The sequence below is a fragment of the Oxyura jamaicensis genome, chromosome 6 (genome assembly GCF_011077185.1).
Source record: "Oxyura jamaicensis isolate SHBP4307 breed ruddy duck chromosome 6, BPBGC_Ojam_1.0, whole genome shotgun sequence".
NCBI lineage: Eukaryota > Metazoa > Chordata > Aves > Anseriformes > Anatidae > Oxyura > Oxyura jamaicensis.
Genome location: NC_048898.1, coordinates 3,117,486 through 3,243,502, shown reverse-complemented (window position 1 = coordinate 3,243,502; position 126,017 = coordinate 3,117,486). Strand labels below are relative to the sequence as shown.

Sequence of the window (126,017 nt, the reverse complement as noted above, 5' to 3'; positions counted from 1 at the left end):
AAAAAAAAAAAAAAAAAAAAAAAAAAAAAAAAAGAACAACAAAAACAACTTTTTCTTAGAGGTTTTACTAAAAAAACCTCGAGTGCTGCTAATTTCCAATCTAAACAAGCACATTTCGGAGAGGCGGATGCACCTCTGAACATCACCGAGAAGCTCTGGTCCCCTGCTTGGTGCCTGCTCCGGGCACGGGGGAGAAGCCTGGCACCAAACAAACACTCCATGCAAAGGAAAAAGCCAAATTCAGGTCCCTTCGCCCTTGTTCTTTATTTGTGGCCACGAGTAAACTTACAAACACCCCTCTCAAGGTTACCCAGCGCTGGTTAAAGATTGAAGCAGAGTGCCGTACGATGCGTACAGCTCCTCCTGAAATATTCATCCCCCGGCATCAATGTTTCATCAATTTGCTGCCATATATCACCCCTGACACGGGCTTCAATCAGTTTGGTGCAGATTGTGAAAAATAGATATGTTTACAGAACCACCCGCTTCGGTTTCCTTGTCTTCTTTTTTTATATACACATAAATTCAGCATCAATTAGCCGGGCTGGATCTCGGCCTCCCCCTTGCTCCGGGGATGCGCGCACCCCTCGGGGGAGACCCGCTGCCACTTAGCCGGGGCAGAGAGACCCTACAAAAGGCACCACTTGATGGTTTATTTGGGCTTTCGCGTCCCCGTCGCAGGATCCCAGCTCCCAGGAGCGTTTTTTACATCGTGGCCGTGCTCCTGTGGCGGAGTGCTCTGGGGAATCCCATTCAATGACCCTGCTCCCATGGCAAACGGAGGAAAAGAGCGCGGATCTTTGAACATTTGGGCAAAAAAGTAGAGAAGTTAAGGCAGGCCTTTGCTCTCCCCCCAGCCTGAAGGAAGTTAGCGTGTCACGACGCTCCCTCCCCGAGCGAAGACGGCAATTATTTTTGCAAGGAGCGAGGGACACACGCCGTTCAAAGCGCCGAGAGGGCCGGATCCTGAGCACCCTGGCCAGGACCATGCCTCGGGATGTCCTGCCTTAGTTTTTCCTGGCCCTTTGCTTCGTGCGTGCCCTTTTTCTAAAGAAGGAGAGGTTCCTCCAACTTGCAAGCGTTTCTTCACCTGCTCTCAAGCACGTTGTGGCTCCTGCAGGTGCTAGCAGCCAGCATAAGGAGCTGCACGAAGCCAGAAGCCCAAACCCCACAAAAAACCAGCAGCACGTACCGGAGGGGGGAGAACCAGCCCCGTGACCATTCTCTGCTACGTTACCACCACCAGCTCCTCGTCCCGCTGCCCTTCTCCAGCACCGCAAGGGTTAAGATGAGTCTATTACTGTTTGCTTGTCACTTTGTCGCTGATCTAATGACCATCGATAATAGTTGAATAAGAATTGATGGAGAGATGGATTTAATTAACCCCGGTGTCAGCAGCCAGCATCGCTGTCTGTTTGTGTTAATGGAGCAGCCCCAGATTAAAAAAAAAAAAAAAACACACCACCCTCCTGAGCTTTGCACGGGTGGGAGAGCCCTACTCATCAGCTGTGCCCTCCAGGTGCGCACAGGGAGGAGATTGCCTCCTTCTGCCCCAAAATGAATCAAATCAGCCCGTCTGCTGCTCCCCCTGCCCTGAGTGGGGAGCCTGTCTGACACCCACCAGCCTTTCCTTCACACCTCCCCTTCCTCTCATTTTCAGCCGCGATTGCTTTTCTTGTTCCAGCACGTGGCAGGCGGGCGGGTTTGGATGCGTCCCGTGGCGCTGGGGATGCTCGGGGTGCTCCCAGCCCGGGGAGCCCACGCGGCCACGCCGTGGGACCGAGGAATAAGCTTGCCGGTGCGACGTGCATCCAGGCTGGAAATAGCTCTCCGGGTAAAAGCAGCTTTGTCTGGCTTCTGGCATTTCCAGGTGAGACGGGACAGGTCTCCCTCGGCATGAGGTCAGTGGGAACGGCAGCTGCTGGCGACTGGTTTCCTGCTGAGAAATGGTGAGGTCAGCTCCTGGCTCCCGCACCGCCGTCGGCGTCTGCAGGGAGCGAGCGTCTCGGGCAGGGTTCCCACGGAAATCCATGCACAAAACCTGAGGGTGCAGGCAAAGGAGGCAGGGAATATGGCCCTGAAAGTGAAAGCTGTAATTTAGGGTTTTTTCCTGCCTCTGGGCCTTGCTTGTCTGGCCAGAGGAGGAAGATGGCATCACCTGCACATGGAGAGGTGGGGCTGAGCAGGAGAGGCGCTGGGCGCACCCGCTCTGGGTGCTGGGACGGTTTGGGTGCCCCCAGCTCCACCTCGCCACCTGCCAAAGCCATGTAAATAGCAAGAAAGGTCCATCCTGCTCCAAATCAGCCCCAGCCCTTGGAAAGATGCTGGTTCAGAGGGAAACAGGCTTCCTGTTTTGCTCATCCCCATCCCAGACAGAAAGCGCTTTTGCCAAGTACATCTCCAGATCCCTGCCAGTAACCTGCAGCCATGGAATATGTGAGACCAGGGAAAAAAAAAAAAAAAAAAAAAAAAAAAAAAAAAAAAAAAAAAAAAAACACCAAAAACCCAACAGAATTTAATTTTGAAGACCCAGCTAGTCTTATAGCTTTTCAAGCTTGGGAGCAGGTGAGCCAATAATAAAATAAACTGCCCAGAGAGGAAATGAATATTGGGTTTTGTTCCAAATGGATGAGTTCAGCCAGAGTCTGAAAAGGGAAAAAAAAAAAAAAAAAAGAGGAAAAAAAAAAGGGTAGGAATTGTTCTGTGACAAACGTATTTTGACAATCCAGCTGAAAGGGCTGACAGAGTTACGAGCGAGGGGGAGGAATCACTGATGGCTGAGTGTCACTCCACTTGTTTTCCTTGATGCAGCCTGGCCTCGCTAACAATGCGTGTCACTGCCCGGCGCTGCCAGTGTCCCCTGGGAGCGACACCCGGCGCTCCCGGAGGCCGAGGCGAGCTTCCTCCCACAATATACCTGCCAACAGCACCGGGGCAGCCGGCACGGACCCGGAAAGGTTGCGGGGATGTGGGGCCGGGGTCTCGGACCAGGCGTCCTGGGGTGGTTTTTTTGCTGCTGCCTGAAGCCACCTGGAGCGTGGGGACGCTGCGTGGCCCTGGGGCTCCTGCGGATGCGGTGGGTGCTCCCAGGGCTCTGAGCGGATGGCAACGCGGTGCATTTTCCCTCATCTTTTAGGGTCTTTGTATGAGCAAGCAGATGTCCGGCAGCTTTTTTCCAGCGTGCAATAAGCCCAGGTGGCAGTGAAGTCAAGGGCATGCCTCTGACTGCTGTTCTCTTGCTGAAACTGGGCTCCACGTCTCCATTTTCAACCAAAGCTTCATGTTCAGTGAAGCTGAGAAGTGTGGGAGCATGCTGGCCGTTTCATTTTGTCCTCCTGACCTTAAAACAAGGCTGGCCAGGAGCGGGGACACGTGGCACAAACCCTTCTGGCTGTGTTTGCCAAGGGGAGCTACCCATCACCAGGAATGGGGCTGGGGGACCACGGCATTCCCTACTGATGCTAAACTAATGCTGTGCTTACAGATCTTGTGGGATCTGTCCTGTTCCAAGACCTCAAACCCCCTCCAAACTGCCCCAAACCAGGCCATGGGTTCAGCAGGGCTGAAGCGGGCGCTGGGAAGCAGCCAGGCACTCGCACGCCGACAGCCACGACCGCACCAGCTCCGTTTCCTTAGGAAATCTGGCCAAAAGTTATGTCTGGATTGCGGACCCGAGGGATTTTCCAAGTCCCTTCCCAGCCTGAGAAGGGCTCAGGGTTGGGAGATAAGTAAAGCAAAACCTCCTCGGGGGACGTCTCGGTGCTTGCAGGGACGAGCTGCTTGCTTTTGCACCGGCGGCTGTTCGAGTGCAGGATGGAGTTCAACAAACTGAAGGTCAGGTTGTCTAGGATGGGAAGAACTCCAGAAACTGCCAGTGATGTATAAATATATTCGGCATTTGTCCCTGACCTGTGCTCCGGCAGGTCTTTCCCACCCAGCTTAACGCCTGTGCTCAGCTCCGCCCGGCCTTGGCAGAGAGGAATCCATCCATTCGGGTTGTCTGGGATAAGTTACGGGGGGAAAGCAAACGAGCTGGACATTTCAGGTTGTCCCCCTCTACTCTCAGCGCCTGGCTTCATGCTATTACTGCCGGGGAAAGCTAACCCCAAACCTAAATCCATACACCAGGACGGGCTGGTGGAGCCCCCAGGGGGGCGGTGCTGCCCAGAGGGGTTTTTCTCTTTCTGGTAGCACTCAGCCCGTCCTTTCTGCTTTGCTACCGAGGCTGCGAGCTGGGGAAAAAAACAAACCCAAGAACAGCAGAAGTAGGCACCGGTGCCGTCCGTAAGCAGGGATATATTTGGGAAAACCTCCAGAAATATTTGGGAAAACCTCCAGAAATACCTTCCCAGCTTGGAGCAGGGGTGCCAGGACCTGTCCTCAGCCCAGCCGGGTGCCTCGCTCCTGCAGGATTTCTGTGTGTGTCCGGGGTTTCCCACGGCTGTTTGTCCTGGCGGCTCCTTTTCTCCAAGTGTCTCTGCTGTATTTTTATTCTGGGCTTTCAGATCAAATAGGAGGAAAAATAAAAAAAAAAAAAGCAAAGCGGCAGTTAGCAGAGCCCCTGGAGCAGCTTTGGAGTAAAGACTAGGTTTATTTTATTAGACAAAATAGCCATAATGCCTGTTTGCCAACAAAACACGGGGTTGGGGCGTGAGAGCGGAGGAGTTTGAACAAGTTCCCTCTCCCCAGCACCTGCCGGGGTACCAGAGCCCGGGGGAGCCCGCCATCCCCTCCGCTCGCCCCACCAGGGCTGTTGCACCAACAGCCTCCCCAGCCCCGGCATCATTTGTCCCCGTGAGGCCATCTGACGTCCCCAGGAGCCCGGTCAGGGTGCCTGGGGGGAGGAAAATGCCATTCCTCCCGGGTGGCATCACACCCCTGCCCGCATGTGCCCCCACCCACAGCTTCCCTAAAAACCACCCCAAAACGTCCTTTTTGCTCCCAATCCGCGATGCAGATTTACACCGGGTATTGCCACGGCAACGGCTTGTCCTCCCTCCCCAACCTGACCCCTTCCTCCCGATGCAGCGGAGGAAAAAAAAAAATTAAAAATAAACAATTTTAATAATGCCACGGAAAGCAGACGGGGATATAAAAAGCCATTAAGCGCTGGAGTGGCCCTCGCCACGGGAAGTGCTCCAGCTCCTTCCCTCTCTGTCTCTCTTCAGCCCCCTGAAAGGTAACCTTTAAAACACACCCGGCAGCGTGGTACTTAAACCTCTGGCATTTACCTTCCTTTCGCTCTGGCTTTTATTTCTTTCGAGGGGAGGAGGGCTTTTATGTTAGACGAGGACAAGTTGTTTTTTTTTTTCTCCTTCCCCTCGGCTTGATTATTTTCCCCTCCTGCGCACGTGGTTCGCTTTCTTCTTTTTTTAAAAAAAATCTTGGTTTACAGGGTGCGTGCAGGACGGGGATGCATCCCCTCCATCCCTATTCCGGGACAGCTTTGCCTCCTCCAGCTGCAGGAGGAAGGTGATGGAGAGGGCTCCAGGCTCCCTAACAGGCTGCAGGATTGGACCCGTGCGGAGAAAGTTACCCTCTGAAAGAGATGCTCCTAGTGCGGAGTAGCTGTGCACAGGAATTGCACCAGATCACAGCTTTATCGTGGTCTGCTTGCCACATCTGCCCCCACCCCCCCTTTTTTTTTTTTTAACTCCCCCCCCCCCGCGGCGCCGCCAAGACCCTTCTTCAGGAGCTCTGCGATTAGCAAAGAATCTCTGTTTCATGGCAAACCGAAAATCTCATGTTTTCTAGGCTGGAAAAGTATGACCTAATTGTGCCCAGCCACCCGCGGGCAAAGGAGGAGCTCCAGATATATTAATAAAAGGAAACTTGCACAAGTTTTGGGAGCCATTCATTACTTTCAGCTGTGACCCAGCAACGGGGACATGAATTATTATCTCCCTGCAACCCAGCAGCACCTGCACAGCCCGGCTGACCTTGTGCGACGTGCGCAGCAGCAACCCTGAGCATCCCCAGCACCCAAGCGTGCACCCCGAAATCCCACGAGGGCTGGGGAAAGATAAAGATCCAGACAGGTAAAGATCAAACCTTCGCCTCCTCAGGGCTCCGAATCAGAATAAATCACCATAAAACAATCAGTGTGTCAGCCCCGGGTACCCAGCTCAGGCCCGAAGGCGTGAACGACGAGCATGGCCAATGGTCATAGAGAAAACAAGGATTGCCAATTAATTGCGACAGATTAATCACCCAGAAATGAGCGAAACATGGAATTATGAAGACTGCCCATCTTGCAGCTGCTCCATAGTGAATTTTTCTGCAAAGGTTGGCGGGGGCAGACAACATCTGGGCGAGGTTGTCCCAACCTTCCTTGGGACGCGCCACGTTGGCAGTGCCATCTCTTGGGCTTGAGCTGAAATAAGCACCTCCAGAGCTGCTTCTGAGCAAAGATCGTGGTCCCAGGCCATCCTCTGACCGAGCCGAGAAGGGCAGCAGGGCAAGGAGAGGTTTCTCGGCGTCGAATTGCAGGGAGCAGAGCCTCAACACCGTTAGGAGAGGAAGAACAGGCAGAAATCGGCCGAAGGACCAGGCTGGGCAGGTGAACGAGGTAACAATGAACCACCCTCGGTCAGCCAGACACAGGCGAGTGGAGGCTGGGGGAAGGCTGGCACGGGCACCTCGTGCTGCCCTGGGGGGGGGGGATCAAGGTTTTGGGGCCCTGGGGCATGGGGAGAGGACAAGTTTCCTTTCCCCTTCCCATCTCTCTTGTCCAGAAGGGCCCAGGAGCGATTGATAGATGGATGGATAAAGGGGGTGGGGGGGGTGGGGGGGGCTCAGGCTAATTCCAGCTTAAACCCAATTTCCTTTCCTTTCTAATTAGAGCAGTAGGCATGTTTTAACAACTGATTATCTCTGCCAGGCAGTTGTGTTTATTCTTCTGGGCTACTTTTGCGAGTTTTCCAAGCAAATCTCCACCGTGGTTGTAACATAAAAAAAAAAAGGAGCGAGGCAGAGAGCGAGCAGAACGCTCTGCCAGGAATTTGGACCAAAATTTCCTTTTTCCTTCCCAAAGGCGAAAGCCAGAAGGTGCTTGCGCGGCACCGATGGGGCACATGGTATAGGAATAGCATAGGAAATCAGACCCCCTCACCAGCACGGGTGGCCAAATGATTGCATCTGGGCTCCGATGCCCCTCTTTTTGGTACCTGGCTCTCCTCCCTACCTTCCCCTCACCTGCCCACAGCCGGTCCCCCCCATGTGCCATCTCCGAAGGGTTAAGCACTGCCGCTCCTCACCTCCACACAGTCGTTCCCTGGCTGTGTCTCTCCCCTCCAAGGCTCAGCTCCTCTGACCGCGGGTGCCAGCGCTGACGTGCTCCAAAGCCCTGCCCGTGCCCGGGGAAGGCTTCTCCTGCTCGTTTCGTGCCCCACCATTCCTCCATCCAGCACCTCTGCCCCCCAGCATCTGACAAAAAACAAACAAACAAACAAAAAAACACCTAAACCCATAATTCCAAACTCATCCATTCTTCCCCCACCTCCCTCTGCATTCCTGGGCTCGGTACCCCCGTAAAAACCCAGCGAGCCCTTTTGGCGTGGCCACCCTGCTGGCATTTTCCCTCCCTCGGAGTGGGATGCGACAGCGTAGAGCTAACAAGTCCAGGAGGAATACTCATAAAAGAGCCGGTGTCACAGCGCGCTGTTAAAATAGCAGGTGAGCCAGCCGTTTGGAGAGCTTAATGGGCCCACGTTTTAAAAATATCCGTGCTACATCTCACGCGACAGATAATAAATCTGCAGCAGATATGGATTTTCCTGCCCGGCCGCTGCTCCGAGCTCCGGCTCCCTCTCTTTACCCGGGGGGGGGATTTTTCTGTGGCTTTGCTGCTGCATTTTTGGGGAAGGAGGGATGGAGGAGGGCTGCCGGGAGGGTGTCTTGCACATATCTGCAACCCTGAGCTCAGCCTTTCTGGATCCTCTGCACAGCTTTCGGATGCTCCTTCTACCCAAACCCCTCTTCTTCTCCAATACCAAAGTTTGGGGCGGGGGCAGCTTATTCCTGGTGCCCCCCGGGCCCATTTTGGCAGAGGGATAAAGAGATGCTGCTGTTAGGAGCCAAAAACTGGGGCTCCCCTCCCACCCAGACAGCCTGGTACTGCGGAGCCGGGGCGTTCTTCTATCTTATTTTTCTTTTTTTTTTGCCACGTGCTATTTGCAAGAAGTTAATGCACAACATGAAATCTTCAACCTGACAAGTGAAATTTAGTTAGCCGAGCTTCTATTATTCCCAATTTATTACTCCACTGGAGAGTTATGCAGTCTTAGGGGCTGGAGAAAGGAAAACACGCACCCGCGCATGCACCGACGGGAGCCAGCAAACCAAACCCAAGGCTCCCGCTGAATTATGACTCACAATTTATAAACCATTACGTGCAATGGATTTCAACTATATTTATTGCAATACGACTGCTAGCAGTTCAAAAATCAATTTGGTAAACACGGAGGGAAAGGGCGAAATTATTAATATGTTTTATATAAATGCCGGGGCTTATCCTTTCCCGGTAAATAACCGCGAGCTCTCCGTGCGAGATCTTTGCCACCCACAGATGCACATCCCAAATGCCACGCCGGTGAAGGAAAAGATGCCCTGAGGCATGCCCCACGGGTGGCGAAGTGATGAACAGAGTGGAGACCACCATTATTTTTAAGGGATGGGCTTCATCTAACACAAGAGGAGCCTGGCCCATTGCCCCCACGTCAAGATGCTCGGGGGGAAGATGGGGCACGAGGCATCCTGAAGGATGCCCCCCGAGGAGCTCGGGGAAAGAAAGCGAGGGCTCAGCTTCGTCACAGAAAGCTCTCATCGAGCGCCCTGGCTGCGGGAAATCGGGGCATCTGCTGCAAAAGGTTGGATGACATCGGCGTCTCCGTTCTGGTGAGCTGCAACCATATGGTGCGCTCCCAGCGAGAGGGTTCCTCTCCCAATTAAGAAACCAAAGGGAAAGCATGAGATTCGACAAGAAGCAGAGGGGTGTTTTACGTGCCTTTAAGGGTGACCTTTCCAAGGTTTTATTTTTTTTTCCTGCAGCATCAGGAAGGAAACTCACTTCTATTTTAAAAGGAAAACTGAGTTTCTTGTGTGTTCCCATGATTCTGATGCTGGCAGTTTAAATTAATCATTGCAAAGAGCCACCACGAAAATAGCACTACCAGGCATGAACATCCTCTGGGCAAATGTTGAAAACGCTGCCTGATGTATGCACGTTGAAGAGTTATTCCTCTCCTCCATCTCACTTTATGCAGGCCGTCTGAACAGGAGGAAGATTCACTGAACAAGTTGTTTGCGCGGCATCGTTTGCCGGGCTCTGCTCATCACCCCGCAAAGTTTGGCAGCGGGGTTTGATCTGCACGGCCCAAACTCACCCTGGGTGCAGCAAGAGTTGGTCTGTCTTCCCTTGGGAAGCAGATGAAGCATGGTGGCCCTTGAGCAGGATGGAGAGGTTTGGACCAAGACCACAGCTTGGGAATGCTGCCAGGAGAGGTGGAAATCCAAGCAATCGGCACCAAGTAAAGCTCCCACCATCCGCACGTGGGGTGGAGAAACCAAACACTGCAAACCCCGCGGCGCGCCCAGAACAAACCAGCCACCCCAAGGCATGATCGTATTTACAGGGGATGCTCACATCGCTTCCAACCCCATCCAGACCCAGGAGAAATCACTCGGGCGGGAGGAGAAGCTGCTGGGTGCTGCCAGGCAGAGAGATCCCACCAGGGCTCCCTGGGGAGCAGAACAGTCAGAGGGCAGGGCAGTCCTGGTGGTGAGTACAGAAGCACTCCTGATCTGAACCTCAAAAGGCTCAAAACCAGTCTTTCCCCCTTTGAAAAGCCAAAACAAAGCCTGATTTTACTAGAAATGCACTTTTTCTTTTTTTTTTTTTTTTTACTGACAACCTATTTCCTTGCCATAAATCCCTGCCTTCCTCCATTGCGCGTTTAAACCATCCCGATACTCCCCATGATCTGTTTTCTGGCACCCTCTCACTGTTGCCATTTCTGAAAACAAAGAAGATTTAAAACAAGCAAACTACCTGACCTTACCCTGACTGATGTTTCTCCGGGGCTTTCACCTGAATAATTCTCACCAGCTCCCCATCAGTGGCCGCGGCAGCAGCCACCAGAGGTATCGATCAAGTCCCGAGTCACTTCTGAGCCAGCACAGACACTCGGAAAGAAAAATAAAGTTCTCAAAAGGCAGATCTGTCTGATGACAAGAAAGCAAGGAAAGAGGGCTAAAAGCATAGGTATTAAACGCAAAACCATCTGGCCTTAACTCAGTGCTAGGGGTAACGCACCTTGGGAAGGAGAGCGTGATTGCTGGGCTATTCATTATCGCCTTTCCCTAATTCTGCCTGGGTTTGTCTCCGATGCCTGCGGGTTGTCCTTCCCCCTGCCGAAAGCACAACCTTGGCTTTCACGTTTTTATTACACGGTGCATCTGTTGCCACTTCTGTTCAAGTCTCCCAAACACATCTATTTCCACCAGGTCAGAGGCACTGAAAGAAACAAACAAACAAAAAACAAAACATCCCTGGGTACGAGGTGGTCTCCTGGCCCGGGCAGCTCGCAGCCCAAACTCAAAGTCTAGTTTATGGGGTTTAACTGTGATGGGCTGAAAACGGGTGCAAAATATGGAAAATAATGGGGCTTAGAGATGTCGACAGACCTCAAAGCCTTCTCCTGGGTGAGAGGGAGGCGGACGCCGGAGTCACATCAATTACAGGGCAGGAAGGGACGAGCACGGACGCCGGGGTTATCAGCTCCGCTCTCCTGCCTCTCGCTTCTCCTTCTGTCTCAGGGCAGGAGCCGAAGGCAGCAGGAAGCACTATGTATTATACCTTTTTGCCTCCTGCAAACACAATCAACCTCTTCTTGGCATTTCATCAAAGATAAATGGCCCGATCCCGCTTCCATTAACGCAGAAGGAAAAATTCCCTTTGACTTCCTCTGCCGTGGCACGAGAGCTCCCAGACCATCAGCAGGGGACTGACACTTTGAGGTTTCTCCCTATCTTCTTCCTCGTGCAAGGGCTGGGTTTTGCCTACAGAAACCCTCCAGAACCATCTCTCTTGATGCAACACCACTGCTGGGCTTACTGCGGCAGACCTGGTGGCTTCCCTTGCCACGCGTGTCTGGAGGATAAATAGAGGGTTCCAGTTTGAAGGGCCATTAATCTGGCAGCTATGCCTTTGGTTGACCATGCCCTGGCATCTCCGCTTCTCTCCACAACCCTCCTGCCTCTCAGGTTTTGCTTTCTCTCAACGTTCCCGAAGGCTCTAGGGAGCAGGACCTTGTATTTTTAGCGCTCGCGCCGTGAAGTGCTAAGCAAATTCCCAGTGACAGGTTATCAATAGTCAGCGCTATTAAAAATTTCCCCAAACTCCCGAGAAAGCCAGCCAAGCCCTGAGTGAAAAGCAGTCCATTCCGAGCCACCCCAGTCCCCGTTCGCCCAGCGTGTCAGCAGGGGGTGGGCACCTGGATGCGCTGCTGGGGTTCACGGAGGATTTCACCCTAAAGAAGCCAAGACAGAGGCTGGCACATCCAGAGGGGCAGAAAGCCAGGTGAAAGCCAGCAGAGCAAGACTTGTGGTCGGGCAGAGACAGGGCAAAGAAGACCCCCAGCAAGTGGGAAGAGGGCAGGTGCTGCCCTCCCGCCAGCTGCAGCCCCCCTGGGACATGGTCCTTGGGGCCCAAAGGGGTGCTCGAGCACAAAGAAAAGGCAAAGAAATCAAAGAGAAGCCGAACGAGAAACACGCCAAAAAAGAACAGATATAAACCTAGCTCCACAAACAGGGTGCAGCCGGGTGGGAAGTGTGATATTTGATGACTCCAGAGGAGTGGAGACATAGGCAAGTCTGTTATCTATGGGCAGTAAAAGCAGCCCAAACAAATCTCGTGGGGGAACTGGTGTTCCCGTGTGCATGGGGAAAACGCTGGCGGAGCTCTCTCCAGGGTGCCCGGCAGGAACAGCTCCTGCCTCCTGATGTTTCTAAATCAGTGTGGAGCTGTTTTTAACCACTGTGAGATAAAGCCCAGGCCTGGTAAGCTTGTCCCGATTAGACCCCCAAAACCGCAGAAAACACAGCGCTGTTAGGCTTTGAAGAGCACACAAAACCCAACAGCACACGCGAGCCGGTGAGAAGAGCACCGAGGGGGAGCGACACCCAAGGAGAGGAGCACCGAGCCAGGCGGAGGAGAAAAAGGCAATTTGATCCTTCCTGGCTCCAGCATCAGAGGCACAGCACGGACATACCTCCCCCAAAGCAACGTGCGCATTTTCTTCCTCCCTCTCCCCAAAGAGAGATGATTTAGACCTGGCTCCTGGCAAGAGAAAAATCCCCACTCCCTGTTCAATGCCCGGCCACCGCAGGGCTCGAAGCTTCCCAAAACAGAGTCCTGCTTGGGCACGGGCAGGCAGCCCTGCCTGCTGGGATGGGTAACTTGTGGAACACTCCAGGTGGAAAGCCTCCCTTTGCATCCCAAGGAAGACAGAGACAATCACTCAGGTGATGCTTCCCCGGTGCAGGATGCAGTTGTCCCTCCTGGGGACCAGAGCAGAAGCCACTGAGTACATTTTCTTATACTTTCTCCTTCTCTCTCCTCCTCCTTTTTCTTCCCCTTTTGCTTAAGGTTTCGTTACCACAACGAAGGCACAAAGAGGACAGGAGGAAGGAGCCCCAGCGCAGGGCAGGCACAGACCTCGGGAAGGACAGGACGGGCTATTTTGTACAGCAAACACTTGTTAGTAAAATACGTCGTTGCCTGCAGGGAGACAGTTTCTGGGTGATTGAACGCAGAACGGCTTGGAACAAATTCAATAAAACCCGGTGAGCCTTTTGCTTCTAAATATGCTGTTTTCTCTACGCTGGCGCTTTTCGTGGAAGCGCATTGATTGAGGCCACCAGCCGGGTCCCCGGGGTGAGCTACTGGGCACAGCCGTCGCCTCGAGATGGGGCAGGGGGTGGTGACCACAGCCTGACCCAGCTCATCTGCAAGCAGGGGCTTCAACACGTGGTTTTTTTTTTTTTTTTTTTTTTTTTTTTTTTTTTTTTTGTCACGAGCACCTGAAGGGCTCTGGTCATGCTCCAGCACGAGGCGTAGCCCTGACACCTGATGTCAGAACACCAGGAGTTGCTGCAAGGTCCATCTGGGGGCTTTTGCACGGTCCAAAGCTTAATTCTCAGCAGCTTCAGAGCACAAAGGGTGCCTGCATGGTGGTGTTCTGCATTTGATTTTTTTTGCAGTGATCTTCCAAAGGGAAGCATCCCCAGGAGTAGTCCTGCCATGGTTTCTGGATGCTCTGGGGGCAGGAAACCTCTGTGCTGCTCCATCAGCTGCCTCCTCAAGCCTGCAGCTCGTGCTCCTCAGCCAGCCAAACCCACCCTGCTGAGCCCTGCATTCAGGCACAGCCCTGCAAAAAGCCCTTTTTACCCAAGGGCAGGCAAGAACAAAGATCTGCTGCCTGACACCGTGCAGGTCCAGGGTCCCAGCTCCCCCCCAGCACCTCATCTGCTCGTAGGGGATGTCCTAAAGGTTCACCCATCAGGGCGGCTCATTCCCAGAAGCTCAGCCAGGTCCCCTCTCCTTGCTGTCCCACCACAGATCCAGCTTTCTGGATGCTACAAGCTGCTGGTTCCTCCAGACGAGTCGCTGGGGTACGCACACGAGTCAAAAATACCCGCGGTCAACGCAGCCAACCCATCCAACGACAAAGACGGCGTCTGTGCTATGACCTTTGAGTTATAACATTTGGTTATTTTAGAAACTGCTCCAAGGAAACAATGGAGCCCTTCTTCTCATTTAGAAAGCCTTCAGGACAGATGTAATTGCTGGGGTAAGGACAGGCCCTCCCCAGTTATGACAGAGTGAATAGAAGTGCCGGAGCCCCCGTTTTTAATTAAAGACACTATCTGTTTCTACCTAGCATGCGACAGCAACAAGAGTGGATTATTAGGAGAAGTAATATCAATCTAATCCAACTGATCTGCGCAGTTATTAGGCCTAGCTAACTATTGGTATTGATTTTATTACTGATATCCCTGCCACACTAAGAAATCAGCCACAGCAGAGTTGTGCATCATTCATCACATCAAGCTGCTCATTTGTTTGGCTTCGGATCAGCTAAGTGTTTTTCCCCACCACTTGAAATCCAAACACGTGTTTTCTTTCTTGGTCCTGCCTCCTTTTCCTTTACCTCTACCTCCCTACGTCTTCTCTTGCTGCCATCCCCACGCTCTCTCGGGCTGCCCCTTGCCCTCTCTAAGACAACTTCTGGTGAAATCAGAGCCAACGCATCCCTTTTCTTACCCTGAAGCCAGGCAGAGAAGCTTCCAGCAGTTATGAATCAGCAACGCGAGCTAGAGCTGCTGGTCACCGAGAGAAACTGCCAGGAATTTGGGGAGGGTGAGTCACCCTCAAAGACGGCTGGGAAGGGAACCTCTCGTCCTTTCTTCTCTGTAGCATTCAGCTCCTTTCTGCCCCAAAACCTCCCCATACAAAGCTTGGAGCCGGAGAAGCTCCCTCCAGGAGGGTGCCTGTCCTCGCGTGCCATGAGGCTCCCGATGCTCCCAGGGAGTTCAATTTAACTCGGGGTTAACTGCGGTCTCCTCACGGAGCTGCCTGTTGTCTCCCGAACCTCTCAGCCTCTTCCTTGCTCGAGAAAATAACAGCTCACGCCGCTCCCAGATGCTGAAAGAGCCCACGTAATTGTACGCTCCCTGCAAAGCGCATCTCAGCCAACAGCGGCTATTTGGAGCATGAGGGGTGGCCTCGGCTGCTCAGAAGGGTCACGGGCTGACAACCGTGTTTATTTTCCTCTGCATTTGTACAAGAAGAAAAGAAAAATAAATAAAAAAAATAAACCAACCCAGCTCCTCAAAGTCGCATCGGGTAACACCACTCCAGGACAGGCGTCCATCCTGCTAGCAGGAGCACCTGCACCAACCTCGACCTTGTGGGGATTAACCAGCTCTCAGTCTCCTTTCTTCACTGTTTTTCGGCCCGTACCTAGGTGGGAAGGAGGATTTTTGACCCCGAAGCAGGGAGATTTGGGATTCCTGCGCGTCCTCGGCCAGCTCCCTGCTCACGTCGGAGCACAAACCTGCTGTGTCATCAGTTTGGTGCAGGCAGCGTCTCGAGGCCCCAGAACACTTTATTTTGCTGTTTTGCTTCCTGACTTGGCAGTCTTGGGTGGGTGCTGCTACCGGCTATCATTAGCATCTCCCTCTCTCCCGCACGAGAGATAAATAGCAATAATAAGAGTCACGCGTGCTTATAAATAGATATAAAAGGAGCGTCAACTCAGCCACGAATATGAAGCTTCAGGATACTGCATCTCATTCCTGCTCGCCGCCTCAGGCGCCGCGAACCACCGATCCAAACTCACCAAGCGCCAAAAATATTAGTTTAATATTTGTGTGTGCTCAGCTTCTCGGGCTGGGATGACAAACAGCCTTGCAAAGGCATCGCCGGAGGCACTAACACTTCCACTCTCTCTCTCTCACTGATTCTGGCACACAGAGGGATCTTTTCAAACCGATAAACGCTTTCGTTTTTGTCTTTGCTGAAAGGACTTCCTCTACGGGGTGATGCCTTGCTAGGGGAAATGATTTAAGAGCAGAGAGGTGGTTGTGATTCAATATTATGCTCAGGAATTCCTTGTAAAGTCGGGGGAGAGACAAATTCTGACATTACGGGATTACCTGAGCCTTGTCTGAATTTCTCAGGGTTCCTGGAAGAAGAATCAGGCACAGACCCATGAAGAGCATGGTGCTTTTTCACATCAGGTCAGGTCGCTTCTGCTCCACCTGGGGAACCACAGCAAAACGGTCTCGCTGGTGGGTTACACCCACAAATGAGAGCATGCAAAATTAAGGGTAGAAAGGGGAAAAAGGAGATTGAGCCCTCTGTTGGTGTTGGCTTAATGCAGATGAAGTTGAGAGGCTGCAACGTCGGAGCTGGTTCCTCACCTCCTTCCCTATGTGGGCTGCATCAGCCACGGAGTCAACGCGGTGGGAGGAGAAGACCAGCCACGAGGACCAGGTCTGCCCTTAGCTTTCCTTCCTTGTGGCTTTTTTTTTTTTTCCCCTTTATTTTCCCAAAAGTCGGGATGTGCTGGGCCAACTCTGGGTCCCAGGCTGCTCCAGCACCGCGCTGACTCACGCCGCTTTGTGCCTGCCCGTCAATATCCCAGCTGGATCCGGCTTCTAGATATTTAATTCAAGATGTGTACTGCGGGACCTCTTTTGTTAGCAGGATCCCTCATGCACGTTGTTGTTATTTCTTTCATAAAAATCAATAAGGACTTAGGAACAACAACCACCCATAACAACAATACATCTCTCCGTGCCTTTGTGTCGCATCTTGCTGAACAACGTGGAGAAGGAGCAGACAACAGCCCAAATGGAAGATAAATAAAATAAAATAGTGGCTTCCAAACCAGACCTGGCTGACCTCCCTGGTGCCTTTAGCAAGGTTTCTGACCACTTCAAAAGGAGGTAGTGAGACTGAGTGCTCTGGACTAACCTACCAGGCTTTTCCTAGACATACGGGTGGGATTTGGGGGTTTTCTTTTTATTATTTGCTTTTAGTCTCATTTGCTTCTGCTTTTACCGAGGATGGTACCAGGCAGAGCTCCTCTAATTTGGCATTCCCCTTTCCCTGCCTATGAAGCATGGGCAGAAATGCTGCTAGAAGTCTAAGAGCATCCCTTTGAAAGCCACAGGCAAATCACTGCTATCCAAATGCTTTCCTGGGCACTGACAAAACGAGACGCAGCCCCTTGATGTTTTCCATCCTGCTTTGAAATGGCAAGAGATGAAGAAAGATCTCCCTGTCCTCCCCCACGCAAACAGCCAGAAGCAGGAGGTAAAAATCACCCAGGACCTCTACAGCTCAGCAATAAAGTACCATTTAGCCACCCTATGAGAGGGGTTGGAAAACCAACAGCATCTCTGCAAAACAACAGTTCTTTAGTACCCTCGTGAGCTGTTCCTGCAGCTAAAGCTGGGCTCCCAAGGGTAGGCTGGTATGGCAGGACGTGGCACAGCTGGCCAGCTGTGCTCCACTCTAAGACTGCTTGCAACTGCGCTACAGCAAGCCAAGCTTCCCTTCATAAAAAAAATAAAAATTAAAAAAGCCCCCAGGACCTTGCCGGGGGGAGCACTTGCTCAGACACAACCTGCACTTCGCATTTCCCAGGACTGTAGCATCTGGGTTAAGGAAAATATCTACCATTGTAATGCCATTGTTTTAAAGGTTAATGTATTCCCTGCCATAAGCCTGAGCGGAGCTCTCAGCCCAGGAACAATCATCCCGTGGCAGGAAAGTATTGAGTGGGTGACCCAGGTCTTTTCCATCCCTAATTTTTATGCATGTGCAACTCCTTTTTCATTTCTTTCCTTTTCCGGTTCACCCGTCCAAAGCAATATAAGAGTCAGGCAAAGCACAGCTGAGGCTTCATCCACATCACGGCCGCTACGCACCCCCCTCAGCACGTATCGGAGCACCCATGCTCCCCTGCTATTTTCCTTTCTATCCGAAGGAATCATGCCGTTGTGCACGCAGACCGAGATGCTTTCAGCCAGCATCTTCCCAGACATTCCCACTCACAGTAATCACGAGCTAGAAGGTCGCTCCAAGCGCCAGGAGGTAAGGAAATTCGAGCCTCAGGAAGAAGGAGAAGCTGGTGCAGGCTTCACAGCTCACACAAAGCCAGGCTCTGCCTCCCCAGGAAAGGAAAGGTGCAAAAGGCAAACCACAGCACAGCCAGAGAGCCTTTTAGCTCCTGTTAATAAAAGAAAGAAAGAAAGAAAAAAAGAAAAAAAAAAAAAAAAAAGACATTTTAAGGAGTTAGTAAGCACTAACCTGAAGTGCAGCAGACCCAGAGCTCCTCCAGCACGAGTCAAGGGACAGAGGCCAAGCAAAGCAGAGCCCCAGGCTTCCCCAAAGCCCCCCATGAGCCCAGAGCTGCTCCCCAGGCCCCCCTTTTCCCCCAGCAGCTGGGTGCAGCCAGTTATCTGTAGGTGGCCATGTGCCTCACCTGATAGCCCATCCCTCCTTGCACCCAGCTGGGCAGCAAGGGAAGGGGCTGGCCCCAGCCATGACCACTTGCCTGGTGCTGGGTACGGCAAAGAGGGTTTTATCCAAGAGGGTTTTGGGGAGAAGTCTGTGATTTTCTGCACTGGAGGAAGAGGTTTCACCAGAGCATGCAAAGAAAACACTCCAAAAGGAAGCAAGGAGCGTCCTTGGAGAGGCTGCAAGGTGCTCTGAGGAGTTTTCCGGGGGAATTACACGATCGTGATGTTTTCTCCACTTCTTGTTGGTGTTGAAGAACGCACAAAATTTACCAAAAAAAAAGGCATTTTTGTGTCAGGTAGCGGAGAGCTGAACAGTTCTGAAGTGCTCAGGAAAATTCCAGATCAAATGGGGTAAGTTGTCCAAGTGAAACGGGGCTTTTCAGCCCTTTTCTGAATAAAAATGTTGATGCCAGGGTGAAGGGCAGAAAAAGAAACATCCTAACAAACTCTAATTCCCTTTAAATATTTTGAAAGAAATCATTTTCCTTTTTTTTTTTTTTTTTAATTGTGGCAAAGGTGTTTTTGCCAGATTATGGCAGCCAACAGCGAGGAGAAAAAATAAAATAAAATATGCTAATACCTCGTTGTTCAAATATAGGTAAACAGAAGGAAAATAACCTCAGGTGCCCAGCCTGTTGTCAGGCAGGCAGTTTTGCTGTTTTGGGTCTGGTGCTGCTCAGGAAGGGACAAATTGGACACTGAGGTCTCCGGCGTAACCCTGCGATTAAGGGATTACCATTAATTAATGCTGCAGCTCCGAGAGGGCCCTGCAGGCCCGGGCTGCGATACGGTATCTCTCCATCAGCAGGAACCAAATGGGATGTGAATTTCCAAAATCTGCGAGCCCCAAAGAGGAGGGAGGACATGGGAGGAGAGGGAGCAGGGCAGGGAGATGGGAGCAGAGGGGAGGGCGCGAGGTGGGGAAGGAGAAGCTGGGGAGGATGCTGAGCTGCACGCACAGGTCAAGGAACAGAAGTAGGTGTGCTGAGGAAGGGGGGCGAATAACCACGTCCAAAGAGAGGAAGAAATTGCATCAGTGGAGGAAGAAGACCTATCTCCCGAGCAGGGGGTGCTGATGAAGCAGCCCTGGGCAGCGCAGGACGTGCCCGGCGTGGCGCATCCCCCCGGGTTTGGTACCAGCACCCAGCAGGAGCCCAGCCTTAATTATCCACCACGTTTAGAGACAGAAACATCAAATACATTTACCAGACAGGCTGGCCAGGCAGTGTGAGAACGGGAGGATGGAGGTGTCAGACATAGCAGGGTCCCAGCCAATGTTGTGTTCTCACTTTTTTTTTTTTTTTTTTTTGTATTAATTAAAAACAACACAAACCTGCCTCGGAACAAATTGCCTGGCCCAGCTCAGTTTGCCACCACGCCACCAGCAGCGTTAGGGCACCTCCCAGACCTCAACCATGTCCAAATCCCAACACCTCAACACAAGGATGGGGTCCACCTGCAGAGAAGAGCTCGCCACCTGGAGCATCCCACCCCGGAGCCAGGAGCTCAGGACCATTCAGACACCTTTCAGACACCTTTTTCCTAAAAAGTGAAGTGGAAGAGGAATGCTTGGTTAGCAGCTGATTTCCTAACTCTCTTCCAGCAAGAAGATTAAAAGCTCTCTTCCCGATGGCTGCTTCGCAAAAGACCCAGAGGTTTTCTACTCATTTATTCCTCTGAAACAGATAATGCGTGCCTTTTTAAGAGATGTGGTTTTATGGGTACAACCCGCCACCACACTGCCTTCTGAGCTGATTTTCCAGACAGCCCAGAGCTAGGGAGCAAAATGAGAAGGTTTTTCCATCTCCAGCCTTACCTTGTGGCCTCTGAGCTTCATCTGAACCCCTTAGGAACACGGCGGTTATGGTGGCGAGAGGCTTTCATCCAGGCAAGGAGGTCCTTGTCTCCCCAGAAAAGGTTACTTCTGCCCAGGAATCAGCTCTCAAGTGAGCAGCTTTGAGCTTTGAGTCGCGAGCCAGGTCCGTAACAAAGAAAATGAGGTTTGCGCAGCCCTTTTAATACACATTGGCCAAATAAACGTTCCTATTTCCAGCCATAAATACCAGGTAGGAGAAGCGAGCCCAGCACACCTTTCCATTTGTATGCAGCACCGTTTTATTAAATAAAAGGGCACTCTGTAGGAATGGAGCCCGGCCACCAGCTCAGGGGGCCCTTGTTGGAGCCGTTATTGATGGCCAGGCAGCAAGTGGTAGCGGGGCTTGCTCCTGTGAAACGGGGAAAAGGGAAGGGAAAATAAGGGATGTGGTGCACAGCCCGCTCACGGGAACAGGGCGGGGGGAGGAAAGGAGCTGCTGGACAAGCACCCCCAGGGACATGACCAAAATCCCCCAATAACTCCAGTTCCAGGCTGATGTCAGCAGCGACCGGCCTGCTCTCAGCATGGCAAGGGGAGCGCGTGCTAACCCCGTATCTCCCGCACACTCGCATCTTCGGATAGTTAAAGCTCAATTTTTTTCACCTTAGAACAAAGAAAACCACGTCTTTGGGTTTGTCATCCACGCTGCAGGTGGAAACCCCAGCAGTAAGGCAAGAGGGGGCTTCTCCCCACTCCATGCCACTGCCTCAAGCTCGGCCCGGGGTCTGCCCGGGAGAGGTCTGCCCGCACGTAGGGAAAAGCAAATTACAAGCAGGCGCTCGCGGGATTTGTTTCGGAACAATGCTGTAATAAACCAGAGGATAATCTGCTGCCCAGGGACCGGCCTTCTTCCCGGAGGGGCGGCACTCACAAATTGGGCAGTCACATCGCGTTATTTCCAGCGGGCGAGCTGGGGACGGGGACAATCGAGGTGTCCCCGCAGATGTGTCCCCAGCTCCCCATCACCACCCCCGGGGGCAGGGAGGGGGAATTCACAGCTCCGATAAGGCCCCGGGAGCTGCCGGCTCCAGCTCTGGCCACAGACGTTCCCTAGAGAAATTTCCCCACGTTCGAGCTAATCTTCTTACCAACGGTGATGTTTTCGGTTATTTATTTATTTTATTTCATCCGACATGTGTCAAGCAGGCCTGCTAAGCCTATTACATCTCCAGGGAGGTTGGAGTTTTCTCTTTTATCTATTTATTTATTTATCCCCTCTGAGCGCTGCTTGTCCCCTTTTGGGCTCCTCCGGACGTTTCTCCATCACCGAGTACAGACCAACATTTTATAATTAACACTGGGATCACCTCGGGGGGTTTGGAGGCTCAGGTGAGATAAAGAGCCAGGTCCTGGCTAGACATCCAAAATTTCACGAGCTTGTAATTTCCAGAAATGAGCTATAAAACTTGCTGGAGCATCTCTTATTGCTGCATTTGCTTCCACTGAGCCCTCAAAATAAATAGATAAAAAGTTAGCTGAACATTTTTCTGTGCATCTCCGGTGCGAAACAGCTCAAGCTATTGATAAAGACTCAGCTGGGACCTGCTATTTTTGTGTGTGCGTGTTATTGCTTGTTTGTATTTACGAGCAGAAACAGGCAGGGATTAGACCCCTGGGCTGGAGGGTTGTTTAACCTCCTAAATACTCACCCGCCTTCTAGCTCCAGGCTGAGGGACACTTGCTGGTGAAGGGCCACCTTCCCCAAGTCCTCTCTCCCAGCTCTGGTAGGGAAAGTGGGGAAAGCCAAGCTGAAAGGAGGAAAAAACAATCAAGTGAGGAAACAAACAAACAAAAACGAATTGCTCTGTAAATGGCCATTTTCTGGAGGAAGCATCAAGCTCTCGCCATGCAACGGGAGACCAGAAATACCAAGGGAGCAGGGAAGAGTCACGCACGTCCCGCACACACACCGACGCGTACGCTCTGGAGACTTCGCTACAGAAAATCAATGCGGGCTTATCAGCCTGCAGCAGAGCCCGGACAATTAAACATTTCCCTCTCTGCCTTTATATATTGGATTTAAGTTCTGAAGTTGGCCTCACCTGTGGATGGGGGGGGAAGGAAGAATCTGAGCCAGCATCTCTCACAGAGAGTTATCTCCAGTGCAGGGAGCTGCCAATATTATTTCCATGGCTAACTGCTGCCTTCTTTGCCCTCAAAAAAAAAATACATTTGTCTCTTGTTTCCTGGCTATGGACCAAAAAATAAAAGGAAGGTAGGCCGCATTCAATATTGATTTATTTACTGGAAAAAACAAAAGTCTCCTCTCCTTGCACAGAGCCCAGCGCTCCCAGGAAGCTCTTCCCCAGGAGCAGAGTTCTGTGTCCTCGTGTCCTCCTCCAGCACAGAGCAAAACTTTGGAGGACGGGGCCAGCAGACACCAGAAAGGGGGCCCGAGGAGCAGAAATGAGCTGAGATTTGGAGCCCTAGATGGAGAGGCACCAAGGCACATCACCAAATTATTCATTCACCTGCTCCAGCTCCATGGGCAGGTCCAGGTGGATCACCTGGAAAAGTGGGGAGGGGAAGGAGAGGGAGCCCACGATGCTGTTACAGCACAAAGCCAGAGAGCAAGAAGCCACGCTTGCAGGCACTTGGACTCACTGCTGGTAGGAATGGACCGGGGATGGTTTTTTGGCTTTCAGGAAGCATGAGCAATGCTGGTACCTCCAGCCTCACCCTTGCAAATGCTTGCACAGTGTAGTGCAGGCGATCCATGCCCCTGCCTGTTCTAGCAAAGCCTGCAAACGGTGTTAGCTTTACGTTTCCTTTCGAAAAGGTGATGCTGCTGGCCTTCCAAGGACACGGGAGAAGAGGTGACATGGGGAGGTGACTGTGGCCGAGTGGCTGATGGAAGCTAAAAAAAAAATAAAAATAAAAAAAAAGCGTGTCTGACCCTTGCTGACACAGCCAGCAACACATCAGCGCTGGCAGCCCGCCTGCGCCAGGAGAAAAATGCAGAAGAAAGCAGCAACAGCAAGCAAACCCCTTCTTTATTTCATTTTTCTACCTGGCTGGTCATATTCAATTCTGTACTTAATTGGTGGCAGAAAAGTTTCTGGAACAAAAAGCAGCAGTTTGTTGTTTTCGTATTTCCCCCCCCCTTTCCTTTAAAGCTTTGTCAATGGATTTAGAGTGGGTCAAATGCTGCCAGCTCTCCTGGCTACGGCACACGCAGGTTGCAAACAGCTCCAGAGAGATGTCAGCAAGGGAAAATGAACCTAAACCCATCGCACCCATCAAATCCTGGGGTTGGGGAGAGGCAGATCCCCATTTCTGCACACAGAAGAGGGACCTTGTGCACAAACGGAGGTACCTGAGGTTCGCTCCTCGTGGTTTTGTTTTTTTTACCCCAATTATTTCTTCTATTATTTATAACAAGCAGCCCAGTGACCACTGAAGCTGGTCTGGGGGGTTAACGTCAGCTCGCACGAGCCTCTCAGGCACCACTCGGGGCGACGGATGGAGCCCAGGCTGAAAACCACCGTGAGGCCATCGGTGAATGCAGGCCCACGACCATCCCTGACACCTTGGGCTTGCTTTACACTCCTGAGCTGTGAGCGCACACATCTGAAGCGGGCCCCAGGGTCATTGTACATCACCTGGTTAGCACCAGGCTTCTTATTTTTCCTTTTATTTATTTTTTTCTTTCCGGGAAGAAACTATTATTTTGCCATTTCCACGCGCCCTAAAAGAGTTCTCCTCTCCTGGCTGTGCACGTACTTGGAGATAACGCTGCTATCTCGTGTGGAACAGCTATCTCGTGTTAGATCATGTGGAAACACTTCAGACAATAAAGATACAACAAACCAGAGTCAGATTTGGACGCCAAGCCAGTAATTAACAAAACCCAGAGCTCTTGCAAGGCAAAGCTATTGTAGCAAATGAAAATGCAACATAGCACCTGAAAAAAAAAGGCTTTTTCTTACAGAAAGCCTGTCTGAGCTTAGCAAGCCAGGCATCATAAATGCAGCTGAAGGGCTTTACGTTGCCAGAGCATTCAGAGCAAGCTGGGTCCATGCCTGCGCAATGGCCAGAGCTGGGAGGTCTCACCTGCAAACCAAACGTACATCGTGACACCAAGGTGTGACTTCCCTGCCGCCCTCAGGTTTGGGACCAGGGTGCTAAAACACAGCTGTCAGACCACCCTCTAGCTCAGGGGATGCTCCCAAGCAGCTTTCCAAATGGAAACGGATGAAAATGCAAGTTTGCTGCTCCAGGCAGACCCAAACACCCCACAAGTCCCAAAATTTCCTTTGCGCTACATCTGGAAAACAAAGAGCCTTAGGAGCACGAACGAGCTGTGAGGGGGCAGGGGAAAGTTAATCAGGTTCAGGTCAGAGGAAGAACAGTGAGCAATTTCATCCGCAGCCGTGCACGTGGGAAGTTTGCTGTGACTCCTTCCCCCCGCTATTTTTTCACTTTCAGGCTCCTGACCTTCTCCGTTCTGGCCAGGAGGGAATAGGAAAGCTCTAAGAAAGCCATTCCTGTGTTATTTTTAGCAGAGCCAGAAGAAAAGTGACTGGAAATAATCCATGAAAGCAAGCTTTCACCTTGATTTTCAGACTCTGGAGGCTTCGATAGCCTTGATAACAATCACAACTTTACCAAAGGCATATAAACTGCTGAGTGATACTGAGAGCATAAATTGAGCTCTCCCTTTCTTCCTGCCTCTCTTGAAAGGCCTAGCAAGCCACGGACAGAGACCAAAGGAAGTGTTTCCCCCCCCACCCCAAGCCAGCAAATTCAGGGCCACGCAGCAGCACGGAGACCCAGGCTTGGCTCCAGCACGGCAGCAGGAAAATTGCAGGGTACACTTGGATGCGTTCAGAACACACGAGGATTTGGGAAGATGAGAGTGCTTTGTGGAAGAGGCTGCTCTTTCCAAGGCAGGATTAAGACCTCTTCTAGAAATAACCATTCCCAGCCTCTACAGCTCGAGCAGACCATGCGTTAAATGCACTGAATGCATTCAATGCATCGCAAAGCGAACAAAAATAATGGCACAACATCTGGAAGAGAAGTCCTCAGCCTTAAGATACTGAAATCCACCAAAGAGCCAAACCAGTTGAAACAAGGCTTACGGAAAGCTATCGGGCCACGAGTGGCCGCAGAGGGAGCCCCACGTTCCTCTGCCTGCCCCCAACCTGTGAGCGCTAAGGCAAGCAGCTGCTGCTGGGACACAGACCTCAGCTGGGTGCTCTGGAGACCAGAGGATTTAATTAGACAAGGCACGCTCCCGAGGTGCTGATAATAGGAACAAAACAAGGGCTGATCCCATTAAGTTGAGCTTTTCTGTTGATTGCTGCCATCTGATGTCCCCTTCTCCCCCACTGCTCCTCACTGCATGTTTTCCCCCTCTTCTTGTGCTGCTGGGGGAGTGAAATTATATTGTCCAGGCTCTGCTGGGCATCGACGTAACACGGTGATGATCATCAGCCATGCTTCCAACCAGGACACACTAAGGGCATTTTGTTCCAGGGTGGCCATCCCAAGGCTCTCACCCAGCTCTTCTCTCCTGAGCATCCTCCCAGCCCAAGGACCTCTCTCACCATGACTGTTCGGAGCCCCCCTATTATCCAGACTTTCTTAGGAGCTGTGCTCATTGCAGCCCCAAGGACGGGAGAAAGATCATTGTCCCTTGGAGCCTGGAGATCTGATGACCCCTGGAGACAGCCATGGCCTCGAGGTCTGCATCCAGACCTCGACCTTACCTCCAGGACCCATTTTTGGGCCCCATCACACCGCTCACCCCAAAAACAGCCGCGACGGGCACGGCGGCATCATAACTCCCACCTCACTGAGTTTTAAAAACCTTTTTCCCCAGATCGAAGAGGCGCTGGTAAGCATCGTGGCAGGAGAGATTTACTGCTGTCTCCGGAAATGTTTCATTATGCCTTGGTAAGTGCTGGCAGTGAATCTCGGGCTGTCTGCTGGCTGTAAAGGGCGACGCCGGGCAGATTCTTTCCGACAGCTGGACCGGGCCAAGGTCCGACGTGTCACCTCCCAGGGCTGAGGGATATTGCATCCAGGAAAGATTTTTGTTTCTCTTGCCTCTTGGTAGCCTCTCCCCCTCGTCCCTACTCCCAGCACTGCGTGCTTCTTCAGCTGAGCGATCATAACCAATTCTTCAGCTCCACGATGTACATGATTCCACACTCATCCCTAACTTAAGTCAATCCCGGCCATCAGTGGGTGATTTTCTCAGCTTCTCCCCCCCTTTTTTGGGGCTGGGAAGGCAGGGCCCACTCACAAATTACTTAAGACATTCATTAAGCAGCGGAGTAGCATTCCCCATTTCACTCTCTTACCTCCCCGTAACTCCTATCATTATGTTTGCTTTTTTGGACTACCACAGAGCACGAACTGTCACTTTGATAGATATTTCCAGCATAACTCCAAGATCTCTTCCCCGAGCTGCAGCAGCCAGTTCAGAGCCCACTGCTCTGTGTGCGAAGTTAGAATGATTTTCCCCCTGTGCATTGTTTTTCATTTAGCAGCCTTGAATTCCATCCGCCCTTTTATTACCCAGTCACTAAGCATCAGAAGGTCTTCCTCCCGTTCTTGGAGGTTGGCTGTATTTTAATCTTTTTGGTATTAACTCAGCGTTGCCAGCACAGGCTGTTATTTCATTTCTTCCCCGGACCTGCAGCCAGGTCCTTTCTGAGGATAGCAAGGTGCCAGCACAGGCTCCCTTGGGACTCTGCTGGTGACATCTCCCAAAATATGATTCCTGTCACCGAGGAGAACCGGGGCAATGTGCTGTTGGGGTAGCACGGTAGCCGCAGAGCCATTTCAACCACCAGCCCACGGGAGCATCACATTGCTCTCCAGATTCAGAGAGCTGCAGCCGGATTGATGCTCCAGGGTGTCAGCAAGCACACGAGCTTCTCCTAAAGGCAGCATCCTCCCCCCAAAAATGGGAAAATGCGTCACCCCAAATCATGTTTGGGTGTGGTTTTAAAATATACATATATACACACACATCCAGTGGCAAGGAAGGCTTTCAAGTGCCAGCCCTCCGCAAGCCAAGGCCGTCCTCGCCGGCACATCTGGAAGAAGCATTCCAGATGTGCTCCAGGCGGTAAAAAGCTCACCCCAAAAGGGCTCCCACCCCACAGCTGGGAGCACAACCGGGAGCTCGTTGCAGTTGTGTATGTGGGGCAAAGCAAAAACAAGGCAGCAGGGGCTCAGCAGTCATTTACCCACCCACCAAGCTCCCCAGTTTTTGGGGACAGCCCTTTTTTAAGCTGTTTGAGCCAACGGGCCATGGATACCTTGCAAAACTGCACATTAAGATGAGCCATGGACACTTCCTTAACCACTTCTCAAAGCTAGGTCGTGGAAAATAGTTTATTAACTGCTGAAGAATGTTTTCCCTCTATAATGAACCTTCCTGCAGTATTGAAGAACAGCCACGTCTTACTTTCCTCCTCTAACAAATGGCTTCTTTAGAGTTTAATTAACTTCTCCCTGCTCTTCTTTTGTGGCACAGTGTCACCCTGGCCACAAGACAAACCCTGTTTGTTCCTTTATTCAGGAGAGCACTGGCCTGTCAGATAAACTGCTCTGCCTAATTTGCTGGGGCTTTTCTCTTCCCACTCTGTATATCCCAGGGAGGGAAGCAGCAATAAGAGGGAGCGGCGCTTTGGGGAGGCTGGGCACCGCGAGCGACGGGCTGGGGACGAGGCACAACTCACCTCCTGAAGGTTAACGGGGCTGGAGCCCTTCCTGCTCCTCCTGGCGCCTGGAAATTTTGGCTGATGCCCTGCTAGGTGGGGAGGTTGGAAGGAGAGGTGGGCTCGGGGAGCCTGCTTGACTCTGCAGTGGCTGGGGGGACATCACTGCAGGCGAAGCCTTGGACCCTTCCAGAGCACCTTGGAGAGAGAATGAAAGAGGTTACAGGCTGCCTTGTCCCCATCCCCTTCGCTTTGTCCTGCTGTGAAGTCCTCACCTGGTGCAGCAAACGGGACACGAGAGGAACCCAGGAGCCACCTGCTGAAACCTCGTGCTTCTGTACTGCTGGGGCTGGCTTTTGTCACGGCGTGGGGACAGGAGCCCCATGTCACGGACCTGCCAGCACCGCATCACCACCTCTGCGTGCTCCTTTCTTCCTTCAGGCTTAAAAACAAGCCTGGAGGAAAGGGGGTTTTTCCTCCCAGGAGGCAGGATTCTGCATCTTCAGCAGTGCATCTGTCTGCACATACATGTTCATACACGTATGTACACACAAGAACCAGGCCAGTGAGATTATGTGGCTGCACTGCTGAGCGATGGGCTCCCGATGGCACACAAAACCAACCTGCCCCACTCCCCGGGGTTGCCATTTCACTCCGGGACTGGGAAAGCAAGAGCTGCTCTCCCCTGCTGTGACAAAAGAGGACGCAGAGGCTGAATCTGGGCTCAGACCAACCTGCCTGCTCCTGGAGGACACACACGGGAGGGCCACACATCACCCTTAACCTGGCCCCCTTCTGGGGAGGAGTTGGTGCACCTGGTGTAGCTCGGGGGTCCTAGCAGCCCCGTGGCTCTGAGCTGAGCCCCTTTTTTTGGGTGTTCTGGGCCGGAGCCACTATGACCCAGCCACATGGGGCTGCAGTTCCTGAGCGGGGCCGGTTAATTAATTGCGCCCGGCTGACAGCAGTCAGGGCTTTTTGTGCGCTGGAGCTTTCAGACACCAATGCAGTAATGGTCTCCAGCACGCAGACGGTCTCAGGGGACTTGTCCTATCCAAAAAAAAATTAATTAACGGTGGCAATAAATAAAGCAAGTCAGGCCAATGAGAACATCGGAGCCGCTCTGGAGAGGCTGCTGCACACATGCAGCAGGAATCAGCCTTGGGGTGCTGGGCACCCACAGCCAAACACCTGCAGATGTGGGCAGCAGCTTCCCAGTGGCAGGGTGCCCAGTCCACGCGTGCTGTTTTAGGTAGAAAAAGCATTTTTTTTTTTTTTTTTTGGAGCCAGGCGGCTCTTGTCCTGGTTATCCAGCAGCATGCACATCCCCACCCTGAGGTCTAATCACTGGCCACTCGTTTCTTGAGCGCTTCTCAGGCACTTCTAATTGGCACTTGACGAAGTGCCTGCCACATGTTGGTCAATACCAATTAGCATGCTTATTAAGCGCACGTATCTGCTCATGGCAGTTATCTCATTACCTCGCAAGCGTGTTGGGGGAAAGGCTCTGCAAAGGGCGCCGCGGTGGGGAGGATGCTTCAGGTGCTTGGTGCACAAACCCCGCGCTCTCCTTGGAGCTGCTGTGCATGGAGCCGAGTGCCCATCGGGCCTCCCCACATGCTGGGGACACCGCCTGCACAGCCCCAAGTCCATCCCCCCCAAAGGGAGGTCCCCAGAAGGGGCTTTCACCTTCCTTTGGTCCCCTCATGCACCTCCACATCCCCACTCTGGGTCTTGCTGCTGGCCCCAGGGTAATTCAAGCTGTGGCACCCATCAGAAAACATGGGTGAAGTTACTGAGCACGTGGGCAGAGCAGCTCTCAGTCCCCATTTTCTGCAGTTTCCACAGGAAAACAACTCAATTAGACATTTTGGGGGGGGGGATTCTCTGCAGAATTAATTGCATGGCAGCCAGGGAGCCAGAGGGACTAGAGAGGCCGAGACACCTGAAATTGCATTCACCAGGCTCCTGCTTTTTATTTTTCGGATTTTTTGAATTAATTTATATATATTTTTTTGCATATTGTCCCGCAGGCCAAGCCTACCCAGCGGGTGTTACCAGACAGCACACAGAGCGTGGCGTTGATAGGACGTGCGTGCCTGGGAACCGGAACGGAGCCCACGCGCTGGTTTCATGTAATGCCCGCCAAAGCCTGGCACGCACCTTGGGACCAGGATGGCACAGCGGGGCTGGGTGAGGTTTCGTGTTGGAGCTCCGGTGGGCTGCAGCAGCCTGCAGGAGCCGGGGATGGATGGAGCACGGCCGGGGCTTCCTTCGCTTCCAGCCAACCGCACCACGAGGGCAAGCGGCGCGCCGAGCTGCTCATCTTCCACGCGGGCCTATTAGGCAAAAATGAAAAGGAAATTACCCGGGGAAGCCAGCAGCGAGGAGGAGGGGAGGGGTTGTAATTACATGGCTGTTAGTTGGCTGAAAGTTCCGCTTTAATGCTCTTGGCCCACGCCAATGTTTTCTAGAAGTTCTCTCTCTCTCACTCGGGGGAGGACCGGGATGCTCTCTGGCAGCCCAGCAAGGTGCCTTTCAGATTTAGCCCCCCAGCAGGGTTTTGTTTTCTGCAGCCCCCTGAGCTGCTCTTGCCAGGCCTCCAGCAGGAAACGATTTTGCTAAAAGCCCTAGGATTTATCTTTCAGCAGCAGATCTATCTTTATTTCCCAAGCAGGAGGAAGGGCTCACCGAAGTGAGTTTGGGGAGAAGAGGGACATTATATTCAGTCCATCCCCTGGAAGCTCAGAGCCAGAAACCCTCCCTTCACACCACGGCTCTCTGCGGACAGCATCAACGTGGAACTCCGGTCATTTTGAAAAGAAGAGTTTCCACCACAGCCCACTCTCAAGCATTTGAAACCTACAAGATTTCAGAAGAGATATCCGTTTGATTTTCTCCTTCGATGCGCCTCCCACTTCTGAACCCTCCCAAGCAAAGTTCTGTGTTCGAACAAAGATGGGGAAGCTTCAGGGATACCTGGCTGCAAGAGGAACGAGGAAATGAGGATATTAGGAGACTTTAGAGGACAATCCCCAGCTGTGGAGGCTCAGCACACGGCTCTGGAGCAGTCCTTCCTTGGCCATGCACACCTGACCCGGAGGTGGTGTCAGTATAGCAAGAAGGGAGCGATGACCTCCAGAGGTCCCTTCCATCCTAACCCATTTTGTGAAAAGGGCTTAAGCACGTGGTCACTTAAGCAAATAACAGAGCTTTTTGTTTCTTAAATCTAGGTTTCCTCATTGTTTCCCCCCCCCCCAGGCATGCCTTCATCCTTCCAAAAGCAGCAGCCACCCCACAGAAGAGCACTGGGTACCGAGGATGGGGTCGGCACCAACAGCTGGGAGCGGTCCCACCATCGGCGGTACCGACATCTGCCAGCAGCTCGAGTGCTGCAAACAGACTTATTCTCCCAGGACAGGGGATTTGGGGAGGGCTAGGAGCCTGCCAGCTCTGAAAACACCCGGCATCCTCTGCCTCAGAAGGTGCAGAGGCATCTGCTGCCGAGCAGACGGCAGGAGCAGCAGAAGAAGCGAGGGAGGGCAAGCGGGGAACGCGGCATCAGCACAGCCTTGGGGTGGGGAAAAAGCCCCAGGGCTCCTGGTGTAGGGGAAAAAAAACCCTGGGGACAGCCTCAAGAGGTGGCCAGGGTGGGCTCGAGGTGACACGGCCGCACCGCCATGGCTTCAATCAGGGGGGCAGCCGCTGGGCTGGAAGCGAGTCCATGTGAAATCGATGTGCAGTTAGAGAAATCACCGAGGGCTGCCCGTCAATATGCTGAAAAGACACCGCTGCCTGCGACAGCCCCAACCAGCAGCCTGCTGTTATTGACAGGAGAAGTGGCAGGTTTTAAAAAACAGCATCTTGTTCTTCCCTCGTTCCCCCTCCTGAGCAAATTAACCCCAAATCTCTTTGTTTACCCTCTCCCCTAATAAACCCTCGTGGCTCACAGAAATGGTATCCCAGGCTCTTTCCGGAGCAGAGCTGAGTCTTTGTTCCTTTTCATCCTGGGAAAAGGAAGGGTTTAGATAATCTCAGAATGCCAGAAAGCAATTTATTTTGACCTAGACTGTTTCTGCAATGTCATCTCTTGGCTTCGGCACGGGGGAAGCGCCGTTAGCCAGCATTCGTGCATGGCGCCCACGTCCCGGGCCCGATGAGCAGCCGGTCCCCACGGCCATCCCATGGCAGCTTGACCCCAAAGGAGAGCACCAAAATGCGAGAGAGGTGGCCCACGGCCACGAGTGGGTCCTTCCTGCCACCTGTGGCATTACACACCCCAAAATCCCAATAACAGACCCAGGAGGGGGCCCTGTCCTGTCCACACCACCCCACAGTTGCACCAGCTCTACAGAGGCAATGCATCTTTCCCCCCCTCCCCAAAATAAAGCACTTCGTTTAAAATTTTCTTTAAAGAATGGGTTCTCACTGCTCCTCCCTCCCGTTTCTAAGCCCTGGGGTGAGCTCAGCTTGTTGCCTCCAGGACGTTTTTGGCAGCCTCAAGCCTGGAAACTTTCTTCAGAAAGGAAAAGCGAAAGCAGGGAGCATCGCAGAGCCGCGCGGCTCATCGCAGGAAACACCACCAGCTGCTGCAAGGCTCTCTCAAGAGCAGCAAGAGCTGACAGCACAGCATTTAGCAGACAAAAGCACTCATCCCTTCCAGCTCCCCCAGTCTGGCTCCGCCACAGCCCCAGTAACTCCCCCACTGCACGGCGCAGGCTTTTAGCTCGGCCCCATCCCAGCAGCTTAGGGACTGCAATAACTCATCTTGCTGTCAACGGGGAATATTTTTAAATCTCTTCCTCCCTGCGGGCAGGGGACGACGCCTCCACTTTTTCCAGGCAGATCCCTTTTTTTAATTTTCCTCTGAACAACAGGGGTTTCAATCCCAAATCCTCCCACCTTCTTTTGGGGCGGCAGCCGAGTGGAGATTTACAGGAAGATTTGGAATCGCTTGCTGGGAGCCTCTGGAAAGCAGAGCTGGAAGTTGGTGCGCCCAAGTTTTTGGTACAGAGCAGGGCTTATCTTTCCCTTCTTTTTCTCCCCAGGTTACATAAAAACATAAAAAAACAGTCCGGTTTGTTCCCTTGGCAGGCAGCAGCACGTCCTGCAGAGCACCCTCGCGTCCTGAACCTCTTCCACCAGGGTGGGAGGAGAAACAGCATCCCCTGGCTGGCTCCCACCAAGCCTTATTTCACCCTGTGCATGACACTGATGTGGACAGGAAAGCCTGCACTAGTTTCATCAGTGCTTTGTTGTGTGCTTTCCGCACTCAGGGTATTACTAGCATGCTGGTTTGGTTGTGCAATGGCACTGCACATGGCGTTGGCATGCTGTGACAGGGGAGGAGCCGTGGTCCCCACCGAGCCCCCCGCGGCTCATGCAGCCTTCGTCCCTCTCTGCAGTCACACAGGAGGAGGTCCAGAGGCGAGCCCAGACACCCACGGCTCACCCTGCATGGCACGGGATGCAAGCCCTTGTCCAGAGCAGTGGAGGTCTGGCTGGCTGTTCTTCGTGTGCACGCAGACAACGTGCCCCAGAGATGTCCTGAGACCACCGGGATAACCACCACAAGGGCAGGCAAGGTCTTGCAATGCCTTCTTTTGCCTTTTAAGACCTGTCTATGTAGTAATTAAAGCTCCTGTTTCTAAGCCGCTTGGTATTTTAATTGATTTTCTCCACTGGCTGCCCGCAGTCCAGCCATTCAAATCCGACATTTATCTCCCAAGCCCTCAGACGAGCGAGGAGGGAGCACAACCAGCCCCGTGCTTCCCAGCGGGTCCCTGGCACTGGGGCTGCTGAGCACCTCCTCGGGGACCCCCCAGCACCACTCGCCGGTCCTTCCTGAAACAACAACCTTCCTGCTTCATTTAACCTGGCGTTTGAAGGCCGTGCTGCTCCCGGCAGGAGGCTTGATCAAGATGATGAAGGGCAACGTGCTGCCTGCCTCGCCTGCTGCGCCCCTGCGGCAGCGGCACGAGCGCGCCCCAGCCCTGCAAACCCATCGGGGAGGCTGCAAGGAGCAGGGCAGCACTGCCCACCTCCATCCCAAAGAGCACAGATGGGCTTGGCAGAGACGCCAAGTGCCCCGACTTCAGAATAAACCAAATAAACCAGGATGTTTTGGGGAACGGGGAAATCCAGGACCTACTGGGGTTTGGGTTTGTTCTTCTTTATTTTCTTCCCCCTCCACATTTGTCTTCTTTTAGCAGGGACCCCTGAAGCTCGTGCCCAGAGGTGACAAGCACGTTTAATAAACCGATCTCTAGAGTGGGAAATTAAGCTCTTACGACATGGTAAAATTGCTGACAGTGGGAGAAGATTCCTGAATCCACAGGGTGACTGCAGGAGGTGGCTTCTAAAACCCAGAGATAAACGCCTTCCCTAGCGAAAGCCAAACAAACATCACCACCACCAACAAAAAGCAAACATACACAACCTACAATGCCCTTCCAAACGTTCTTCTGGCCTTGAATTTGCTCGTGCCTGTAGCCTGCACCTCGGGGAAGCCTGCACACATGGCCTCTAGCTGCATCAACCAGGAGGCACAGGAAAAAAGCAGCTCTCGAGGTGCTGGGTTTGAAGTCACTGAATGTTGGAAGCTTCCTAGCTTGAGAGAGGCTGCAGACACAGATTCCTCCCTGCTACAGATGAAGCGAGCCTCCAGCCTCCTCTAGGAGTCTGGAAATAAGCCACGCATATAATAGGCACACATTTAGTATGAAAGGAAGATGCTTCACCATAGACAAATGCTAAACTGTAAAAGGTATCAACAGACATTCCCAAGGCAAACCGAGCTTAACCTGCCCCCGGGCTGAGCAGGAAGCTCTCAGAGCTCCCGCGATGCCTGATGGAGAGGTAAAACCTACAGCCAGGCTCTACATGTGCAATTTGCTTGGACTTCGGAGATGCCCGGAGAAGGGGTCAGCAGACGACCTCCCTGTGCTGTCAGCTTGCCGACAGCTCTCCCAAATCCTAAACCTCTAAAATCAGGGGGGCTGCAGGGAAAAAACAGAACACGGTCAGATCAAGACCCATTTCAAGATCAAGATCAGCCTTGCAAGGCAAAGCGTCCCAGGGATTTACATGTCTCGGTGGCGATGCTGTCACCGTGCGCACCCTCCATGGGGACATCAGTCCAGATGCTCGGTGTCACACCCCAGCTCCATCCAGCCCAGCTCCCCAGCAGCAGAAATCTCAGGGAGTAATACAAGAGCCACAGCACACAAAGTGTGCTAAGACAGGACTACGGGTGCCTCGCAGCTCCTGACCCACGAGCAGGTTTCATCCCACCATCATGGGACACCACGCTGCGTGGTTTGAGCTGTGCAAGCAGCAGAGCTCGCAGGCTGAGCTCTGTGCCCAGCCACAAGAGCTGGCAGGGACAAAGCCACCTTCCTGGAGGCTCTGCGCCTGCTACAGCTCCTGTTCTGACTGACCCAGGCTTCACTGGGTTTGTTCTGTCCCCGTATCTCTCAGTGCCAACGGCCTCAGGACAAGCCAAACCTGCCTCTCTTCAGCGCACACAGCCTTCTAAACCAGCTCAAATCCATACTCAGAAGAGCCATTTCAGCACTTTGTCTCCAACAAAATTCAGTAATGCTGCTCCCCAGCAACACCAGCAAGTGCCCAAAGCAAACCAAGACTTCCTGGGGCATTTTTTTGGGCAGGCAGACCTGAGCCCTCACAGCCTGGGTGCCTGATAAAGCAGCTTTACTCAGGCTGCCCCAACCCTGGGCACCACAGAGCCTCTGTTCTTTCCATAAGAGAATTAACTGACGTTAAAAAAATAAAATGCAAAGAATTCTCATCATCTAGGCAGAAAACATCTGTATCCAACACCATCATTGCTCGTGGCACCCGAGCACCTACCTGGGATGCTCTAAATGCAAAGTGACAAGCAGCTGACTCAGGAAAGGCATTGCTGCACTCCAGAAAGGTTTTCTTTACAGCTGTAAAGAATAGAAAGCTTTTTTTTTTCTTTTTTCTTTTTTTTTTTCCTCACAAAGAAATGTGAGAAGCAGCAGAATAAGCCATGCAGCTCCCATAAATACATCAAGCAAAGTGGCTCCCACCAACGGGCCGGGTGTTTGTCACCTCAGGTGTGGAGCTTTTAGCTGAACGCATCCTTAGATGATTAAAAAGTCACTAGAGACAGCTGGAGCCCTTCTTTACTTATTACAAGGCCTGGTATAAAAATACATTAGTAATAAATTCCTGACAGGTGCCCCTGTTTATGGAGAACCCAATCGTGGCAGCTGAGTTACGGCCCTATAATTCTGCCGGGGGGTTCCATGGCATCATGGCTCATTAAGCTTGTGCCTGGGAATCCCTTCGTCAGCTCGGTGCGAGCGCAGCCCAAACCACAAGCATCTCTCATGTTGTGCCATGGCTCAGTAGCATCACCACACCCTGGCCTTGCCAAAATTATTTTGGTGTGATTAGGTTCAGCGGAGACCTGCGCTAGAACAAGCAGATGTCCATGAGAGCCAACAAGAGGGAGATGTTGGCCATGATGTTGGCCGTGCTCCTCGTGGAAGGAAACCTAGCATGTCTGGGGACATCTCGCCAGGGAGCTGGGCTCAGAAGGAGGACAGAGGGCAATTTCACACTGCTGATGCTAGCTGACACCACATTTCCTTTTCAGGGCCTTTGGCACCTATGAGCTTTGGTCCAAAACTCTCATGAGGAGGAGACTGGTGTGAAAGCAGTGTCAAGGGTCCCACCAGCAGCTCTTCCCCAGACAAGGATTTCTCCTTACACATCACTTAATTCAATGAAAAGTGTTATTTTCCAGTGCCAGTGACCATCAAAGATAAATCTGAAAATAAAATGAGCCACCGAAGCTCTGTGCTTCCCCCCCATGCCCCTTCTTTTAATAACATCATGTTCTCAGTGCAGATTAACCTAAGCTTTGCTCCCAATTATTATCTCACTTCCCTAAGTGCAGAAGCAGAGAGGGGTTTGACAAATGAACCCAGCTCGGCTGTTGCGCCGCGCTTCCACTTCTGCAGCCTTATTTTGGGGAGAAGTCCCCCATCACACAAACGGGGGGCTCTGCGTCCCCCAGCCTTTGCTAGGAGCCCAGGCCTGCAGTTTTTTTCACCTTTTAATCTGTGAAGCTTTAAAGGTTTTGCAGTGGGGCAAATTCAGACCTGCTGGCAAGGGGGTTGCTCGCCTTATTTCCCCTCCTCAGGACCCTCCGAACCAGCTCAGCTCCCACAGGGGTACACAAGCAACATGCTGCAGAAAAGCCCTGCTATAACCACTCCTTCCTCTTCTCCGTGGAACAGCAATGCCATTGCTGAAGGCAGGGTTATTTAGGGACCTGTTTGTCACCACTCGGCCCGGAACAACCTGCTGAAATAAGGACAGAAAAGAGATTGCCCTCCAAAGCTGGAGCTGCAAAGCCTGGCCACGAAGAAAGCTCTTGAGGTGTTCAGCCCCAGAGCCAGGAAAATAACCCTCCTTGTCCTCCTCCTGGCTTAAATCAAGACATCCCTGACGATTAGGTGGTGGGAGGCTCGGCAGATCCTCGCACAAAGTGGGCTCCTCTCTGCTCTCGCAGCCGACGTCCCCGCTGGAGCACGTCCAGAGCCGCAGGGACGAGCCTCAGCTGGTTTCACCTGCTCAGCTCCACGGGGCCGATATCCAGCCCCGAGTATTTGCTGCACAAGCCGGGCTCGGCACTCGAAACATCCCTGAGCCGCTCCTTCCATTTGCAGTAACCGTATGGGGCGAGACAGGGGGTTGATTGCATCTGCTCAGAGCAGACTCAGCGTTGCAGAAGTGGTCCTCGGGAAGCCGAAGATCAGGGCAAAAACAAGCACAACGTCAAGGCAAATCAGCCCTGGCCTCCTGAAGGGCTGCCACACACGTGTGTTCACAAACCTTTCCACTGACCAGGGTTACCATCACTGCCCTTCGGGTGAGCAGAGGAAGAGGGGAAGGAGCTGCAAGGGTTATCCATCCCTTTTGGGGAGGAGGCTGTGTGCTCATCCCGAACCTGAAAGCAAAAACCATGGCAGCAGCTGGATACTTTAATAAAAATAAATAAACAAATGAGCTGCACGCTTTAAAAAAGGCAATTTCATCCCTTCCTAACTTCTTCCCACAGAAACAAACAGCGTCCACATCCTCCCACCTCCATCCCCACTCCTTTTCACATCGCCTCCAGCCTCCTCTATGTGGGACGGGATTGTTTTGCTTCTTTCTGGGGGGTGTTCATTTATGACTGCTAATAAGGCAGGCACAAAAGGAAGCAGCACGAGCACCTGATGGTGCAGGGACACCTCTGATGGTGGAAGGATTTCTCCCCCTGACTGGCGTGGGTAGCCAAGGAGATAGGCAATGTCTTGCCCCGCTCTGCTTGGTGTTTATGCTACATCGCCGCATTCGCAGAAGGAGCATTCCTTGAAGACCTCATCAAAAGCAGCGCGTTTCGAGATGAAAACATCCCGGTAATAAACAGGCAGAACTCGCAGCCCTTAACAGCCTAACAGAATAAATCGGTGTTATCCGAGAGCCGTCTAAGAGTATACTTCAGGGAAGCAAAAAGATGCCATTGTTTATCAAACCAGGACTCCACTCGTAATGCATCCGAAAGGATCCCCGTGTCCTTCCAGCAGGCCCAAACAAAACTCGGCATCAGAGGCTTGGCCCAGCTCCTATCAAAAGCTATTTTATTATTATTATTTTTCCCACCGACTTTCACAGCGCTTACATCAGACACGGAAAGGAGTGAGGTGCCAATGCAGTACGTATTCTTCAGACCACAGGACCTCATTAGCAGAGCAGTGTGAATAATAGATCTGCTGGCTCGCTGGTCCAGCTGAAAAATCACACCCCAGAAACAACGCTTCGGAGGTCAACAGATTCATTTCGGCTTGACTGAAAACGCTTCGTTTTGCCCAAAATGCAGTTTCTTGGTTTCAGGTGATTTTTTTTTTTAAGCTCTGAATATTTTTTTAACTGAAGAAATGAAAACAGAAGAAAACTTCTTCAGCAGCACCCTATTTCCAAATTCAGATCCAAAATAATCACCTGGCCTCTTTTCTTGACCGCGGGAGCCAGCAAACTCATGCAGAAGTCCTGGGTTGTGCGCCGGGACACGGTGCCTTGGTTCGGGGACGGTGAGTGAGCACCGAGGCAGCCCTGCTTCCCTGCAGATTGCTTTGAGACAACCTGGGATGTGCTCCGGAGCTGGTTTATAGACATTTCAAGCATTCACGTGCCCACCTGAGCTGTGCCATGCTCTTCGGCTCCCCGTTAGCAACGATGACTGCTTCGCTGTGCCTGTGGCTCCCTGGCTCTGCGGTAGAGGAGCGATCCCCCCCAAAATGAGGTGTTTTTACGAGCTGCAACAGCTGTTTCAGACCACACATTATCCGGCCCTGTCGCTGCCAGGATGTAGTGAGGAACATCATTACGGGTAGCTGAAGGCGCGGGATGAGTTTTGTCTGGCCAATCATCACAGTCAAAGCTGGAGCCCAGCCAGGACAAGTGGCTAAAAACCTTCTCCTCCCACTCCAGCAAGCCATCCCGGGAGATCGTTAGAGACGGCGCGTGACCAGCAGCGATGATTAATCACAAAAAGTTGTTATTCCTCAAAGCTGATGCACGAAATCGCAGGTTTGACAGCAGTCAGTAACAAGGCTTGCAATTAAAGTTAGGTAAGGCTCTCCGATTAACATGATCACGCTCACCGATGCTTGTGTACCTGCATCAGGTCCTGCCAGGTTTCCTTCTCCCGTTTGCCAATATTTCTCACCTACTAGGAAGACCAGGTAGGACTGATACAAACACCCGGGCTGGGCTCCAGCTGCCCAGCTCCTGGGGGACGGGGCTTTGGGGAACGCGGGTGCCACCAGAGCCTTGCACCTCTCCAGACAGCACCGCCAGCCACTTCGCAAGCAATCCCCTCAGGTCCCACCACGGCCCCGTTCAGCAAGCGTTCATGGATTTTCATACGTAAATGCAGTAAGAGGATTGTAGAGGAAAGATTTGTCTTGACTGCGAGATGAGTTTTAACTCAAATTTGGCTAATGCGTGAAATGCCGCTGGCTAGACCTTGACCACTCCAATTAGCTCAGGAGTGCTTTTCTACCTCTCTGCTCCCAGGCCAGGCACGGCTGGTGGAGGGAAGCTGTGCTTCAGCATGAGGCCAGCAGACCTCAAGTGAGAATCTTTGGTGCTCCAACACCTCCTCTCCCAGCTCCAGTTCCTTGCAGGGAAATGGGCAGCCGCAGACCTGATGTCCAGCAATAAATTGTGTTCAATATCGCTCCTCTGAACAGTCTGAGGGAGTTAAGGAAGCCTTCTTCCTCCAACACCTGATCATGGGATGCAAGCCCAAGAGGTTTCTTTGCCATCTTCCATCATCTGCCTCCTGGGACCACCCGGGCACCTGGTCCCACCACACCTTGGGTGGCTCTCGGGACACCAGTGGAAGCCCAAAGCTTCCAGTTGTTCACAAGTTATTCCAAAATCTGGGAGACCTTGAAAGGCTGAGGATAACTCGCTGGGGCAGGAACCGGCTTCTTGTTCAACGTGTGTTGGCTATGCCCTGAAGTACGGGACTCTTAGACTTGACCAGGAATGTTATGATAGCGCCTTTGTGCCATCTGAAACTGAATCAAGGAAAATGGTCATAAATAGCCCGTGTTAAGGATGGATCCATTTATTTATCTCCATCAAATTTCCATTCTTTCCCCTTGCTGCATTTGCTAATTATCCAGCATGCATTTGCTTAAAGAAAGCATTTTTCTAGCCTTCACAATCCATCTTCCCATCCTAATGGATCTTGTGGTAAAGTCATTATGGAGACTTTATGAAATCACAGTTATTTCCATGACAACAGTGATGTAATAAAGGTGGGATTATGACATTACTGCAAGATCAAGCTGAAGGACAGGATGGATTTGTTTACCCCAGATAGGGCAAGGGAAAGACTCCATTCACTCAACGTTTCTGAAAGTGCCTTAAGGTCTGCTAATGGAAGCTACATTTTATAATGGATTTTTTCTTTTCCCCTTTTATTACTTTTTCTTATGCCTCTTTTTTTTTTTTTTTTTTTTTTTTTAGCAGTTATTTGTTTGGGAAAAGGCTGTTATCCAAGGGCACGTAGCTGAGTAAGTTTCAGAGGAAGATCCATGCTGGGGCTGTGTTCGCACGTCTCCATGAAAGGCAGGACCATCCCTGCGAGGCTCACGGCTCCCGTGCTTCCCGAAAAGACTTCCCCTCCGGCCTTCAAAGGGCTGGCAGGATGGTCTTTCCCCTTTCAAGGATGGCTGATCTAAGCTGCCTTCTTTTCAGACGTTTTAATAAAGAAATCACCTGCCACTGGATCACAGCGTGAATTGGCTACCCATGAAATTAGGTTTGAAAATGGCATTAAGCCCCTTTTCTCTCCTTAATGGAAATATAACTGGCCGGGGTCTGGCCAGCAAATTCCAAGCCAAAAAGCATTCGTCTCGCAAAGCCAGGCACACCAGCGAAGTCACTTTGGAAGTGATTTTTTGCTCTCTCTCCAGCAGTCAGAATAAACTTCGGTGGAAATGACACAGCAATTCCTAAAGGATCAGAGCATGGAGCGCCACAAGACAGCTTTGAAGATAGCTGGGGGTTCTGGTTTGTTTTTCACAAGGAGAAAAGATGAATATTTCATACGGTACATGGTTCAAAAGTTGATTAATGTTTCAGTGTGTGGAGAACCAAGCTCGAGAGACAAGCTTCCCGATGTAAAATTCTTTACGCTGGCAGGAGGACTTGTACGGCCAGCTCCTCCCAGGGTGGGTTTCATTTAACCCCCTTCTTCAAAGCTGCTCCTGCTGGTGGCTTGGAGCTTCACAACGTGCTAGTTCGGTGCTTCACCTACAAACGCAGGGCACTGATGATGTCCACTGGGGTTGTGCAAGGAGGAACAGCTCCTTGTGCCAACACCTGACGCTCAGGTGGGCTTTGGTGTCCCCGTGCACCTTGCTCCAGCCAGGCGGAGGGCTGTGATGGCCACAACAGTCTTCCTGCCCTGATCCAGCTCCTTGGGCAATGGGATGATACAACCATCTCTGCTGCTGGTGGTCAGTCTGGGGGTCTCCTCTGGTTCCCTCCCAGCTCCTGAGGAGCTGTGGCCCCTGGTGCCTTTGCTCTGCGCTGGCTGCCACAGTAAATATGCACAGGAGCACTGAAAAGTCCCACGTGCCAAAAGCTCATTAGCTTCCATTCCGGCCCAATTGATGTCAGCAGCTGTTTCAGCTTGTCCTGCCCCAATTCCCAGCCCTCTAAGCCTCCCCGGTATCTCTTCATCGGCAGAAGGGAAGCACCGCGAGGCCACGCAGACATGCTAATGAAGTGTGAGTTATTAACTGCAGCGTGCTGAGGGAGATATGCAGGAGGTGTGTGTGGGGAGGGGAGGGTTGTGATTTTGCCATTAATATGTAAAATGGGCGACCCTCCCTCCTTGAACTGAGCAGATACAGGCGCGTGTCCCGTTCCGGGGTCCGGATGGGTAATGAGATAACCCAACTCTCGCCCTCTTTCTTTCCTTCTTGCCTGATAAAAGGAGAGAGGGGGATGCAGACAATTAAAAGGAGGATTCCAATCGGCCCCGGAGAGATTCAATGAATAATAATGGACCTCCAGCTGCTAATGTGCTTAAGGACTTCGGAGCCTCAAGTGTCTAACCAGCTTAAGGGTCTTGCGCCACAGACTTCATTTCTGTGAGTAAATGGGAAAGGCAGGAGGCAGGGGGGCTCCTGCCCCTGGCCACAGACGGGGTCATCTCTCAGACTCTTGCTGGGCCCTTCATCAGGACGTTGCTGCAGCTGCAAAAGGGGAAAGTCAACTCAAAAGCTCAAGTTCCCTCCTTAACCAGCTCCTGTCCATCACTCCTTCTGGCACTTCCCTTGGGTTTGGCTTTACTGATGCCTCTCTCTTCCCATCACCTTTCCCTGCAGCCTCCCTCCTCCATCCTCCCGACCAAGACATCCTCCTCTCCTCTCCCTGGTTTCTCCCACTCCCATGGAGGAACAAGGAAAGGACTTGCAAGGGGAGAAGAGCAAAAAACAAGGCAGAAGGCCCAGCCTTGAATTCTCCACAAAGCTCTGCCCCTCCTCTCCCCATCTGGAGGCTATAGGGCAACTACCACGGACCCAGCGAATACGAGCTTCGGAAGCGGGCAATCCCCTGATCAAAGGAATGGGGAACACTAGGTCAGGGCTCCTCAGCCTTCAAAAGGAATACAACAGAGATCTGAGGATCACAAGAAAAGCTGCCTTCACCTCTCCTGAAGCAAGGACTAGGAGCCCCAGAAGAAGCTCACAGGTTCAAAACAAACAAAATGAGCTCGCCCGCTCTTTACTCAGAGAGTCTCCAAGCCATGGGCCTCTTCAACAGACGGCCTGTGGCTGCTAAGAGCTCATAAGAGTTCATTAAAAAATGACAAAAATGGATTTTTTTCTGCTGAAAGTGTGTCTGCTGAGCCTCTAACGTACAAACACAGCGCTCACGGGTGAGGAGGCCCCTGGTCTGCAAACCATGGGAGGCTGGACAAGTATTCTGGAGAAATAACACTGTTTGTCCTCTACTTACACAGTTTTCTGGTCACACAGGATTGCCTCTACCAGAGACAGGACCTTGTATTTGGAAAATATCTGCTCTGCTTTGCCACGACCGTCACCATGCCCCAAGACCCGCAGCCAGCCACCTTTGCCCGTTGCCCAAGAGACAGCACACCCCTTCTGCAGCTTCGAGGAACACCCACAGGATTTCAGGCACCAGCAAGACGTCCCACGAAGCACGAGGAGGGACTGGAGTCCAACGGGGATGGATGTTGGCAGCTCGGAGGGACAGGCAAGGGTACAGCCGCAGAAGACAGCGCTGGAGCCCTGGCACAGGAGGCAGGGGCATCGTTCCTTCAGCCCAAGGTTTGGAGAAGGACAGAGAAGCACAAGTGAAAGCAGAGTGGAGCGATTAGCTAATTAGGGGAGCTGACTAATCAGCTAATCTACAAAGGTTTTTCATTATTGTTCACGGAGAAAGAATTCTGGAGAGCTTTGCTGTGGAGCAGAGGCGGTGGGAGCTTTCCCCTTCTTTGAAATATTGCCCAGCCCGGTGAGGGAGATGTCAAGACGAAGATATTTAAGAAGATATTTAAGGAAAAGAGGCAGGGAACATGGATTCCCCACCCGCAGCTCCTACCAACCTCTCCTTCCTTTCCCCGTTCTCCTCCCCTCCGCCGTCCTTGCACATCTCCCGCAGCAATATCACCCTGCTGCTATCACGGTCAGGACGGATATTCGAACAGCCTTAGATCAATATTTGTGCAAAGGGAAAGCTCGTGCATCGCAGGGCTACAAATTAACCTCCTGTCCCGTATCCACGCCGGCACACAGGACCTGCGGGAGCAGCACGCTCCCCTGGGGAAAAGCGGGACATACATTGCAGAGCAGGAAAAAAAAAACAACAAGAATAATAATAGATCCAACCCCGGCTCGTGCACCTTTTTACATTTCTCCCTCAGGTTAGGGGGGGGGAAAAAATAGCTTTTCTTAATTAGCATCCTAACCTTTTCTAAACAGGTTCAAGGGTGTCTTGGCAGACTCGGGAAGTGGTGTGAAAGCAGCACTGAATAACAGCAGCAGAATTAGTCAGGTGTAAAAGGATCTCACTTTTTTTTCTTTTTTTTTTTTCTTTTTTTTTTTCCAGGGAGATGATTAGGGTACTAGTAATGAGAAATATGAAGAACTTCCAAGGTTGCAGATACCTACTTATTAAAGCAAAATGTCACCTAGAAATGGCGTGCTTGGGGTGGAAAGTGGAGCTTTCAGAGGAGCCCTTGCCCAGAAAACGTTTGATCCATAAGGCCCGGAGGAGGCTGTATGGTCCTCACCAGCTGAACCTAGCCCGTTATAGCTGCTCACCACCTGGAACTGGAATAATTGCCAAAGTCACCCCCGGAGGACAATGAGCAAAGGCATTCCCACAAATAGTAGGGTTTGGGCTCCATCAGTCTGCAAGGCTAGATGCTCAGCAACGCTCCCCCCTGCTCTTTCTCCATGTTATTTGCCACATTTAGCCCTCTTTCATTCCACCGCACCACTGCACTGAGGAAGGAGGGAATGGCATTTGCCCAGCAAGAGAACGGGTGAGACAAATCTGCTCGCCGAACAACAAAAGGCATTCTTCCTCCTGCTCAGGCTCCATCTGGGTCTTATTTCTGGTATTCAGAGCAGATGATCCCCCTTTCCCCACCTCTCCTCCAAATCAAACTATTTTTGGGGTGGGAAACCAAATTCCAAAAAAACAAATATATATATATAAATAAATAATAATATTTTTGTCTGTCCAAGGAATTCGTAGTCAGAAAGGTGCCAATTAATTTATGTTACAGTGGAATTAGCCTAATATTAAAACAATAGGAGGACGACAAGGGAGAGATCAGCCTGTAATGTCCTCATTAGCTAGTGCTGCTCCTCGCGAGCTCTCCATCATATGAAGGTAGCTGTCTGGCTGCACTTCATTAGCACCGGGGTTAATTACGGCGAAGGAGGCAGGTAGGTGGGCTGTTCCCCCATCCTTGCCGCTGCTCTTTGCCCATCGCTCCTGGATGGAAGTCACCATTCCCCTTGACTCCCGCCGCTCCTCGATTTGTAATGGCACGACAGGTGGAACAGGACCCATTTTTCAAAATGAATAGGTGCGAGTGGTGTCTCCCCCGGGGCTGGGGGTGATTTGGGTAGAGCTCGGAGCCCGCAGGACAGCTGGTCACGTCCCCCCTTTTTCCTTGGCTTTCACCAGGCTTTGCCCCATCTCCACCTTGCGCCACCTCTCTTTGCGCCCAGCCGCTGATGCCCAGCTCCTCTGCTCGCTGGCAGCCCCTCGGATCCCCCCTCACATTCTCTTCTTCTCTTTTTGCTGCCCCAACTGCTTATTTTTATTGTTAAGGTCGGTCCTTTTTAATTTTTTTTTGACCCTGCTAGATGTCAGGATTTAGATCTATGGTGGCAGAGGCAGGAATGGCCCCAGTGGGAGGGGGATGTCCATGGGGCTGGGTACGTCTACCCCAACGGGTGCATTCGGCACAAAGAGCAGGCACTCGGAGGTTATATGGAACCAGATCTGATTTGAGCCTTGGAACCCTCCCTCCTGTTAATTAGCAACCCATTCTCTGCTCCCTTTAATTACGCAGGGCGGGGGCAGGAGAAAGGAGATGAAGATCAAAGGTCGGGAGCTCCGGGCTCCTTCTTAATTCGGGCAGCGTCTTGGGGCTGTTTGCCTTGTGGTTCCTCCCGGGATGGCGATGGGGTGCCACGGCTGGGCTCCGAGGGGAGGGCGAGCCCCGAGCAGGACTTTCACTCCTCTCCCGTCAAGACTTGACGAGGAATTTGGGTGTTGTCCCAGCTCCCAGCACAGGCGTTTCGGGCAGGTCCGCTGCACATCCGACCTGACGGCCCCGATGCTCGCTGCGGAGCGGCCAGCTTTTGTGGGGACAGGGCAAAGCTTTCATGGAGCGAGCACTCTAATTATGGGAAAAGAGAGGCAAATATGGGCAAATGAGCCACTTGGGGATTTACGGAAGAGCGACCTGAACTAAAGGTTGGAGTGAATGTATGCAGTGGCACTTTTACGAGCAGGAGTCCTGCACCGAGTGGTGCAGCTTTTGGAGGGGGGAAACAAATCCAGGGCTGTCTGTGCCCCAGGGTCATAATTCCAATTTATAGGGCAAAATGCATTTTCTATCCTTATCACGCTCTCCCACCTGCAGCATGTGCCAAATACTCTGCGTACCATTTTAATAACTTTTTTTTGGTGCTTTTTCTATTTTTTTCTTAAGCCAGGTCATAATTTCGTGCCAGAAGAGAGAGCCCCAATGCTCTCACCAATACAATATTTCCTCGAAATAAGGAAACTTAGGGTATTAACAAAATGAGCCCGTCTGCTACGAAAACACACCTCCCAGCCAGCTCGTGTGGGGTAGGCAACAGTAGCTAAAATTAAAGCAAATGAACAAACTCATAATCGAAGATTAAGGTCTGCGTGACGCTGACATGTTGTCTTAGAGCTGGGTGTCAGAAGGCAGAGGACTGTTAATTAACTTCCTGTTGACGAAACAAAGCGCATAGAGAGGAACCTCGCTAATCTGTTTTGTGCTAATCAGCACGCATTATTAATTTGCTGAAAAAGAGCCGTCCTCTTCCCACTGCAACACGAGCGTAATGGGGCAGGAGCGCGGTCTCGCATTACCCGGGCTCCGCTCTTTTGACGACATCTGTCGCATTTCCTGGTGCATTACGGAGCTTGGGCATCAATAATTTAAACTCCAGTTGTTGAAGTAAATGAGCAAAGTATCTTCGGTGATTAATTACCCCTCCTTCCCCCCCATCTCTTAAAAGCACGGCCACACGTGCGGCAGCCCAGCGGAATGGCGAGGTCTGCCCTTACAGCTGAGGATGCCCTGAAAGGGGGGAAAATTTGGGGAACCCTTGGGAAACTGGGGAGAACGACCGCCGCACATCACCACATCCAATTCTCTTGCAGAAGCAGTAGCTTGAGGGAGAGAAACAGCAAGCTGCCACAGCCACTGACTTGCTTTTTCTCTCCGATGCCCTTCGCCCTCCAAACGACAGCCCCCAGAGGAGCTGGGGCTGTTGGCCCAGGCAGGCAGGAGGGGGCCCTGGGGAAACGCACGGCCGGGCAGTCACAGCACTTGCACACAGGCTGGAGAACGTGGAAATTCCCATCAGGCCCAAGCCAACATGATGGATGGCTCTTCCATCACCGGCTTTCACCTCCAACCGCCTCTCCTAGCTTATTTCTATCTCCACATCTATTTTTACAAGAAAAGGGGGGGTCTTAACTCTTCTTTCAGTGGATTAAAACTATTCTCTTCATTTCTGGGTGCCGAAACCTGCCCCAAAAGGTGACCAGGAGGTCCCACACCCCATCAAGCCGAGGTGAAGCACTGCCCACCCCTATCCCCAGCTCGTGCTCTGCCCCCACGGAGGCGCGTCTTCCAAAACCCAGCACGGAGATGTCCCCAAAACCAGCCCATGCGTGGAGCGAGGGGCTCGGGGCGGGGGTCCTGCCACATCACCGAGCTCCCACAAGGTGGCAGGTCTCCATAATCATTTCATCTGCTGCCATCCAACCCGCAGAAGCCCACCAGCCATCCCCAAGGCTGTGCCAAGAGGGATGCCGAGCCCCATTTCTCCAACACGCGCACGCAAACTGCATTCTTTGCAAGATCAATATGTTCATGCAAAGCTAAAAAAAAAAAAAAAAAAAAAAAAAAAAAAAAAAGAAGAAGAAGAAACAGCAAAAAAAAAGTAGGGCAACGCACGGCCAAATAATGGCTCCTTGCACATCCTGGGCGACTGCAGCGTTCAGAGCAGCCACGTGGCAGAGCAGGAGCATGCCAGAGAGCTACAAAACCGGGAGGGAGTGGAGAGGTAGTTCAATGGGGTTCAGAAGCCGGGGAGGAGATTTAGAGATTACGCCAGATCAAAGGATAATTATTTTGTTATATTTCCCTATCTGCATCACTAGACCGGTTATACGAGAACACGAGTGGCTGCGCTGGTTTTCCAGTTCCCGAGCATGCCCGGTGCAAAGACAACACCACTAAACCCGAGCCGGGCTTTCAGCAGAGCTGCTCACGACGTGGGTATTCAGGAGCATGGAGAGCAAACCCCGCGAGACCCGGAGGTTCTGTCTGCAAACGCTTCCCCCGCTATCCGTGTGCCAAGGAGCATCAGCACAGGGCTGATTTCCAGGTCTGAGGCTGGCATCTTAATTTCACATCGAGCCCCATCCTGGCCCCGCTCGCTGGACCCCTGGGGAAGGCGGTGAGAGCCATCAACAGCAGGCACTTTGAAGTGCTGCCATCAGTCAAGAAACCCCCTGTGGGAAGGAGATTTCCCAACACCGAGCATGCATCCTCCCATCCAAAGAGGCGATAGGTATCGGGCTACCTGGGAGGACCTTGGCCGTGGCTCCAGCCCCTCAAGCACCTGGGACGCATGGGTGAGCCGTGTTGGGGACGAGCACCGAGGTGTCCCCAGGGACCCCTGCCCACCAGGACCCTTCCCTTCCCCAGGGAAAGAGCCTGGAGGACGAGGATGCACGCGGGCATGCTCCCAGCTCCAACAAAACCCCCTCTCACCAAGGCTGACCACCGGCTTTGGTGGTCCCCCCCCAGCTTTTGGGGCTCCCCTCCCATCGCCAGAGACGGCTGCCTGCTCTCCACGCCGTATCGATACCGTGGTTAATTTACAGGGCAATAAAAGTTAATTAATGCCATAGTTACAAAGCCATTACAATGTAATTATTGTTTAATTGGATTATAACTTATGTAATTTCCGACAAAGTGCTTATTGCTTATGTAATAAACCAGAAGATATTTACAAAGTGATTAATTGCCGCAGCGCCAAGCAGCCGGCACGGCGCGGGGATGGGGACTGCGAAGACCCCAGAAAGCCTTTTTTCTCCCCAAACTCAGCACCGCATCTTCCTCAGCTCTGTGAGGGCATTTCCTTGGCATTTCGAGCTCTGTCACCAGAGACCCGTGCTCGTGCTGCCCTCGGAGGAGCATCACCTCCAGCCGTGTGCTGCGACGCAGCCACCCGAATCCGCTCGCCTGGCTGAACACCAGCAGGGCTGCAGACCCCCAAGCATGCTGCTTTCGGAGAGGCTGCCAGCGCTGAATCAGAGGGGAAAAAGCACCAGCCGAAAGAGGAATTCTTCAATTCCCTGCATCTGTCCCTAGGCCTCCCTCTCCCGCTTTGTCCTTCCCTAAAAAAAGGGAAAACCAAGGAAAATCCCTCCGGAGCAGCAGAATGTCAGGCCAGGAGGCTGCTCACTCAGCTGCCCTTTTCTGGTGGATGAGCCTCGTCCCCTGCTCACAGAGCAGGTTTCGGGAGCCAAAAGGGCAAGCCAGGCAGAGGAGGACCCGGGGCTACAGATGACTGTAGCGCAGAGCCGGACCTGAAAACACCGAGGAGGAACTAACTGGCTCCTGATAACGCACGTGGGAGCCAGCACCCACGTAGCAAACCTGCTGAGCATCCCTGCGTGCTGTGCAAAGGGGGTCGGCAGCATCGGGTGGCCATATCCTGCACCCAAAGGGCCCGATGCACCCTGCTTGTGAGCAGCGAGTGCCCGGACGAGCTCTGCAAGGCTGCATCGTGCTCTTGAGAGCCGTGAATTAAAATGATTTTTATGATTAATATTGCTGCTGGGATAATTACTGTTATTACTACTATTATTACTGTTTGGATAGGAGCTTGTCAGGGTTCATTTGGGGAGGGAAAAGTCACAGCCTGCTCATGGGAAAAAGGGCTAAACGTGCTTGAGGCCATTCGCTGCATGACTCAGGGCCCTTTTATTTTTGCAGTCAGTGATTATTAGCCCACCTTCCCCTCTGCAGCACCATCCCAACCCCATGCACACAGCGTCCACAGCCCTTCTGCCCCTCTAAAAATCCTCTGCTTCACACACAGCCCCTGCGACCCACGGGAGCAAGGTGCCATCCTGCTCCCGAGGCTCCCAGAGTAAAGGGAACTGCTTTAAAAAGGCAAGGGAGCAGTTTTCCAGCAAGAAAACGCAGCTGCTTTGAATTCCAGCAATTAAAAGTTTGACCGGAGCGGGGGAGGGAAGCAGGGAAGCATCTGAATTCCTCTCACGCTCGCTTTGTTTAAGTTCTTCGCCACGTTTTGGGGATGCTGTGTTACCTGAATAAACCGCCTCTGTGAATCTGCCTAGACTTTTTTATGGTTTTATAGGGAATTTGCAGCTTCCTCCTCCTCTGATAAAAAGAAATAAATAACCTCAACCTGCAAAGGGCCTGATTTTTTTTGATGTGACACAAATTCCAGCTCCTGCTCGAACGCAAGGACCAGGGCAGATGAAGACCTCAGCAGCAGACAACTTCGCGCGGCAGCACGGCCCCAGCCCGAGCGATCTCCGCGTGACATTTCCAGCGCTTAAAGAGCACCGGGGGGATTTGCTCTGGTGCTTTTGTGAATGGTATTTAAAGCTTCTTTTCATAACCCTGACCCGGTTTACCCTTTGACGCGCAAATCAATCTTGCCTTAAATTGTTTAGCTTCTAGTCAAACACGGGAGCCCAATGGATGTAAATATTATGTTTGCTCACTTTATAATCCGGCACGCTCCGCGGCGGCCTCTCTCTCCGCTCCAGGATCGCCCTGCCTTGTTCCCCCGTCCCACCCTGAGCAGGACCTGGGGGGAAGAACCACCGCAGGGTATCAAGAAGGAAAAAAATAAATAAATAAATAATTGCACAAAAAGCACTACCTGGGGCTAAACTCCACCAAACGAAGCACCCAAGCTTGGTTTGTAGCACCTCACCTTCCACTGCCCCTGTTTTAGTGGCTGCTCCCAGCCTCTGGCTCCACAGGTAAGGTTAAGGAGAGCTTGGGCTACCAAAAACGACTTTTTTATTATTATTATTTTTTCTCTCCACTGAGCCAGACTCTCCGGTTCAGGCACGACTCAGTGAATCAAAACTTTCTCCCCAACTTTCTAGCCCCCGGTCTGTGGGCCCGCCACCACCCAGAGCTCTGCGCACGGAGCCACCGCTGTTATCCGAGAACATCTAATAATATTTAATCCCACTAAGGCTCCTGAACATGCTCCTACCTTCTAGCAACGAGAGCTGTGGCTTAATTAACAGAGGTTAATTAATAAGCCAGGGAGTGGGAGGAGGAGGAGGGAGGGGCAGCTTTCCAGGAGAGCCTGGTTACTTCTCCAGCGCTGCAGCCCGCGCCCAGCCTGCTGCTGGGGCTCTGCTTTGGGGCAGCTTTACAGCCAAATCCTGCTCCCCCTGCTGAGCTCTACCCCTGGCTCTTGTCCCGTTTCCTCGGAGAGTTGCACGGTGCAGAACACAGGACAGGCTGTGCGTGTACGGCCACCAAAACCCGATCCCCAGCACGCTTTTCAGGTGCCCTCTGGGTGCGCACGGGACATTCAAGCCAGAGGAAAAAGCGTCAGCTTTCTTTTTTGGCCCAAACCAGAAGCCCAAAGAGATGCTATGGATGCTTTGCCAGCCCTATTCTTACCCTTCTCACATCCATCCTCCCTCTGGGAAAACATTTCTCCCTTCCCCATGGGCCAGGCTGGAGGAAGCCACACAGCAGCCCCAACGCAAAGCCCTTTGTGCCGCCCGAGCCCACCTCGGGGACCTCCCAGCCCTCCAGAAGAGCCACCAGCTGCTGCGTGCAGGGAGCTGACCCCGCTCGGTGGACAGGCAGAGCTCAGCCTTCCAGCCCTTTGCTTTAAGAAGGTAATGAAAAGCTGGGCTTGCACCAGGGAAGGGGGAAAAAGCACCGTGATGCCTCCCTGCCAAAGCACACATCCCTCCGACTTTCCAGAGGGGGTCCTTTTCCTACAGCGGTGCCCTCCCTCGGGGCCAAATCCTCCGTCCTGGTGGAGGCAGGAGCCTCCTGAAGGAAGCCAGGCCTGCAGCATCCCTGCTCCGGGCTCCTTGCCAGGGAGCAGGCAGCGGGCTGGCACGCTCTCACAGCCTGCAACTCCGCGTCTGCATCACCAGAAATTATGTTCAAAACTCAGAATATCTCATTACATCACTCGGCGAATATTTCCTAGTGCAAGAGGAGCAAGGGAGCCTGAAGAGCAGCGCAGGCCTAGAAGAGGACCACACTTAAACCATCTCCTGGAAGCCTGCAGCATTACTCCCCTGTACAAGCAACAAGAAGCAGAAGAAAAAAATAAAAGTTCTTTTGCAATAAATGGATTGGGGAAGGTGGCAGGAGCAGGAGGTGGTGGAAGTGCTGCAAAGGGAATGGAAACGGGCAGTGGGGTGAGCAGTAAAATAAAAGGAATGGGTTGTGTGGGCACTGGGTGAGCAATACAACCCGTGTGGCACGTGGCATCACGGCCAGTCCTGTCCTAAAGTTTATCCTGCTCCCATTTTCTTCCTCCAGAACGTCCCTCTTTTACAGCAACCAAAAAAAAAGGCAGACAAATCAGTTTTTTTCCCCAAAAATAACTGGGGAAGGGGTGGCAAAGAGTAGGTCGGGCACACTGCAGTGCTTCTCTTCATTAGGTTAGAGAGACTGCCAAGAGGTAATAGCATTAAAGCTGGAGGCACCGCGGGTAATAGCATGCAAATTGCTCCAAAGGCAGCACAGAGGAAGGCCGCTGTCTGAGCCAAGTGACAAGGACACCGCCGAGCGCTCCTTTCGGCGCGGGTTTTGTGCCCCGCTCTCCGCGACACAGCCAGCAGGGGAAAGGCCTTGGCCACGCGATCCACACCCACGGAAATCCTCCCAAACTCCTCGAAGAAGCCCTAAAGGAAAACGTTCCCTGCTTCATTTTCCGGCAGCACTGGTGGTTTCTGCAAGGCTCTGGGGACACCCGGGGACAAGCAGGAGATGCGCTGCTGTCCCACCTTCGCGTGCCGGTTCCTCTTCGCACCCACCCACGGGTGCCAGATGAACCAGGCACCGTGGGCCCCAGCCACCCCACTCATGCTCCTGGGCTAGGGGGAAGCCACGTCACCTGCCTGCTGTCCAGGTGCTCAGGCGACCTCAGGATGCCTTTGCTCGGTTCAAGGGTCTCCTCGTCAGGAGCTGTAGCAGCAGCCAACTTTTCCCTCCGCTTGCTCATGCAATTAAGTACAGCTTCCTAATTGGAGTGCTGGGAGCTATTTATAGCTTTATAATGACCATTTGGTGCAGCAGCACTTAAATATATGTAAAAAAAAAAAAAAAAAAAAAGTCAGTAGCCTTGGCGGTAAGCAAACCACACGCGTCGGAGGAGGACGTCGCCAAAGAAGGGTCAGCAGCCTGGGGAGATGGAGCAGAGAGATGCAGCAGCATGAAAGAGGCGCCGTGATTCCCTCTTCCCCAGCTGAGGAGCAGCATGATGGATCTACGCACTCCAAGTTTACGATGCACTGAGATTAGAGCATTCATCTATCCACCTCCAAGCCCGTGCTTTGCAGACAAGGCCAGGTTTTAGGGCTAAGAACACACGAGATGAACCCAGCCGTGACTGCTGGGGCACATGTAGCATCAGACAGATGTTTCCACAGACCTTCCTTTTTGCTCACTGGCTGACAACCCCTTGGATACAAGACCATGTGTTTCAGGAACTATTCCTTTCCTCCGTGCCCATATGCCGTTTGTAGGATAATTGGCCGCAGTCTGAGCTGCGAGATCTAATTACTTCTCTGTTTAAATGAATGAAATGCCATATACATATATATACACACGCACATATATATGTTTTTCAGGAGTGGAAATCTCGGAGACTTTCATGAAAAGCCTATCTCCAGCAGCATTACACGATTTTCCCTTGTGTCCCCAATTTCCTAATTTTAACTCTGTGGGTTTAACCGAGTGAATGCCGTGAACTGGAGGCGCTGATTTTTTCACTTTTCAAGTGGTTAGCACCAAGAGGTAACTCCTTGACAGATGAAGACAGGCAGGTCCTAACCAACCTGACAGTGCCATTTTAATAGGATCTCCCCTGGAATTGTTAATAGCATCTCCAAAACCTCCTCCAGCGATTGGTATGCCAGGACCGAAAACATTTACGGAGAGGAACAGCTCTTGCATGCTCTGGGAGGCCTTTGTGTGCTCACCTTTAATGGCAAATTGGAGAACTGGGTGGGCACGAAATGCCCCCTGATACTCCCTGCCCCAAGAGGAGAAGAATTTGGATGCCTGGAGGCCAGGGGTGCTGCTTCGTGGGGACAAGGCGGCGGGCAGGAGATGGAGAGGGACCTTCCTGCACCTGGGGCACGGCGACAACAGCTCCAGGAGGACCGTGACCCCCAGCCCCTCACTGGCACCTGCTGGAGACCCCAGGCATGGGGGGGCAAAGAGGGGGTCTCAGCTGGGTGCCATCTGCCCCTGCTGCCCCCTGCCCCGGGGAAGGGCGCGCGCCTGCGGCTTCAAAGGCATGCCTTTAAACTCCCTGCAACAGGAGACTCATTTTTCATGCGGAATGAGATAAAATTCCCACTGTTACCTCATTTCCATCTCAATACCGGTAGGTTATAGATGGCTATTACTTATAGATGTGTAAGACATCCGTTTCTTATTCCATGGGATACGGTAAGAAGAAAAATACCCATCCCTCCTGTTCACCTTTCCCAGATTGTCTCTTTTTTTTTAATCCCTTGCTCAAGTTTGACTGTTGCTGAGAATTTGCAAATAAATAAAGGAGCGAACAGCCCCATAAAAGCTGATGGTTTCCCCCTCCTGCAAAGATTGTCTTTGTGAAGAAGATTAAAAATCCTTCCGTGCTGCAGAAGACAAAGGTATCCCTGGGCGAGAATAAGACATGAAAGAGGTTACTACACACGTCTCTGGGCTGCGCGGGCCGCTAATTCGCGCAGTTGTCAGCCTTCCTTGTCCATCTCTACTCTTTCTTGCCATTGCCATCAAAGGAAAAGTTTGCTCTGTGGTTGCTGGAGGTAACTTGGGAAGCTACGGCTGCAACGTGAGCAGGATCGCGCCGACGGATACAGCCTCCAGAGAGAGGCTCCTGGCTGCAAGCCTGCTGCTGAACCACAGAACACAGGGCCCCGCCGGGCTGAGCTCAGAAGGGCCCTGCAGAAATCCTCAGGGCATGCAAATACTCGAAAAGACCTGCAGGGCCCCCTCCTCCCTGCCTCCTGTGCCTCCTTAGACCTGAGGAGCACTTCGGAGATGCTGGCCTCAGCCCCAGCCTCCTCCCGGTCCCAAGGGCTCCCCTGCTGCCCTCCCGAGGTCCCCGGTGGGTGCTGCACGCTCCCGCCAGCTCCCAGGCCCCACCAGTTTTCCCAGGGACAAGGACACGGACACGCTGTGCTCCCCAGGTGGGCGAGAAGCCACCAGGTCCTCCCTAGGAGGAGCACGCAGCCCACGGCAGACCACAGGGCGAGCTCCAGAAGCCGGTGGGTTTTGCTTTCCCTCCCCTCCGAAACTGCTGCGTCAGGATTCAGTAGAAGCACAGCAGGTTTTACTGGTACCTGCAGTATCAGCAAAGCATCTGCTGCTTTGCTTCTCCGCTGACAGCCCACACTCAGTTTGGGAGACTTAAAAGACCTCCGGATTCAAAGCCTGGTAATGGTTTTCCTCCCTCTTTCTTTCCTTCCTCTTTCCCTCTCTCTTTAATGGCCCTCTCTAAAGAGAAAAGACTGTCTCCCTCCTTTGTGTGGAGCAGGGCAAGGAAGAGACGTTTTTTCATTTTTTTTCCTTCCTCGTCCCCCTGCACCAGCTCCCACCAGCAACTTACTTCTCCTCCCAGCAACACCCCTCCTGCGACAGATGGGGGTACCCCCAAGAACCAGCCCCCAGAAGAGATGAGGGCTACCTACACCAATCTGGAGGAGTTTGAGGGACTTCATAAGAAGAAAAAAATGTAAATATATGTTGATATGCCCAAGCACAATCACATCCTTCCCCAGCTAACCGCAGCCTCTTCCCTTTCAGAGCCAGGATGAAGAGCTGCTCTAGCCCAGGCCCTGGAAAACATTTATTTCTCCGTTTCCAGCCAGAAGCAGTTGAAAGAGATGGACACCGTTCCGTTTAGAATTGCCAAATGGGGTAAAATGCAGCCTCAGACAACTTTCTGTATTGCTAACCATTCGCCAAGCCCGTAGCCTAACAGAATTTACATGTTTTCCGAGCGATGGGATTTCTTTCAGTTGCCAGCCTACAAAAGTGATGTTCTTGGGTATTTTCTGTGTGTGACGTGGAGGGGACAGGGAGCTGGAGCTGCAGTCATCCAGGGCCCCTGAGTAGGGCTGAGTGATTGAAATCACTCCCATTTCCCCTGTTATTAAATAGAAGAGTGCTCCTGCTTTGTCTCAGAGATGTGGCAAAAAAAGCTGTAAAGGAAAAAAGCGTCAAGTGTGGAAATGCCTGAGGAGGAGGGACTCGTACAGATACCTTTCCCCTTCTTCTCTCTCATCCGCAGCAGTTTGAGACAGTGCCCTTGTGAAACTCCTCTTTGGCAAGCACCAAATCCGGCTGCATTTCAATTCTTAACGGGGTGCTGCGGGCACAGAGAGCAGCCAAGGCTTGGGGTGGCGGAGAGGAGCCACGTGCAGATCTCGTATATTTGAGGTAAAAGGACAGATTCTGACGGGGAACACCATAAGGTCATGGGAGCGACGGAAGGAATTCAGGCACAAAGAGGAATTCATCCCTTATGCCCACCAACCTCTCCTTCCTGATCAATTTTGAAACGCTGGTGGGCTCTGAGCCGCATCTAAATACGGTTTCTGAGTCTGGAGTCCAAGAAAGACCTCAAAACCCAACAAATTGCCCCTGACCTGAGTATGCCAGTACCCTGTGCCGGGAAACAGAAGTAGCCTGAAAACAAGAACCAGGCGAGGTGTGAGATCTGGGGATTTCTCTTCCAAAGCCTTTTAATTTAGCGTTTGATTCCACTGAGAGCCGGGGGAGATGCACGCCGGCGTAGGAAACACAACGTGCGTGTTGTGAGCGCTCCCCGAGAAAACAAAGGATTTGACGTTCGCTCTGCCTGATTCTCCCTAGCCCCGTGCATGTTTAATTAACCCCAGCTTTCCATCAGGCAGAGGTCTCAAACACGATCTCCCAGAGCCCGGATGAATGCCCTATGAATAAGCATTTTCTGCCGGCAAAAGCTCTATAAAGTGTGCCCGGGCAGCACCCTCCCTTTCTTAGCTATAAGTCATCTTCTTCAAGCCTCAGCAGAGATGAAAGACCTCTTGAAATTCTCCTGCTGGAGCCCCTTAGGCATGCAAATATGTTCCCAAGCCACTGGGCAATGCCAGGGTTTGTTATTTTTCTGGTGGCTTCACCCTGGAAAATGTCTCATCAAGAGGTTGAATCTATTTGCTGATATAAACCCAGGGAGAAAATATTTTAGAAGTGACATCAGTTTGAGGAGGCATTTGTAATGTGACCTTTGTCAACAGCCTGTCAAGAGCCTGTGCATCAAACCTGTCCCTTAAATTCCACCTGGGTGCAAAGAGACAACCAAACAAGAAGTCTCCCAGCCTCCTTCACCATGAATGCCAAAAAATGGGCAAGATCTCCAAAAGTCAAGTCCCGACCTTGACACCAGCACTCACCCAAACAACAGCAATGCCGGGACTGTATTTGCAAAAGCCAAAGAGAACATAAAGGCTCCCCGGTGTGTTTTAATTGCCAGGAAGCTTTGTGCACGGAGGTTTTCCCCCATGTTTTCAGACTCCCACCCTTGGGTTAACTCTGGTGGACACAGACAGGACCTGACGGCACCTGCGTGCCTGCCAACCTTAATTCCCCAGCACTGTAAAGCTGGCGTGCCTTTGCCTGGATTCTCACCTCAGTAAGGTCTCTTCCTTTTTGTTATTTCCCCTGCTGTGCACACAAACCCATCCTTCCAGCCCCCATCATCCCAGAGACGTCCCTTCCACTCCCCCAGCTCAGATCGACCACAAGAACCCTTCCGGAGGACTCATCCAAGACCTGGAGCACTCCAAAACCGGCCTGTAGAGATCACGCAAAAACCTCACGCAGGGCACCCGGGATCATTAAAGCATCTAATTATGTACTTCCCATGCCTAAGCCTGATTTGATTTAAGCAGCTCCTTGGCTGGCGCTCTGGGACATAACACCATGCTCTGAATCATCCCCGGCCCATCTGCTCCGCTCGCTGCCCTCGGCTCCTCGCAGGTAGGATAACACCACACCGGGCTAAATATTTAATGACAGTGCTAATGGCTTTGTTAAGCGAAGCTGGGGGAGCATCTCCTCGGTTTAGGATGACGGAAAGGGGATTGTGCTAATGGGCAGCCTCGCCATGCCAGTCCCCAGGTGGTTTTGTCCTCGTGCCGCGCTCCTGGGACATACGAGAGACACAGGCAGAAAATGCCAGGCTCGTGAAGGGGTCGAGTGCTCCTAACGAGCCGGCCTGAGCAAAAAAAAACTAGCAGCAAGCCCTGCCACACAGACAGCCACCGGGGTTTTGGGCAGAGGCCCCGTGGAGCTGAGCCAGAGCTGCCCATTTTCACCTCGCTGGGATTTTCCCGGCAGTTTGCAAATCCCGCCGAGGGGAGATGCAAACACCCACCACCGTCTCAGGGCCAGATGGCAGTTTATGTTTATGAAAACTGCAGTTTGTTTTCATGGAAACTAGTAAAAGGATCGCGAGCAGACCTGGAAAAACACAGCTCACCCTTTGGGGAAGGTAGGACTGCTCTTCCCCCAGGGCATTTCCACCTCTGGCTGCTCTTTCTCACCAGGTCCCCCCAGGTCCATCTCCAGCCGTCCCTTTTGGCTGGATTAATCTCAGCGCGATCCCGTGAGACCAACACTGTGGCAAAGGCAGCGTAAATCCCGCTGGCTGCGGCAGGCCGGGAGCGACATGGGTTCGTGGAGAAGACCTTTTTGCAATAAAGCAAATTTATTAAAAGGCGTACTTCAGCCTGATTAAATTAAACAACGCGGCACTAGCGAATAAAGTTGTGTTTTGTTTTGTTTTTATCTCAGCACACCACAAAAAAAAAAAATGGCTGTAATACGAATAGCTATTTAATACTCTAACAGAATGGGGAAAAAATCCCATTCTTCATAGGCTCACGACACCCATTTGTTATCTTCCCTTGGCCCCACCACCACAAATCACGGCGGAGCCTTGAAGCAAAAATAGCACCAATGTAAAGCAATATAATGTCATCTGCTTCCCGAGATATGTAATAATGCGTCGTGCACACACACAAACCTTCCTAGCACACCAGCAGGGCCCTCCCTAAGCCTCCCTGCACGGCTCTTAACTTCCCAGGCTCATTTCAGGGCTATTTCCAAGACGGAGATGGCTTTGAAAATGAGGCTGAAAAAGGCTTTCCAGCTCAGTTTTGTTTTGATTTCTGCTACACAGTGAGAAAGGGCAGGCGCTCTGCTCTGAAATCCACGACTTGCCTTCGGTGCCTTGTCATTACAGGTGCACCTAGCCTTTGTTCCTTCCCAATCCCTCCCAGATCCACCTCAGCTAGTTGTTGATGAAAAACGGTGTTTGGCTGGTTTCTTCCCCATTAGCCCCGCTACAACGTTTGGCTAATTCCAGGGCTGTGAGCACGCAAGCATTATTTAAGCTCCATTGGACAATCCGTGTCAAACGCAGCTCTCTCCTTGCCTTCCCCATCCCTCCGAGGACCGCAGGAGCCACCCTGCTCCTGCCATCCCACCACTCGGGGGACACGGAGGTCCCCTGGTCGGCAGCAGCAGGAGGTGGTGCCTGCTCTGGGGGCTGACATCTCCAAGCCTTTGCTGCCAAGAGTTGGAAACACATGAAGCAAAGAAAAGGCAAGGGGAGAAGATTTTGGCATCAGCCCATGACTCTCTTCTGGTAGAAGCTAGAGGAGAGGGGGAAAGAAGCAGGCTGTGATGCCTCCAGCGCTCCTCACCCAGAGGTGCAAGGAAACCCTTGGTGGGATCTCTCAGGGGGAAGCAGGGTCAAAAAGGGAAATTAATCAGAAATGTTGTTCCCCCTTCAGACGTGCATCACCCCCTGCTTTCCTTCTTGGACCAGCCATCTTCTCACGAGACACAAAACCGAACCACCATGCGGCATTGCTGTTGGGGGAACGCAACCAAGGTCTTGAAGCTCTGGTGACCACAGAAGCCCACCAAGGCAAGGATGCAGACCCACCTCATGGCTGCCCCCAAGGGCACGTGGCACCAAGCCAAAAAACCTCACCAGCTCCAACGGCATGGCCCAGATCTCACTGTCCTCACCCCCTTCCATACAAAGGCGGGCACGGGGCTGAGGCAGCTCCAACGCCTTGGGAAGCGTTAAGTCAGCTTCGAAAGGTGAAGGCATCCCCATGCTCCTCACACGTTTTAACCCAACACTGAGAGCTGAGCATGCTTTTAAACAACACTAATGATCAGGCATCAGCCATCTGGAAGCTTTCCATAGCAGCATTTGACTACTGGACAGCGCTCAAGCTGATGAAAGCGTGCCAAGCTCTGGGCACTTGGCTGGCACGAGGAGTGCTTGGTGCTTCAGGGAAGACTCGGCACAGCTTTTGATCCTTTCTAGTCCCACAATATTTAAACAAAAATAACCCTTTTCTCCCCTCTTCCTCCCAACCACCGTTTCTCTAGGTTTAGTAATAGAGAAGAGGAGGCCATACGGGCGGTTTGGGCATGGCTCAGTAACGCTGTTTTTAATGGCTCCAGTCCCCAGACACTGTAATATTACGGCGTTGGTCACGCATCTGCCTGAATTTGGGGGATATCCACTAAATCTCACAAGTTCTCTCCTCTAACTCTCTCATTTTATTGGATGTTCTCTTCCTGAAAGACTCACCAGCCCCTAACAGTTTTGGGGCCGCTTCTTCACGTTCCCTTAACCCTTCTCCAACACGTCCCATTTGCTCCCGTTTCTGCACCTTTGGATTCAGGATCTGGGGAAGGAAGATGGAGCTGGCAATGGCTGGGAAGAGCTTCAGAAGTGGAGATAAAACACCATCGGGGTCAGTCACAGAGCAGGCAAAGGGAGATGATGGGGATCTCAGAGCAGGAAGTGATCCTAAGGAGCATCTCCTTATAATGAGGCACCGAGGCACTGTCCGGATGACCAAAGGCAGATGAGACACCACACAACACCGTGGTGCCCCCACTGACAACCTCACCCTCCTGCACAGAATCGTCCCCACGGGTACAGACTAAGCTGTGCAATGCTTTGCTGCTCTGGAAGCTGAGGATCCATCCTGCTTCGACAACCAGCTCTTGCTCACCATCCATCACTGCCTTACAAACAGGCACAATCAATAAGCCAAAAAACCTTGCACATTAAACACAACAGCTTTCCTTGCACATCCAGTGCTAGAAAAGCATTAAAAATAGTAAGAAAAAAAAACAAGTGCCAAGATGACTTTTTTTTTATTTTTACCCTCTAACCCACGGACTCAAACAAATCACAGAAAAGTCAGCGCTGCGACTTTGCTTTGGAGACAGAGACCTGATGCCTCTCGCACCTCCTCCCTGCACCAGCAAACCCCAGCATCCTCCCAGCTCCCGTGAAAAACGCCCCAGTGCTGTCCTCTTCCCAAGGGGCACGGCTGCAAGCAGGGCATAAACATCGCGTAGCTGCAGGCAGCCTCAGCTGCGAGCACATCTCTCGGGCATGTTCCCTGCACTGCTTATTCCCCCGTCGGAAAAAAAAAAAAAAAAAAAGGAGAAAAAAAAAACAAAAAACTTTTTCAAGCAGCGCAAAACTGATTAGAGCGAGGCATGAGAAAGAGTGATGGAAAGTGGTGAACAATAAAACCAGGGAGCAAGCAACACAGCTCCTGGGGACCAAAAAAAAAAAAGCTGATGCTTTCAAGATTAATCACTAATGACAAATAATTGTGGCTGTGGAATGCCAACAAAAAGGCAGAATGGAAACAAGAAATGGACAGAAAAAACAGGCATTAGGTCTGATGGTGAATTTAAGGCCATCAACTCATAATTGCAGCCATTACAGCCAGTATTTTCAAGTGAGCCCAGCAATAGCAAGAGCTGCTGGATGTGGTGTCCTTATGAAAAAATTTGGCTGTTATTTGGGGCCCTGAGAACTCACTGTTAGCAGCCCTTCAGAGTCGCTCTGTCTGGCTCTGCGTCACCCATCACTCACAGAACTGCCGGTTTGGGGCTCGTTCTGCGATGTTGACGGATGATGGAGGCGGCAGGAAGGCAGCCGAGCACCCGGCCACACACGGTCATCTCGGATCTCCGACTCACGACACACCGAGGGACTGAAACCAGGAGCAGTTATCTTCTCCCAGCCTGGCTCCGGTCTTCTCCTCTTCATCTTTTTTTTTTTTTTTTTTTTTTCCTTTATTGAATGTTCTCTTCTTCTGGTAGGAAACGTCACCCTTGTTTCTGCATAGCATTTTATCCACCCAACACCACGTCACACCTTGCAGGACAGCCAGTGTCCCTCTCTTGGCCACCTACTGCCAGAATGACCAACGGCAAATCGGTCTGGGGCCTCTCACTTCTCTGCCAACCTTTTTTTCCCACCCTCTCTTCTTCCTCATTTTAGATGGAAACAACCCTGTGCCTCCCACTGTTAAGACACGTACACTTGATGCCCCGATAAAACTCTGACTCGCAAGCTGGGGACACCTGACACCGCAGGGAAAAAAGGGAACTCAGGCAGGACGTTGGTCCCCCCATCACTTTTTTTGGCCATAACCCTGCTTTGACACCCTCCCACCAGATGCTACCCATATCACAGCGCAGCCAGATGGCTTCGGTGTCTCTTCCCCATCCAGTATCATCAGCTCCCGATAGCGTTCCCTCTGCTCTGGATATACAATAGCCCCTGCGAAGCAGAACAAGGGGCCCACATGTACCGAGACATCTGTACACGTGGCTTTGCTGGCTGATTCACGTTGCAGAACCCAGAGCTTGCAGCTGGAGAAGACTCCACCACCTCGTCATGCCGTGCTGAGTGACCAGCACGTGTCACCGCAGCTCAGCGGCCACCACTCGCACCCTGCGCCAAAGGGCCAGGGCTGCGCATGGGCTGGTTTTTGGCTTGAAACGCTGCTTGCCACAGGGACAGAGGGATGGACGGACAGACAGCCGAGCTCCTTGGTGCCCCAGGAGGAGGCACGGAGCCAGCAGATCAACCCCTGGCAGCCAGCACCAGGACCTGGGACAAGGGGGTCCCCCCATCAGCTGCAGGTCCCCACACAGGCCGCAGACAGGGGACAGCTGCAGGGCGGACAGGAGAGCACAGGGTGGCCATGGAGATAATTGACTGCTTGACAATTAAAATTCCGGGACCTTTTTTTTAAAAAAAAAAAAAAAAAAAAAAAAGAGGTTGCTAATTGGGGCTGGGACCTGCCCAGAGAGTCAGGAGCCAGCACGGAGCGGGAGGGATGAAAGTTGGAAAGCACCCGGGCCCCCCAGAGGGGCGGCAGAGCCCAGAGCTGTTTTGTCCGGCTGGTAACGAGGGGCCAAATTGCTTTTGACAAGCCAAGGGGATGGGAAATAATGGGGGTCTGTGAAAAGCCCCGAGTGCAGCCGGGGGGATGCATGAGATAATGAGGAGGCACGGCCCGTGGCTTCCCACCGCGCTTTGGCACGGAAAGGCTGCGCCCGCAGCAAAGCAATGCCTCCACCTCGTACCCCTCCCACAGAACCCAAATCTGGACCACGTATGAAGGCATGCAGCCCACTCCCCTCCTCACACAAAGAAAAATAGGCTATTTTTTTTTTCCCCATGTTGTCATCCTCCGTATAGGGTTGGTAATTTGAGTTCTTGCCCAGGCCTCCACGCGAACACAGAGCTGACATCAAATTTCTCACTTTTTGATGAGATTTCACATCTGTTTGTCAAGAAGAGGAAAGGAAAGATGCATGCGTTGCTCCACAACGTGGAGAAGGGCTTTGGGGTTGCTTCTTTCAGGCAGAAAGAAAACACCGGAGTTTGGTCGTCCTGGTGCACAAGGACAGACCTCATGCTAGGTCGCTCTCCTAAACAACCAGTTCCTGCCTGTATTTTTCCCCTAGAAACTCCATTTTTCCCCAGGGATGGGATTTCCCCGGAGAACAGCTTCAGAGGAGGCCAGCCACGTACTCTGCTCACCCAAGCATTGCACCCTGATATTTTCCAGGGCACCTCATTCCCTCTCCCCAGAGGTTTCTGCTCCTCCAGGGTCCAAAAGAAGGGGACAGAGACACCCGTTTCCAGGGAGGAGCACCCTCTTGGTGATGTTTTTGTACACGAAAGAGACAAACGTTACCTTAACCCCTTTGTGTCCCCTTGGACAAGGAGCTGCCACATGCACCAGACCTGCACAGCTCACAGCCTCCTGCCCTTAGCTCCCACCCAGCTGCTTTCAAAGCAGGTAACAGGAACCTCAGGTGGTGCTAAAGTAGTTGTTCTGGGGGGGCTTTTTCCATATCAAGGGATGCAAAATATTAAAAAAAAAAATAAAAATATTGTTTTTAGTGTTTTCCCCACACACGCACTTTTCTAAAGCCGGATCATCTTCCCTCCAGCTGAGCTCTTAAGTGGGCACTGTGCAAGCTACAGTCTCAGTTTAAAAAGCTTTGTAGCAAACCGACAGGGCAAGTTGCCTTAGAAAAATAAAATAGATTTCTTTTCTTCTTTTAAAGACAGATTCCCACGGCTTCCTGGAAAACAGAAAGGCTCCCTTTGGCTTCAGCCCTGCTCTCCCTGATGGCAGCGGGGAGCACTAAGAGGGGGATGAGTCCGAAGCCAGGACTCGCCCCATCTCACCGGCAGGGCACCGCCGATTCAGGACGCAGGAGCTGGGTGATACTCCCTGGGGACGCACTGCCACCCTACAGCCACCCAGCACCCCGGGCTGAGACCCACCAGCACCACGCAGGGACATGGGCACGCACCAGAGCGGGCAAGGAGGGATGCTGCACCCCACTCTGCGCCTTCCCTACAGCTGCAGGAAACAGCCTGAGGACACAAGAGAGGAGAAAGCAAAGCGGTCAGGGCCTCCAATCTGTCTGGGCATTTTTCCTTAACAGTTTGGGGTCAAGCCTGATCCCGGCAGGGTCAGTTCTTTTTACACTCCAACACGCCAAAGCCAAAGGAGACGGTCCCTCGCCGCAGGAGCCCGTCCGCGGGCAGCCCTCGCGGAACTAAAGGGTCGTGCATCCATCCCCAGAGCACTGCACCCCAAAATTTCAAAGGGGGACGGGGAGAAAGAAAACCTGCCAGCATCCTGCCCCACTACTCTGCCCGGCTCATGTGGGTGGAGCAGGATGCTGCGCACAGCAAAAGGGGGGGAAAAAAAAAAGACATAAAATAGGAAGATGTCAAGCTTATTTTTTTTCCCCCTCAAAAAAAAAATGTAAGGTCCATTACACAAGGCAAAAGGTGCGCATTAACTGTAATAAAAAAGGAAGCGTTTATAGAGATGGATTTGTCTGCCCCCTCCTCGCTGAAGCGGAGGCTGCAAATTGTGACGGATCGTGTGTGTTTTGGGAGGCGAAGGCAGCGCGCGCGCTCCTGGGGAAATCCATTTGGGGAGATAGATCAGACAGCTCCCCAGGCAGAAGACCTGGCAGGGAAATGCACGCGATGCTTCTCCTGCTGGCAACCTTTCTGCGGGCACAAAGCCTCCTCTTCCTCCCCATCCCTGCAGCTCCTCGAGGCCAGGGGCTCTGCGCGTGGATCCGTGGCGATCCACAGTGGTTGCCCCCAGGTAAGCGATGAAAAGCCAACCTCACTGTGTCCGTATTGGATTTGCCGTGAATATTTCAGCACCCTAATTTCACCAGCAAAGCCATTCAGGACTAACAGGTCTCGAAGCAGCGAGCCCGGACAGAGGGAATCATTTTTATTTCGCCTCTTTCAAGCTCCTGCAAAAAAAAACCTGTCCCTGCCCGGTCAAGGAACAGAGCCACCTGCCTCCGCCGGGCTTCAAACGCTGCTGATTGACCTCCCTGCGTAAAATTGGTGCCATTAAACTGCTCTAAGAATAATTCACAGAAACCGTGAGTCACTACCTGATTTAGGCAGAAAGGGCTGAGACGATTAAATTACTCGCTATGAATTATTCACCGCGGCCTGGTAATTACGCTGCAGTTAGCCATCACCGCGCAGACGGCTCCGTGCGAGGAAGGAACGCTTGTTTCGTGAACACTTCACCAAACTTTGGTGATTGCGTGCTGCATCTGATGAAACAGAAATGCTGGCCACCACGGGAGGCAATCGGATGCCATCCCTCAGCAGCCCTGAAGCAGCCCTTTGGGGCGAAACACCGACCCCAACATCACCTCCAGAGCAGGACGGGGTCCTTGCATGCAGCCCCACGAGCACATCCCAGCCCAGAACAGCTTCTGCTGTGTCCCGTGGGCTCTCCAAGTTCGTCACCCATGGCTCAGAGGTGTCACACTCCTCCCAGTCCATCATTTATAGTCTCCATTTATATTACAAATACAAACTCGGCACCTCACGGTCAGCGTCCACGGTGCGAGCAGGATATAGGATGACCAGGGAGGCACCGGGGTCATTCCTGCATCTCTGTAGGATTTCGTCTCACAGGGCATGGGCTGTGGGACCGCAAGGGTGGCTTTATCTCTGAGAAGCGGTCCCCCCCACACTCTGTTTCAGTCGCTGCGTTTCATGGATGCGGGCAGGAGATTTAATGCCAAGCCCTTCCAGCCGGCCATCTGTCGCGGGAGGCGGGCACGGTTCACGGCAGAAAACATCCACGCTTGCACAACCTGGAGCTGGGCTGGCAAAAACGTGATGAAGAAAGCTTTGGCAGCAAAGGAAAACAAAGCAGCTTTATCAGAGGAAGGCTGAGAACTGCAGGTAAAAGAGTAAGGCAACGGAGTTGCTAAGAGGAGTGAACACGGTTGTTCTGCTTTGCAAGGACTCATGTAAACACCCCAGCGGGCTGAGGCCCAAACCCAGAGTTTCTTTCGGGGCTGGGATGCCCCCAGACAAGCAGACACCTTGCCAGGCTGTCCCTCTCACAGCTCTCACCTTAGGTTTTGCCTAGGTTCGTTGCAGAACGGGAAAGCAGAGCCCATTTCTGCCCCGGCAGGGCTGGCTGCAGTCCATTCGTTCCCAGCACCTTGATTTTCCAGCTCTTGGTGAAATCAGGTGTGCTCACAGGTGCCCACAGCTTCCTTTCTAAATGCCCACTGGGGCTTAATGAAAACCAGTATCTGGTTGAAATTTACCTTTTTTTTTTATTTTTTCCTCCCTTCCTAATTGCAGTGCAGAGGGTTAAACACCGACACTTCCAAAGGGCACCGGTGCACACGTTTCCTGCCACGAGGATTTTGGTGACTGAGCACTAGTGGAATAAAATACATCGCTGTTTAATCCAAGGCTTGCCCCGTCCTGCTTCACCCAATTGCCCTCCTTGGGCACTCGCCGTGAGGTCACAAGGCGCAATGGTGACGCTCCAGCCACTGCCACATCAGAGAAACACCTGAAAGCGTTTTGCTGGATTTAGGCTGTGAAAAAGGCAGAAGGCTTTTTTTGGGGGAAAAAAAAAGCCTAACTTTCTTACCGACTGCCCCAAAAAGCAGGGCTCCATCACCCTGCCCTGGTTACGCAGTCCCTACGAGAAGCGTTTCCCCATCCCACCGCCCTGACTGCCTCTCCCCATCCTTCCCTCCCTGCTGGTGGCAGGCCAGCGGCACTCCCGTCACGGATGCACCCCCTGGGGCAGCAGAATACTATTTTCCGGTTTTCTCAGCTTTTCTGCCAATTCCTATCATTTGATTCGCTTCCTTTGTCTGCCACTGAGAACCGGGTTTGCATTTCCATCCGGCTACCCGTTATAACCACAAGACCCCACTGGCGAGACTCCATGCAGAGCTGTCACAGTCCACGTAAAATTAGGATTATTAGGGAAACGGAGGGACTTGCTCAAGACCAGAGCACGGCCGTGTCCCCTCCCGTGCCATCCCAAGTCCCCAACACGGCCTTCAGCTCCCATGCTCGTCACGGGTGGCACTCTGCCGTGTCCCATTCCTGCCCCAAGCGCTCTGGGCACAGATGTCCGTGGCTCTCACAGACGGAGCCACACATCAGGTTACCTCGGCACTGCATTTTCAGGCACTTCTTCAGCATCTACGCTTTTGCCCTCCCCCTTTTTCCAAGCCAGCATTGATTACAACAGGTAATTGTTTTCTAATTGGCCTGCAGCTGCTTATCTATCTTAGATAATTAAAGTGAAGAAGAAGAAGAAATGGGGAAACGGAACTTTATTCTTAAGTAGCTGCCTATCGACTGCCTCGATCGATAGCGAGGTCACTTTGGGCTGAAACACCCACTCCGAGAAACCCGGCCAGACCCTGCCCAGCCTCACGACCGCTTCTTCCACCTCCCTTTCCTTTGTTACAGAGCCACAGTTCAGAGAAACTTGGTCCGGCAATGCCAGAGCCAACTCGGTGCTGGAGGACACCACCCTAGCATCACCGCGGTGCCGCGCGTGGCAACGGAGAGGTGATTTTGGCACACCGCTCCCAGCGCTCGCTGCCAGACCAAGGAAGCCCCATCCCAGCAGCAACCCCCAGCTCGTATTCCAGGTACACACCACAGCCACCACCCAGAACCTCAGCAGCGCGCTCTTTCAATAAACCGTGCTGGAAAGGCTCCAAGCAGGAGCCTCCTCTGTGTCCGTGCTTGTAAAACTTTCGAGGACATGCTAATTCAGCTTAATTACGGATTTACTTCACTGGCCGCGCTGCTAACACGGGCGGCGGACAATATTTGCAGCCAAGGGAATGAGGGAAAAGCAAACAGAGCTTTTCCGTGTCCTCACCTCTCTCAAAGCCCCTCCACTCTGAACTTCGCGTGCAGGAACACGATGAAGATAACCCGCTCCCTACTCGTGCAGTTTATTAGATAATCTCTTTCTAATCAAGAACTAATTAAAGGAAGTGAATGCTTGGTTGGAATCGGGGATTAAAACGTGGATAATTATCATAAACGCTACGTTTGTTGTTCCAGGCCGGCCTGTTCTCCTCCCTTCCCCTCTCCCTTTCCCCCCTCTTCCCCTCCCAGGCTGCTCCTGATAATGCTCAGGCTGTCTCAGAGGGGGGTTTGCTCTCACAATCAATTATTTTCTTTTTGTCTCTCTAGCTAATGTTTCGTTTGTGTGAGAACATCAGCGAGAACTATTTTCTTTCCCTCGTAAATTCATTTCAACGACAATGACAGAAGGTGGGGAGGTGGCAGCTGCAGGAAGAAAAAAAAAAAAAAAAAAACAGGAACATTAAAACCCAAGCTTATAAATTATTTCTTCTTCTCCAGACAATCCAGATCCGTCACCGCTCTGTGCACACGGGGGCTTGTATTTTTGTTTTTTTTTTTTTTGGCCAGGAGCTCCTCCCGGGCACAAGACACTGATGGATGTGGGAGCCTGATGGGAGAGCCCTCGCTGCCGCAGCTCCTGCCTCCGCCAGCAAGGACCATACCCACGGGCTCTCCCCGGGCACAATATCTAGGTCACAGACCACAGGCAATAATTTAGTTTGGTTAGCCCTGCTAAGGAGAGGGAAGGCGCATCCTGGCTGTCCGGCACCCGTCCCTTCGGTCCCAGCTGGTGGCACGTCACCAGCCATCCCACAGCCCCAGAGCAAGCTTTCCTCTCGCCACCCAGGTGAAGAAGTGATGCTCACCCATGGGCTAGGGGCCGGGCATGCTCCTGCACAAGGTCTGGGGGCTTCAATTTATATCCAGCCCGGGGAGATGCACTCTGTACAAACACATGAGGTGTTGGCGCGTTGTGATTTCTGACAAAACTTAAACTATTATATTTCAAAGGGATATGAAATGCATAAACGTCCAGGCTCATCTATCTTTCTCCTCATCCCTTCTGCCTTGAAGTGAGGTCTCGCTCTCTAAGAACCCAGACAAGAATAACCCTGGGATGAAATGAAAAGCAACCTGGCTGGCGATATATATAAAAGATGACATCTCCAGAAATCCCAAACTTCAAAGGGGCAGCTTTCAGCTCGTGACTATCCACTTCCTCCAGCCCTCAAGGCTAGTGTCATAATTTTAAAGCCCCGGGAACCATTTGATCTCTCCAAACGGCAGCTCAGTGGTCTAGCACACTTCTGGATGTCAAAAAAGTATGTGCTGCCACCAGCAACATCCTGCAGGGGCTGGCCTTTGAAAGGACAGATTGAGGTGAAACGATCAAAAGACTCAGGGGCAGGAGGAGGAGGGGAAGGGAGGAAAAAAAATAATAATAATAAAGGATATTTAAAAGGACAACTGCATGCTGAGGGACTTGGAGGTGTCAGAGGTTTCCTGGGGTGACAGCCACCAGGGAACCCCCCCAAGGGGTGCAGACCCCCAGGGCGGCACGGCCTCAACGCTGCTGGAGCTCAGCAGGGGGGAAATTTTACCTGAAAATCCCTAAACTGAGCAGTTTTCCTATTGGAAACTGAGGAAATGCCTCTTCAGATGCAGGCCACTGTGTCACACACGGGCAGCAGTTTTGGAGCAGCCGGCGGATGCTGCGCTGCCACCACCAAACAGACGGAGTGTTTATTCCTAGGTGGGAGAAACACTCCATTATCTGGTTTATTAATTGTTAGTTAAGTAAGGGGAAGGTGCCCAGAGCAGGAGACGAGCCCTCATCGCTTGTTATTAGCTTAGAAACCGGCAGAAATAAAATAACTGCAGATAAATGATGGCACAGGCGGCCCCACGCGCCGCAGACTGACAGATCTGCTCAGAGGGGAATTCATGGAGTGCTTTCGGGGGGAACGGAGGAGAGACGGCGACAGTCGGTCCCATTTCATTTCATTTTTTAATGAAAAGATTTCATCATCCTTCATTCTGAACATGGCTTCTCACGGCTGGGATCACACGGGTATCCCTGCTGCCAGGCCGGCACCGAGAGCACTCCAGGCTCTGCATCAGGAGCATGGTGCCACACAAAATAGGGTCAGTAGGGTTTTTTTTGTTGTTTTTTAAACACAGAACTTGCAGCTACAGACAGCCAGACCCACTCACAGCAGGGCTGTGGTGACCTCAGAAGTATTACCCTGTTATCTGCACGTTGTAAGGGCAGGGATGGGAGATCCTATAAAATGAGCTCAACAAGGAGCTCGAGCAGTGGTCAAAAAGCAGCAGTTACAGGGTATGGGAGCCCACCCAGGACCCCAGAGAGGCAGGAACACACAAATATTGTAATGCCTGCCAGATCTAAACACAAGAACTCCAGCCACTTGCTCAGCATCCACAGCCATTTCCCCAAAACCCATCTGCCAGGGGTGGCCATACATCCCCAGAGTGCCGGTTCCTACTGTCCAGCCAAGGTTTTGAGCAGGTTGCCAAGCCAGGCAGAGCATTCCCATCCATGTAAGACAACAGCAGGGAGGAACAGGAGGCTTCTACCCACATAGAGAGGAAGGTCTTGGACCCGGGGGCAAGAACAGGGTGACCCCAGGGGACCAGCAGAAACCACTGCGTGTGGCGTGCTACCCAGGTGCATTCATCTCAGCAGACCCTTTGGTATTTGGTTTCCTACAACCTGGGGCAGTCTAACAAAATACAGTGCTCACTTTAAATTAAAAATAAAAAATAAAAGAGTCAGTAATCTTGGAAACCAGAAATAAAATCCTCTGCTTCAATCCCTGAGTGCGAAAGACCCCGAATGGGTCAAGCATTGCTCGCTACATTAGCCAACGTCTCTGCCCTTACACCAAAGATATTTAACTAGACTAATGCATTTTGGGGTATAAATCAGAAGAGCCTAACCAGGGGAAAAAAGAAGTCGCCCTTGTCCTTACAGCCGTTTGCACAGAAGCTGGAGCCAGGCAGCATCTTGCAGAGCACCCCGTTCCTACCTGCTGGGATAGAGACAGATACAGGGGAAAGGGGGAGCCCAGGAGACTGAGCTACACCAGCTGAAACTGAACCAGGGTCATCGCCTGGCTGAGAACACAGAAGCACCTGAGGCCATGCTCCACTCACGCAAAATATTAGCAAAATTCATCAGGTGAGAGGAACAGGTCCCTGTCCTGAGTTTGGGCAGGCGGGATGGTTCTGAACGGAACAGAGGGCTCAGCCCCGCATTGCTCCATCCCTGTAGCTTGCAACAGTCTGAAAAAATAGGGGGTAACTTATTCACTTGCTCCATTTTGGGACTAAGCAGCAGAGGTTATAAGGGAGTCAGGGAACTGAACCGAGGTTGTTTCGGTCTCTGCAGCAGGCGCAACACTTGTCCTCCCAGCCACGGAGCCCTGCTCGCACTGCACAGCCCTTTAAAAAGACATTTCACAAGAGTTGTGCCACTTTCAAAGCCTCAGCTCTTCAGGTAAGCATATCTTACTCAAGGCTTCGTTTCACCCCGCTAGGAATACAGCGATAAACATCGTTTCATCTGCATCCTGCGACACAGCACCCTACATCTGAGCCGGTCCCAAAAGCATTTGTTTGTGAGCGGAGAGACAGCCCTAAAGGACTCCGAAAATGCTGCATCCACGTCAAGACAGAAGAGGAGCCGAGGAGCTTCTTAACAAAGCCGCAGCCCTCTGAGAAACCAATTAGCTCCGACCTGCTCCCGCAATCACAGAGCGTTTCTTACCTGCTGTCCCAAATTCTCCACCTTCCTCCAAGTTCAGCTCCCAGAATAAAGCAGAGAACTTGACACACAAAAGCTCCCAGGCAGGAGCAGCTCGCTCCTGCTTTTGTGAGCTCCTGCAGCCCCAGCTCACAGGTGGGCCAACGATGGCAGCCCAATTAGGCCTCCCTAACAAGGTCCCTTCATTTAAGTTGATCCAGGTGAGCCTTTTGATTTCTTAAGGCGCCTCCTTAGCAGCATCTTCCCAGGCAGGGCGCTCTGCTGCTAAATGGCTTATCAATAGAGGACTGCTTTACAAACGCTGTATTTTCCTGCTCCTACCCCGTCGCTTGGAGGCTACACAACCCCTGTGAAGGAACCAGGCTGTAAAAGGCAAAGTTGTGTTCACTGGCACTGCCTAGTGCCTCGGGGCTGGGTGAGGTTTGGGTGAGGCAGAAGAAGATAGAAGTGCCAGGAGACGCTTTTCCTCCTATTGCATCTTTATGTGAATAGTCTGAGTCGATCCCGGGACTCTCTTATGGATAAAGTGACAGGTTTATATATACAAAATTATCCCCTGCTATGAATACAAGCATTTTTTCCTAGCTCTAGGCTGCTGATGCTCTGTGCCCTGATCTCTTCTTGGATGGCAACGAGCCTGGTAACTTCTTTCAGCCACGCTTTGCCTCTCCGACTTTTCCCATCCCAGGCTGGCTTGCTCAGCCCCTGTCCCTCGATTCTTTGTGCTTCATGACAAAGGGAGGGCATCATCTTTGGAGGCAGAGAGAGGCGCAGCCTGGGCAAGGAGCTGGACATCAAGCAGAGCTGGCCCCAGCTGCACTGCAGTGCTGCTCCAGGGCTGGCTGTGTCCAGGGAAAGCTCCCACGGCACTGTGGTGTGCAAGAGGCAGGCACCAGGGAGGTAGGCAGCATGCAAATCAATCAAGATCTGTCAAACACACCAGAGAACTCCTTTTTATGAGATAAATGCCTTCAGAGGAAGCCTTGGGAGACACCTACCACGTGCTCAGCCCTCTCAGTGGCAGAGCGCGCAGCATTCATCACTGCCACTTGCAGGGGCCGGGTTCCAGCAGAACATCCTCCAAATTTCTTCCTCCTTCAGCCTTCCTCTCCCCATTCCCCTCGCTGCCCACCCCGAGGAAGAAGAGTTGCGTTCACAGCCCCGTGAACCTGCCCCGGGGGGGGTGCTGGTCGGGCTTCAGCTGCCTCCACCGCCTGCAAGGACCCAAAGTTGTCCAAATAAGTCACAGAATGGGAAAAGGTGATGGCCTGCCAGGACGCACCATGAAAAGGCCCCGTTCTCTTGTCTTAAGCCAGTTACCATCCTTAGGGATTAGCTTCAGCTCGGGAGCAAATTGCCCTAAGCCTTCCTGCCGTGGGGCTCTGCTCTGCACCGCTGCAGCTGTCAGCGGGGACGCGGCACGGGATTAGGGAGACGGAGCTCTGTCAAGATCCCAGCGACGGGGCCGAAACGAAGCTGTCCTCCTGCATGGGGACATGAGGCAGTGATGGGAATAACCAAACTCCCACCTCTGATCCCCGGGCTGTGGGGTTAAGGGCACAGTCAGCAGCAGCTCGACGCCCCGCGAGGCTCGGAGGCCAATTCTCGTCGCACAGTAAAGCTCCAGGATTCAAAGAAAAAAGATCAGAGCATGCCCCATTAGAAGTCTAAGGCATCGGAAAAGGATGTGACCAAAATATTCTGTGGCTATTGGACATGGGTGGAAGGAAAGAGGGGGGAAACGAATACATAGCTGACTTCTAATGCCCCAGACTGCTCTCCTCCCATCCTAGAAAGGGACAACATTCATAAACAGTCAGCAGCAAGCATCTGGAAGTCCAGCTTTTTAACCTGGGTTTATCGTTCCTTCTCAATTTCTACATCTGAGAAAGCAAGAAAGCTTTTGAATGCTTTATATACTAACCCACTTCATCTTATTTTTTTTGGCTTGGCAGTGAATAAAGGCTGGACTCCTACATCAAACCTCCAGAGCCCCGTCAGTAAAGCCACGGCCAAGGTTACCCCGTGACTTATGGCTGCGGGAGAAATGGGTTGGTGCACGGCAGAGATCCCCAAAAAGGGAGCACAGAAGGGATGGCAAGGATGCTCCAAAACCCGTTCCAGCACCAAATCCAGCCACCCAGGGGGCTGCTGCAGCAGATGGGGAGCGCTCCCACCCCCTGCCCAAGCCTTGGAGGAGCGGTGGCGCGTGGACCCAGCTGGGAAAATAAGCCAGGGAACAAATATCTGTGGGGACAGAGGTCCTGTCCTGGCCCAGAGATGATCCCTTAAGGAGGAGGCGGCAGCACACGGGTCAAAGAGAGGCAGAGAAGGGAGGAAGACTCAAATACCAGCTGCTTCTCTCCCACCTCTGCTCTGAAGGCCAGGACTTAGCCAAAACAAAGCAGGAGCTGAGAAAAAGATAAAGACTTCAGCTACAAGTATTTATTTGCAGGTGCTAAATGATTTCTTGATTAATTCTGCAACCTGCTGCTTACTCATCTCTAGCCATCGCTGCTCAGCATTTAGCAGAGACCGTATTTTAGCTCAACAAAGGGAACTTTCAGGCTGAAACCTGCCTGATGTGGGCAGCAGGGCAGTAATTGGCTTGAAAAACAAAACACCGAGAAAGAAAACGAAACTCATCTGAAAACCTTTTAGCTCGAAAAAAGCTGGTTTACCATCAGCACACATCTAAATTTCTCCAGACCTAATAAAGAATCATCATCGGTACAGCAGATGTTAAGTTCAAGCATTACTTTAAAAGAAAAAAAAAAAAAAAAAAAAAAAAAAGAAAAAGAAAAAGAAATAACCTGTATATAAATATAGATACAGACAGATAGGTACAACTCCAGGCTCTCAAATTGCAGGCTTTCAAATCCCTCTATTTTACAGTGAGATATCATCAAAATTAACATGACAATATATCATTACAGGAAGGGAATGGCTATCACATCCTTATAGCAGCAGCCCAAATGTCCAAACAGAATTTTAATACAGTATCCTTCAGCAAATCGTCTTCCAAAGCCATCAGAGTTGCCATTTACTCCAAGGAGCGCGCCAAGAAATATGTGGCAGATCCAACATTTTCAGAGGCATTAATAACATAAACAGCGTAAAACGATAAATCAAACTCTTGCCTACCACAAAAAGGCCCAGGCAGCCGGGCACAGAAAAGCTGCAACATGCTGAAATCCTGGCTCTTTCAAGGAGAAAGCAGCTGAGGGCTTCTGAGCAGCACTGCTTAGTTTAATCCTGATTTATTGCATGGTATGGGGTCCCCCTTTTCATCCTGAGACCAACTTTATTCAGAAAAAAATAAGAGTCCTGCAGTCTGCGTTACCTCTCTTCTTCTAAAAACAGCAATAAAATAAATAATCAGATCTGTGACAATTTAATTATTACCCTCCTAACGTGGCTGCCCCATTCCAGCCCTAAAAGGGAACCCACGGTTCATGATGAGCTAAGACCCCACAGCATGGCCAAGACCTACTGGGAAGCCAAGAGCATCTCTGCAGGCAGCATCCTCCGTCTGTACTTCACTTTAAAGGAAAAAAAAAAAAAAAAAAAAGGCCAAAAAATAAAATAAAACCAGAAGATCAAACCTCAGGTCAGAAATTCGAGTAACTTAGATATGAAAAGAGCTTTAAAATCTTGAATAACAGCCCAGAAAACCTTCAGGTCTTGTTCTGGGGATGCCAGAGCACTGGAGGTGCAACAGCTTGCAGGCAGCAGACACGGCGTGTTTGCCAGCGAGGAGGGGGCAGGATGAGTCCTCCAGCAGCATAAGTCAGTTTAGATGGTGCTGGCTTACAGGTCCCTTCGTTTAAATTGATTAATAATGACACATTTAAATGGATAACATAAATTAATTTCTGAATTGCACCATTAGTAAGTAATTAATTTCTTTGCTCTGTGAAACTAAGATATCACTGTTATCTAAATCTATAAAGAGCAGAAATGCTGAATGAGGACTCCATTAATGTAAAAATTGATTTTTCCATTTGCCCTCTTCCGAGCTCCTTTTATTTTTTTAAAACGTGCCCCCCCCAACTCCAAGACATTTATTTTTCAAGTGGCTGGGGGTGGGGAAAGTAACCTAATTTATACTTCCAGTGGTAATCAAAAGATCATGCATGCTCATTTCAACCAAATGATGTCATTACGAAGGCTGTTAAAGCCAGGGTTGCCTTGGAAACACAAAATACTGATAGTTGGGGTTGGACACCCGAGTTCTCTGCAGCGCAGTAATGAGGAAACGGCGCGGCCCCGCCAGCCCCGGCTGGAGCGGTCACGCCGGGAAGATAACCCCGAGTTATCGAGATGGGCTCCTCGGCACTTGGCACGCTCCTGTTCCTCCCACCACCTGCCACAGCTCATTATTTGTATGGGGCCAGGAACAGCAAACAGGCTCGGTTATAAGGCCACCAGAAGTGATGAGGCGTGGGCCAGGTGGGAAGGACCTGCGAGCTGCAGCCCCTGCTCTGCGCCCCGCCACGCGGCCCCATTCTGCATTTCAGCTCCCGGTGTCTCTGCCGCCCTCCTGCCGAAGACCCTGGTGGAGATTTATGGGTGGTGTGGGGTCTCTGCCAACTCTGGCCGGGATCCCGTAGTACCTGAGGTGTCACGTCCTCCTTGCCAAGGTCGGGGACGCGGTGAATGGTCCTCGACACGCTCAGCCTCGGTGCAGGAGATCACAACGGTGGGCTCGGCATCCTCCCCAGGGGTAAAGGCACAACCTAGCAGAGAGGAGTTTTACACTGCCTGCCCCAGAGCGAGGGTTTTCTCCCCAGACATCAGTAACATCGCTCAGGCTGGACCAAATGTGTCTGGTCCCTCTCCCAGCCCTGCAGCCTTTACGTGAGGCTACTTTGACAGCCTTGCTGTGCATTTTGAACCACGGAGAGCTACGTAAAAACTATTGCAGAAGAACGACTTCCTTTCTATCACCTAAAGAAGAAAGCAGAGAGGTTTTTCCACGCAGTGAACGTTTCCCTGGCCATCCTGCCCAGTTGGCTTTCGGCAGCTGTTCCCATTCGCCTGGGGCTGTCCACAAGAAATGGTCCCTCTGGACACAGGCTGGGCAGCAGGATCTGAGCAGAGGGATGCCACAATTCGGGGAGAAACCTCTGGGTCTCTTTAGCCAGTTCTGCTACACGCTGACAAAGAGCAAGGTACCGGGAGAGAAAGCTTGAGGCTAGACTAGAGGTGCATTAGTACCTGCGATGCAAAGAGCCACATCTGCCTCCATCCTCCCAGGAAGTCTCGTCCCTCCCACTGGGAGCTGTCAGCAGCTCTGAATTTCACGGTTCCTTTTCAGCTCTTTTTTTTTTTTTTTTTTTTTTTTTTTTTACCTACCCTGTCCCACGAACAATGCGATGTCTCCTGGGATCGCATCACGCCGAGCTGAACGCCAGCTTTAAGGCATGTCCTGAAGAGAAAGGGGCACAGTCTGAAATATGCCTTCAAACACAGGCACCGCAACCACCGTGCTTAAGAAAAGAGCAGAGCAAGTGGAATCACGCCGCGTATTTTGGCTGCAACTTTTTTTCCTTCGTCCTCCTCTCGTTAAAGAGCATGAAACAAAACGTGCATGCCAACAAGTCAATGGGAGACACATTTACTATCTGTGCAAAGAGCATTAAGTGCACCCATTTCGTCTTCCCAATTAATATCTGGGTGTCCCCGAGCCACTGCTAGTTTTTTTCACTTAGGTGAGGAGGTGATCGTGTGATCTTCTTTCTGTTCCCCTATTCAGTCACCTTCCCTTTACAAGCAGGAGTTTCTTCAAAGGTTCCCCGACTGAAATTGTTTGAATGCACTGGGAAAAATAAGAAGAACATTTCATAACACCGGCAGGCGCGTTCCAGGCAGGAGCACTCTGAATATTTATTTGCCCTTTGTGCGAGCAGTCTCAGCAAGAAAAAGTCGCCGTGAATAAAAAGGAATTGCAAATAGCAGTGAAGTAGCTCAGTAGTTTTCATTCATGAGAATATTTGCGCAGGCTCCTGGGAGAATTATCAGGCGCGGTAATGCAAAATCCCCGGCAGCATCAGAGCTTCGGACACTCTGTAGTCCTCCTTGCCCACTGAAGAAAACTTCTTTTCCTGGGAGCTGAGGGCCTCAGCTGTTATTTTCTGGATTGGGAAGCTTGGAGAAGGATGGGAAAAGGTTGGAGAAGCCCTCTCCGCTGGCAGGCAGCACTGGTTGTCCTGTTTCTGTTTCAGAGCACCCCTCCTCTTCCACTCACCGTCTCTCCCCTGAGCACAAATGGAGAGCAGAAGTTAAGCTTTCTTCCAAAGTCAGAATAAAAGAGGGAAAAATAAATAAATAAATAAAACAACCAAGCAGCCAACACTGTCAGAGACACGGGAAGGCGAGGGACTCGCAGGGAAAAGCTATTCGAGGAGCGAGTCGTGGCAGAACTTGGTACCACGGGGCTGGATTAAACAACAGCCTGTCTGGGAGTGAAATGAGAACAAACTGCCAAGGAGCAGAGCCAAAACACCCTTCTGCACAGGAGAGAGAGCAGGATAAACGTATACACTGAGTTTTTGGGGGCTCAACAACAAAAGCACCGGGGCCAATTTACTCATAATCAGCTTTTACAGGCAAAAAAAAAAAAAAAAAAATCCTCGAGAATTTCATTCTTCCCATAGAATTTTATAGGGCGGTTCAGAAACTTACAGCAAAGATATTGTTTTCCATTATCTTGCCCAGGTTTTTAGAGCATTTCTCTAGAACCCTGTTGGTTTCAGCCCTGTTAAATTCAATAACTTCCCTAAGGGAGTGCTTTAAGTGTCAGGCTTGATTCAGTTATATAAAGGGATAAGGGAATAATCGTTAGACAGCGCACGAGGATGGGAGGAGTGGTTTTGTGTGGCACCAGTCTTATTTAAGAACAGTCTGAATTTATAGATGGGGCTGATGAGAAAGTTGGAAGCAACTAACGTGAGCCTAAGAGACAAAACGCAGGCAGTGCTTTTACAGCGGGCTGTGATGAACAGGGATACCACAGAGACGGGGGGAGGGCTTCAGATTAGTATTTTAAGTGTTTTTCGATGTTTGTCTTGGTTTCATTGAGACAACTTCCCACGTACTCCTCTTCCTATTCATAATGCAAGCTATGTGCATTGGAGCTTATATAAGGGGCTGTATTGCTTGCCTTGCAATTAACACATCCTGCAATTAGCAATCCAAAACACTCGAGTCTAATATTTCTTCTTACTACTAATGCCAAATATTTCTCACGTGCTTTACTTCTATTATATCGGTGTCCTTACACCTGAATTTATTATGACAGCGTGAACTGTGACTAATCCTCCCTCCTGCGTGCTGAGCACAGGCGCAGAGCAAAAAGCCCAGATCAGCACCTCTCCTCCCAGCTACCTACTGGGCATCCTCTCCGGCAAGGCAGGAGGTGGACAAACACGGCCCTCGGGAGACGTGAAGCAGGACAAATGTCTCCAGCCAAGCTCTGCTCTGGTCAGGAGACACCTGGAATTTGAGGAGACAGGCAACGAGGTTTGTTTTCCCAAGGGCTGGCAGCAGGGGAGAGGCAAATCCCAGGAGCCAGCTTTCTAAGGGCACGTGTGCACTTCAAAATGCTCTGACAGACACCTAACCCATCTCAAATGTTAAAATATATATATATACAGATAGGTTATATTTTGATTGTATATACATATTTTGATTTATATATATATATATATATATATATATATATATATATATATCACATTTCTCAGCCAGTGAGTAAAGAGACTGAAGCTTTCTGCTGCTAACCAGGGTATTTGTCAGCCCTTCCCAGACCTGTTTCACAAGCAGGTTATCCTCACCCCCACCCGAGACCCTTCAAACCCCAGGGTTTGCCAGCACCAGAAGGCGGTGGCACAACTTAGTGCCCAGGGATCACCAGCTCTTACTTCTGTACGTGTCGGGGAAACTGCAAGAACTTCAGGACGACGGCAAGAACTACCTGCACAAACGCCTGATTCATCTCTGGCGGTGCCTCGCTCCTCTCAGCCCTGCAGTGGGTGCAGATTTCGCGCTCCATTATTACAAACCCTTTTTACGGCTTCTTTGGGTTTATCCCTGGTCTGAGCGCGAGACGCTCCATTTGTTTTGGCAAGAACGTCCCCGAGATTTATACCTATAATTATACAGGTAACCTTTCCGACAGGGAATTTTAAAATGATCAACGCTAAAGCAACCTACGCATTAAATGTGATTAATAAGACGCCAAACGGCCGTGAGCCTGCACCTCCCTGCTTGTTAAGCATGTCAGAGCCGAGTGTCCCAGGCTGATCCCACCACTGCCAGGCTTCACGGGACACGTGAAAGCGGTGTCGAGTGGCCTTGGTCACCCCTGCTGGCCATGCCCACGGGACGAATGTCATCGTACCACAAGGCACTCATCCCGGGCACCATCCACGGGAGGGCTAGGGTATGCACAAGCATAGAGGATGACATCCATCTCGTAAGGCTTCATTTCTGAGGATGGAAGCTTCCTCCCAGCAGGAGCTGCTCCGGCACGGCCGCAGCCAGAGGGATGATGAAGAGGTGACAGCGGGATCACTAGTGACAGGAGACAGATGAGCACAAGGAGGCAGGTTAAGCGAGGTGCCCGCTCCTCCGGCGCACAGTCCTCTCCGCAGGATTGCCTCACACTCCCCAGGGGCACCTAACAGAGCTGCTCCTCACACTCACTGAGCAGGAACCGGCTTCACTTCCTACCAAAGCACCCACCACCCCTATTACCGGGGAAAACAGCACCTGTCAGGACATCCATCACGCCCCGTGGAGACGTGGGGTCCCCTCCTTCCAGCAGGGAGGGCAGCGTGGGCACGAGGCGAAGCCTTACCGTGTGCGGCGCTGCCGAGGGAGCCAGCTTCACGGTGTGCTGTGCGGGCTGCACAGCGCTATCCGTTACGGCCCGCGTCTCGCCAAGGTTTTACAAAGCTTGCATTTTGCTGACGGGTCACCCAAAGACAGTAAAAATCAGTCACAGTCAAGCTCACATTGACCTTCAGCCGACGGCTACAGCACGCTGAAATTACAGGAGAAACTCTGCGAGCTGCTTCCCTGTTCTCCTGACAAAGTTACTGCATATAAATTGTGTATTGATTAGAGGCAGGAAATGTTACTAAGCCTCTTTGGGAAAAGTGGAGGGTGGAAAGAAACACAGGGGCTGATGAAAGAGCTACTTTAATTAGGAAGGAAAACAAACTAGCTGGGGAAAAAAACAAACACAACCTCTCCTAAAGAGCCACTCACCACAGGCCTAGAAATCTGATCAGGAATAGCGTTATTTAAGGAAAGAAAGCTGGATTTTGGGACTGTTTTGGCTGGGCAACGGATGCAGGGAAAGGAGCTGGCTCCCTCCAGCACCGGCAAGGATGGAGGCTGGGGAAAAGAGCAGCTGCTCCTTCTGCACCTCCTGGCTCTTGTACATTGCAAGGGGAACTGATAGATCACCTAACGAGGGTGTAACGACCACGCTGATTTCTGCCTTCCAGCTCCAAGTGCTTGCAGGGTAATTACACAGTTTGGACTTATTAGCTGTAATTACTAGGTTCCCTAATCTACAGAATGTGTCGTTAGAGTCCTGGCAGCCCCACGTGGCTTAAATACACTCGGAAAACTTTCTGCAGCTTTTTCTCCTCAGCCTCAACCCTCGACAGCGACCAGAGGCTGTGGTTCCCTGACCTGGGACTGGCTCAGGGCAGGTTCCTGGGCTTATCTCAGAGCATGCCACGTGCAAGTAACTCTTTTAGGACTCCCCTACCTACCTGACTGGTAAGAGCCCAAGTTTCTCCCCTGCCCTGCAGCTGTCTCACAGCCCAGACCCTGCCTTCACCCCCAAAATTAAACCCAGCCTGGCAATTACCGCCCATCTCCCTTTGCAGCGGGGTGAGCTGGCAGCTTGGCCGGGGCTGGAAAGGCAGAGTCCGTGGGAAAGCCTGGGATTCCCACACCTCGGACAATTAACTTCTCCACCTCCCATTTCCCAGGGCAGCTTAGCTTTGCTGGTGCAGCCTTTTTTCCAAAATGCCTTTAATTTCACACCAATGCATGAATCAGAGAAACCAATCTCTCGGTCTGTCCCTGCAGAGGTACCCAAGGGCAAAGTTGGCTCCGCAGCCCTGGCCTTGGATGTAATGCCTCCAAAAGCAGCTGCCCACCCAACACCCCAAATCAGGCAGCTCTACGGAGCTGAGCTCAACCTAAAAAAACTGCAGAGCCCACACCCAAGTGCAGGGGGTGAAGCCTGAAGGTGTTTCCCCTTCAAATATTGAAGGGGAAAAGGTAATCAAACAGAACCAGAAAAGAAAAAAAAAAAAAAGTTTGTGGCCACGGCAGCAGCATCCCTGCCGCTATCCTGCAGTGCTTCAAAAAGCCGTGGAAGAAGAGGGGAAATCAGGCACTTGTCAGGAGTCAGGACTGCCTGGGAGAGCTGACCTCTTTCAGAGGCAGCAAACTCCATCCCCGCTAACAGAGCATCTCTCCAGGACAACAAAATGCAACACAGTAGAACATTAACTGATCTAAGGACAAAATTACCATGAAAATGCCATGCGTGACTTCTTGTTATGAGCACCTCATGCCCCTTGAAAGCAGTACTCACCTGGGGGAGCCTGGTGGCCACCTCACATCTCATCCATCCAAACAATAAGCTACCCAAGTAGATAAACCCAGGGTTCTCTTCCCTCCGGGGAAGACTCCAAGGAGAGTCCACTGAAGTCAGTAGGGCTCATGTGGGTTTGTGCAAATGCAAGAGGGAAGAATACAGGTGGCAGGCTTTGAAAGCAATGCTACAGGTATCTCTTGTGGTGGCTCTAGATTTCAGGCCACCAACCCGCAGGTCAGATGGCCAGCTCATCCAAAAGTATCACTTATCTTTCTGTATGCTTGACAATTGCCGCCTTGCTGCTCCACAGCAAAAAGCACTGCCCAACGCCTGGAGAAGAGAGCGGCTACAACGCCAATCATTAGAGTAGCAATTACTTATCTCACAGGAGCTCTGAGAGGCTTAATTAGTTAATATTTGTAAACCGTGATGAGCTCCGGAGATGAAGGATGCAAAACATCCATGGGAAGAGATGCTCTCAACCCAGCTCAGCCTCTGCCGGCTGAGCATCCCGTACCGACCAGAGAGCCCGTCCACTCCTCGCGGCAGCACCGCGTACAGTGAGGCTGAAAGACACCTAAGGGAGCGTTCCCTGCTGCGTGCTAGCTCTCTGAAACCCAGCATGAATATGACACTAATGACATCTTTCAGAAATGTAATTAGCCTTCATTCATGGCAAGGTACATTAGGGAGAATTCAGAGGCTCGGCGAAGTGGGCTCCGGTGGGTGAGAACCGAGGCTTGTGCTTTGAAAGCTGCATTAGGGAAGGGGAAAAAAAATAGAAAAGAAAATGTTCTAATATTACTTAATTACCCCAAGACATCCTCAGATGTAATCGAGCTTGGAGGGCTAAATGAAGGCAGCGCGCGTGAGACCGGCAGAGGCTGATGCATTTATAATGAGACCACTTTGCAAGGCAAACTAGGTCCCCACCGGGGGACAGGGGGGCGAAGAGGAAGGACACGGGGGCTTGGGGAGGAGCTGCAAAGTACCTGAAGAGCTGCCCATCTCCAGCAGCTTCACATGGAGTCCTGCTCCCTCTGCTTGAGGTGGCAGGGCAGGCTGGATGGGAGATGGATGGGGTACAGTGCTGCCCAGGTACGGTGCTCAGAAAGACCATGTCAGTCCCAAACACCTCTGTGAGCCCAGGAATTAACTCTCACATGGTCTGGATGTTAAAAAAATAAATAAATAAATAAAATTTTTAAAAGGAGACATTTGTTAGCTAAAACCCAAACTGGTTTGCAGCAGCATGGGGCAGCAGAGTCAGTGAAAGGATGGGAGGAAGGGGATGGGGAACATCAACCCAAGCTGCTGGCAGCGGAGCAGCAGCGCAGAGCCACGGCCCCAGAGGGATGGAAATTCCCAGCCAGCCATAGGCACCACGAGAAACGGAGCGTTTCGGTAAATCCACGTTATCTGTGCAAGGGGGTGGAGGGCTGAAACCTGCACCTCATGGTGCCCTTCCCGGTTGGGAGCCCAAAGCTGAGTCATTTTGGCATCTAGGCATCCTCCTCCTCCTCGGGAAGCCTCTCCATAGATGCTGGGATGGGAAAAGCAAGCACAAGGCGTCCTCAGGGCAGGGCTGTCTCCGAGGATGAGAGGGAAACCTTCCCTTCCGTGGCCAGGGCTTGGCCCCGTAGCTCCCATTAACGTTAATGGAAATGGCGCGGCTGAATCCCAGTACTAAAACCCAGCCCTTTTATCCACACCACCAGAGGCCCAGTGCACGCTCACAAGCCCATTCCAGCCCTGATTTACATACCGTACAGAAGGAGACATTAAAACCCCGATGGTTTATGGTAATTAATGCTCATTTAAATATTATACTGGTAACTATCACTTCCAATTGTGCTCAGCCTTGAAGGGGCTCTGCACGCACGTATCTACGTATGGGGAGACTTTAGACGGATACTATATCTTCCCTCCTGATTGCTGCTTTCCCAGAAAAAAAGATGTTTAATGTTTGCTAATTGTTTCACTTCTGGAAATTGCTGTGAAAAGCCACCACAGGAGAGCTGAAGTGAAAAAAAAAAATGTAAAGAAAGTAATAATGGGAAGCCCTGCCTGTGGCAGGGATGTATGAGCCGAACGCAGTGCTGCTCGGGCTGTTTAAGCACTGCACCGGGTGACAAATAGCTATTAACACTGAGCTCCCTGTCACCAGAGGAATGAAGACTACGGAGATCAAACAACCTTTAGGTGGGAACAAAATGCATTATTTATCACCAATTAATCTTTTTTTTTCCCCTCCTTGTTCAGTAGGGAGCCCGAGCAGTCAGACTGGGGCGGGAGAGAGCGGTGCCTTGCTGAAGACCAAGGGGACCCATCGGGCACCTTTGGTGAACCTTGCTCTGATCTGCCCTTAGTGACACCCAAACACCAAGGGGAAATAAATAGGTTGCACGGCTCCTGTGGTACCAAATAAAAGCAGGAGAGGCTGTTCCGAAGGCTCACAGAGCAGCCCCAGGAGGCCAGGCAGGCATGGCCCCAGACTGCAGTCAGCACCGGACCCCAGCACAGACCAGAGGATGAGGAAGAAGTGAAGATGCCCAACGCCCAAGCACCGAGGGCTCTGTCTCTTCCCAGCCCTGAGGAGTTTCCTCCTGCAAAGATGAAGGATGTAGAAATGTGTCCCTTAAGTAATGCCCAATATCCCCTCTGGCATCTATCGGATGGCCAGCCCCACTGCATCACAGACAAGCAGTTCTCTCTGGGAATATCTCCTGCACAGGACGTGGAAAAGTGCCAGTGTGGTTTCTCTACCTCCTCCTCACCTCCTCCTCCTCTCTCAGCACTGGGAGCACAGCCAGAGAAAGCGAGACCTGCGCAGCACACCGGTGGGATGCAGTTATTAGCGGCTGCGGCAGCTGCCCTCCAGTCAATCTCAGCACGTGATGCAAATGGTAGAGATCAAATTTTGTCCCCTCACCTTCTCAAGGTGCAGCTGAGCTCTGCGGAGCGCGTACGCTGAGCCCAAGGCCTCTCACGTTGTTCGCTGCAAGATCAGATGGAGAACAGAGAAGAAGTGTGCATCACAGAAGTGCAAACAGCAGCAGAGAGGGCACAGGAGGCTGGGAAAATGCACTGTGTGAGTCCTGGCCACACAGAACGACCAGCAAACCCACCCTCACAACGCAGACAAGTGATCAATGATCACGCCTTGTCCAAAAAAACTACCCAGGGTATTTGACAGCCTCATACTCGCAAACATTGCTCCCTTCCCACCCCACCACGGGAAAGCATGGGAAGCAGCAGCAGAGCCCAGGAGCTGTTGCAACACCTCTATTATCCTAACCATGTTCTCTGCCCAATCCCTTCGTGCTCGGACCTGTCCCTTGGACCACAGAGCTCCCATTAGAAGTACCCAGGGTTTTTTTTTGCAGGCGAACACTGAGCGATGCTGAGAGCTGTAAGCGAGAGTCCGTACCTATTCCCATCGCTTGACAAGGTCTTGCAAGATCCATGTTTGCATTAAAAAGAAATTAAAAGGTTTTCCACTCCACTAGCTTGCCCAAAGCCTGCATACTAAATAGTAAATGCTACCTATGAGGTTGAATAAAATCTTCATATAAAAAAAAGCTAGCAGTCGTTGAATACATCGTGAACAATGACATTGGGGAGGCATTGTTCTTCTTCTGCCTGATGGACCATGCTGAAACACCTGTTTCTTATCGTGAAACCGTTAATAACTGTCACCACTGAAATCGGTGCTGAGGAGGTGTCATTAAGACAAGTTATTCCAGCCACCGTCTAATTGAGAGAAAACAGCAAGGAGGAATAGAGGCAATACTAGATCGCCGATAAATCCAGATATACGTCAAAAACAGACTTGTCCGTGTGCCCACTGAGAGACCACTTGCCACAGGGGAGGAAAAAACACCCACCAAACTCTCTCAGCCCACTTATCTGGTGGCTGCTGCCTCCCAGACGTCTTCTAGCTGACATGAAAGACACAGCTGGGTAACGATAGGCAATTTCAGCTGGTTAACTACAGACATTGACCCCTTCAATTAATTCACGGGGGATTTGTTTCATTCCAATCATCTCCAAAAGCTGCAGCCTCCCCACAGAAAACTGCTTCTGGTCCAGCTTTTCTCCGACACCAACGGTAAGGGGGTAACAGGGCCGCTTACTCTGGGGTGTTCGAGGCAATCCTGACTCAGAGAGGAACAAGAGAAAGGACATTTTGTACTTGTAAGGGTGGGCGTTTGCAGAAGGCGACCCATTAGGGGCAAAAGAAACCTAAATCTTCTCAAAGAAACCTAGATTTGTGCTTTATGCAGAAATAAAATCCCCTAACACTGGCGTGAAACGGACCTGGGGTTTGTGGTACAGGACTACCCTTGTAACAAAGCCTGAGGTTTGACGTGCTGCTCTGCTTGCTGGCTGTACCCACCTGATCCCTAGGGTGGTCTACTGCTCCAGTAGGTCTCCTGGCTCTTCTCCTTCACCAGGAGGCAGCAACTCTGTCCCCCCAGGTCTCAGGCACGAGGCTATGCTGTCCTTTCAAAGGCCCAGCTTTGGACGTGGGCAGTGCAGGAGCTGAAGCTGCAGGAACTTGCCGCGTCTGCAAGGAGCCCCGAGAGCTCTCTGAAGTGGTTTGAGCACAGGCCTGTCAAAAAAAGAAGAAAAAAAAGTCAATTACACTGACATTTTCCATCAGAAAGAAAAATTAAGTGGAAAATTCCTGCCTAGAGTGACTCTTCGCCCTCAGCCTGGGAATCCAGGCTGGAAGCTTCATCCTCCTCAAGAAGCAGCAAGAGGCTCAACCGAGCCTCCTTCCTTCCTTTTGCTTGAAACACCCGAGTTTATTTTCCTCTATGGCCTCTCGCTCCACAGAAACATTGCCTGGAAGAGTATTAAAAGCAGCCGTACTTGTGCTGAGTGCGGCCGCACCACTGAAGAGGCACCCGAGATGCCCTTGAAACCACCCGAAATGCATCTCCGATGGCAGGGAGGCCTCCCAGCTCACAAGCAGGAGTTAATCCATTAGCACACCCGCAGAGCATCCGCGCGCGGTCCCGAGGTCAAAGCCAGCACGGGCAATGGGAAAACAAACAGCAAATCTCAGCCCGAGCCCACAGATCATGCTCACAAATGATGCTTCAGCAACCCGCCCCACCTTTATATTCAAATTCACCCCCCCGCAGACGAGAGGGGATGAATCTTCCCCACCGACAGGCGCTGCGTGCCCTTGCCAGGTGTCAGACCTCCATCATCTTCGTCCTGCTGCGTGCCAAGCCGCGCTCGGTGCCCTCGGGAGGCAGGGCACGCGTGGCCTCCTCTATCTTCCTCTGCAAAATCAGTGACACCCCAAAACCGATGGCTGAGGGGAGCAAAACACAACGCTCACCTGCTTAAAATCCCCAAAGGCAAATCCCTTAACGCGCAGAGCTGGGAGCGGTAATTGTAGCCGGTTTTCAACCTTTACTGCAGTGGAAATAATCACTTCAGCAGCACCGCCTTGCTTCCCAGAGACTTCTCTCCCCGCAGATTATTTTAAACTCATCTAACAGGGGGGAGCAAGCGTTAAGATTATTGAGATTAAAGGAGAATATTCAAGAGGGGCTGGGGGGATGAGGGTGAGGCGGTTACGGGTCGCTCGGGCTGATCTTAACAGCCCGCTGGGTTCAGAACCAGCTCAAAGGCAAAAAAAATAAGAAAACGGATAAATTTAAAAAAAAAAAAAAATGATAAAGCGCAGAATGTATTTCACACAGATGGATTCTGCCAGGCAGGCCTGGTAAATATATTTTTTCCGGGAGATAACGGCTTTTTTTAAACAGAAGCCAATCTTTGTCTTTTGTGGGAGAGCTTGACCATCTGGACTTCAGAAAAACATTTGATACCGCGCCACATGGGCGAGTGATTTGTTAAACTGTAGGAGGGGAACATTACAATAAGAATTATGAATCAAAGAAAAGCTCTGCGTAAAGAAAATAAGATTACAATAGATAATACCAAAAAAGGAGGCAGTCTGGAGGGCTTTTGCTGAGCAGGCCGTTCAGTGACTACTCACGTTCAACGCTTCCGCAACGACCGGGAGCCAACACTCATCAAACTCGCTGCTCGGGAGGCAAAACAACCCAAAACAGCGAGTGGTGGTGGACTTCAGAAGGAAGAGATGGCTGTGAGAACCAGACCTGATGGCTCTCAGTGGTGCAAAAATCAAAAACCAGGCTTAAATGACCGGTGGCACCGGCTTCCCGTGCTGGATGGAAGTGGTTGGACATGAGGAATGAGTCGAGCCACCTGCGTGGCTCATCTGTCCTACAACAGATAGGGGGGCACTGACACAACGCAAGCATAAAAAGGCATCTGCAACCCCAGATAATTCTAAAACTATCTCCTGCTAATGAAGAACGTCTCAGGGAGATCATATCCTGGCTACTTAATGGCCATTGTCCACAAGCAAGGGCCCGAGTCAGCCGTCATGGGAAAATAAGGTGCAAGGTTTTCCTTCTCACTCACTCTAGGAAGACTTTTCACAAGAACGCAGATATCCATAGCTTCTCAAAACCCAAAACGCCAAGAAAGATGGGAGGTCATGCAACGCAGCAGCTTCAACCATCGCCAGCCCTCTCCAAACACAAGAGAGGAACTCACGTTCCTGGTTTCTCCTTCCTTGGGCAGATCTACGCACAAGGTCTTTGGAAAAAGCAGCAGGAATGAAGCTAAGGGATTTTAGCAGAAATTAAACAGAATTCACCCTGGTCAATTTTCAAGACAAGATTCTTTGGGTAAACATTATTAAACTTCCCTACGGAATGTAATTAGATGTTCTGCCCCTTTTATCTAAAATTTGCACACACAAAAAAAGAATCCATCACTGCATTAAGTGATTAAAAGGACTTTCCTTTTTTTTCTTTTTTCTTCTTAATAAAGAGTGTTCTTAAAGCCTTCCTTAAGCAGGTGAAGGTTTCATTAGGAATCCTGGGCTTGTTCTAAGTAAATTTGGATCCCTCCTGAGTAAATCAGGAGGCAGATTCAGGTTTTACATCAAAATACATGGCAATCGGCCTCAAAATTCAGAAGGTTATTTGAGAGGCGAGAAGACAGGAGCAAAAGCTGTCTCTAAAAGGAGAATTACTCAGGTCTGCGCAGTAAGTTCTCTGTTTATGGGCAAAACCCACTCACTGTGAGTAAGGACTGTCAGAAATTGAGACAAAATGCTTTTTAATCAGAGAATGTCAACTTGCCAAACACAAGATTTCGCAGGGAGGAGGAAGAAAGGCCACTCCAAATAGCAAATTTATTTACCCAGGCCACAGATTTTTCAGAGTCATCGTGGAGTTGTCAGTGGTTAAAAAAAAATAATTTTTAAAATGTGGGGGAAAAAAAAGAGAGATAGAGAGAAAAGAAAAAAAGAAAAGAGCCTCACAAAGCACAAATACCGTGGTATGTTGGGCACTGGCCAGGGATGCAGATGGCTCAGATTCAAGCCCTTCAAAGCAGGGATTTGTACCTCTCTGCCTCCAACATTCCCAGTGAGGCCCCGGCCACAATCCAGCCCCAGAGTTTCACACTCTTCTTATGGTTTAATAATAATAATAATAAACCAATCTTGGTTTCATCTTAATGTAGAAAATGAACTTCTTTCAAAATCTCAGGGAGGGTTATGGGATCGGAAAGAACCAGGTCCCTTCCCTCCCTGTTTCTGATTACAGCTAATTACTATCATCGTTGCACATAAGTTTTCCCATAAAAATTCCATTCCCAGCAAACACACCAACTGAAAGAGCAAGCAGTCATTAACAGGAGCTGTCTCTCATTAAGATCGCTTTGCTAAGGAACAAGAGCTCCTCTGGATGTGCACACATGTCCATCTCAGCTAAGCCACCATGTAGTAGCTTTCCTCCAGTCTTGACGTGGGGCAGAAATCTCCAGCTCCTGCAGGCTTCATGAAAACAAGTGGCAGGACAGATGAGAGAGGCTCTAGCCCTACCAAGGACAGCCCGCTCAACCTCACTATGAGACATCAGAGTAGCCCCACTGGGGAAAGCCACAGGAGATCCAGCTCTGCACCTCCCACTGCACGCAGAAGCATTAAACTCTGGGAAAAAAAAAAAAAAATAAATCCCTGTCAATAACAATCAGCACTGCTAACAGAGAGGAGGAAGAGGCTTTTCTGCCCGGTGCATCTTTTTGCTGAGAGCGGCCGCTTCCACGGGTCGAGCGCTTCGCCACCGGCAGCTCCGAGCAGATGGCGCGGACACGCCTGAGCTGGAGAAGTCTTTTCTAATAAAACGCCTCTCCCAGAAATTAACTTCAATTAAGGCATGAGCACTTAATATCTGTATCTGAGAATATGCCTACAGAGAGGCCGCTCACAGCCTCTCGCCTTGCAACCTGCCCTCTCCATCCCTTTTCCAGGTGCCGCGTCCAAACGGAGGCTGGCTGCTGGGGAGAGCATCCTTTCACCTCCTGCAAAGATAAAGCAGCACAGGGCTGCCTCTCCTTATTTCAGTCGCAAAGGAAAGGGACGACGTGCCCTCCCACCAGCCTTTCCTCTCTCACCTTCCCCAGCATCTCCTCCTGCCCCAGGTAGCGGCGTGGCGAGGTTGCTGCTAATTCGCGTGAAAACGCGCAGGAGCTTCACGTCTCGGAGCTCTCCAGCCCTCCCCGTACATTTGACAAGGGGTTCAAAACTTGTTAAGAGGAAGGTGGTGGGAGGAAAAGCACTGACAGACAGTACAATCGCGTAAGCCTCTTTTCCTCAGGAAACCAAGCTAAAAATAATACCCTGCAATTTGACAGCCTCACAGCCCATGCCAGGGAGGGTGCCGGAGCGGAGCCCGGCCAGGCTGCGGGCTCCGGGGCTGCCGGCGGGGATGGGGAGCACGGGGACAGCACCCACCAGCAGGAACAGCACCCACGGGACCCACCAGGGTCACCCTGAGCCCCGGCACAAGGGGATGGGTGCTCAGGGTGAGCCTTTGGGTGCTGCGGCTTTGCAGACCTCCTCCGCTGCATCACCTGCTCCTGGTGTTCACCTTCACGTGCAGATCCATGCTTATCCCAGAAAAATAATAAAAGAAAAACAACAAAATCCAGGTTTTTGTGAGCAAAAGGGCTCCTGCGAGACCTCTTAGCTACGTGTGACAGCTTACATGGCTTCACAGTGCTGCTGCTGCATTCATCAATAAATAAATAAATAAATGTTTTAAAATTAATTTTTTAAAGAACTTTTACTGTCCAAAACCATGCTCCCCCACCGTAAGAGGCAAATCTTGCTGTCACAGGCACAGTTCACTCTCCAAATCCTGCTCTGGCGATGGAGGAGAAAACCCCTTGGTAGTAATTGCTATGCAAGGGTGGGGAGAGATCCTGATAGCTTTTATTATCAGGGTATCCAGATGTAAAACGAATGCCTGCAATATTTATACATGTCATCACTTATAATAAGTAGCCTGATTTGTCAAACGGAGACAGACTCAAAGATGTCAATTAGGAGGAGACGGAGGGCGAGGGGGGGGAGCAGCACGCAGTATTTATCAGCGCTGCAGATGCCATTTCCCAAATGTCAAAAGCAAAACCCTGGGAGCAGCTCGGAGCGGCGAAGGCATGGCCAGCAACCCGAAACAAGATAGGGAGGGCGAGGGCAGGCAAGGGCTGGTGGCTGGGCCGTGCTTTGGGTCAGCTCTCTGCTGCTGGGGTGGCTCCAGCAGCCCGCAGAGCTCGGGGAGCGGGAGGAGAGGGAAGGTTTCCTTTGACTGCCCTCTAATGCCAGGTAGAGGGAAAGGGGATGGGTGCTGGAGGAAAAAGCACAGGCACAGAAATCCGGAGAAAGGTGGCAGGACTTGAGAGCAACCCCCATGAGCAGGTGAGAGATGCTGCCAACAGCAGAGCAAGAGCCAAACTGCGTCTTTGGAGAAAGCAGCAGCATCAAACTGCATACCCATACGGGGTATTTTAGCTATTTACCGGCAGGCATCCCCTTTTTTTCTCAGAAATCATTAGCCCTGCAGAGAAGTGGTGGGCAAAAGTCCTGCTGGAGGCTGGGGCACTGATGCTCCACCCGTGCTTGCGCTCACCTTGTCCGCACAAAGTCTCCTCTGCTTGCCAGCAGCAAGACGACCAACACCAAAAGTGCCGAAGCATTCATGTAGAAGTTTGCAAGCCCTGGCCCCACCAACGCCAGCCCTAAAACCTGCCTCCTGTTACACCCATCGCTGGTGGCACCCCAGAGGAGAAAGCCCCTGACGCAGCAGGGGGATGAGGAGTGAGAGCCCCGCCGCTGAGAGGGCAGTGGAAAGGCGATGGAAACTCCAAGCCAAGCTCCCCAGCTGTTTGCACCTCCAGATTTATGACGCTGAGCCCCGTTCCTTCCCCTCACCTAGCAACAGGTGGAGGCAACGAAGTGAGCTGGCCGTGCCCTGCACCCCAGCACCCAGTGGGAGACCCCAAGCACCAGGTCCTTCCCCCAGAACCCCAGGCTCCCCTCCTGGGCAGGTGGCAACAACCCCTGCACCTCTGATAGCCACCAGGGGCTGTAACCAGAGGATGCAGGGGACAAGGGGATCAGGGTGTCCTCCTACATGGGCAAATGGCCCCACGGGGACCATTATTAGCAACACCACAGCTGGGATGAAGGGTGGTGAGATGGAAAGAGCAGAGACCTCAGCCTCATCCTCGCACCTGACAAAGCGGAATGAGCCCGGAGCGCCTGAGCCGACAGCGACATCAGACAGAAACCAGCGGCGTCTCGCTGAAGGGCCCTTGGAGACAGCTGCGTGCGATGGTGGCTTGTCAAAGCAAGGCAAGGGCACACGAGAAACACCTGCAAAGAGCGAGAGCTCATTCCTCGAGCCCAAATTTAACAGGGAATGAAGTAACTGGAGTGCACTTCGTCGCTGAAGATGGTGCGCCCAGACAAGGTTTTGTCCCAGCCGCCTTCTCCCAGATTCGCAACAGGCAACACCCTACGTGCTTCTTGAAGCAGATGTTAAAAGAAAATATCCTATGGCAAAGAGATCTGGGGGGAGAAACACAGTCTTAGAGTCCGCCTGCTCCCGGGAAGTGATGCGGCACCTCAGACAGCAAACACCCAGCGAGCATCCCCACGGCCACCAATGTCACCCCGCACCAAAGTCACCACGAGGAGTCCCGCAGGACTCCCGAGCCAAAGCGAGGGAGATGCTGACACTGGGATTCGTCTTGCTTAACTTAATAACTGCAGACACCTACGTCTGAGCTACTCATTCTGCACGCCTGTCTCTCCGTAATGAAGAGAAATAGGCACTTTTAGGATACAAATCGATTTTAGGCGTCTGCGCTAGCGCATAAAACCTGAGCTGAAAGCACTCGTGCTGGGGAAGTTGCAGCCGTCGAGGTCCAGGCTGGCCATGTCCGTAGGCTTTGCAGAGCAGAAAAAAATATTAAATATTAAATAAATAAATAAAACCAGATTTTTTTTTTTTTTTGGGGGGGGGGAATTCTGTCTTAAGCACAAGACGGGGAGCTGCAGAAGAAGCTGGAGCCTTCACGAGGCGAGAGCTGATCTCCGGAGACAGCCGTAGCTGCTGGGCGAGCGGGGTCATCCTCGCCGCCGTCGGAGATGGAGCAGCCAGCCTTCCTCCCCTGGGGATGACAGGCACATTAGCACCTTCTTCTTGTTGACAGTTTGTTTTCATCTGAGCTCTCCACTAATTATTTCCTTTTGATTTGGAGACTTCAGAGGAAGAGAGCCGCAGTGGCTTCCAGATACCCGACATGGGGCGGGAGAAAGAGGGGGGAAAAAGCCCGAGTGAGACTGGATGGGGAGGCTCCTTCTTGTCCCGGTATCATGCAAGCAGGAGCTTCTCTTTAGAGATGTTTGGTGCAAATAAAAACCAGAGGCCAGGGCTGAGAGCTACAACATTCTCTGAGATTTGGGGCTGACTCAGGGAGAACCGACACGGTGAGCTCCTGAAGCAAGGCCGATGGCACTGGCAAGGTACCCAAGCCAGGCAACACCTAAAAGCATCCCAAAACCCCCACGAGGATACACAGGGTTACCTGAGCTGTCAATTTGCAAACCTGGAGGGCCACTGAACCCCTCCGGGCCTGTACCAGGTACGAAACATAGATTTCTGTAATGCTGCTTCAAGTTATTCCATGGGAAGAGGCTCGCTGAGCGGCAGCAGGTCAGCGAGGGTGATGCAGACCAGCGGCTTGGAGAATTCTTGTTTTGACCAGCAGCTGAAGATCAGAAAGGAAAGGGCATGTTCAGGTGGAGGAGGAGGTCTCGAATGGGAGCGGACACAGCCTGGGCCAAAACACAGCCAGCGCAGGGCACAAAACGCCCGCTTTACCTGCTCCATCCCGTGCAGACGCCTCGCTGCTCCCACCAGCACCCCTCAGTCCTGCAAAGACTGGGTTCCATCCACCCCAAAACCATCACAGCACACCCACGAGGTGCTGACAGCACCCCTGGGACACGGTCCCCAGTGCCCGCGGGGCCGGCGAGGTATTTGCATGCAGAAACCCTCCGCCCGCTCAGTGCTCTCCCGAGCCCCTGCGTTGGTATTAAATGGTCTGGTAGAGATTTGCCGGTACGTTTCAAGCTCTGACAGCCCTGTTTTTATTTCAATTGCCTCTGAGCCACTTCATGAAATTTTCATATATAAATATGGAAATATGCAAAAGCCCTCCGATTTATGGGATCTGACACTGCGGTTTAAGCGAATCCCCCACGATCCTGCCTCCCTCCCGCAGCACCCCGTCCTCTGGGCTCCAGCCGCTCTGTGCGGAGCCGGAATCCTTCCCGGGTGGGCTGGGGGCCACATCCACGCTGCCCTTCGCCTCCCAACCTGCCAATCTCCTGTCATTTGTGCTGGGGCCTGATGTGCAAGGGCCTGAGCTGCTGCTCTGCTTCCCTGAGCGGTCACCGCCACCAACTCGAGAGCCACAAGGATGTGTTGGGAGCCTTACCTGGGCTATCCGAGGCCTTCCTGCCCCCTTTTTCTCCCTGTGGTCTCATTCCTTCAAGCTGCTTCTCCTGCGCAAGCGGGTCCATACAGCAGCGGTTCTGAGCCAGGGCAAGGCAGCCCTGCGGACACAACCACAGTACTACACAGCAGCGAATCCACACAGCTGGGAGATGGATACTGAGTGCAACACACCCCCTAACCCTGAACTCACGACGGCAGAAAATTCCCCTAAAACCCTGCAGGGACACGTCTGAGATGCGTGGCTGCAGCAATCCCCTGCGTGCTTAAAAATAATTAAGAAATAAAAAAGCCAAGATGAAAGCAAAAGCAGCCTATACGAGGCCAGCGCTCGCCCTGGTTTAAATTACTTCAGGTCAATTAAAAAAGGGAGAAGGCAACACATGCTCGCTGGCGGAGTTTTAAAGTCGAATCAGTGAGCTGGAGAAAATGGCTAGCTGGCAACAGGAGCTGGTTGAAGTCGCCTTCTGGCTGCTGTACGTCTTCTACAGGTGCGCCGTGTCCTCCCCAGGTACTGCCCTGTCTGGCCACATTGCCGCAACCCAGGAGGACGCTCCTCCACGGCTCAGAAAGCAGCTGGAGAACGGCTACAGCATCCTCTGCTCTTCCCCTGGTTCGGGTACAGGAACTGGAAGTTTGGCTTCGCAACAGAGCTTCGTTTGTAAGCTTTAAGGGCCCCGCAGACAAGCCCGGCAGAGATGGGTCTGATTTCCCCAACGCAAGCACGGCTTCCTCTGTTTGACAACCTGGTAGCTGCAAACACAAAATGTCCACGCATGAGAAGGCAGCAGAGCACCTCCTTGCAGCGTCTAGCACTTCTCCTGGACTTTTTTTTTTTTTTTTTTTCCCCTTTTGGCCTATTTTCTCCATCGAGAGAATTTCAATTTCCCTCCAAAGGCAACTTGACAGAGACCAGAAGAAAAAAAAATCAGGGGAAAAAAGTGTTGGCGCAGCTTTTACCAAAGGAGGTGCCTAGGAACAGCTGTACTGGAGCATGTAATTCCCTCAGATAAAGAGCGTTTGTTATTTTCTACAAGGCTTTAAATTTAAAGCCGTCGGTTGGGTGTTCGGCCTACCCTTGGTTATCAGATTGACACGTCCTGATTAACCAAGGAGAATTAACCTCCCAGAGAGCAGAAAGCACTGATTATTTTAAAAACAAAATCAAAGATCCTTTTCCAGCTCGGCTCACAGGGACAGCCGGATGTTTTAAGGTGATCCGTGCAGATACACCTCTGGCTGCACGTGCTGCTGAGCACGGCGGGGAGCAATAAATGTTCCCCCCTGCACAGCCCAGCGCTTCGCGCAGCTCCAGCCATGGCATTAACCCACGGGCAGGTCCTTCCGCGGGCAGCTCAGCCCCATCTTTGCCAGGATTTGTTGGTTTGGGGAGGGCAAGGCAGGCTGTCTCGACTCACCGAGCCCCCGCGGCGAGCTCCGCCACGTCTCCTTCCTTCCCTCTCCACCTCTTCCGCCGGCTGCCGCGTCGGTCCTCGACATGAATCATACCACCATTAACGTGGGACACCATTAGCTCTCGCTGTCACCAGGGCTGACAATTCAAAAGGCCCTCGAGAGCTGTCTGCGGAGACACAATAAATGAGATCTCTTAATTAACACCTCCCTTAACTAAATAAATTCACTTTATGCGGCTGATAAGTCGCGTCTTCGCAGTTTGAGGGCGAGCGAGGAGCCGAGAACGTCTCTCCCTGGCTCTCCTCTGAGCCCACGGAAAGGCAAACACTTGCAAGCTTACCACTGAAAGAGACCTTCTCCTCCAGGTCTGAACCCCCAAGTTGCAGTTTTTGCTCCTGGAGGGGATTTCCTAGTCCAAAAGGGCCAGGGAGCAGCATCAAGGCCAAAATCCTATTGTATTATCCAGGTTGCCAACAGGGCACCCTGCAGAGACGCAGCCAGAAATGCTTTCCTCCTCCTTCTCTTTTGCCTGCTGGAGCATGACAGAGGGAGAGACTCTTCCTCCCCCCCTTCTCCCAAGGAAACTGATTTGCTTTTTAACGAAATTTCAACTCAAAATCAGTTTCCCAGGCTGAGGCATATAGTTGGTGCGGGATTCAGGCCGGGTCTGTTTGTTACGAGGTCGATGTACCGACCCGAAGCGCTGTGGTTGTCACCAATTTGGCCAAAACTTTTTTGGAAAAGGAACCGTCTTCATGCTCAGAACCAGCTCGTAGGAGAGAGGGCAAAAAAGATGGTGCTATGGCCAGGTAAAACAGCAGCTGGCAGCGGCTGGTACCCCAAAGCACGCCCAGCTTCTTTGCAGGAGCAAGAGCAGTGGACGGTAAATCAGGGAACGGCATGGGGTGGATTCTCTGATGTGTACTAAGGGCCTGGGTCACTCTGAATTTCTCCCCCGAGGGGGGTTACCAGCACCACCTCCTCTTTGCCCAGCTCCCTCTCCTCACCTCTGAGAGCCTGGATCAAGGATTGACTCTTATCTCCTCCAAACACTGCCTGACCTCTACCGTAGGTGCACAGCAAGTCCTATTACTTTGGGGTGACTCAGAGCTAAAAGCTGATTATTGCAAGCCAGGGAGGGACAGTCCAGCTCCTTCAGTGTTTACAGCTGTTATCACATAAAAATCCACCTGCACTGGCTATAAAAATAGATAAAATCTGCCAGCAAGGCTCGCTCTGCTCAAGATCCCATGTCACTAACAAGGCCCTGTCTGCTCTGGGAATCCCCCCTGGAGCGCAGGAGCTCTGGGAGAAGCTACAAGGTTTTCCTCCAATTCAATCTGGCCTGTGATCCTGGCTTAGAGCAGCTCTAGAGACAAACCTAATGCTGCCAACACAGCACACCGCCGCGCTGAACGGGGTCACGCAGCAGGTTGGATCGATGCTTCCATCATTTCGGCACCAGCAGCCCCAAACGTGCACTCGCAGCAAAGCAACTCTTCCCTACAACGAGCCCAAGCAAGGGCAGAAGGAAAGAAAAAAGAAAAGCAGGTTAAAAAAAAATACCTATATATATATCCCTGTTTGTATACCAACAGAGTTATTCCCACACCCAAAGCACAGGATGCTCATTCGCAGCAGTGTTTCCACTTGCTTCAAGGCTTCGGGGAGATTTTGTCCCCTGTCATTGCAACAGAATGTAAACGGTAAGTGTTGGTCACCGAGGCCAGCGGTGTTCAGCGGCGTGACATTTATTAGAGCACGTTTCTGCAGCCCGGGCACGGCTGCGTGAGACCGACTGTTATAAAAAGACACTGACTGCTTCCCTGCTCCCCCCTGGGAAGGGCTGGTGGCGGGGATCACGAGCGCGGAGGCAAGGAAAGGAGATGTCTGAAGGTGGAGAGGGGAGTTTTAAGGATGTGCTTGGTCCCCGTCCATCCCCAGGCTAACTTGGAGGGAGGAAGGGGACTGCAGGAGCCCGGGGGCGAGGAGCTGTTGGGAAGCCATCACAACAAAGCAAGGTTGCTGGAGGAGGGAGTGCAGGGGGTTGGCATCCCGGCAAAATGAGACCGCACGCAGCCAGCCTCAAAGTCTCTTTGGGGTTTCTCAGAGCCCTGGTGCCACTAAAGAGGATTTGACGAGCTGAAAAAACAACTCGCCTCGCATTTTAAAAAGTGTCCATCTCCCGCAGCTGAAGAGGGAAGAGAAGAGAAAGGGAAAAAAGTGTGAATACCCCGTTCACACCGCAAGGGAAGGAAGGATTCAGGAGATGTGCGACAGAACCCAGCTTACAAGTTGAGCTTCACTTACGTTTCCTGATGGAATTAAGAGGAGTTTGCCTGTAATTGCCTCCTGCCCGCGCCTCCCACCTCACTTTTCTCCTCCTTCCCCTCTCTAGGAGAGGCATCCCTCCTCTTCAGTGAAAGGATTGCCCTGGTCTCACCTAAACCCCAGGGCCAAAGCTGCGATAAGCCCACCAGCCAGCACCCAACTCATTTTTTTGCTCAAGTTGACCCTCCGAGCACAGGGGGAGATCCTCCTGCCACTTAAGAGCAAGCAGTTTCCCGTTTGACATCTCTACAACGTTACCGATTCCGCAGGAGAGGGAGAAGTTAACTGAAGTTCACTTTTCTTTGAAAATCCCCCCTAAGATGTTCTCAGGTCTCTGCCTCACTGGTTGCTCAAGGACTATGTTTAGAAGCTCATAAATCCTTTCTTTTTCTAAAAAAAAAATAATTTTTGAAAGCAATTCTTGGACCCCCACTGCCTTCAGAGACACACCTCAGCTAAAAACGCCGTTTGGATGACATATCATTCATCCAGGACCTGAGAGGGAGCGAAGAAATTGTTCGCTCGCTCCACAAACAAGCAGAGGAGAGCAAATATCCCTTCCCGCTCCTGCTGTTTCATTAAACTAATTTTATGCATGAGGTGAGATTGCATCTTTCCTTAAAATAATAATAATAACGACAACGAATACATTTTTCTCCACTGACAGCATCGGTGAGGGGGTTTTGCTTTGCGACGACCCAGACGTTTCAGGAGAGCACATCTGGAAACTCCTGCTTACAAAACGCACCGCGAACAGCCACAATTAGCATCCGCAGGCATTGATGGGGCTTTCGGGGTTATTCGGGATCAGGAAGGTCACGACACCAAACCACGTGGAAGACAGACTCGAGCACCTCTCCAAAGCAGCGTCCTCCTGAGGGCCGATCAATACCCGTGGGATTCTCCACAACCGTACTGAAAGAGCAAACGGAGACAACTGAGGCAGAGGCTCACAGGTAGTGACCCTGTAGAGCATTACCCTTCACAAGTCCAGAACAGGACTCTGAAAAAGGATGCCAGGTATCCCCCCGATGACAGAGTCACCACCCGACGTGAATGGGGAGCCTCCAACCCCCACGTCCCCTGGAGAGAGCTCACGGAGGTCTCCAGCTGGGCCCTCTTTCCAAACCCCAGACCTGGATATCACGATATCCATGGGTATCACCGCACCACCCAGGGCTGCAGCCCCAAAAGCCCCAACTGCGAGAGGAGGAAGGCGAGCAGGAGAACATCTCACGTCCCAAGGCGGGTGGGCACACGGCGCGTAGCCCCAGCCAGCTTTCTCAGAAAGCTGAGAAACCCATTGCTTGTAATTAGAGGGCAAGAGTTATAAATAACAGCAGCAGAGGCCTCAGCAGAGAGAAACCCAGCCCGGAAAAGCAGAGCTTGAGCGCAGCCAAATCCAAGCCCCCAGCTGCATTTCACCCGTCCTTCAACCTGCTTCGCATTGCCAGCACACCCCATCCAGCATTTCCAGCCCCAGGACTCCACACGCCCAAGGAGGCGACAACAGCTTGGCAGAACAACCCTGAGCACACAGCCCACCAGCCCATCAAGGCATAGGAGCACATATGAAGAGCCCCTTTTCCAAGAACAGGGTTGGAGACGCCTCCCATGTCGTTATTTTCCAGGGGTGAACACATTTAGCATGGATAATAATGTGTAGTCGTTTTGGAAGGCTGTTAGAAGCAAGGTTACGGATGCTGCTGGACCTAAGCGAAGAAGCAAACGTGCTTTGCTAGGTAGAGCACCTTGGTAATTGCAACCCAGGTCACGGAGCACAGGGCAGCCTAAAAGAGCCACTGAACACATCCTCCTCTCTTTCTTTCTCCATTTAGCCAAAGCCAGCCCCCAGCTTAGGGCAAAACCCCTCGCGGATCTGTTCCTCGGCAGCTGCTCCACGGCACCCCCAAGCAAATCCCACCGGCACGGGCACAGCAGCTCTCCTGGCATCTCGCAGACCGCTGCTGGCCATCAGGAGAAAGAGCTCCATGCTTCAGCAGGGATTAGGCTGCAAATTAATGACGTTTTCCTTTACACGAGGAGATAAGGCTCACCAACGAGGCGCGGAGGAAGGCAGCTCGGCTCCGAGCTCCAGCGAGGAGCTGCGCCTGGTTTTCCACTTCATTGAACAATTCCCCCCCCAAAAAAACAGCTCAGAGGCAGCACGTTAGTGCAGTGACAGCAGGAGGGGATCAGAAGGGGACCGGCTGTGCTCGGCAGAGCAGCTGGACTCGAGCACGGCACCGCAGGACACGCAGGCTACCGAAGAGTTCCTGATTTGCTCTCCAGCCACACGCAGGGGTCTGCGAGCAGAAGCACTCCCCTGCACCGCACAGCAGGGCTCGGCTGGTAAAATCTTAATGCCGAGGCATCCTCATCAAGGAGAGCCGAGGTAACACTAAATAAATAAAGAGAAGGTAGAGGAATTTCAATATGCTTTTTGCTAGTTTAGAACCAAAAAGCACTGAAGGCAGAGCCTGAGAACAAACGTGGGTACGTGGCGCTCTGAAGTCCTCCTGCAGAGGCACGACACAAGGGGCTGGATGCGGGGGGAGCCCAGGACACAGAGCTACCACCTCGGATTCAGCATGCAAGGTTCGACCTGCTTGGGCTGACAGCAGGTGGAGTATCGAGAAAGATGAAGCCTTCCCAGGAGGCTGAGCACCTCAGAGATGGAAGTCCCCTGGGGCACAGGAAGGTCCCTTTGTGTCTGCATTTCCCCAGCTCTTCTTTTGAAGCACCCAAGCCCAGCCTCCTCCATGGCCAGCTCTTCCCAGCTAGGGAAAGGCACTCATTTAGCTCCACAGCCCTTCCTCGTGGTCCCATCCATGAGGTTTGGGCACTTGATTGCCCTTCCCCATGGAGGGAAACCCACCAGAACCCTGCTGAGAAAGCCCAGGTCTCCGGTCCTCCCACCGCTGATTTATTCCGCTTCCCCTGCAGCCCAGGCAATGCATTAAGGGAATAAAACACCTTGCTGTGTGCCAACTGTTGCTTTACTAAATGAGTTTGGCTGGCTGTATTGTTTAGGACTTGTTTTTAACGCGTTCTGATCAGATATCTTCTCTGCATTGCTTTATGAAAAGGAATTGATAAGAACTCATCTAAAACCTGCCGTAAGGACAGGGCAGGGGAATGGAGTTCCCTGAAAGATGGGCATGCAGAGGGTCAGAGGCATGCGCTGGGTTAGGAAATGAGGCGAAGCATCACGGCAAAGGGGGGGTTATTTTGGCTGCACAAAAGCTTCCTCCCTGCCCCCCCCCAATGTCCACACGTGGTAAGATTGATAACGATAACTAAATATATAATTGAGATGAAATGAAGGGAGCGTCAAGTTCAACCAGATGCACTCGCTAGTCCTCTGCACGCACACAGCTCTTGCAAAATAGAAGCATTATCACAAAGCCTTGCTCCTTCATCAAGAGGAATTGTTTGAATATCTGATGTAGCATGCGTGCGGCCAAGGCTAGTTAAGCGCTGACACTCAGAGAATACAAATGAAGGCAGGCATTTTTAAGGGCCCTGAAGGAAACAGGTACCCAAAACACACCGGCAAGTATCTGATTCCTGTGGAAAACCACTATTTCAACTTCCTTGCTGAAGAGATTTCTTGAGATAACCCAGAAAGCTAACAGGATACGCTACAAAGATATTTTTTCCCCTCATGGACACTTGGGATTCAGTGTTATGATCGGCTTGCAAGCAAAATTTGGTCCCACGCTTCTCCTTGCAAGACCTCCAGCCTTTTGGGAAGCTTCAGAGTGCATTTGCTAGTTATTATGGTAATAACGTGAAGAAAGGCTCCAGCCTGGTGTAATGGGTACAACCTGCAAGAAAAGAAACCCCATTTCTCCCTCACATCTATCCACTGCCCGTAGTTCTGGCAAAAAGGCAGCTTAAAGACGTAAGATGTGTTGCTGCACCCCGAACAAACAAATAGCCAAGCAAGCCCTACAAATCTTACAAGCCAGAACAGGGTGAGCTCAGCCATCTCCCTGCCTGTGTCCTCCTCACAACAGTTTGATGGAGACGTGAGCAAAGGCACACCGAAACGCCATCAGGGTATTAGGAAGCATCTCTCATTTCCCAGTCCTAGAAAGAGCTGCGTAAGTGGGGCATCTCCCCGAGCTCAGATTGCAAGTTACTCCCGCTGGGCTCCCGAGGCTGCTCGGCATCTGTGGCTCACAGGGAGGCAAAGAGGAGTAAGCAGGATTTCCCAAAAAGTCCTCCTCCATCAGCGGGACACGGTATTTACAGGGCCGGATTGTGCAAGAGCAGGAAATAGGCTCCCAACACCATTTTGTGCCCACTGAAGCTGAGCAGAATGTAGTGGAAATCCCTCCAGGGAGGCTTTGGCAGAGCCAGCTGGGTTGTGGGATGCTGTCTGTCCTGTCTGGGCTCCTTCCCCGTTCGAGAAGGACAGATGGACAAAGAGACTGAGATAAAAACTGAAGAACGCTTGGATATGTGGGGTTGTGAGCAGGTTACCAAAAAGTCCCAGACAGCTCCTTTTTATACAACTGATGTTTTTTTTTCCCCTCCCCCTAAAAGGGCCAGGATCACAGAACAGAAAGCCTAAAACTGTGTGCCATAATAATATAAAGCGTCAAGAAGAGAGCAAGCTCCTAACCAGAAAGTCACTGCGGTCAGACGAAAGCCACCAGCATTCGGGAGAGAGCAAAACCAGCAACCCAAATCTGCATCAGGGGACAGGGAGGAGGGAGGGCAGTGATGAGAGCTGGCACGAGGATAAGGCTGAGCCTGGAGGAAAATAAGGGAAGGAGCAGGAGCACTGGCCTTCACAGCATTCCTGGTCCACTGGGGCTGGTGCCCCTGCGAGCTCCCGCTAAAAGCAGGAAGGGTTTTATCCCCTCTAGTCCCACGGGGAGGCTGGGCCACAGGCTGATTGCTCTCTAATTGTCAGAAACGATCTTCCAATTTCCAGGCTAAATTTATTCTGGGCCAGTTTATGTACATTTGTTCTTGTGCCAGCACTATCCTCAGGCATAAATAGTTCTCCGCTGCTGCTCTCCCCCCTCCCCATCTTCCACCCATGTATTTACAAGCAGCACTCTTCCTCAGCTTTCATTTTGCTCATTTAATTAAGGCAGGCTTTCCTCGCCTTCCCTCCGAACATGAGCTCCCTTTCTCTTATCATGCTGGTAGACCTTCCCAGCCCCAGCTCTTGGGTCCAGCTCCGGTGTCCCTTCGAGGAAAACACGAGCCGTAACATCGCCAGCGGTGCTCTCTCCTAGAAAACAGATGCTCACGAGCAGAGTGCCTAATTGCAAACTAATAGAGACAGGCTCGTGTTTTATCCCATCAGCTATTTTGAACCAGTTAAGGATCGCAAATGGTGTTCTGGAGCACGGGCAGGTCCCACATTGCTTCGCAATGTATTCAGCTTACAGCTTGGCGACGCGGACCCGCTGCGATCCTGCACTGTTCTTTTTCCAGTGACTCTGCCACTCTGCGAGGCCACACGATGCAGGGCAGGTTAAATATTGTCCCATTCAGCGTTCCAAAGTGGATCAAATTGCAGGAGGAGAAAGCCACGTCCTGCAGCAGGGAGGGCAGTCAGAAGTGTCATTCCCACTCCTCCTGCTGAAGGAGAACTTCACGGCAGACGGAGGGATGTGAATATCCCTGCTTTACTTGTCCAAGGCTAATCCCTGGAGTTCCTAACAGCCAGCGGTTACGCAGAAGTGGCAGAATACGGCCCCTACAAGAGCTACATACATTTCGGTGACCGAGGCTAGGAAACCTAATTGAAGATTTTCAACAGCGCCAGCTCAGGAACCATTTGGACCATTCCACGTTCACTTTAGCAAGAGCCTGCAAAGCTGTCAGAAAAAGGAAAAAGCCAATATCATATGAAAATACATTGTTAGGGGGGTGCAGCAATGAAATCCAGGGAGCTTAAGGGAACCGGCCTTATTGCTATTTTCTTTAAAGTCTGCTAAACAAAAGTAGTAACAGATTTGTCACACCACTAGTATTTCCTGTCAAAGTAGGTGCCGGTACTCAGCGCAGCTTTCCTTCAATACAAGTAAAAAAGGATTTATAAACGTAGCCAGCGGCCTGAGGACTCAGGGTACAAGGCAATCGCCCCCTAACTATTTCTGGGGGGTGGATAATCGCTGGGTGGGACCCCTTAAGAAAAGCAGGAGCAGTAAAACTTGGCGTCTGCAGCTGGTATGAGGTGTGGGTGGCCACTGAGCCCAGGGAGGAGCCAGCGCACTACAAGGCAGGGAGCAGTGACCCCCTTTTGTCCCCACGTGCCATCACATCGCTGCTGAGTAAAGCATTATTTTAACATCGCATCCCCCATGGGCATGACTGGGAAGTGTTTCGTGGGATGATTTTGATCACTCAGCGAGCAAGGCAGGCTCCTCCAGCCAGAACCGAGGAGGAAAGGTGCGGCTGGAGACCCATTTGCTGTAGCACAGCTACCAGAACTAGCAGAGAGAAATGGAAATATCCTCCAAGAATACCTGGCCCTCCAATAAATAAGGAGAGCTGTTGTCGAGATGTAAAAGAGCAAGGCGTTACTCACGCGAGACCGCGTTGCAGCGGGGTGCAGTAGGGCCAGAGGAACAGTTATCTCCAGCCGCTCGCTCGTTTCTTTGTGGAAATCACACCTGCTGCTGGCTCAAAGACACACAAGCCACGACAGCTTCCACCAGCATTAGAAACACAACCAGCACATCAAAAGTCTGTCAAAATGACAAAACTAGCAGGAGAAGAGACGGGGAAATACGTCCTTTCTAAGGACCTCCATGGGGGATTTGCAGGAATCGGGTATTAAAAAAAAAGGCAAAAAGCCAGCATTCTCCAAGACAACTATTTTTGTGTGCGATTCCTCACTTCCAAGCTGCTGGGGCTTTTCTGAACAACTGCTGTCAGAAGGGAGAATTGTCCTCTACAGAGGACCCAGGACAGTATTGCAATGGGTTTTCTTCCAGCTAGAAACAAATAGATCTCATAGGAAAGCATCCCAGCTAAGGGAAGATTATTAATTTCAAGAGCATCTTGATGCAAAGCATCTCATGCTAGTGAAGGATTAGCTTTTAACTGCAATGCTGCTCCTCTACAGCCTGCACTGTTCCCTTGCAAGATGCTTGGGGAGGGGGGACCCAAGGTCAGGCTGTCCCCCAAGCCACCAAGGAGAAACTGGGGAGCAGCTGCCCCATAGGAGGGGACATGGCTGGCGGAGATGGATGGCCAGCCCCGGGGCGGTGCGGCAGCGTGATTGATTCTCCTCGTTATCCGGGGTGGTTAAGTGGGACGGAAGGGTGGCCACGCCGCCGACGGGGGCCTGGGGATGAGGAGAGCACTTTGTCTTGCTGGGGTTTGGTGTGAGCGGGGTGTTCCCAAGCGTGACAGCAGGCAGGAGGAGCAGCAAGTCCTTGCTGCTTCTGGCATGGCGCTTACCACGTTGACAGCTGGGGCTACGTGCCACACGGGACGCTGCCATGCTGCTATCACCCCAAAATAAAGCATCCCCTGGAAACCCAGCGCCTGCGACACCCTACCTGTTGGGACCAAAACTCACCGGGAAGCTGCAAAGGGGAAAGAGCAAGGAATTATTAAAAACTTCTCCACTTCCCACAGAAAATTATCCCGCAATGACAGCATTGGTGGTAGGTTAAAGCTGGCTGGGACTCGGGGTTTGGTGGGGGAGAGGGTTTTTGGAAATCAGACAAAGGCAGCAGCCATCACGCTGTGACACCCGCGGCGTGATGAATGTGCAAAGCAGTCGCCAAATGTGACAGCCAGGGGCCACGACAGCAATGAAATATGGGCACTGGTAAATCAGCACGGACAGGAGGAGGAGGGAGCACCAGAGGGCTACCAGCCCGGACTGCCCGCCAGGCAGGTCACCAGCCAGCTTGAGCTCCAGACTGCTTTAATTTTTCATTACACCCCCAAAATTCAGCTTCATCCCTAGCTCTGAAGGCAAAAAAAAACAGCAGCTCGACCCCGCAGAGCTCCAGCGAGCCCTCTCCCCCCTCCAACACCCCTACAGCCAAGGGGAAACTGCACACCAGCTCTTTTTTGTCCTGGTATGCGGCCACGCTGGGCTCAGCCCCTTGCTCTGGGGTGGGGAAGCAGGCATCTGCACAGGGAAATAAATTGTGCATGTATATAGGGCAGCGCCAGCCCGCGGGGCTGGTGCAGGCACGTATGCATTTTTCTTGCCTCCTTAGGCAAGCTGGAAAATGTCACTTGCTCACTAGGCAATCGCTAAACAGTTTGCTGCCCTAAGTGACCACCTGCTCGGCGTGTGCGGGAGCAGGTTACAAGCACACGTCTAGCACTGGGAACACGTTTCTCTTTTTGTTGTTTTATACATTCACTTGATTTTTTTTTAAAGCCACACAATGATTTAGGGCAGGGGCCCAAGACTGGGGCAAACATCCCTACCTACATCCCCCCCTCTGTTCTCCTCCCTTCTTTTTGCATTTGCCCCAGCAAAACCCACCGTGCAGAGACCTGCTGGTGGCCAAGAAGCCACTGCACATCCCAAAACCAAAGTCCTGGCCAAGAAGATGCATGGGGGTGTCCCCGAGTGGTCCTTATTCACATGCAGGAGTCCCACACATGCCACGGGGCTGCTGCTTCTCCTTGTCCTGGCTCCTCCATCCGTGGGGAGGAACAAGAGCATCAGCTAGAGGAGTTAAATTCACAAGCAGGTGGCTTGCTGCTGAACCCCGTGCTAATTAAAAATAAATGTGGTTAGGGGAGAGGGTTCATGGCGTGTATGGAGCAAGCGCCCCACGGGGGGCACAGGAGGAGACATCGAGTCCTTCCTGACCGGTGTGTGCAGAAGCAAGAGGAGGAGGATGAAAGGGATGAAGGGAGCAGGGAGACTTTGCACAAAGCTGACGCTCTCCAGGTAGAGGGCAGATGAAGATGCTTCAAAAGGGTCTGTGCTTCCCATCTCCTAGCAACAGATGCCAGCAAAAAAAAAAGCCGAGGAAGATGGTCAGAAGACAGCTTTGCTTGAGAATTATTCTTATTTTTTTTTTTTTTTTTTTTTGGCGAAGTCTCACCCAAGGGGACCCCCACGCCTCCTCTTCAGGCTCCTTACGGACACCAGCGCTGCTGCCCTCACCCCAGCCTGGCTGCTGCCTGCCCCAGCAGCCCAGCTAACAGGTCTGTGCGCCTTCAGCCCCACTCAGATCACCCCTCGTCGCAATTTTACTCAGGTCAATAGGGCCACAATTCAGGCCACAGTCATCCACAGGTGGCCAAGAAGCTCCACAGCAAAGAAAAAAAGAAGGGCCCCCAGTAGTGATGTACAGGATGGTGCTGAGCTGGGATGGAGGGCTCTGCCTCCTGGGGTCTTCTGCTGCTGACTTGTTGGGACTCCATCTGGTTGCCGGCAGCTGGATTTGTCCACGAGCAGCATCAGGGCGATACCTACAGACCCCGTGTCTACAAACCCCAAAGCATCTGGCACCAAAACATTTTAAGCCACCAGGAGGACACCATGCTCAGGGCTTTTAAAGGCTCTGGGGGGCAGGGGGAAACCTGTGTCCACAGGAAAATAACACCCTCCCCTCACGGCTGTATCAGTTACAGAAGATGCATTAAAAGGTTTTAGCGAGGATCCCTTGTCAATAATCCGGATCTTTGAGTCCCACTGCTTTCGTGTCCTTACGCAAACCCTCCTGGGAGCAAAACGTCCCAGCACAAGGGACATACCTCAGCTGTGACAGCAAAGGCGGGGAAAAGATAATAGAAGAAGAGATACTGGGCAGAGAAGAAAGATCAGAGGCAGCAATCTGTATGAACGCGGGCAGATCAGGAGTTTAGAGGGAGGTGATTCTTCACTCTGAGCCCGTACAAATGATTTCCTTCCCTATGCGGTTCCTGCCTCCCCTCTCCCCTGCCGATTTGAAGGCTTTGGGAGCTGCACTAAGTGTGACTGTCTTTCCATGCAAGCCAGCCAAAAATTTAGCTAGGCAGGAGGAAAACACACTTTTTCCATCATCAGCGTTCAATAAAAAATTAAAAAAAAAAAAAAAAAAAAAATGAAGAGTAATCAGGGAAGAGTCCAAGCTGGGAATCATTAAAAAACACAACCAAAAGATAAAAACAAAGACAGAATGATGGAGCGGAAAAATATGCTCGGGCAACCTTTCCAGCTCTGAGCCAGCCTCCAACTCTTCCCAGGTGATGTAGGGTCTTAAAGCAGAGATCAATCTGTACGCTGCTGAGGTGGAGGTGGACTCCCATTATGTAAGGTAAATGCAAAAGGGTGGAACCAAGGAAGCTATTCCTGATGCAATCAAAACTCACCAAGACACGACCGCAGGAACACACGTTTCCTGTCCTTCGACAACATTCCCAGCTCGCAGGAACAGGAAGGTTGTAGGATGAAGGCTTCCCCCCCCCCCCCCCGAGACCTTCATCTTCCTTTGCCACCTAATGTTGCCTGGAGCCCATCCAAAGCTTTCCAGGAGCACAGCGTCTTGAGCGTGCATGCCTTGCAGCTTTTCCATTCTTCTGACGTTGTAAAACTGTCTTGTAAAAGCAAAATTAAAGGCTTGAGTGCTGGCCACAAAGCCCTTACACTGTGGGTATGTTTTCTGTTGTATGCAACTCCAAGAGAGGGGGGGGGGGGAGAAAGGGGGGGGGGGGGGGGGGCGAGCTATTGGCATTGAACTTCTTTATAAATCTATTGAAGGCATTTTATCACTTCCCGACAATCGTCCATAAAAACCACTCAGCTACGTTTACAAATTATAAAATTAGTTTTATGTGCAGGGTCCAGCTAATGGCACAGCTAAATCTAGGGAGCAGGAAGATTAGATGCTTCTCCCGTCTTCACGGCGGGATTTATCTCGCAGCAGGGAGCAGCATCCATCCTGGACGCTCTCCCTCCCGAGCCAAAGCTTTCAAAGGCCAAGAGATGTGACCACTGACCGGAGAGTTCTGGAGAAGTTGCATCTGTGGTGAGCAACCAGAGCTGGGTGGCTCAGGAGGACACTCGTGGTCCACAAAGATTTAGCATTTGTGATAAGGCAGGGAGCACAAGTCTGGAGAACTCACATCCCCTGCAAGGCGATTTACACATATGAGATGCAGGGAGGGGGAGGTGACATTAAGAACTTTATTCTCCCCGTTCTCATAAATCGGGTGTACGCCGCACTCCGTGCTCTCGGCAGAGTATCACGGTGGTAGCAAGCAACCAGCTGTGTCTCAGCATTACAGGGGTGGCCTTTCTCCAAGCACCTAGGCCATATGATACCTGGTAGCTGTTATTACACGCGCTTGGTTCCCTGCCATGATGTTCAGAGGAACACCGGGCAGCAGCGAGCATGTCCCCAGTGGTCTCCCTTTCCTTGGCTCCGGCCCAAGGCCCCACCTAATCCATTTCTCTAAAAGAGTGCGAGAAGACCCATTACAGAGACAGAGCTAGCATAAATATTAATTCAGCACAGCACAGCTGCCGGGAAGGGAGGGGGGATACAACTCTGCCCGCCCTGCACAAGGCCAGACGCGCTCCTTCCCAGCTCCGTGCTTCACCCCTGCTCACCTCCCCTCCTCCCTGGTACCTCTCCAGGCTCCCCAGGCACTACGTGGGGTGCAAAAAGAGGTTTGGCATTGCTTACCTGGTCCGTGGGGACGCTGCCTGCTTCCCCGTGGCAGCCCAGTGCTCACGGCAGAGCAAGGTCACCTCCCCGATGCATTTGGCCACTTGCTAATCCTCACCCTGCTGGGGATCAATGTTGCAGGGGAGGAGGGAAACAAACACAGCAGTTCCCCCAATTAAGGCTGGAGGAAGAAACAAAAGCTAATCAGCCTTGAGCACAGGGGACATAAAGGGAACAAGCTTCTTCAAGGCATGTTCTCAGCTTTACTTCTCGGCTCCCTGTAAAAAATCATTTCACTCTGTAGCATATTAATCACCACAAGACAGCCTCAGCAAGAGTTAGCCATGTAGCTAGGCAGGGACTGGGAGGACACTGTGTCGGAGCAGGATTATTTACTTTTATAACCTTTACAGGAACAAGAGAGAACTACGTTAGACAAACCGCCCCCCACACAGCCACCCGATCCATTTGTGCACGCTCCAGAAGGGCCGATGCTCTGGCCGTCACCACAAGAGCATCGCAGAACAGCACTGCCATGATCCATGGGTGGCTTTGGAGGCAGCTGGACTCGGAGGGGGGCTTTGTGGCAGGCTTGGCTCCCCACAAGGGATGCCCAGGACCAGAGGCCACCCGGGATTGCCCTGTGTCCCAGGGATGTGTGATGGCACAAGGCAAAGCAGCATGTGCTGCAGGATGCTCACATCTACTGCTCCCACTGTTAGCTTTTCCTCTCCAAAGGACGCAGGAAGCCTCCTGAGCACAGGCACAAGCCTTCCAAAGGCTCAGGTTATTGCACACCTGCAATAAACAGAGCCCTCCCCTACCACCACCCTCATCTGACCGCAGCTCCACGCATGATGCATCCATCCCTTGAGCAAATACAAACCCTTCTTCTCCACCTCTTCTCCCTGCCCCCGGACAGAAACGAGTTGTGCTGGGAGCAGCTTCACCCCACCAGTGTTTCCCCCGGTCCAGCAGCTGCAGCCTGGGACTGCGCTTCAAAAATCAGACAGGGAAAACAAAATGGTTACCTCCACACTCCTCTGCAACGAGCCAAGCCTTGCAGCAGAAGTTTCCATTTCCCTGATTTCCATTTGCCCCTGAACCTGTGTCTTGCACCCTCCGGAGCTGTCTCCCATCTCCAAGGGTCTCCGTGGATGACATCCTGATCTACGGACGTATAAAGGAGGCTTTGTTTGCAAGATAAGGGCCACAAAATGCAAATAAAAAGCCCCAAATAGCTCAAGATCAAACAGGGTCCATATCTATCCTTTCAAAAGCATCCAGGCTGCAAAGCTTGCTATAAGCAATGGTTTTGTTTGGAACATCAAATATGATACTAAAAGCATCTTCTGCATGAAAACAACATGCATATGAGTTTGTTTATGTTATAACTTTAATCTCTCCAATAACAGGTCTTTAAAGCTTATTTCAGGCTGAAAAAATAATACTGAGTAATGAATCAAGGCCTTAAGAGGCTGATAAGCAGCAGGGAATCATTGCAGAGAGCGTACTCCTGATTTAATTAAAGTCTTAAAGATACTTCCAGCGACAAAATCCATTCTCCCATCAAAATGATGAAAAGACTGCGAGTTCCCTTAAACTCACCTGCCCACCTCGTGAATCTCCTGGCTCGGAGCAGACCGCGGGGGCACAGAGCACGCCACCTACTTCGGAGCTGGGTTTTGTTGTTGGTTTTTTTGCTCAGCAGGGAGGTAGGGTCATTCTGAGGCAAGCAAAACTTTGCTTTGTCTTCCTTCTTTCTAAACAAAAAGCAGAGAGAAAAAGGTTCACTGGGGGAGTGGTGATTTTTTTTTTTTTTTAAGGTTAACATTCAAAAAGGACTCAAAGAATCTCATTTCAGAAATGCGCAAAGAAGTGGTTTGATTTTATTTTAAATTGCTACTTTCTGCTTTCTTTCCTTTGTTGAGTTCAAGACAAATAATGTCAGCTGACCTGAAATCATGTTTTTCAGCAAATGCACTTATGTACATTCCAAAAAAAAAAAAAAAGCCTAGTTTTTTAGCCTTAATTTATGCAAAACCACTAATTTTAAGTTGTTGGCTCTCTGCTATAGATAAACAGACTGAACAAAGGGCTGGATAAAGATGATTCTTGCCATTGTATTAAAAGGGCTGACAAAGAAAAAAACATAATACCGTATGGCAGAAAAGGAAAAATATAAAGAGAGTATAGACGTAAACTACTAGGAATATATACGGACAGGGAGCACCACCAGCAACACTTGCACGTTTGCACTCCCAACTCCCGTTTCACTCAGATTTCACGTATCATGGCATTACATACGCACTCCCTGTGAAAGCCTGAAGCCTAATGTTACCTGGAATGGCTTGGAGTGACCCCAAGAAGCAGCTCTCTTCGCTCAGAGCTGGTGGTTGAATTTTTCTAGCAGAGGAGTGTTTCATCCCCTGGGTAACCCTCTGCAGGGCCTCGGGGACGGGAGCTCCATTTACTCATTAAATAATTCTGACTCATGAACACATCAGAAAACTTGCATTGTGGCCTTTGACAGCTTACCTCTATAAAGGCAAAGTTTGTCGAAGAAATCATTTTCTGCAAATCATTCATGCAGCATTAGTCATGTTTGTCCCTTCCTCCAAGCCTCGCAGAGACAGCTCCAATAATTTTTATTATTTTCCTTGCCTTCCCCTGCACCCTCATCTATCTCGACCGAGTGAACTTGCAACTTTATCTCATCTTCCTGCAGCAGCAGATCAAGACAGAACTGCTTGTCCTGGGCAAGAGGAATGGTTTTAAATATTATTTTCATCTTTTTTCCTCTGGAGACAACCTAAATGCCACTAAAACCCCAGTCTGGGCTGGCTGTTGGCCTTCAGAAGGGCCCAAGCAACAAGGAATAACGAGCACAGGGACGGGACTGGAAGGGCAAACCTTATTGATTTTATTCACCTGCATGGCTTTTATTGGTGGAACTGTGCCTAGCCTCTTTCCCTCTGCTGTTTTTAAACCAGCCAGGCTGCCTATGGGCATCTCTCATGCCTATGCGCTTCTTTCAGCCACGTGCAAAGCAGGGCACTACGAAAAGGTAAGTACGATAAAGACGCCCCCTTCAAGGCAACCTTAAAGATGATCAGCCTTGCACACTCCTGGCCCTGTGAGCACACATCCCCTTGGGTTACATCTTAGGTGAGAAGCCAATTTTTAAGAACTTCTCTATGCGAGGGAGAAACATCCTAAACATCTGGGTTTTATTTACTTTTTTTTTTTTTTTTCCAAAACTCAGCAGAATTTTTAGAAGATCTGCACATTTATATCTGGCTGCTGAGCAGGGAAAAGCTGTTCCTGAGCCATCTCCACTGTATATTTTCTTCTGACATAAATATGAATTAAGGTTACGGCCGCGTGTGATCTTCGCAGGGAAAAAGTGTAGATTACATCAATGTGACCCATTAAAGCAATCTTAAATACCCAGCGATGGTTCGTTATTACAAGTTACTTCCCTTCCTGATGTAGAATTTATTCAATATATTGAGGAAAAAAAAGGTCTCCAGGAAGGCAGTGCCTGTGCATCACATTAATAAAAGGAGACAAAGCAAGGGATGGGCTGGACACATTGGAAGAGGAGTCTCCATTTATCCAAGCCTGCTGAATGAATTAAAATACCCTTCCTGAAGGGCACGTAGGCCAAAGGGAAAAACCTTAATTAGCAAAAGTCAGCAAGAGCAAGGACATCCTTATCCCATGCCGCACCAGATCATGCTATGCAAAATATGAAAAACAGATAAAGCACTATGCCTGCCTGAAGATGCTCAGGAACCCAAGAAATTTGAGGGCTAACCAGCTGCAGTGCTTTCCTCCCATCTCCTCTCAGGTATGGATACTGCAGCCTGCATCACGCTTAATCTGGGAGCTTATAGGATCACCTACAGCAGTTTTAGGGGACAACATAGGTCAGGGGACGTGTGTTTACAAAACAGATGGGTCAAATGCAGCCAGTGCTCTCGTGCCCCAGCAGTGAAGGGGCTTCCCAGACATGAGGGGCCGCTGGCTGTGGCTATTTCTTCCAGTTTCAGCCATGACCTCAAATGCCACCGCCTAATTAGCTTGCAGGTTTGTGACTGCTTCAATACCTCTGCCCCCCTGCAAAGAAACAGCACGTGGAGCTTCATGTTGGGTTTCTGTGCAGAAGAGAGGGTGGAGGGCTCCCCCGAGCATCGCCGCTTGCTCCTTCCCCATCCCCTGCTCTCAGAGCAGGCATAGAAGGCTGCGAGGCTCTTCAAGCTCAGGGGAGATGGGACTTCACAAGCCCTAAAAAAAGTCTCTTCCTTTATTTTACGTTTTCCCTCTGCAACCCACATAAGCCAAAACTGGATTTATAAACATTCTGCCGTGAGTCGGAGTCTAGAGGGATTTCCCCCCCCCTCACACCTATGTGATTCAATTAGAAAGATACAAGGGTGTCTGGAACAAGGGAAGCTTGTGCTACAGAAAGAAAAACACTCAAACACAAGACTGATGGAAGTGAGCACATACACTTACCAGCTTTTCTCCCTCACAGACAACACAGTGCTGAAGACATGTCAATCGGAGACAGCTGGTCCTGAGCCACACTGGGTGACCACCCCACAAACGATCCTGAAGGCTAATTTTAGAGTTGGAGAGAGGAGCTGGCTCCTGCGGGTACCTCTGATGCTGTGGATAGCAGCATGATCCCCAGGGAATGCCACCTTGAATCACTCAGAGGGGCTGGGCAGCTTGCAAGGCGAGAGGCTGCACGTCTTCCATTCTGCTAATTCGTAGTATTGACAAAACACAAAACATTAAACGCCAAGGAATAAAGTGCTCTCTTTTAAGAAATGGATTCACAGAGCTTAGGAGAGGGTCCTTGGCATGCAGAACAGTTCAGGCAAAAAGTCTTCAGCATCAGGTGGGCTTTGTGTTGGAGAGTGAGGAGTGCCTTCCCTCTCCTCCCCCTGCGAGCTCCTGCCTGCAGGGCTTTGCACAGTGCCTGCCCCAAGGCTTGGGGGAACATTTTGGGTTGGAAGGGGCCTTGGGATGTGATGGTGACAATCCCCTTGCACAGGACCTAAAACGAGGCCAACACAGGCTCAGGATCCAGGGCACAAATGCCCTGCACCGTCACGTTCCTCTTCCTACCATCACCCACTGGGAAACGGGAAATTGCTAGCCGGGAGGAAAGAGCAGAGGGAGCCAAGACCAAGTTGAAGCCTACCTTTTTCCCCAAAAAAAATTTCCAGTTGGGTCAGCTTCCTTATTCTCTGTATCTTCCTTCCAATTTTCTGAGTTCTTCATGCATCTAATTAATGATTCAGATCATTAACGTTTTTGGAACAAATTCTCTTCCCATCCATAAAGCGGCCGTGCCAATTCTTAGCCCTAATTTTAAACAACATATTTTGTTTAAGCTTTCCTCACAGAAAACAGCTCGAGACCAAAAGATTTTCCTGTCTCTTCACAAGACAATTATTCAGAGCGCTATCAGCGAATCTTAACGCACCTTCATCTGCGAGGATTTCTCCCAGCCCTGCCGCACAGTCCACCCACCTATAGATGCACGCAGGGCTACAATCGATACATGTTAATTAAGCTGTAGCCCGCTCCAATTAAAATTATAGGATCTGAAGGACAGACATTTATTTTCGTCAGTAACTTAATTTAAGCATTCATTAATTTTAACTTTAATTTCTGAATTATATATCACTTTAATGATAAATAATTCCTCTCATTACAGGGGAAACATATGGAACAGAAAGATAAAATGCAAGAGACTTAGACCCAGCGAGGAGTGTGTTCTCCAGCACTTCCTTCTCTTTCCGCACATCAGCAACCCCATTTATGTCAGCAAACTGGGCTCTTTTGAAAATTTGGCTGGCGAGTGCAGCGCTGAAATAAGAACAGAGATTCTTTGAGTATCTCACCTCCTTCTCTGCTGGGAACATGAAAGCTTGGCTGTGAAATCTCGGTGTTTTAGAATAGCTGAAACTTTGTGCGTGCTACCAAAATAAACACTTTTCTGTGGAAATAAAAATATTACCGTGTTAACAGTTTGTTGTTGGAGGGGGGAGGGATATTTCTACAGAACAAGGCAGGTTGTTTGACAGCTTACCTGTTTTTTTTTACCTCATTTTGTAAAGTGAGGGTCGTGCAGCGTCCCGCACTGTTAAACCTCCGTGCCTTGGGAGGTGGGGCAGTTGGTTAAATGTGGAGCAGAGCAATAACTTGGGCCTTTTTCTCCCAGCAGATGTAGGGTGGCCGACAACCCAGGCTGCCCAAACGCAGCTTTTAAGCCCACTCTTCATCCCGAGGGACTGCCCAGCTGCTCACCTATCAGCATCCCTCGAGCTTTCTCTGCTCCACCTCAGCGCAGAATTAAGCGAGCATCCCGCAGCCTCTTCCTCCTGTACACAGCAGAACCCAGCGTCTGGCACCCTAGAACGTCTCTCTCCGAGATCACAAGCCCTTCACCCCGCCAAGCACATCCATGCAGCGCTTCCCGTAGCTGGGATGCTGTATAAATAGCAGCGCTGCCTACTGAGGCTTCTCCACGCAGACGTATCGTACCCTGCCTGGGACCTGTCAAATGCCAAAAATCAAAATAGATTTAGCTGAATAAATTATTCAACGAAGAGCGCCGGCACTCCTCAAGCACCGTGCCGGACTGGTAATAATTGATCAGCTTCGCAGGCGATGGCGGTAAACAAACAGCAAAACAAAACTGCTCAGCGAATAGACCACCTGACAAAAAAAAGAGCTAGAAAAGCACCAGATCTGGGCCTCTGGGGAGCTTGAGAGCTGCAGTGCCATTACGTTTCTCCCCTTGAGGGATCATCCCATGAAACAAGGACTTGCCCTCTTCCCAGCCCCGTTTTACGGCTATCACCGTAAACTGTCGCTGCTGCATTTTTAGGGCATCAACTCAAGTACAAACCGAGGAGCGTGTCACCCTCCCACGGTGCCAGAATCAGCCATAATGCCTTCCCAAGACCCATACCCTTCCTTCCCCTCGCAGGACAGTCCATCCCTAGCAGGGCAGCTTTGCTGAAGTCGGAGGGATTCGCTTCTGGCTGCCTGGACAAAAGCATGCAGGAGAGAACCCAGAGCAGGCGGAGGGAGATCAGCAGCTTGGAAAACTTGAGCAGGAGCACTCAGCAGCTACGGAACAGAGGAGGTTCAGTCAAAAAGTGGGGCAGCAAAAGAGGAACTATGCAAAACATGACCGGTAATCTTCCGTTTCTTCACTAGTGAAGAGATTTGAGCATTTAAAAAGCCTTTCCCTCCATATATCCATCAGTTTTTCTTCTACCCAACTGTGCTGCTGAATTCCCATATTTATGACATCAGTGCATGTTGCTATAGAGATAATTAATTAACACAACATAATAAATTCAGCCATTTTATTACTTTGCAGGTTGACGTAGGGTTGGAAATAGATGGGTGGGTAGAAAACCTTACTTCTAAAAAGCAATATCTTTAATGATCCTCTGAGCACCGAGTGAGACAGTTGGGCCTGAAAATCATTTCTATGGTACACGAAATGTGCTGCATTTGGTGTAATCACAGTCATTAGGCGCCCAGGGGAGAATTAGAAAAATAGCAATAAAGATGAATGAAGGTTCAGCCGAACGGCTGCAGGTGGGGGAAAAAGTTCCCTGAGCATCCAGCAAAAAAAACTCTCAGCAAAACACGCCAGCTCACCAGGCGCTAGGCTGAAGATGCTGCAAGCTGTGATGCCCTAGGGGCTAACCCTGGGAGTCCCTAAACGCCAGTCACCCCAAAATTCATCTTTCCAGGGGCAGCTCCTCCTCGTGAGACTTCCTGAGCAAGCAAAGGGGGTGGTGAGAAAGCTCTCAGCACCCAGAGGACTCAGCGATGAACCAGGGGCCTTCCAGGTGCTGATGAAGGGAGGTGTTCCTGCCAGAAACTTTCACCTCTCTCCTTTGCAGCCGCCTCCTGGCTGTCTGTGTGGCATTTACTGATGCCCTCGCCAGCGGTGACTTGTCAGCACGTGCAAGGAAGACGACTCTTTAATGATGGACATAACTCCTCCCAGGAGCTTGCCTTCCTACCAAGAACCAGGGCAAAAAAAACTCCACACTGACGGTGTTGAGCTTTCAAGTAGGTGCCACACTTAGAGTTTGATCTAACTCAGCCCTTGGTGTTAATTTAGAAAATTAAAATCCATTTCAAGCAGGGCCTTACTTTATTACTTGTCCCGCTAATTACAATCTTTTTATACTTTTCAGTTCAGGGTCTCTGCCTTCTGAGGTTAGAAGGAAGAAAGCAGCGCAGACAAAATCAGGTCACTTAACCCTCGGGATGCCACCATTTGTTAGCCAAGGCTGCTCTACAAACAACGAAGCAAAGGAGCAAGTGCTTCAAGAGAGACGCATGCAGAATCAATGAGCAAAAGACTGTTTTCAGACAAAAGTGACATCACCGAGCAACGCTTGCCCTCCATAACCACGAGAGCTTTGTCATGTCGTAATGTTTTCACGGCAAGCTTCACTCTCGTGCCAGAAGTGACAGCATCTGCGCTTCTTACAGCACTGCCCAGTGAAAAGCAACCGACAGAGCTAGACAAAAAAAATCAGAGGCATTTAACAGAGAAACCAGGAGGCCAGAATCCTGTTGTCCAATTTATAAGCTGTCTCTGCAATATGTTATTTCGATAAATGCATGGGAAAGCGTGCAGCTTTTATATTGCATTCATGTAGAACACATGTGAGGAAAATTAGAACAAAAACTACCCGAGTATTAAACGTATCATGATCTGTTCGGAGACTTCAGCATCAGCTACCAATTCTTTAGAGGCTCAGCTACTTTCAATAGGGTAAATTGCACGGAGTCATTAAAATCCAGAGCTTATTGCATACCATCTGCAGGCAGAGATAGTTTCTCTATTCCCAAGTCACAGTTGCCTTCCTGGCAGGCTGCTGCTTTGACCTGTTGCAAGGTTTCTTCACGTCTGCCTGCAAGGCGCTCCCCGAGGAGATGGGTCCACCTTTAGGGGTCAGCTTCGCTGCAGAAATGAGGTTGAGACGATTTGAATGGCAGGACCCAAGCCACCAAAATATTTGCTTGATCCACACTCAAAAAAAAGGAGCAAACCCCACTCCTGCAGCAAGCAGCTGCTGCTGCACAGGTTTGTAACTAGGATAAAGAGAAGGCTTCTTCCTAAACCCAGACAACAACCCGACCCAGAGAGCAGAGGCAAGAAATCATCTATGGTGAGAGTAACAATGGGTAATTTAGCTTGATTATATCCTTGCAGATCTTCCTATTTATAACAGTTTGCATTATTTTGAATGCAAACTGGGTTGTATTTTTTTTTTTCCTGTGCATCAGCTCTCGCAACCAGAAGTTGTCATTAGCTCCTGATTAAGAGAGGCTTTAAATAAAGAGTAGAAACAAGTCCAAACAGAGTGCTGCTGCATCCCTGTCCTGCTCTGTCAGGCTGGCTGCTGCAAATGTCAGATTTATTTACTGCTTGGAGGCCACTAAGCTCTTCTCTCATAGAGGAGGTAAAACTGGGAATACTGGGCCAGGTGGGAGAAAAAAAAAAAAAAAAAAAGGAGAAAAGAGGTAAATAAGAAGCACCCGTGTGTCCACAAGGATAGTGGTCCTGGTGCTTCACGCTAACAACATGCATGCAAGCCTGCACACAGATGCAGCAAACAAATTAAATAAGCTTCGCTAGCGAGAGCCTGACCTTTTCTATCTTCCCCCCAGCAGAAATCAAGCTCCAACGGGGACCAAGAAGAGGGTTAGAAATAGCAAAGATAATAAAGTCAGCCTTCAGAAGCACAGGAGATTGAAGGGAGAAGACAGGCAGGCGAAAAGGACGACCTGAGGAAAACCTCAAATACTGCAAGTCATTCTCTATCACCAAAATCCAGAGACGTAACCTACCCCACTGAAATACTGGCGGTGGGGCACGTGCCCAGGTGAGGCCAGGAGCTCTGTTTTGATGCTCACAGCAGGAGCCTGTCTGCTGTATACATCAAACCCCTCCTTTTGGCGCACGCTTGCCGCGTTATTTTTTTAGTGGAACAAAATCCCCCTCTAGCAAGGTACAGGCAAGACACCAAACAAGATTACTTGGAGTTTTTCCTCCCTCATTGCCACCCATTATTTCAAGCCACGGGTTCCTAGCCCCAGCGACGGCCAAGCCGCAGCCTTGAGGGGATGTCTGCACTTAGCCAACGCCAAGCTGGACAAGCACAGGGCTCTGCTTGGATTATTCAGCCCTTGCTTAGTTATCCAGGAAGTGATAACAGCAGGAGCGGAGTGTGAGATAACACCCTGCTCTGGGGATGTACCAGCTTGGTGTGCTCAGTGTCCGGCAGGAGACACTTTGATAGATCCATCTTGTAGTCCAGATGATGGAAAAATGGAAAAAGAGGATGGGATGCTCTGCTTCTGCATCCTTCCTGACCAGGCAGGCTGGTGAGCAAAAAAATGCTGCTCAGAGAAACTCACAACCACTCTGCCCTCCTGCACTGCTCTGGGTTGCCTTCCCATCCCAGACACCTTTCCTGCAACCGGGAAGCTCAGGGATATCCAAGGGCAGCTGAAGGCAGCCTGGGTTCCCCCCGCTTGTGCTGCACGGGGCTCCTCACGGCACGGAAGAGAGCTGAAAAGGCCAGCTTCAATAAACACAGAGCAATTCCGTTCAGTGCCACCTTTTAAATGCAACGCTTAATTAACTCTACCGGGGCTGCTTCTGCTGTAACTGCTTGTGTTTTCCTGACCTGGGTGGCATGGAAACCCTTCCTCCCTCAGCACGGAGGGCCCGTGGCTTTCCCTCCATGCAGGCTCCGGCTGGCATCACATTAAAACCAGAGCCCAGCCCCGAACAGAAAGAGCTTTTCCTTCACAAACCTGCAACCACACAGTAGGTTTTTTGCTGCTCAGGCTTCCCTCGCTTGGGCTCTGACCCAGGACCCTGGCAGGGCTGTGGTACTCGAGAGGAAGAGGAGAAACCAAGGTGTTTCCCCCACCAGATCCGACATTCAGAGTCGGAGATGCTGAACTCTACAAAACCAGAGAAAGCGAGTAATGCAAAAGCAAGGGGAGGCGGGAGGGTACAACCCAAAGCAGATGTTTGTAGGCAGCTGGCATCTCCGCTTCTCCCAAGACGCTGATGAACACACTGTGGCTTGACAGACCCCCATCAGCCGCCCCCTTCCTGCGAGCAGAAAATTCAAATCAGCTCTGCTGGATTTAATCATCTTCTCCCCTTAAATAATAAACCAGGGGGAGGAGAGGAAGTGGATTTATTCATGTCACTAACTTGTCCAAAAAAAAAGTGTTTACTGTGCTAAAATAACCTGGGCTCTTGAACGGTGGGGGAAAGAAGTGAAAACACCAAGGGGAGAGGGAGCTGTGAGAACATCAGCTCCGTGCACGCACGGGATGGGCTTGCCCAGGTAGACATCAAGATGGGGCACACGTGAGGTCTTCCAGCAGGTATCCACGGGAAACCGAGCAGAGCAGAGCAGCAGGGAAGGGAGAGCGCCTTGGTTGACTTAACTCAGCTGTCTGAGCTGGGCTGCCTGGGCAGAGCTGAGAACATGCATTTTTTAAGCAGCCTTGTGGGATCCCCGCCAAGCCCCGGCGCTAGCCCGGTTTGCGCAGCAGCTCCTCGCCCGCTGCCCTCCTGCCACAGGGAGGTCAGAGGAGGCAGGAGGCCCTGGAATAACCACAAAAATTCAGCGTATCAGGAAAAACAAAGGCTTTGGATTTTTAGCCAAACACATCTCCAGCTTTGTCACAGGAGGCAGAACTCCTGCAACAGGGCATCCAAAGGGCCCGGAGCACAAATATTTAAGCAAACTGGCAGAAGTCCATCAAGGGCTAGTAAACACAAAGTTACAGATTAACTTCCAGCTCAAGAAGACTTGAACCTGCAAAATTCCCCTAGACTATAAAATAATGAGGCAGGGGCACTCTTTCCAGGGCGGACACACCATATCCTTCCAGGATGAAGAAGGACTTGGGATGAAAACATCCCAGCCCCTCTACAACTCGTTGCAGCCTCCACCTGCAACCCAACCTGACTTTCCCTCCCACAGGCTTGCAGCCTCTCACGCTGCCCCCACCACACCTGGAGTCCCATGCAGACCTATTTTTTGGTGTTTTGAGCATGTTCCCAGCCTCGTGGAGCTCCCCTGAGCTTCGTCATTTCTCAGCCTGGGAGACACTCTGCTGGTGGGATCTAACAGCACAGCCGAGGTGCAGCAGGAGCCCAGCCAGTGGCTCACATCTCCACGTTGAGGTTTAGAGGCAGCAGCCACCTGCAGGGAACAGTCAACAGGAGTTAGCCACCGCCAGAGCAGCCAGCCACGATTTTCTCACAGCCCTTTTGTGCTTCTGGGCTGCCCGAGAGGCCTTCCTAGATAAATCACCGTAAAGCCACCACGAGGACCACCTTATCATGGGTAACGTTGACAGAGCTGAATCCAGGAACAAGTTGTTCCCCTGCTACAGGCTGTGCCTTCCATCACCACCCTTCGGGGACAAGCCATGGAACAAGATTTCCCCCTACCAGAAATAAATCCGGACATCCATTGCCGCACAATATCATCTGGATCACAGAAGTGGAGCACCAGAGGTGGCCAAACTGCCACAGTTAGCAAGAGCTGGGGACAGCGAGGACGCCGGGCACGCAAGGATGCTCTGCCCGGGCAGCAGCACGCACAGGCAGAGAGCACAGGGAACCACAGGGGAAGCAACTACTCTGTGACAACCCCTGCCTCCTAACTTATTGCAGCAGCAGGACGTCGTTCCAGCTCCACCTGCAGGAATTTCTGCCGGTGAGAAAGGCTTGAAGGTTGGCTGGGAAAGGGATTGCTCCAGGGAGGCGAGTGGAACGAGGAGGCTGAGGTTGGTGGGGAGAAGCAGGCTACGGGGTAGAGAAGCAGGGAAGGAGGTGAGCCTTGGGGCTGCATCGAAATGCCATTAAATAGCTTTGAGAGGCAAGAGGTTTGGGCTCTTCCATATCATCTTGCAGGCAAACACTGCGTGCAGCTTCCCAAGAGTGCCTGCTAGCAACCTGCATTATTCTGTGTTCCAACCTCTCTGCACGGATCAGCAGATGAAGTTTCCAGAAGGAACATTTGCTGAAACTGAATTTTACAGGAATATTAGGGAGCATTTGCAAAACGAAATCTGAATTGACAGATGGGGACATTCACGGTACAAATTCCTCCTCTAAAGCAGGGAACAGGCAATTGGTATGTCCTTGCAACATTAACCACCGCATCAGTTACAGGTTTTGAATACCAGAAACTTAAGAGTGCTTTGAAAGCTACAAGCAAAAAATACTGTCTAGCAAATAATCAGACACGAGGAAACAGGTCAGCTCTGAAACATTTTACCCAGAGATCACAGACAGACGTGGGCCATGCCCAAACACACCAACAACGGTCTAGAGAAACAAAGTTCCTGCACAAAGGGCTTACCTGGCTCTCCCTGACCATCCGGAGCCACCTTCCCTTCCTTCCCAGAGGAGAAGCCAGACTGGAATTCGTTGCCCAAAGCTGCTTCCATCACGAAAAAGCAGAGTGCAGCTCTGCGAGAAGCATGTTTCCGTGGCACAGCTCCATCTTCAAGGCTCCTCGGAGGCACCACATCAAGCATTTGGCTTCCAACTGGAGACAAAGCCCAGAGGTAAAGGGTGCGAGGGTGAGGGTGAATTAGGTCTCTGCGACGCTTCAAGCAACCTGCCATGATCTAGGCATCGAGCTCAGGCTAAATAAAGCAGCAACACACCCAGTTTTGTAAGTAACCCATCCTATTAGACGAGGAACAACTAAAAAGTACAGAAAAAGACCTTCAGCGCTTTCCCAAGAGTAAAAACCCTCAAACTTGCAAGATTTCAGGAAAAAAAAAAAAAAAAAAAAAAAAAAAGCCTTCAGCTCTGCACAATTAGAATAATACAGATTAAAAGTTATACACGCAGCACCAAAGAAACGGATCGGCACATTTAGGGATCCCAGGAGAAAGCCCTGCAGACCCGAGACAGCACGACGGGACCTATGGCCAAGAGCCAGGAGAGCTCGCAGCGTGGCTCGCCAGTCCCAGAGCAAGCGTGAGGCACGGGGAGAGGCAGCAAATGAGCTACATACAAGAAACAAAGAGGACAGTGACCTTGAGCTGAGGACACAAGTGTAATAGATCTATAAAGGTGTCCATCTCCTACTTATAAGGTGGATAAATACCTGCGCAGCTACCCAGGAAGCCATGCAGAGAAATCCTGCACCAAGCTCCTGAGAAATCTCCATACCAGCAACTTCCCTGCTCTGGCCCAGGATCAGAGCACTGCAAAGCTGTGCTGAACACCTCTTTTCCTCTCCATATCTAACAATAGAAGGCCTAAACGCCGTGCATTTT

The 126,017-nt window shown here is 51.4% G+C and overlaps 3 long non-coding RNA genes across 3 annotated transcripts; 1 reads left to right on the top strand and 2 right to left on the bottom strand.

The window, feature by feature from the left end:
* Window positions 1-4,323: 4,323 nt before the first annotated feature.
* On the bottom strand, window positions 4,324-17,980 carry LOC118168884. The gene is made up of 7 exons (XR_004751834.1): window positions 17,882-17,980; window positions 10,313-10,513; window positions 10,059-10,217; window positions 9,631-9,772; window positions 9,384-9,489; window positions 7,257-7,409; window positions 4,324-4,498 (listed from the first exon to the last, which is right to left on the bottom strand). It is a non-coding gene; the product is annotated as an uncharacterized LOC118168884 (long non-coding RNA).
* Window positions 17,981-40,132: 22,152 nt separating this feature from the next.
* LOC118168885 lies at window positions 40,133-72,805 on the bottom strand. The gene is made up of 2 exons (XR_004751835.1): window positions 72,706-72,805; window positions 40,133-42,195 (listed from the first exon to the last, which is right to left on the bottom strand). It is a non-coding gene; the product is annotated as an uncharacterized LOC118168885 (long non-coding RNA).
* A 14,597-nt stretch (window positions 72,806-87,402) lies between these two features.
* On the top strand, window positions 87,403-87,955 carry LOC118168891. The gene is made up of 2 exons (XR_004751842.1): window positions 87,403-87,443; window positions 87,790-87,955. It is a non-coding gene; the product is annotated as an uncharacterized LOC118168891 (long non-coding RNA).
* Window positions 87,956-126,017: the final 38,062 nt, after the last annotated feature.